General features: G+C 42.4%; 1 pseudogene; it reads right to left on the reverse strand.

The window, feature by feature from the left end:
• Window positions 1-14754: 14754 nt before the first annotated feature.
• Window positions 14755-97729, reverse strand: LOC126471075 (rab GDP dissociation inhibitor alpha-like; annotated as a pseudogene).
• Between the last annotated feature and the right edge of the window lie 46450 nt (window positions 97730-144179).

Consider the following 144179-nt stretch of genomic DNA (forward strand, 5'->3'; position numbering starts at 1 on the left):
AATAACGATCGTAATGTTCTACCGTACCATCGCCAGTCAGTTACAGTAAAATCTCATTCCTCCTTAAGATACCATTCTGTCCAAATATCACTTTCTATATTAGAATCAAACTCACTGTATTCTCCCTTAAAATTATAGACATTAGTGCCGACATCATTGTCATGAAATAAAGCATTAATTTTTACTTTCACGTCATTACAAACATCTTCACAAACAGCACTTTCAATAGCCGCTGATACATCATACAACTCGCTACATAAAACCTCATTTACATCCGTCGACAAATCACCAATATAAGAACCGTTCATTGCTTCACCATCCACTGCCGTTACATCAAATAAATTATAGCTGCAGCGTCGTGGAATTTCAGAATCAACAGTAACATTAAATTTCGCTGTGTTTTGATTTAAACCTGAGCATAATACCTTTTCCTCTCCTACACGCTCCTGCGCCACATTAATAGCAGATCGCACGTCAAATTCAGATCCACATTCATTCTCAAACAAACATTCAAGATCCACTGGTCAATCCTTACTTTTAAGTTCACCTCCATTAGTAGAAAGATACACACACATTCCTTCTGCTGAAGTATCACTACCAGCAGCTTCAACTTTCGTAACTCCTGCACATAAAACTTCATGACTACCTTCCTTCGAAAATAATTCACCAAAATCCACGATACGCACTGAAATTCCCTGCTAAGCCCACAGGATAGGACAGGTAGTTTAACTTGTGGAAAGGGGCAAAATAAGCGGCGGTCAGTTACACTCGAACATACGACCTTTTATTTGATCATACATTACAAGACCCAAGAAAAAAAAACAGAGCTTAAGTTTTGAAACTTATTTAGCGGCTGAATGCGCTGTACAATCTCATTTCTTAAGAGCAAGACCACTTTAAATTAAAAACGGCTGAAAGGCAATAACTTAAAGCTCAACCAAAATCAGAAATTTAAAAGGCAAAGCCTCATCTTAAAACAGTTCCTTAATTAGGCTGAAGGACCAAAAAACCTGACACTATGAGAGCAAAACAACTTAAATTCAAAATCCACTGAAGGCCCAACACTTAAGAAACAATAACATTAATTTTAAAAATGTCGAAGGCTTTACGTAAAACAGTTCTTAAATTAGACTGAAGGCCCAAACCATCTGACGCCTTAAGGGCATAACAACCTTAATCTAAAAATCGGCTAGAAGACATGCAAGTACAAACAACAAGAACAAACAAGAAAAGGCGTTACACCCAAGGGCGCTCAGAAGTTCCGAGGGTCGGCCTGGAATTCAAACACTAACGCTCGCTTAGGTGAGACAGGCAGTCGGCCCAACCATTGTCGATCCGACGACAACCCAACCGACAGACAGTCAACGGACCCACCGACAAGATAACCTCTGATTCACCCGACGAGCGCACAACAGGGAGTTCAATTGAACAACGTTGAAGGTATTGGCGTCCACAACTAATTACGCATTAAGCTGTCAAACTACACACCGTGCTGGACAGCGACAACACGATGAGGAAAATACGTCAACGTCCAGGCAGGTAACCGGAACGTTAACGGCCACAAGGCACAAGAATCCGCTGGTGCACTTCAATTCAAATAACTAATTACAGTTAAACTCCACTGGAGGGTGGCTAAAATTTGCCAACTTGAGAACAAACGTTGTTGCTCGCAGGAATATCCCAACAGCAGACAATGAACTCCTAACGACACAATGTGAACGGTCGTCACTTGCTGGTAGATTACGTCAAAATTCAATTTTCATGTCCAGGATCGGTGAACCAAGAACATCGTATCAAAAGGAACACCACCACACACTCCAACACCGCGTAGAAGCCGCCACTGGGCCCGACCAACAACGCGCCTCGGAGATTTTCTCGCTGTTCCACGCCAACCGACCAACTGCCCAGGCCCGGAAACTGTGAAAGGATCAAGTATACGTCGGCCGATGAGACGACGAACCGAACGACCAACCAACGGTCGTCCCACTCCAATCTCCCTCCGTCGGACAGTTTATGCGTGTCGCCAGCGGTCGGCGAGCACTGGCTGTCGGCCCCTCGACGGCGCTCCGTCCCCCGACTTCACTGCTGCTGCGTCTCGACTGCACTGCTTGTCCGTCCCGAACTGACTGCCGGACACACGACGACCCGGAAATACTGTCGGTCGCTCCGCAGATTGTAGGACATTGCACTTATCGATACACGCTGCTGCTGCCGCTCACCGGTAAGTAAGGTAGGACGTTAGTGACGCCAGTAAGTGAAAGAAGAAAACGAGGCGGCAGTACAGTAATAAAAGATGACAAACAATAAACTGCATGAACACGAGCCGTGCACGGCTCACACAAACAAATTCAACAGCTTACGAGACTAACGCTACGCCGCCCTTATTAACCTCTTTAACAGCTTTCGCAGTGGCAATATTACCTGAAATATCATTACCTAACCGCCGATTAGTACCTCTTTAGAATTTTCTATACCATTCAACTCCACCAAAATCAGCTCCACCTCAGCCTCCTCTTGGCACGTACAATATATCATTGTATTAACATTCACACACTCTTTCGTCTCACATTCATAAAACAAATCATTTATTCCTAAACCGTCATCATAGCCTTTGTCGTTACCTTTCATTATCTTAGGATTACGACTTTTCGTACGATATGATTTGAAAATTTACCTATTTCATTCTCACCTCTTAATAATTTCATTTCAATATTCTCACACTTTTCTGTCGATTTATCAACACATATCACATTTCCGTTTACTCGCGTTCTATTCATCGCCGGTCTATTTTGTCATCTCCAAACCTGAGATGCTGCGAAACTTAGTTTCCCGATCCCCCATTAGGCTGATTCATTTCGCCAGCTGTCGGTCCCTCAAATCTACGTTCTTGGTGTTGGTCCCTGTCACGAAAATATCCGTTCCCATTACCCCTTTGAAATTTATCATTGGATGTGTTCCTGTTACCGTTTCCTTTATCAAAACTGGTGTTTTCGTTGCGTTGCCAGTTCTAATTTTTCTACTAAGTCCAAAAATTCATATGTTGAGTTGCTAGTGCACTAGAACCCACTGCAAATTTTCCTGTAACCGCCTTTTCAACGTCGTAATTTCAGTGGACGTTTCACATGCATTAATCTAAAAATGGTTCAAATGGCTCTGACAAGGGAACCTCCCCATCGCACCCCCCTTAGATTTAGTTATAAGTTGGCACAGTGGATAGGCCTTGAAAAACTGAACACAGATCAATTGAGAAAACAGGAAGAAGTTGTGTGGGACTGTGAAAAAATAAGCAAAATATACAAACTGAGTAGTTCATGGGAACATAGGCAACATCTAGGACACTGGGAACGATGGAGCGCCGTGATCTGGTGGTAAAGTGAGCAGCTGCGGAACGAAAGGTCCTTGGTTCAAATCTTCCGTCGAGTGAGAAGTTTAATTTTTTATTTTCAGTTTATGTGATAAACTCTTATGTTTTCATCACTTTTTTGGGGGTGATTATCACATCCACAAGAAAACCTAAATCGGGCAAGGTAGAAGAATCTTTTTACCCATTCACCAAGTGTACAAGTTAGGTGGGTCGACAACGTATTCCTGTCATGTGACGCACATGCCGTCACCATTGTCGTATAGAATATATCAGAGGTGTTTTCCTGTGGAGGAATTGGTTGACCTATGACCTTGCGATCAAATGTTTTCGGTTCCGATTGGAGAGGCACGTCCTTTCGTCTACTAATCGCACGGTTTTGCGATGCGGTCGCAAAACACAGACATTAAACTTATTACAGTGAACAGAGACGTCAATGAACGAACGGACAGATAATAACTATGCAAAAATAAAGAAAGTAAAATTTTCACTCGAGGGAAGACTTTAACCAAGGACCTCTTCTTCTGCAGCTGCTCACGCTACCACGGGACCACAGCACTCCTGAGTTCACATTTTCCTTGATTTTGCCTATGTGGCCCATGGATTACTCAGTTTGTATATTTTGATTATTTTTTCGCAGTTCCACACAACTTCTTCCTGTTTTCTCAATTGATCTGTGTTCAGTTTATCAAGGCCTATCCACTGTGCCAACTTATAACTAAATCTGAGGGGGGGTGCGATGGGGAGGTTCCCTTGTGAGCACTATGGGACTTAACATCTATGGTCATCAGTCCCCGAGAACTTAGAACTACGTAAACGTAACTAACCTAAGGACATCACACAACACCCAGTCATCACGAGGCAGAGAAAATCCCTGACCCCGCCGGGAATCGAACCCGGGAAACCTGGCGGTGGAAGCGAGAACGCTACCGCACGACCACGAGCTACGGACTGCATTAATCTCGCAAGTTCCCTTTTACAAAGTTCTCGCATCGATCCGTTCACGTATTTAAATGTTGGCCCGTTCAGAAACTCATTCTGGAGTCGAGTTTGCTTCGCTTCACTCCAGACCTTGTTCAGGAAACTGCTTTACAATATTTCGTAGGTAGTGAACTTATCACCGTGTATATATGCCCACGATTGCGTCTCACCATCCAAATGTACCCTGCATGCTGCTAGAAAATTTACTGGGTGATATTTCTCGTCATCTCCAAAACATTTTCCTGATCCTGAGTTAATCCACGGAACGCTGATCAACGTAGAGGTTTGATATGCAACTAAAGAATTCAATTCGCTTTTTATTTCATTGATTCGCTTTTTAGCTTCACTGTTTTCAATTTTAATGCCGTATTCTACTTATTCCTTTATTGTATCTACTCATTTCTCCCCTTTACCTATCCTAACGGATAGGTTGCTAACAGCCTCTGTCGTCTCAGCCATTAGAGCATCTTGAATACTCATACAATTTCTTACGTTGCCTCCCGGGAAATGATGATATGATGCTTAACTGCAAATACTGGTAATTTACATTTACTATATCTTGTAAACAAATAAAGTGACAGAGTTGATATTTACATTTGTCATTTTAATGATCTGCTTCTATATGAAATGTCGATCGTTAAGATCGATCGAAGCGTTAATATTTTATCACTGAGGTCTTTGTTACAAAACTTGCTAACTTCACTTTAACAGTACATCTTAAACTACTATAGATATGATCAATATTCAAGTTTTATTGGGGCCACCATGAAATTTTCTGTAGGATGGTAGATTAAAATTACTGTGGCTTCATTCCCTGCATTGTTACGAAATTAAATTGTTTTCATAAATGTTTTCCTTTATGGCCGATCTTAGGTCACCCATTTTTAACACTGCTATGTCTGTCTGACCACAAACGGCTTCTACTTGGTATCCCTATGATGTAGGTTCTCCTCTGTCTCACTCGCACACTACATCATTATAGACGCCTATGAAGTTCCCCATCTCGTGGCGAATCTACGTTCTTTGTGGCACACGGTCCTGGATGACAGGGTTCGTTTCACAATTCCTGAAGGGTGACTCATTCGGCGATATGCTTAAATGAGAGCGTAATTCTCGTTAACTCACAAGCTCAGAGAGCAACCGTCTTCGAAGTTTTTCCCCAACGTATGATATGAAAGGTTTGCGACTTGAAACAGATGAGCATGCAACTCGACATTGTATATGCCTCTCTGTGAGTGTTCTATGTGATGCAGTGGCGTCTCCCTCACAGCACGCTGCAGTAGCGGGTAGGCATTTGAAGTCAGTGAATACGATAATGGTATAACGCTCCTGCTGGTAGAGGTTCAAGAATTTCTACCTTGAACTTCAGAAACTCGTTTTATTTAGTGGGCACATCCACACAAACAGTTCTTTGGGTAGAGCATTCAATCAGATGCTTTTCTAGACCTTCACTTGTAGTGGAAGTAATGAGGCATCTAGGGAGATGATATTGTGGAATATTGTGTTTCGTCTGTTGGGCAGAATTAAGTGCGACATGTTCTTGGCACATAAGCAATACTGTTGCTCATTCTAGAAGAATAACAGCAAATCTATAAGCTTCTCTGAGACCAATTTATGTAGGTGTGTGTATATTGGACATTTCCGAGCTCCAACTGTACCAATTTCACGAAAAGTTTGGAAAGCCAGAAATCATTAATCGAATGTTACTTTACATGGATACAGACTGGCTCATCTGCTGCAGTCCACATGAAGTAATTAGGTACAATCCTTAAGAATTCTGCATGTCCGAATAGTGGTCAATAATCCTTGTGCTATTGCACCTCAAACCAAGAAGGTTATTGACATGATAAAAGACAAGGCGAATGGGTCAAAGATTATGGAGTTTGATGTGAGTATTTAATACAAATGTATGCGTACCTTACAGAAGCAGGCGCTACCGAAAGGCGGGCTATGAGTGTGCATCATGTAGCCTCACTGGCTTTCACGATTGATGAAGACCTTGCGTGGCTGCGACCTGGTGTGGATTCTTCATCTCTGCATATATTGTGACAAGTGAGTAATCAATCGCAAGAACTGTTTTGCAACTTAAAATCAGTCTATCGTGCCATGAGAACAAATAGTTCATATGTGCAAATGGGATCGAGACTCATTGTTCTCACGTGTGTTGCTCGTACTTTGTATTTGGATGTAAACTGTGTATGTGAATCTGTGTACTATGAGAATAAATTTGAGAAGGTGTGTGTGTGTGTGTGTGTGTGTGTGTGTGTGTGTGTGTGTGTGTGTGTGTGTGTGACTTGTCTATAAGTTTTTTTTTTCCTTTTAGTAGCCAACCCATTATTATTAGTGCTTACATGTATATATTTTTATTTGTCTTCTATTTTAAAGTAGCACATCTATTGTCAAAGATAAAAACTGATAACTGCATTAAAACAATTACATGAAAAAGAACCTCTAACGTTGTGTCAGCTATATACAGGCTCAAGCATTTCGGACAAACGCAAACAGGTGATAGTGGATCAACAATTAACTATAATGAGGTAGAGAACCAATGGTTGGAAATGTATATTTATTGTGTTATGGCTGGACTCATTGCACACCACATGACAACAAGGTAGCTCATAGTAATTGCTCGAATTGACGACCGTCAGTCTCAATGCATGTATGGCAACGACATATGAATTTCTGCCACACTATCTCAAAGATCGCTGGTGTCCATTGTATAAGGATAAAGTCAGCTTGGATCCTAGGAAACAGTCATTCATCCGTTTCTATGGGGTTTCCATACCCCAACATCTTGATATAACCTCAGAGCAAAATGTCCAAATATATGAGCTCCGGCGATTGTGCTAGCTGTGGGACAGCCAACTACCAGGATATATTGTGTTCAGGTTCTCGCAGACAAGAATATCAAACTGGGCCGCTGCATCATCGTCTTAAAACAACATCCTTTCAGGGAAAACAGGGGGTTCATCCTCTAAGAACTGTGGCAGCAAAATTTGCAGGATCGCCAGTTAACGTAGACTAGTCAAATGTGCAGACAGGAAACAAGGTCGTCCTAGGTGTTCTACGACAATTCCCACCTATACGTTGAGAGAGAGTTGTTATTGGTGATTACTGGTGTGGATTTAGTGTGGCTTGTCCTCACTCCAGATGTGGCTGTTGTAAATGTTGTAAACACAATCACTGGTGAATGAGGCCTCATCCATGAACAATAAAGACTGTTTGAAGTTCAGCAGTAGAGCACTGCAGCGGATAATCCACTGAAAGAAGTGGATACTGATCTCTTAATCTGTTGGTGTTATTGCTGGGTCGTCGGCCACAGCATCCGATAGCATCTCCTCCAAGTGTGGTGTTCGGACATGTCTTCAGCAAGAACCTTGGTCGGCTCTCTGTGGCGTGAACGACACCATCTCTCGTAAGTTGGTATCCATGGACATTATCTTCTCCCAGTTAGGATGACGCCTGTCGTGCAAGTATTCTCAGGACATTCGTGATGCTCTTATGGGCATTGCATACTGCTGCACCATACATTAAACGAATGTCCGCAATCTCCAGTGATGAGTAATGTTCCGTCTTTGACTACGTCTCATGGTCTGTAGAGAGTAACACACCTCGCAATGGACACACCATAAGCTGTCTGATACAATGGACAACGGACTCTAGGGGTAGCGATATACGTGTGGCACAGGTTAATGCGCAATTTTAATGGAAGCAGTCGTCACATGGCACATTTGATATGAGCTAAATTGTGTAGTGTATGTCTGATTGGTGGCCGGGGATGGACGCTGTTTATCACCTGCTTCCTGTTCCAGTGTACAACAGACACACACGGAAGAACTGTGTTCACTGCTACAATATATGCATTGAGACTGGTGGTCATCTGAAGAATTGCTATGAGCTACGTTGCCGTTATGTGGTGTATGCTCTGTACGTCCATATCACAATAGATATGCGTTTCTGACTATTGATTCCTACCTCAATATAATCTGTTGGGGACGCAGTATCACCTGCTTCATGTTTCAGTTTAACGCATAACCCACTTTACACGTCTCATCATCTTCTGATGTCTAGCCAATTTGTGGCATATGTCGATATCTTACTAGTTGAAGCGTCGTCGAGCCCGAACATGATGTCGCAGTGCGCCATGCTTTTATACAATAACAGAAGAAGATTCTAGGTACCTCTGAGACATATTTCAAACTTACGCATAGGAATGGAACACAATTGCGGGGTTCCGAAAAAGTGATACTTTAATTCCCTAGCAACATATATACATAACCCACTTTAATTCCCTTGATATATATATATATATATATATATATATATATACTCCTGGAAATTGAAATAAGAACACCGTGAATTCATTGTCCCAGGAAGGGGAAACTTTATTGACACATTCCTGGGGTCAGATACATCACATGATCACACTGACATAACCATAGGCACATAGACACAGGCAACAGAGCATGCACAATGTCGGCACTAGTACAGTGTATATCCACCTTTCGCAGCAATGCAGGCTGCTATTCTCCCATGGAGACGATCGTAGAGATGCTGGATGTAGTCCTGTGGAACGGCTTGCCATGCCATTTCCACCTGGCGCCTCAGTTGGACCAGCGTTCGTGCTGGACGTGCAGACCGCGTGAGACGACGCTTCATCCAGTCCCTAACATGCTCAATGGGGGACAGATCCGGAGATCTTGCTGGCCAGGGTAGTTGACTTACACCTTCTAGAGCACGTTGGGTGGCACGGGATACATGCGGACGTGCATTGTCCTGTTGGAACAGCAAGTTCCCTTGCCGGTCTAGGAATGGTAGAACGATGGGTTCGATGACGGTTTGGATGTACCGTGCACTATTCAGTGTCCCCTCGACGATCACCAGTTGTGTACGGCCAGTGTAGGAGATCGCTCCCCACACCATGATGCCGGGTGTTGGCCCTGTGTGCCTCGGTCGTATGCAGTCCTGATTGTGGCGCTCACCTGCACGGCGCCAAACACGCATACGACCATCATTGGCACCAAGGCAGAAGCGACTCTCATCGCTGAAGACGACACGTCTCCATTCGTCCCTCCATTCACGCCTGTCGCGACACCACTGGAGGCGGGCTGCACGATGTTGGGGCGTGAGCGGAAGACGGCCTAACGGTGTGCGGGACCGTAGCCCACCTTCATGGAGACGGTTGCGAATGGTCCTCGCCGATAGGAGCAACAGTGTCCCTAATTTGCTGGGAAGTGGCGGTGCGGTCCCCTACGGCACTGCGTAGGATCCTACGGTCATGGCGTGCATCCGTGCGTCGCTGCGGTCCGGTCCCAGGTCGACGGGCACGTGCACCTTCCGCCGACCACTGGCGACAACATCGATGTACTGTGGTGACCTCACGCCCCACGTGTTGAGCAATTCGGCGGTACGTCCACCCGGCCTCCCGCATGCCCACTATACGCCCTCGCTCAAAGTCCGTCAACTGCATATACGGTTCACGTCCACGCTGTCGCGGCATGCTACCAGTGTTAAAGACTGCGATGGAGCTCCGTATGCCACGGCAAACTGGCTGACACTGACGGCGGCGGCGGTGCACAAATGCTGCGCAGCTAGCGCCGTTCGACGGCCAACACCGCGGTTCCTGGTTCCATATATATATATATATATATATATATATATATATATATATATATATATATTCCCATGAATAAGTTTGATATTTTTCTCAAAGGTACCTAAAACCTTTTTCTGTAATGGTACAAAAGCATTGCGCCCTGCGACGTCACGTTCGGGCACGACGACGCTTCAACCAGTAAGATGCCGACACATGCGAAATATAGGTCATAGCTCAGAAGATCATGTGACGTGTAAAGCTGGTTAACGATATTAGATTTGCACCAAATCTCATCACAGTTTTGCCAATTCCACAGTGGACGTGTCACAGAGTTGGAAGTTTGTCGTAGCTAATCTTACTTTAATTTCACCCCTTCTTTTGATACATCTGTAATGGAGGCCAGAACAGCATCGCCCAGCGTCGAAATGACGCAGTTCTCTCACGAGTGGCCGAGGTAAACAATTCAGACACACTACCACCCTGAATCGAAACAAAATGGCCTCAGAGGGTGGCATAAACTGTGCTAATGAACTCACGTCTTTTCTTGGGACGTTTAGTCTTAAACATTCCGCAGTCGAAAACGACAGTTCGAAGTTCAGTAGGCAACAGGAAGACGTCTTGATAACATTTGGTGCCATAGTTTGTCAAGGACATCGTCCTCTGGCTCATCGTACTGCGAAATGTCGTTTTTGTCCTCACAGCGTTTGTGGGAATCAGCGTCCCAAGAAAAGGAATGGTTTCATAGACGCCCTTGATGCCATCCCCTCAGGCCTTTCCGTTTCGATTCAGAGCGGCGGTGTGTCTGAAATGTTTTCCTCGGCCACTCATAACAAAAACGCGTGATTTCAACTCTGTACGTCGTGGTTCTGGCCTCCATCGCAAAGGCGTCAAAAGAAGGGGTAAAACGTGGGAAAGAGGTCCTATGATAATCTTCCTATCGTGTGATACGTTCACAGTGACGTTGGGCAGAGTTGTAGTGAAATTTGGTGCCAACGTGACAATTATTAACTCATTTTACCCGTCACATCAACTTCTGAGATCTGACCTTCTTTGCTGTGTGAAGCGTCGTCAAGTCAAAGGATGAGGTCGCATGGCGCCACGTTTTTGCACCATTACAGATAAAGGTTGTACGCACCTTCGAGCCTAATTTCAGTCTTGTGCACTGGGATGGGCTAAACTTATGTGGTTTCAAGAAAGTGATAATTTAATTCTGTTGCTCAGTGTATGGAAGATACTCACTTGTATCACAAAAAATAACCACATTTATTTTAGGCTGGCATGGGAGATTATGTAGTAGTATTGTGAAAAAAGTTTCTAGTTATCTATTTAGTCATTAATGCATATACCGAAGGAAAACGTATCTCTATAGTTTATAGTCAATTCTACGTATCTCCGTACAAAATAGAGATAAAAATTATGGTATATCTGGTAAATAATTTAGGAATTATCAAAGATATATAACTCTCTCATGATCTTTTTATGTAAAGGAAACTGATCACATATTTGGGTAGTTCCTCTGGATGCACAGATGTTTAGTCGTTTTAGGCTACAGTATGCCCATAATGGAGGCGCACTCGTATTTCTTAGTGGAATTACACTACTGACTGAGATACTTTGTTCGAAACAAGTACAATTTTTTAAAGCTCATTTACATTTTATAATCATTTCGGATAACATTGTGGGGCATATAAACATATGTAACTTTGCATGCATTTTCTTGTCCAACGAGGTAGCTGATGTCCCATACATGGTGTTTACACATACATCAAAAATTTTAGTGGAAACGCACTCAGAATTTTTCTCATTACTCAGCTATGAAATGGTGCAGCACACACTGCCGAAAATACGTACAGGAAATTCCTCCACCCTACAAAGTTATTCACAATGCACTGGATGGCACAACTAATACAAATTAAGTTTCTGAATGCTGAATCCTGGAAATATGTCTACTCTAACCCGCCATCATCATTACAAATTTAGGTTTTCGATAGTCACTAATATACAGTGCGACAGTCCAGTAAAACAAGGTAGGATACCTGATTGTTGAACAGGGATGCTACCTATGAGAAATTCGCACATAACTGCCACCACTCATATGATGAAAGCATAATATAATTGCCGCTAAATAGGGGGTTATCAGACACTATAAGATTGTTGAACACGTGACCAGAGAACATGCGCAAAATCACACACCTACACTCACTCACATTTGAAATGCACTATCATGCTCAAAAGTATCCGAATGACCTGTACTGAAATTCGCAGCATTTTCATGCATCTCACATAGCTTAACTGTCTTGCAGGTCCTCTAATCTGGATCTGGTACAGTCGATTGACCATACAAAATTGTTACCACACGTTACCAGAAGAAAACACTGCTCTGTATGGCAATAAAAGCCAGGTGTAAATAATACTAAAATATTACAAATATGAAGGAATGCCTGAGACAGCCCATTACGTCGGTAAACTCAAATTTACTACAATAAGTGACATTTCTCAGTATTACCAGTCTCGTTAATGTCTGACACAAAATACCCCCAACTCTATCACATGAATTATTCCGTTGACCTTGCTCAAAACCAAACTTTTTTGCGAATAAGAAATGTTCAAGAGTATCTGCACTTCCTTGTTCTATGATTACCTGAAGTATTTTTACTCTCTAGAAAGTTTTCCAACCACCTATTAACCATAGTTCACTATGCGAGAGCTTACGCATAAACCGAATAGTGGACTAATTAACCACAAAATCCATGATTAACAGCTTCAATCGTTCGGTCGAAACTTCACCATGAATACAGCATCGCTAGTAATGCCACGTTGGACTATGATCAGTTCGAAAACTGTGAATCGCACCGATTATCTAACACGAAGTGACATCAAAAATGAAAGTTATTGCTGAGCATGAAGCTGCGCCTCTGTTTGAACTTTAAATGACATGATGAACTCTGCTCTCCTTGATATGGATTGAGACCCAATACTAACTAAGCAAAACACTTGAGCCCCACGGAAATTCAACCACAGCACTGACCGTCATTCCTGACTAACTTTAAAAAATCGTTATATAATACATTTGTAGCCAATATCAGCAAATCTTAACTTGAAACTACGTGACGAAAATTTTTTTACTGCGTCAGGACAAATATTATAAAACTGTTGTCCCGGTTAATTAACCACGAAAGATGTTAAATATGGTTTCATTACGAAATAAAATGACGTAATGTATGTGTTTGATGGCGATTCGAAACCAGCAACTAGTACGATTGTTGTGCAAGTACGGTCAAATTCCAGTTATCGAAGAGTACAGTGATGACTGGGAATCGAACTCCACGCATTTCGTTGTTGACTGTACACGAAGAGACTTTAATTGGGTAGTTTGGGGGAGGAGACCAGACAGCGATGTCATCGGTCTCATCGGATTAGGGAAGGACGGGGAAGGAAGTCGGGCGTGCCCTGTTAAAGGAACCATCCCGGAATTTGCCTGGAGTGAAGTAGGGAAATCACGGAAAACCTAAATTAGGATGGCCGAGACATTAATTATCGAATTATTTTTCACCAGTAGTTAGGAGTGGCATGTGTCATTTTTAAATGATGCGACTAAAAGATCTGTGTATCTCTTTAAGTCGAAACAGTCACATATCGTTATTGGCAAAGAATGAAGAGATATTAAAAGTTAAAATATACTTCCACCAATAGTTACATGTGCTCATGCTAAAACCTGAAATTACATTACGAAAATTTAGAGCCGAACCAGAATTCGAACCCTGACCGTGCCTTACATGGAGAATCTGAGGAGTTCGGAAGCTTGAGCAAACAACGAATTGATGGCACTATATCGCTACGAAGAGATCAAGTCCCGTGAAACCAGAATCAACCTGTAATAAAAGACGGAGTAATGCTCTGTGGCCATACATGAGGTTTATTTTTTTTTAACTAAAATAGAAATCTACAATAATGATGGAAGGTGAAGAAATGAATTAAAATTTTTGTTGGGGAGGACATTCGACTTTGGTACTTCGAGCAGCAATGTTGACCATAGTGCTGCGGTGGAGTAATGGCCAGCATTTCTGTCCAACGGAAAATAAGCTGAAGATATGAACTGAATTTGTGTTGGGGAGGGCATTCGACTGTGGGGGTTCATGCAGTGAAGTTGACTACCGTGCTCCGGTGAAGTAATGGGTGAGCATTTCTGTCTAGTGAACGAGAAGACAAGGAGTCGAGCCCTGGCCGTGACACAAAGTTTAAGTCATTTCTATAGCTTCCATCATAATCGTAAGTTCTTTACTTGGCGTAATCAGTGCTAAATACGATCTCCTATGACCATACGGATACTAAACTAGTATCAAGCTCACAGACCACTGTTTTTACGTTGACAAAATTTTACTTCCACCTTAAGTAGTGTAATAAAACAAAACTATGTCGTGCGTCTTTACAATCTGTGTTGTTTATGCCTTAACTGAAGTAATACGTTTCAAAGACGTCTCTCCACAAATAAATGTTCCTACAGGCAATAACTTAACAACCATTACAGAACAATCTTCCTTTTATTGCCTAGAAATATTTTATCTTATACTGTCAAAATGAACTTTCACAGGCTAGAATGATTTTCAGTACCACATGAACAGAATACAGGACTGCAATCTCGTAGCTGCATAAGACCTACACCTGCCACTGACATTCATACGTTGTAAACTATTACAAACGGTACAACAAGGGCTAAGCAGTTAAAATACGTACAATACGAAAATTTGAATTACTTTTAATCAGGTATGTGCAGTGAGTAACGTTCACAGAAATATGAGCACCAGTTCGAAAGTACTTACTGTTTCTCGTCACCAATATCAAGCTTAACTTCTGAAGAATCTAAATCTACACCTGCAGCTCAGCAGATAATGTCCACCACATCCAGATAAGTTGTTCCAAAATTTGTAGTGGCATCATATGATGTGCAAATAAATATCTGCATTTCACTCTGTTCGGAATGCAGGAGAGCAGTGTGGGTTACCTTCCATCAGAACGATTGCCAACAATTAGTAATAAAATGACATTTCACAAATATGAAGACATACTCAACTTAAATGATGCTCCTTCTTGGGAAACATCCAGCAGAATGAGGTCTTTGAAATTATTGTAAGTCTTCTAAAACATTGAAGTCCTGCCACTGTGCCTCTGATAGATGCCTACGTAGAGTCCAGAGCTAGCCCACGATGCCTACGGCGCCCAAGTCTCGGAGACGACGGACGAACACTGCACCATGTAGACTCGGCGGTAACTAGAGACTGTACACGACTCGGCGCTCTGAAGATAATTGTCCGCCATAGCTCTGTGTCCTCGTACTTATCGAGGCATCGACCAATCGCTATCCACATACGTGATGCCGATGGGTTGACAGCTGTATCCCCCGGCGGACCTCCCTATAGTTCGTACTAACAACCCATGGAGCTAGTGCGCTACGAGTGTTTCGAGCGCGGCTTATCGATTGAGGTGCGGCGCTCTCTGGAGGCGTGAGTACCTTCACCATACACTCCCCACGTCTGTTGACTCGTAGTAACCGCTTACACCGGCAAATTTTTGATATATAAGACCAAGAAAATCCAGAAAAGGTCGGATTTCTGCTTCGGGTTGGCATATTCAACGGTGATTGAAACCGTAGCAGTGAACTAACACTTGGCTGTTTCCTGATGAGTGAAACAAGAGACACATATATGTATGTGTGTTGACAGATCATCCCTTGTATTTGGTACTGATGATCCTTGAGACAGATACAGCGAGTGTCTTGGCCCGTCTGTTTTCACCTTGTCAGGGACATACGATGATCCGCAATACACTTTTTTACAATGTGCGACTTCTTCCCCTGATCGTACGCTAAAAACGTGGCCGTCTTCCAAAACAATTTTATTGAGTTTCTTGTCAAGCATATACGTACCGCCGTATATTGCACTAAATCGAGTGAACCCACGAGGTACCTCTCCAAGACTGTACATAGGGTGCAGATACCGAGATCTTCCATACCGGGACAAGGAATCACTATACAATTTAATCCTGCGAATTGTTTCGATTGCGCTACAATGCAAATAATCATCATCTCTGTACAATGCTAATGCGTGTCCCGTAAAATCTTGGGTGTTCTCGTCAAGACCTAATTTGTCATACAACTGTTGCATTGTACATGTATTCTGATCTGTTTCTTTATAAGTTTCCGGATCATCTTTTTTAAGATTAACGTCATATACAGGACACTTGCGAAAACACGTTGTCTCAAACATTTCTATCAAATCAGAAGCTAATGATTCTTTATGGTGACACGAACCTTCAAAATTTTGCCGACTCTCTAACCACAGGTACTCTCTACAGATTTGAATCCAAGATATGGTGTAACTCCAGTATAGATCAACAACTTTACTAGGGAGTCATTTGCCCTCAAAGATTTCGGGATGAGATCCACATTCCAGTCTCTAATTCTTTCGTAGAGTTCAGCTGTCCACTTAACTCCACATATGGCTGCGATACGATTTTCTCGTAGCACTGGTGCCCCACACAGGACGAAAATTTTGGCTTCCTGACTACCTGGATTGAATTACAGTCTGTTCAATGCAGTCGTTTCTTACTCGGACGAATCACCATTAACCAGCTAACTCAGATAGCCAGTGCGTATATTCAACGTGATTTTGAACTAACTGAAATACACTGGTTTTCAAAATTAAAGCAACAAATCACTGTTTCCCCGTCCTGTGTCTAATTCACTACATAATCAAACAAACTGTCAACAAATGTCCGTACGTTCGTATTCTGCACGGAAGATAGCATTCCACCCAAGGAACAACCATGCCAACGATGAGGTCAGGGCACCAATCCAACGGAATGGTGTTTGCAGAGTGTTCACAATGTACAATCTCTGTTTACACAGTCACAGACGGAGCTCTGTGGCACAGAGAAGACGCCATCAAGACTCCCTGCGCTAGAGGGACATAGAAAAAATGGTTCAAATGGTGCTAAGCACTATGGGACTTGACAACTGAGGTCATCAGTCCCCTAGACTTAGAACTACTTAAACCTAACTGACTTAAGGACATCACACACATCCATGCCCGTGGCAGGATTCGAACCTGCGACCGTTGCAGTCCACGGTTGTGGACTGAAGCACCTAGAACCGCTCGGCCACAGCGGCAGGCGGACATAGAAAGAATGGAAGCAGGACAGTCGAAGGCTCATGTGTCCCGATAGCTTATCGCGAGTCGTTCCATGTCTATAATAACATTTATCAGTTTAGGCTAAAAGCATTTGACCATTAAGCAACACCTGGGTAAACATAAGAACAAGTGCGCTACTCGGTGACCATCTTGGCCATGAATTATGTTAATTTTAATGTCAGTTACAGTCTATTAACTTATATTATAATGACAGTTATCGGTCACAAATTTTTTGTAAATCAACAAAACAAGGGCCCAAGTGAGTGGTTTGTTTACATAAGGGTCATTAAATGAGGCTGAGGAAAGTGGCCAGTTTGTTTACATAAGAGAACAGTGGGCCCTTTTGTCATGAAACTCTCAAAGGTTCACTACCTGTGTTTTGCGTTTTTGCACTCACAATCGTTGAGCAGAGAATCTGCTGTGCATTATTCAACCAAGACTGGAAATAACTGTATCTGAGGAACCTCTTTGGGCTATAACGAGACAGGTGGTGAGGGGTGACCAAAGAGTGGTCAAGGTGGCCTGTCATTTACTGAGAGACAAAGGAAGCGAATCCGCAACCATGCTGCTCTTGTAGGTATATATCGTCTGAGGAACAATGTTTCCCGATTATTTTGATATGAATGCTGCTGTAATAGTTCAGTTTGGCGGGTCCTTGTGCCATGAATCATGTGGGCTCTGGGTCACTTACAGGTGCTTCAGGAGGAATAGATTTACTTATGGTATCTCCTTTTCCCTCTTTAAAATGTTGTAGAAGTGTTTTTCTTTTTATTGCTGTGTAGACTGCTGATTGAAATTCTCAGTTTTGTGATACTTTGTTTTTGTGGCTAATCACGTGTGTCGTGAGTAAGCAAGATACGGTATGAAACAGGTCGAATAAATGTTTCCAGTGTGCCCTTCGTAATCCTCAACGCACTAAAGAACCGGTTTTGACATTTATACCGATGTAGCCTGCTGAATTAATTATGCAGTTTTGTGTTGCTTTCTTTGTGTGACGAACTACGTAGATTTCGAGTGATTCCATTGTGTCTCTTTCCCCTCTCTGAACACTACAAAAGGGGTTTCGTTTCCCACCCATCTAATAATTATGGCGTTCATTGCTAAATTTCAGAGAGATTTTTTTTTCTGAAGAAACACGTGTAACGCGCCATGTGCGAGTCCATAGATGAAGCAGTGATATGAAATAATTTTAATTCAAATCCAAGGATGAGATATGTTGGCTCATTTTGAACCAGCTATCCTGTGTGTGTTGTGTGTGTTGCGTGTTCGTGTGTGTGTGTGTGTGTGTGTGTGTGTGTGTGTGTGTGTGTGTGTGCGTGTGTGTGTGTGTATAGTACCATTGTTTTGATATTCTTTCCTTCCCCTGTATTACTATTACCAACCGTTCCTCCTATTACTGTCACTTAATTGAGAACCTTCTAAGATTCTTGTACCTCAACTCTCCTTTGCCCATCTGGAGCGGGAGTTTGTCCTTACTATTGGTGTAATCTGTCACATAATTGATAAAGGATTCTAATAAATGACTTTTTAAAAGTGTGCCTTGTTGGCTTAATTTTTGTTTCCTGCTTCGAGCAACCGTTATAGACGTGTGGCATGTTGGATTCCTGTATAATGAAAGCATGATAATTTTCAAGGCTTTATTTGTTACTCAATTCCTACCGCACTATCACAAAAAGAAATGCGTGTTAGTGTTTCCGTTAGGCTGAAGTTCGCAAACGTCCCAGTACTTCAAGTGTGTTTTATCTCTCCTGTTATGAACGAGACAGTATCAGAATGCTGAAATGTGTATAAGTGCTGATAGCTCCATATGTTCTTTAGCCTAGCCAACAGAGACCATAAAGGGTCGACTGTGGGGAAAAAATTTTTGTAGCTGCAAATTGGTAGGAGGAAGTGTTAGGAAGAACATACTAATATTCCTGATCAGAGGGGTGGGAGCGTGGGAGTAGGTGAGCGAATAAAGGCCACTTTTTTTAATATCTCCAAAACTGCAACTTCTAGCGAGAATGAAGCGGTAAAAAACTCGAACGATATTAAATTTGCTACAAAAAATGTCCGACCTATTCCTTCTCTAGCACTAATAATTTCCGCGTTGCAGGGGATGGAAACACCGCAGATGTGTTTTAATGGTTCAAGATGCAAATATATTCTGAAATGAAGTTGATTAACAACAAATATTAATCATATCTAACTGCAGTATAACCGCAATCATAGATAAATTGTGTTCTGGCGGTGCGACTAAGTGGCAAGAGGGGGGGGGGGGTTACTGGGTTGGGGTGGGTGTGTTGCAGTAATTATTTAAGGGAAGGCAGGTCGTCAGATTGTGGTCATGCAGTTCCATTCTTTGTAGATCTGCCAACTGTTAAACTTCTGGAACAGTTTATCCCTTAATACGTTTCTCCTGCACTTTAATGTGGTACACATGTTAAATAGTTCTTAACCTCCTTCATTGAACAATAAACCTTAACTGTATACAATTCAAATACTATTTCTAATAACTAACGATATTTCCATCCCTTGAAATGCGGAAACCCCTAGTCCAAGAAGAAAAATTTATTAATATCTTTTTCGGAGGAAATTTAATATCGTTTAATTTTCACCTGGGAAATATCTTCAATAGAAGCCGCGCTTTTCGAGATGTTAAAAGAACGTAAAGTAAAGTCTTTAAACACCCCCTCTCCCTCCAACCCCACCCTCACGCCCACGCATCACCGCTCAGGATTTTTAGTATGTTTTTCGTTACTCTTCCTCCACCACTGTACAACAATTGGCGACTACACAAATTCTTTCCTCTATTTTCCTTGGTTGGCTGGATTAATTGATTTAAATCGCAATTTGCATACTAATTTTCTTTGTGAAGTTTTTGTTTCATTGAATAATTAAGTAGATTGCATATCGTTTCCGCGTGTCATAATTTCTTCCATCTTTTTGATTTATAGAATACTACGGGCTACTTGCAAAATTAAGTGTAAAAACTGCGCTCTTAGATATCACGTAAATATGATTTATATGTCTGAAAGGAAATTGTGGTGTCGTTTGCCACAGACATCACAGTGGTATGGTAGTACATAGTTTATAGGTTGCCACCAAATATTACTAGTACCGCCACGAGAGGCAGCCACACAGCAAATGTGGCATCCAATGGGCGGCCGCTACATATCCTTGGCGCAGGCAGCGACTATATCGACGTGCGTAAGAGGCCACCGGAGGCTGACAACTTTCTTCTCTATGGAGAACGACACCCCTGAGTGTACAGCCTCTCTCTATCAGTGACTCCAGTATTATGAAGTGGCTAAGAACTGGAACATCCTGGACCTACTATGAATCTGACTGCTCGTGAATTCAGCAACTCACAGAGTTGAGTAAATACTTTTCACATAACTGTTGTTGTCTCTCTCATTACCTGCTTCTTGCCACATAACACACGTATCGCTGCAGGATATAAAGCAAATCATGCTTGGAGAATGTCGACTGTTCATCACTAAATTTATTTCGCAACTACAAATACAAGAAGATCTCTAGGGATAACTTACAAAAAGAGCAAAAAAAGAAGCAACAAACTTCTGCTGACGTACATGCCGATTTTTATGAAGGAGGCATTATGGACTGTACATTACGAGGCATTATCTCAATGGGTCGTACGATGATTTTTCTTTAGTTTTTTGAAAAGGAGTGCTCAGACGAACTTACTTTCACATATCTGAACTATATTCATCGATATGGTGACCAAATCTTATTGTTATGGTTTTTGCAATGTTTCTGTTGTGATCAGTAGTGTATTGTGCATTCTTTCACCTGATATTCCTGCTCTATTCTTTATAATTAACAGGACTTACCCAATGAGAAAAAGTATCCTGAAAAATAGCAGTACCTCGAGCGTACGTAAAGTCATTTCGTCGCCAGATCTCATCACGGGAACGTTGCTGTCAAAGCAGCCTTTGTGTCACAGGCTGTGGACGAAGCAAGAAACGAAATTCCCTCTCTCGCGTGTATGCTACAAGGGACATTGGCGGCAGTGGACCTAATAACCACCCTTCATGGTTGCGGTGGCTGGCTTTGTGATATTGTCAAAGGCATAATCCTGTTATGGATCGCAACAACAGGTCGATATACGGTGATTGCGTGTAGCAAGTGGACAAATGCTATGTCTCTGATGGTGACGTTAATACTATATTTCAGTGTTTATCGTAGCGAATCCTCTGTAGTATTGACAAGCGGGAAGAGACACGTAATGGTCCAGACGTGAACCACTTTCTGCTGTAACGTAGCAGACTATTCCAGGCCTTCATTCCTTATAGTGAGGTAGGTGATCTTAAAAACTTGTATTATTCTGTAGCCGGAAAGGAGAGAAGTTTTTTGCTCGCTCGATTTCGTAGCTGCCGTTGTACACTTGAATAGCGAACCTGCCTCGCATACGATCGACACGTATTTTCACACTCCCTATTAATCTAAAGAAACATTATTAAAATTTATTCACTCTTCTTCATACTCCATACACAGATTTTTACTGATATTACAAGTATAGTGTAAAAATCTCAGTTCATTATCTGAATCACTTTCGGAGACATAATATTTTACTTAAAACCCATAATAATTTTTGTGGTTCTACCAAACTGAGCTTGGATTTGTGAGTGTATTCATGTAAAATCTCATCCGAAACTATAAGTAAAAAGATTCATTTCATAAAAATTGTTTTTCTAGAATTTTCTTTGCTTTTGATACAACAATTGGTGACGTAAAAGTAGTCTCTGTGAAATTATTATTTAATTATGCATTTTTTGTGAGTGATGTAGAAAGAGTGACAGAGTTTATGGAGGAAATACGAAAAGTACGGATGCCTTATCTTGTTGAAGACTTTGTAATCCCCTTGACTGGGTCTCAGTACCACTAAAAGTATATTTTTCAGAATAAATAAAGTCACCTAGGATGTTTTAAACATACTATAAAACAAAAATCACAACAGTGAATGGTAACAGATGGAATACATAAGGTATTTACGCAACTTACGTTACAAGCATACATGAAGAGCTGAAACGCTCAAGTCATACAGCAGAGATCGTAGATTACGTCCTTTAGTAAAACCAGCAAGAATTACTCCACAGGTACAATTTATTTTTTTATGTAAAAACAAACATTAAACTAAACGTGTGGCAACTAGTTACGATTCCAAGTAAAAGTCAACCAATTACATACGTAACAGAAGCAGTAATACTCAGTATAGCATACATTCAAGTTATTTAAATGGAACAAATTTTACATACTCTGAAAGCCTGGAAATTATAAAAGAAAATATACAGCGAATAAAAGAAGTAAAAGAATGACTCTGACAATACATAAGACAAAATCAACAAACAGTTAATTATAGAAATATGTACTGATGGAAAATAATAAAGAACGTACTGTAGCAGGATTATGACAGGATATCAAGACACAAAAAAGCAGATTATTGTTTGTGTAAAACCTGATAAATCAGACTACAGTGCCGGTCTGGCGTACAATCGGTAAGGAAATACGGTGTACGCTAGGTAAGGGAAAAACAACGTCTCAGAAAAAGAAGTGAAATGAAACATGAGTCGAAACATCATACTGCTGCGAGAAACAAATTAAAAGCGTAGTTTCTGAACTGAAGTAGTTCTTTTAACATGAGACCATCTTGGCAAATAATGTGTCCCAAGTTTTCGAGTTCTTCCAGCACTTGAACATTTAACCCTTTTTTCTTTCTATGTAGAGTCAACATTCCGTCTACGCATTTCGCATTGTCCCGATTGCGGAAATGGAGTTATGAACACTGTCATCCCCCTTTCCTAACAAGTGTTCCATGCACTTCACGTTAAAGATCCTACCTGTATGTCCAATACAGAACGCTGGGCACATACAACATGTAACAGTGGATCCTATACGATACATCACCTAAATAAGGTACAAAAATCAGTTTCTCTTTATTATTATCCCCATTTTGACAGTTACCTAGAGTGGTGAGTTTTTATTAATTCTGAATTCAAAACTTTTTCCACTATTGAGGGTTCATAAACGGTATTACATGCCAGTGATTTAATTACATTAATTTCTTTCTTTAAGTGGTAATAAAGTTATGACTACAGAGCAATGAATAACTGAGTGAAAGAAATCTGTCTTCAGAGACTTCACATGTGTTGAATCAAGGTACGATTTGAATAGCGCTTGCTTCTTTCAGAAAATATTAAAACATATGTTATCATTTATTACGATCAACTTGAGATCCAAAAATGTAGCTCACGATTTCATTGTGCAATTCGAAAATGAAACTAATTTTCTCATGACGATTATTAAATATTTCAAAGAGATGGTCCACTCCATCTTTAATACCATTGTATAAAATGAACATATAATCCACACATCTCGAGTAGTACTGAATGCCTAATTCTGTAGAAGCATAAATCTTAAATAGTTTCCTTCTTCTGAATTTATAAAAATTTCTACTAGAATGCCTGCTAACAGATCACCCATTGCAAGGCCTTCTGTCGCTGGAGCAATTTTTCATCACAGTCGATGTAAACCACTTTTACTAACCACAGAACATCTTTAATTTGTTGATCTATTATGTCTCTTTTATAAACACACAGGTTTTTCTCCATGATTTTTACAGTTGTTGAACTGGTGCATTAGTGTACAAATTATTAATATCGAAAGATATTAGTCTTGTCTCTTTCCTACAATGCAAATTTTTAATTTTGATTAGCTTAATTTGTTTATTATCTACTGAACAATTATTTTGGGAAAGTTTGATTTCTTAATCTTTCCATGAAGAAATATAATTCACGGTACCCATTGTAATAATGTTTACTGTTGGATGAATTAGATGATTTATTTTAATGACCGTGAAGTGAGAACTTAACTTAGGATACTGTGAATTCGTGTTATTTAATTGTACCCCGTGCTAAGGCTGTAACAGAAGTTTGGCACTACCTGCGGGACACCTGATTTCTTTTTGTAAAGTGGGCATCATCCACTCCTACAACTAAAAGAAAACATTATTTTTCCAAAGAAATTTAAAATTTTGCAGACATGTTCATTTTTACTGGCAAATACTACACTACTGTACATAGAGTGAAGAAAGGGAGAAAGCTTCATGTCTTGGAAGAACTGGGAAATGATATTTAAATCGACACCCTACCTGCAAACAGGCGTTGATATACACCCTTTAGGCGTTCTAAAAATGTTGTGTTGTGGACATGTTGGGAATGTGGGTCTCACGGAGAGCGTGCACTGGATAAGTCCCTGCAGGCGCACTATCCTCTGTGCCCTCGGTGGCTCAGATGGATAGAGCATGTGCCATGTAAGCTGGAGATCTCGGGTTCGAGTCCCAGTCGGGGCACACATTTTCCACATGTTCCCAATGATGTATATGAATGCCTGTTTGCAGCTAGGGTGTCGATTTAATTATCATTTCATTCTAGAGAAGCTGCACGGTCATCAACGGTATCTGTTCTTTCGAGAACAGATACTACCTTCATATATAGAACTAGAAAACTTTAGACTTATGATTAGTGAAAACGGTTTCATTTCAGATGAAGACATACAAAGTATCCTCTACCCTTTTTGTTCCACTGCTCGCAGTGGCTTGATGTTTTGGCCTGTGTTCCTTTTCACTTCCATTTCGAAAATGTTGTTTTTCCCTTTACTTGGTGGACACTCAATTACCTCATTGGTAGTATGCCAGACTGTCACTGTATTCTTTTTATGCAGGTGTTACATAAATAATGTTTTTCTTTTTTGAATGCTGCAATATCTTGTCAAAATGCTGCTATAGTGCATTCTTTATTATATTTCATCAGTACACATTTCAGTATCTAACCATTTAGTGATTTTGTGCTGCATATTGTCGGAGTCATTTATTAAAATTATTTTACTCCTGTCATATTCTCTTTTATAATGTCATTCGTCTTAGCGTATGAACAATTTGTTCTACAGTAACTACTTTAATACATATTTTACTAATGTATTACTGCTTCATTTGAATATTTCATACTGCTCAGCATTTATCGCATTACTAACGCCATCCAGTTGATGCGCTCTACACTGCTTTTACTTAACATCGTAACTAGTTGCCACACACTTAGTTCAAAGTTTGTTCTTACGATAAACAGTACCTGTCTAGTAGTTCTTGCTGTTTTTCACGAAGGACTTAATCTATGATTTCTGCTTTTTGACCAGAAAATTTCAGCTCATCATGTTTATTTATAATTTTAACATAAGTTATGTAAATACCTTTTTCATTCCATGTAATATATTTCACTGCTATAATATATTGGTTACATCAGATGTTCATTTTCTAATATGTTTAAGAAATTATAGGTGACTATTCATTGTGCAGGAGTCCCTTTAGGTGGTACTGAAACCCAGTCAAGGCTAACTACAACAAACGTTTAGCAACCAACTGGCTGTATACATCGTTTACTGAAAGTTTATTTGCATTTACAGCTGTAGGTCATGTTTAAAATTGTGAAATTTCTGCCTGTCTAAGTATTTAAGTCTGTTGGAAAATACAAAGATGCCAGAAGAAAAATGTGTAACACAGGTATGGCTACCCCTTCAAACGATGTTGCCAAGAAAGGGGACTACTACCAAACTATGTATAATGCTTCCCTATGTCAAACAGTAGATGAAACAGCCCAAGAAATATGAAAGCTTGATTCAAAAAATCATTTTCGATAGAGTTAGTGCATTAAATAAAAAAAGACAGTATGAATAAAGGGGCACATTAATTGTGTTTAGAACTAACAAAAGTCTTTCTTTGCATTTTAATTTTCAAATAGGCATTATATGGCACTTTATCATAGAAAAGTTAAATTATTGTAAAGATGTAATTTTTGGTAGGCAAGAAAAGAAAGTAGCTAAACACAGAAGCATTATACCTAGAACAAAATATTCCACAGCTGTTGGCTTCCAAAAATCTCATCACCAATTTGACATTCAAATAACAAAGAAATAAATGTTATTGAAGAGGAGAATACCATCTTGAAGAACGCCTCAAATACATTATAACGTAATGCAAAAAGTTACATATCAGAATCTAATAGGAAATCATTTTGTAGATCTTAAGATTCTCGTCGATAGTATAAAAGTTGAAAATTCCCAGAAGTTTACAAAAGATGACAACGATAGTAACATCCTTAGTAAAAATGAATTTAACAGTGAGTTTTCAAAAAATAAAGATTTAAAAGTAATCAAGTATATTATTGCGAAATTTAAGCAAAATGAAACCCTTATAACAAAATTCGATACAGGTAAAGCTGTACTTATGGCCAGTAAAGATGAATGTGTCTGCAATACTTCGAAGTTCTTTGAGGAAAGTGATGTTTCCCATTTGGAAACAGGTACATCTTGTACCTTACAAAAAGAAAATAGGTGTGCTGCAGCTAACGCCAAAAATCTGTTACAGGTTTTTAAAGGAAATAATTGATTAACATGAATATACAGTATCCTAAGTTATATTCTTGCTGTACAGATAAAAATTATACATTTCTTAGAATAATTATTCGGTAGCTAATCTCAATCCATGATAAAAAAAATTGAAAGTTTGAGATGTAGCCATGGGAAAAAATTAATATCTTCTTACATTATTTAACTGTACACAAATCTATCAGTACATACAAAATTTTTGAAGAAAGACCTGTGTACTTACAAGAAAGATATAGTGGACGAGCAAATACAGTTACTTCGAATTTGATGAAAATTGTTACAACAGCCAGATGACCTTTCTATCTGTTAGTGGACCCTCTAGCTGATATTTTTATAATTTGACTAGAATTAATTTTTTTTTATTTATGCTTCTGTAGAATTATGTATTCATTCCTGCTTGAGGTATATGGATGATATTTTGACTATATACAGTGCAACTAATGACGCAGCAGACTAACTCTTTGAAATGTCTAATAATCTTCTTCATGAAATCAGTTTCACTTGCCAGCTGCAAAATTAAAATTTTGAGCTAACCTTCTGGAGTTCAAGTTTACCAAAATAGATGAAAGACTATCTTTTGATATTTTCCGCAAAGGAACAAGTACTGGTCACAGTGCACCTTCTGATTCAAACAGTCCTCAGTCCCATAAGAAACTATCTTTCATTCAGCTGTTCACTGCACTGCACGAAGGAAATTAATGCAAAAAACGGTAGAGTTTAATAACGTTTATGAAACCTCATTAGTGGAAAGAATTTTCGAAGTGAAAACTAATACATGATTCACTGCTCTAGTTAATTGTCAAAATAGGGATAATGGTAAAGGAAAATTTGTTTCAGTGCCTTATTTAGGTTTCTCCGCAAATAACACTATACAAAAAAATTAACCCAAGTTTTAAAAACTTGAAATTAACCTTTACGTAGCTCAAGAGTTTACTGAATTGAATGTAGTTATGTGTCAAGTGTTTTATGTTACACCAGCTGGTAGGGCCTTTAACATAAGATGCGAAGAACACCAATTAGTAAACAAGGGTACCAGTGTTCGTAATTACTCTTCCTGTATTCTGTATTGTCGTTTATCAGGGTTTACACACATAATAATCTTCATTTTTGCATATTGTAATAATTTGTGAAAATCCTGCTACAGTATAGTCTTTGTTATTTTTCATCAGTACATATTTTTATAAACGAGCATTTACTGATGTTGTGCTACATATTAACAGAGTCATTTTTAATTATTTTATGCTTCGTTCATTCTCTTTTCTAATGTCCTTGCTTTTAGAGTATGTTCAATTTGTTCAGTTTAAAACGCTTAAATGTATACCATACTGACGTATTGGTGCGTAAATTACTTATTTAGTTCAATGACTTCCCTTTAAAAAACTGTGCCTTTCTATTAATTCATGCTGTTTCTGACGGAGAACTTAATCTATGATATCTGTTATTTGATTTCAGCGTTTCAGCTCATAATATATACCTACAGATTTCACGTATTGCAAGTTATGTAAGTAACTTTTCCATTCCATGTACTAAAATACATGGTTTTAATGTATTGGTTATTTTAAATTTAGCTTTTTGGTATGTTTAAAACGTTATATTAGACTTTATTCGTTCTAAAGGAGATACCCTTAATGGTACTGATATCTGTGAAGGCTTGTTACAACAAACTACGATTGGCTGCATACATCATTTATTGAAAGTTTATTTACGATTGCTGCTTTCAGCCATCTTTAAACTATGTAATTTCTTGGCATTTATTCATAGTTTGGTTGATTTTATATAAAAAACTAGTTCTGTAAATTCAGAAACTCTTACCAAAATTGGTTTCCGTAACCCTGTTGGATGAGTTAAGAATTAGTGCAACTGTTGGAGGCCAGGAGGTTTTCCGATTAGCTGACTAAATAATCAGCTAATAGGAATCAGACGGCTCCTTCATGTAGTGTAGCGCTTTGTTATGCCGTTCTGCGATTCCTGAAATCGCTAGGAAACTGTTTTACCGTGCAGATCGTGTGGAACCGGGACGCAGAAATATCTACAGAAATGAAGAAAATCATTGGTTTTGCCGTTCTTTTACCGGAAATACGAAGCAAATACAGTTTTAAACATTTCTTTCGGAAGTGATTTGGATGTGAACTTTCTTGTCATACAACAGCTCTGCATGTCGTGTTTTGCGAACGTTCTCGCAACATTATGACAAGGTCTTCTTTTTAAGACACTGAAAGACTGAATGCAGTAACTCGCGAATAGATGTGGGTCAGTGACTGTGTATAATTAGAAATTAATGAGATCGAACTTCAAAATTCTGGTTGCTTTTTGTGTGATGATTTACATACAAATAGTAGCCAACTTACGGTGATAATAGTTTCCGGCAATAAATGCGGACTTGATGGCCATTTAAAAACTTGTCTCACAGCCAGTAAAGCCTTATTCATTGAACTTTTAACCTCGTTACTTAAGTTATTAGGACCCTGAACGCCTGATATTTTCGTACTAAGAGATACTGCCTTCACTCAATCCTGTACATCTTCAGTGAACGAATGAAACAAGAGGAATATGACGCCAAGCCCGGCTTTTGCTTTAGACGGACAATTCGCCAACCAAAGTACCCATCCGAAGGTACCCCAAAGCCCGACTCACAACTAAAATACGTGATTATCTCTTTCTATCATCTCCATGTCAATAGAAACAATCTTTGATTCCTCGCTAGTCTAACACTCATCGGAAGAACCACTCCGACGGAAGTAGATAAATACGGTCCCAGGCTGTTACACAGTCTAACCCGTTAATAAACGTAAATAAGGCCTCCTTTCGGCTGTTGTAATGATCTGGAACTGGCACAATATTTCAGAAATTCATAGAGTTTCATATAAGTGATACCGTTATTAATTGTTAAAACTCCATGTATTAATAGCTTAGCTTCGAATACGCTATCACGCTTTGCTATTATTCAATTACATTCCCTAATTTTTCTTTCTTGTTCCCCATTCTTCCATCTTGCTGACAGGAAACAGGTATCTACCAGCACTCCAACTATACATATTCTTGCTCAGGTTGTATGAAATAATAACGCCATCATCCAATTCTTTTCTGTTTTGATGAACTGTGCGTCCATCATCAGGCGCTAATGGCTTTAATACATTAATTACTTCTCCTTTTGAGTGAAGTGATGCAAAATGTTCTAAAAAGCTTAGACGCTATGTTTCCAAATTAGAGGATAAAATAACGTAACATATATTGAGAAACAGTGAAACATACTGACAGTTCAGACTTGTATATATCAAAACCCTTCACATATATGGCTTAATATTAGATTACCAAGGATATAATTTGTTATGTAGTGGCAGATATCTCAGCTTAAATAAATTCAGATATATCAGGCACCAAATTTAAAATGAGTCTCCATAATTACTAATATAACCATGGCTAGGGAAATAAATCACTTTCTTCCTTTAACATGAATTCAAGCTTTATCATTTTATTGAAGTATATTTACAGTTGTTCCTACAGATTTAGGGTCACACCATTAGGTTAATTCTTTAGCACTACCAAACTGTTCTGTACCCTGTTAAATAAGTTTTTGGTTTTCCGAGTATGCTGTGCAATGATTTTTCAGTGTTGCTCAGTATGAAGTCTTTCCTGTGTTCTTGTAAACGGATTTTGAATCTTCTGTTTCTTTTCCCTACACAACAGGCCTGACAACTGAGACATGATATCAGGTACTAGTTGTACTGCTTACCATGTAGGGAAGGAGGCAGAAGTTTAAAAAGGCCTTTCCAAGGACACACGGATACCTTCACACTTAACCACTTTGAAAAATGTCTTTCTCCAGTATATTCTGAAAACCAATCACATCATTAACAGGACAGAAAACAAATTGTATCGCCGCACAATCAAACCAATGGCCAGACTGTAAATCGGTTACAATAAGTGGAAATATACTCCGTAAAATCACAATGCCCGAATCCGTGTTAAACGGATATGTAGATTTCGCTAGCCATAGTTATTTTAGTAATTATAAAATAATTAGATCTGTGCAGACTGATTTGAGGTGCAATTAAAGAATAAAGAAAGCAACATGTGCTAACATTAAAATTAAAAAATTTCTAAATTGATTTTTCGGTAAGTTTTCCACAGTTTCTCATCATATTTTCCGCTATTTTATTCGAAAATTTCGAAACTTAACCGCTAACCTCCTCAGAACAGGAACGTACGGTTCGTATTGCCTCAATCAAGGGTATTAAAGCACATTGCATCTGATAATGTACCCACAGTGTCAGAAATGCATCGTGTGATACAATAAAACATAAAAAATAAATAATGATAAAGCATACTTCAAGTAGCAACTGAAGACAAACAACTGAAAAAATTTTTAAAAAATATTTACTTTTCTAAATGACAATAGCATATTTTGGAAAGATGTGTAATGTAACGTCGTGTAGAAAAAATTATGTTGGGAACATTGTTGTAGGTAACATCATTTATTGGTGTAAAGAGATAAGATTGTCGGTTAAGTATAACCAAACATATTACTTATATTTTGTGTGGGCTGGTTCTGGTAAATTATGTTGTGTCATTTTGTGCTGAGGAGTGTGATTTCTGGTGTGGATGTAAACTGCGTGTTATTTTTACGTGTTGGTAGATGTGGGCTGTTGTCAATTTTTCTGTCTCCTGTTTGTACTTTGCTTTTAATTGAGTCACGTAATTTGTGTCCTATATCGCTATTGTAACCATTGATTTGTGCCATGTTGCTGATCATGCTTAGCTCCGCTAATTGTGACTGAAGGCGTAAATATTTCATACATCCGGTGTATTATTTACAGTGACGTTCAATGCTGCAAAATTTTTAAGACTAAATAAATATTTTTTATTTAGAATTTAAAAGTATAAACATGAAATGGTGAGAAAGGCAGATTTTATGAATTAAAAGTGGTATCCTTATTTTGACGTCTACGATACCGAAGCAGTTGGTAATGTCATGCTATGGTGGATATTAGAGTCCTCTCATTCTTCTCGAGTTGGTCTGTCTGAAAACTGATGACTACTCTTGGGTAAACAACAGGGTTAACTGTGACTATGGAAAGGAAAGTGGGGATAGGGTGTATGTGATGTGATGATGATGGGAACGGAGTTTGCGAAGAGAATTGTGAAAGCATGGAAGCGTTTCAAGGGTCGAGGTAATGAAAAATGAATTTTCTGTGCTGTTAGTGTGATTTCAACAGGAGAGGAATTACTTAGCTAGGGAGAGTGGAAATAAGACTGAACATTGGTATCTAGGAGGGAGAGGACGACATGGGTATGTTGCTATGTTTGTGTGTTGGTGATGTCATTCATATGAAATACAGAGCAAGTGTTTAATTGGAGAATGAGATGTCACTGAAAACGAAAGATATTTTGCTGAACCGTGTTCACAAAACGAAACACATCGTCTGTGGCTGTGTTGGTAGGGGCGAGGGGAATGGTGCTGGATGTAGAGATGAGGTTCATCGTCCCGTTAAATTTATCTCCTTGAAAAGTATTGCAGTGTTCCAGACTTCATTGACAATGAAGCACTGTGGAGAGCAAAATATTCTTTTCTGGTTGTGACATTCACTTGACAGGAAGTTAACAATATGTATCAATAATCTGTCATTAGGTGGGACATATGACTTACTTTTTAAATTATACCTTATCATACACGCATAAAAGGTATTCTCTTTTATAGCTGAATACATTTGTATGTAACACACATGTTTCGCCTATTCGTGATATGAATCTTTACTGGCCTATAGTCCAAAGTAAATTATGTAATTACAGATACTTTGACATGAGATCTAAAATAGTTTCTGGCAGCTCATTTAAATCCACTTATAGTTAGAAATAAACAATCTTTTATTGCACCACTCACATTCATCTTATGTCCATTTGTTGTTCTTCTAAATACATATACTAGAGGTTTCTTCCAGTTGACACGTCACAATTAAATATTTTCTGTAGATATCCTATACCGCAACACAATGCATGTTCTTGCACACATGTGGTGCAGGTGTGGTTAAAAGAACCAGATTGAGGTTGCCGGTCTCTCCTGGCCACCACACTCCTCAGATTTAAACCCAATCTGATCCGTGGGATGACCTCGATAGGGCTTTCTGCGCAATGGATTCTCAACAGAGAAACATAGTGCAGTGGGCCACGGCACTGAAGTTAGCATGGCTCCGCATCCCTGTCGGTACGTTCCAGAACACCATTAATTCTCTTCCTGCGCATCTCACAGTGATCCATTTCGCAAAATGTTTCAGGCTTTTGTCAGATGGCCAGGTTAATGTGACTGAACAGTAAATGTTTCGTTTTTTCTTTTGTAGTGTTCTACATTTTTATCACCAGTCTGTAAATTATGTAGACTAGCTCTTGATGCAACATCTATGGCTCACATGGTCTCAAGAAACATTGAGTATAAATACGTAACATATAATAAAATTATCGTATGACGTTACAAGTGTGATTTTATCTAAATTAAGTTATCAATACTCCAACAAATCACATTAGGCAGAATTTCATACGCTGTCTTGAGAAAATATTTCATCGCGTAGAGCAAAAGATGTTTATCATCTGCAAAGACCTTGCTCTGGATTCATGAGGTAAATATTTGTTACCGATTCCTATACTGAACACGTATTGGCACCATGAACACTTAGACAACAATTATGGAAATTTTGAATTATAGTTTAGTATTATTACTGATAGTAAAACATTAGTACATTACGTCATTATTGGGATAGATCTCCACGAACGCATGAACAATAGGTGAGTTTTGTTGTTTTTCTGCCAAGACACTTTTGCACAAATAGCCTTGCAATCCGATAAAGGAGTTCCCAGAGAACATCGGATGAACGCCACACTGAAGCATATATCCCAGAAAACATATTAAGTAATTTTTTTCTTTTTTTTTTTGCAAACAGGGCCACCACCTTTACTGCCTTAGTATGATAGAAGATAGATTCCTCGGTCAAAAACTGAGAGGTGTATAGGCGGATAGTATGCTGTCAGGGGTGAAGAAACACCAGGAAGAGCTGAGGGCTTCCGTGGGGGTCACGCCCTTGGGAAGTAGGTGGCAGTGTCCATTACAAGCTGGAGAGTTTACCCATGACTGGCTGAAAACAGAATAATGGGGTGTCGTGATGGCGACTGCCAGGCCCCAGACCGACACGACCATGGGCACTTGGGATGAACAGAGTCACGGTGATAAAAACACAACTCCCACTGTTAGCCCAGTATGACGAGTGGGCCATACAACGTGTCCTCAGGTTCACAGCAAGAAGCTGCCCTTTGATGTGAGATTTTGAGTGAAACGATACTCTGGGTGTGCGAAAGCATAGGCTCCAGAACCGGTAACATATTTAGACAACATACCAAAAACACCACTGAATGTCACTTTATGGCATGAGTGGTAGCCCACCAAGCCGACGCTGAGAGAGTAGGATTTTCCTCCATTCTTATTTTCCACCGACAGCAAATCGCACTTGTGGAAAGAGAACGGTTTGTTATTACTAAATAGCCTATGATATAGGTCATGACTTTCGCTATTTAGACTGAAAGGGACAATAGAGCAGTAGCCTGGGAGCAGAGTTCTCATGGATCTGCTGGAGGGAACATGACAGACCATTTGCCAGTGTTGGTGGCAAATCAGTTAATAAGCCAGACGTTGATGAGTTTGTTTCTCGACATTCACTATCATTCGGGCTTACAGTGGAGAACACTGCAGTCGCTGACTTTCGGGTTTTAGCGGACGGGTGTGGTCTGAGAGTCTGGAAAACGGTAGATTCACGCCTCTGGACACAGAGTTTCAGAGACAGATGGGCTCAGAGGATCACACACCCAGTCAGTGGGGAAGGACAGCCCGCTTTAGTTATGCCACTATGGTTCATTGTCGGCCACCACTGCTTACGTTAAGAACACACTGCTTCATCAGCATGACAGGGATGGACAGGCTTGATAACTTTTTAATTTGTACGAAAGCGGCGAACCCTCTACCTGTCGCTCTGTCCCAGTGAGATGCTTGTCCTCACTTCCTGTCATCTTTTCACCTTGGGATCACCACGTACCCGTCATTAACCTTTTGATTTAGTAATAATGATAGTGAATCATCGTAACCAAACTGACACCCCAGTCCATTTCAGAACCTTGTCAACATCTGGTTACTCTCATTAATGTGAACATCTAAGTACTACATGAATTCATATTGTTAGCAATTAATTTTTGATTCCTTCAAGATATTCCAGTTGTGGAACAGATTATAAATACACTTTACGCAACGTTTTTTATTGTATAGTACATGAATTACGTGCCCATAGGCAGGATTAATAGAAATTTCAGTGAGACCTACTCAGAATACAGTGCTCATGGCCCCGTAACAGATCGCGGTTTATTAAATTCCATTGTATACTTTAATTAATCAGCGCTAGCTGTTGAGGAGAAGTGTGTTGCTGTTACTGTATCAGTCAGATCAGTCAGGTGTAAAACTGAATGCCTTCCAGGATTTTTGGAGATCCTTCCACGACACGATAACACGAGGACTTTTTGATTGTAGTCAGATATTTACAAAGTAGTAGGGAGAGACAAGCAAAGTCTAGCTTCACTAGAAGATCAGGCAGTAAAGAATAAATGATATTTCTTTAACTTTAAATATAAGATAGCCTGTATGAAATAAATAATACATGTACACTTTCTTTCCAGCTAGCATTCCATTGTTTATATACAGAGTGGAGAAATATTGGCGCACTTGCACTTCGCAGCGCGATTCCTCACATACCAGCTATACAAAAATGTCTCTCACAAAATTTCGTCCTGTGGGTATTTCCAGCAGTAAATGGATGTTAAAATTGATTTTGAAGTCAGTCTCGACAGTGGTGCCAAATTTAGGTGGTATCTGATGGTGTATTTCTACGATGTATGAAAGCGAACTGCGTTCTAAGTTTACACAGGACGAAAGTAAAAGGAGCGTTAACAGGAACGACCACAGATTGGTGCCACCAAATGTGGTTCGAGTATATGTGACGAGGCAATACCCGTGATTGGAATTTCATCATTTTACGAAACCTCTCTATATGAACGACTTTAAGAACGGACTTTATGCAAACATATGAAGCGATAACAGACCTAATAGGGATGAGATTACTTTACAGAAGGAAAATGAAAGACACGTATATTTTGAAGACCATGCAGTACGGTATGGGATATGAAGAATGAGAAAGCATTCCGGGCACAAAAGAAGACAACTGTAGCCGATATTACCCCACCCAGATAAATCCACTGTCTTTTACAGCGAAAAGACAGTTTGGGTGTGGCTATCTGTGAAGAAATTGAAGAAGCGAAGGAGAGAAGACGAAAAATATTAGTGTTTACCAGTCAAGTGTTTACGAAGTAAGAAAATAATTATTCACTGATAGAAATAGAGGCCCTCACCATTTTCTGGGGATTCTAGAACTATATAAATTTTATGTATGGAAGGAAAACACGAATGTTCTCAGACAACAAGAAATTTCTGTAGGGGAGCAATGTTCAAAATATTGTACTGATTTTCTTCTAATTCCTCCTCCTTAGTTTATGTCAAATCTATTGGGGCACAAGGTAGTGCAGAGGACACAATATTCATTAACTTAGGGACGTATACAACGGTGAAATGTCATCCCTGTAGGTACTCGTATAATACTCATGGTGCTAATCTTTCATACGCTGTCCGTGTTATCAAAATTTGTAATTCCTTGTAGTCTGAGAAGGAGGTGACACGAAGAGGAAAGACACGGAGCAGACATCTATACGACATTTTTACCTATTGGAGAAAGGGGTACTATTTCTGTGCCAGGACTTGTGTGGGATAGGATGGTTATTGGGAATATGAGAAAAAGTAATAATTAAACTCATATCGTATACCTAAGTGAGACATGCGTATGTTTGGCTGGTAAAATGATACTTGAAATTATGGGCGACATATTAAGTCTGGAGTATGGAAAGAAGAATCGGAAAGGTGTTAGCCATTTGCAAACCAAGTCAAAAATCAAAACCATTAATGATGCTGAAACAAAAAAAAATGTTCAAATGTGTGTGAAATCTTATGGGACCTAACTGATAAGGTTATCAGTCCCAAAGCTTACACACTACTTAACCTAAATCATTCTAAGGACAAACACAAACACCCATGCCCGAGGGAGGACTCGAACCTCCACCGGGACCAGCCGCACGGTCCATGACTGCAGCTCCTAAGACCGCTCGGCTAATCCCGCGCGGCAGATGACGAACCATGTGCATCTGTTTTCCATCATTTCAAAGAGATAACACAACTATTGGTGACAGATTTAATGCGACTGCTATCTCACATGACAGGACGGTATAAGTATATTTTTGTGGTAATAGAACTGGCCTAAAATACGAGAGCTTGGTGCCCTTGCGAAAAGCGAAAGCCAGGACGGTTTTGGACGCATTCCATAAAGTGAATCTGAAGTAGTTTGGGTGAGTGGACGAGATTACAGAGATGGCAGTGGAAAAGATTACAGAGAAGGCAGATTACCCAGACAACACCAGTGGCACAAGTAAGTGACAGACTTGGCCTTAAAGAAGATCAGAAAAATGGGACAAAGTGGAAGGGCAGAACGAATAGAAATGCAAAGACATAGAACTATGAAGTAGGGCAAAATGTTTTGATATGATCACATAGACTATCAAGCAGATAGAAGGCAGTGTGACAAATGTTTTTCACTGTATTGTAAACCAGTGAAGGTTCAGAGCCTTATCCATACCAACGTGTACGTAGAGACGGTCACAAAAGGCAAATATGGTGGAGAACAGCATATCAGTGGCATTGAATCTTTTAAAGAATGATGCAAGAATTGGAGAAATGTCTCTGGGGTGATGAGAAGTATAGGAATCAGAAAGGTTAAAATGGGAGTAATTAATTAGTTAGTCAAATGTGTGGCTCTTCATGTCGTATTCCGTGAGTGGAAGTAAATGTTGACATATAGAAAGGTAAGTACAGGGTATGGCTTCCGATATCTGATAAAAGTAGTAATAATATACACTCCTGGAAATGGAAAAAAGAACACATTGACACCGGTGTGTCAGACCCACCATACTTGCTCCGGACACTGCGAGAGGGCTGTACAAGCAATGATCACACGCACGGCACAGCGGACACACCAGGAACTGCGGTGTTGGCCGTCGAATGGCGCTAGCTGCGCAGCATTTGTGCACCGCCGCCGTCAGTGTCAGCCAGTTTGCCGTGGCATACGGAGCTCCATCGCAGTCTTTAACACTGGTAGCATGCCGCGACAGCGTGGACGTGAACCGTATGTGCAGTTGACGGACTTTGAGCGAGGGCGTATAGTGGGCATGTGGGAGGCCGGGTGGACGTACCGCCGAATTGCTCAACACGTGGGGCGTGAGGTCTCCACAGTACATCGATGTTGTCGCCAGTGGTCGGCGGAAGGTGCACGTGCCTGTCGACCTGGGACCGGACCGCAGCGACGCACGGATGCACGCCAATACCGTAGGATCCTACGCAGTGCCGTAGGGGACCGCACCGCCACTTCCCAGCAAATTAGGGACACTGTTGCTCCTGGGGTATCGGCGAGGACCATTCGCAACCGTCTCCATGAAGCTGGGCTACGGTCCCGCACACCGTTAGGCCGTCTTCCGCTCACGCCCCAACATCGTGCAGCCCGCCTCCAGTGGTGTCGCGACAGGCGTGAATGGAGGGACGAATGGAGACGTGTCGTCTTCAGCGATGAGAGTCGCTTCTGCCTTGGTGCCAATGATGGTCGTATGCGTGTTTGGCGCCGTGCAGGTGAGCGCCACAATCAGGACTGCATACGACCGAGGCACACAGGGCCAACACCCGGCATCATGGTGTGGGGAGCGATCTCCTACACTGGCCGTACACCACTGGTGATCGTCGAGGGGACACTGAATAGTGCACAGTACATCCAAACCGTCATCGAACCCATCGTTCTACCATTCCTAGACCGGCAAGGGAACTTGCTGTTCCAACAGGACAATGCACGTCCGCATGTATCCCGTGCCACCCAAAGTGCTCTAGAAGGTATAAGTCAACTACCCTGGCCAGCAAGAACTCCGGATCTGTCCCCCATTGAGCATGTTTGGGACTGGATGAAGCGTCGTCTCACGCGGTCTGCACGTCCAGCACGAACGCTGGTCCAACTGAGGCGCCAGGTGGAAATGGCATGGCAAGCCGTTCCACAGGACTACATCCAGCATCTCTACGATCGTCTCCATGGGAGAATAGCAGCCTGCATTGCTGCGAAAGGTGGATGTACACTGTACTAGTGCCGACATTGTGCATGCTCTGTTGCCTGTGTCTATGTGCCTGTGGTTCTGTCAGTGTGATCATGTGATGTATCTGACCCCAGGAATGTGTCACTAAAGTTTCCCCTTCCTGGGACAATGAATTCACGGTGTTCTTATTTCAATTTCCAGGAGTGTATAATAGTGATGAATATTAAGTAAGCGAGTATATGCTGTAAGCAGGATTATAATACCCTATAGTGGGGCAGATGGTATATCAAGAGAGGCGATAGAGATCTTTGATCTAAAGGAATGCACCTTACTTCAGGAACACTGGGAATCGGTCTGAGAGGGGAAGAATATTGGAGTGGGGAGTAGGAAGTTAGGAAGTAATATATGATGATATATGTGTTTCAGCCAAGTGGGCATAAGGAAGTGATATATGAAGTTAAATGGAATGGCAGCATTGAGAGTTCTTCCTGTAAATTGTTGACATATGGTAGAAAACAGAGTGATGTTGCTTATAGTGTACACACAGCACCAAAGTTATAGCCAAAAACAGCGAGCAAGTGTTTTACCTTAAAATTAGTCGAAGGATATTGAGGGACTAAATTATAAGTCGATTTATAGGTAATTTGCATGAAAGAAAATCCAATCAAAGAAGTGAAATGTGAATATTACGATAGTTACTTGCAAAGTAAATACATACATTTGTCATTTTTTGTCACATATAAGTAGAAGCGGTAATACTGATGATGAAGGGAACAGGATGAACTTATGAACGTGAAAGAAGTGCATAAACTGTCCGTGACACTACTAAAAGCTGTAGCAAAATGTAAGGAGAACAGCAGTAATCGACCCCACAGGCAACGTGGATCATTGATTATGATAATGAAAAAATATTAAAATGGGGTATCCCGCTAGTATATGCAGCTAGAAGGAAAAGGAAGGTAATACGGACACAGTGAGTTGGCGTTTCATATCGAAAATGTTCACATCAACGAGGTAGTTGGACTGGAACGACGACGCCAAGAATGGGACAGTCCCATGTATGGTACCGAGGATAATGTGGGAGTGACAGAAGGTTTAATGGAATTAATAGAGAAAAGGTGGAAGTGTGGAGACACACATGTGGAGGGAAGACCAAGGTTGGCAGCAAAGAGTGACTGGTGTCAGGTAATAGTATCCTCTTCTTTTATATGACTGTAAAGGATGATAATTAACACAGTCATAGAGACCTGGAGGAATTAACCTACAATGCATAAGACAAAATTACATACATGTAAAAGATTGCTTGAACAAAGCATGATTAATTAATCATTAAAAATTCTACTAATTAGTACTCTACTAACCCATAAAAGACATGTGACAAAGCAGAGATACCATTACGTTACAAAAAAATTTCAGTAACTCTCACTAGAATATAATAAGTATCCAATTCAAATACTGAAACTGTATAACAATCATTTGTATATTAATAAGTGTAACAAAATGCATATTTGTAATCAGGAAACTTGTCTAGTAATAATGAGTAACAGATTAGCCACATGGGAATTACTAAGATAAAGTTGTGTTATGAATATACTGTGCAGATAAGAGCTGATGAGAATGTCCTATGAACTGCACATTATGGTACTGCAGAGGGAGTCATAAGCAGAATGTGCTGAACCGAACTTGAGGCTAGCTAACAGCCTATCAGCAGAGCAGCCTCATCGTGAAGGGATCATCTGTGGGCGCACTTAGACATGGAGAGAGTCGCACATTTCGCACCCTTGGGACCTGAGCACATCACAACAGTGTTGGCAGTCCAGCTGGGTGGGTAAACGATTACATCATAACACAAGCGTGGGCACATGCCATGAGCTACTGCACCCCACCATGGAGATGTGGCATAAGGCTACGTCTTTATAGAGACTCATTGAGGAACCAAACAAGGGAACAACAAACGCCCTTCCCTTTTCGGAAAACGTGAAGACAGCCAGGATGCAACACTGGTATCGTAGTGTATTATATATTTTCTGGTAGTGAGAACTAATTCCCTACTTTTGATCATTCAATGCAGCTTCAAACCGCTTCCTATATTCCATCCTGAAAATTCACAGATAGCAATACCATGTGAAACTCTGACTTTATTGGATGACGTTTGCTCTCCTGTGAGCCCTCCGGAATCTTACTGCATTTAAATAGCAGAGATGTAACACTATCAGGTCAAAGAGTGCAGATGAACGCTTCACATGGCCGCCCTACGCAAGAAACAATATGATGAATGTTTCCTTGAGTGACACTCAGGCGCTAACGAAGCCAGAATTGCTGTCATCATCTATGGGGCAAATCTGTCACTCCAAATAGACATACGAGATGAAGGAAGCTTAACTTCTAGGCAGGCTACTGTCTTGAAAGGTGGATGAGTCCCTGCCTGTCTGGGGTGCCAAGATAACTAAATTCGAAGAGCACAGCTGCTGTGACAAGCAACGAGAATCTCCATGTGTCCCCACCCCTCCTCGGTCAAACTGAACCCCATGCTTTCACATACATTCAGGTGCCAGTGCAACACAATTGCTCTTGCGAGTGAAAATGAACAAGACAACTATCGTGTGATGGATGCCACTCATGCTAGGTGGAGACAAAATGTTCTTCTCTCTGGTAAATCGTGTGTTTCTATACTTCAAACAAACTAATACTTTCGGTCATATTGTATGTTTCATATTTGGTCATATGCTTCATATGCTATGCTTAAATATAGCAACAATGCACTCAGCCATTCATTTGACCCGTTTTGTCTGTAAAGGATAGTTGTATCTGAGACACAGATGCAAGTTACTATAGCTATAAGCAGCATTTATAAATGTGGTAAGGATTTATGAATGAAATAATATTTGGGTGTTAATTCACCAGAATTTAAAGATTTATTTGCGGTAGATTTGCAATCCACTTGGCCTCAAACAGAATGATCTTACATCATCTGGTGAACAAATATTTTTTTCTGGGACCTTGAATTTAACAGTAAAAGGAGATTATTATAGTATTTAATATACATTTATGTCTTGTTTGTGTATAAATTCAGTGAGTTTGTTATTGCACGTAATTATACATTGCTGATATACGGTTTGTGTTAATGCCGCATTTTTGTACAGATAGATCTATATATCGTTAGAATAGTGTTGATCCCTAGTACAAACGCAGAAACTTACTCAGTGTCATACAAAATATAATTTGTGTTCTGGTATGAGTACAAAATTTTTATCTAATATTATGATTTTTATAGTTATGTTTACTCATGTAATTTTATATACTGAGGATGTAAATGTAATTGATATGTAAATCTCGCTTTTTTCAAAAAAACAGTTCTATAATGAGATAATGTGTAAGTAAGTGTGGCCAGATATTATTTCAACAACCTTTTTTCTGTTGAACGAGATGGAGGAATTGTGATACTGGGGAATACATACCGATTTGAGGAAGTGGAAGACAGACGTCCTCTAAACGCAAATAACCCATCCAGTTATGTGTGAATGTCTTCAGCGGACTACTGGACAGAGCCTTATTTTACTCTGATCTGTCATTTAGATTACTGTTCAATGGTGATTTTGAGATTGAAATGCCTTCCGCAGCATCACGTTAATTGTCTTCAGGAATGTGACCACTATTAGGTGTAGATGAAAAACGTTGTTCCCCTGAGTGTGAATGATTAATTTCCACACACATATCTGTGTTTTTTCTTGTGCTGGTAGGGATAAAAACAAGTATCCCATTGTCATGTCCTTCACCATTCCAATATAGCGAAGTAATGTCAAACAATTTTCGATGAAGCAGGGACATTCAAAAAGTTTTTCAGTACGTCACCTCCTGTGCTAACTTTCTGGCTAGCCTCATCTCATCGATGTAAGCAGTGATGGAACAGATTAGTTTAACAATGATAATGACAATCAAGCATGATAGTAGCACTTAGACTCTTAAGGCGAGATGTGACAGTGATTACAGGAGCACTAAGAACTCTCAGTGCATTTATATTCTGATTTGATTTCGTGTTTCGCCTTTAAAGCTGAGTATAGCCCAGCACTCTGCCATCAGAAGCGGGCGAGCACAAGGGAGAGCGAAGGGCCACCATGGAGGTTCTTCCCTTCGTACACATGACTAGGCGAGCTCACGGCCAATGGAAAGCAAAAGATTGGGGCTGTGTGCCGGTGGCCCTGCAGGCGCTAGCGACAACCGTCAGGATTGAGGACAATATGGTGGGACACATCTCCAGCGGTAAAAATCCTACCCTCATGGTTCCCCGAGTCCAACCTGCGGGCCATACAAATTGCTGTCTGATTTACAAGAAAAACTTATCTGGTGGTATGAGAGTTTACAGAGAAATACTACTGTGGGCGAACAAAACCATAGGCTCCGTCCACTGGTAACGTCTTTAGAGAGTGTAACAAACACCACTGACTGTGACTTTATTCCGTAGATGCCGTCCCGCGTAGCTTACACTGAGGAATCAGGACTTTTCTCCTTTTCGTTTCCCCACAACGGCGAAATAGCGCCAGTGGAAAAATTACAGTCTCTCATTTTTAGACGTCCTGTGAATAGACTCTGAGTACCTCTTTTAAAATTGAGAAGGGCCGCGTAGAAGATAACTGGTAGAAGACTTTATATGGAGCTGCTGGTGGGAGGATGAAGGACATTACAAAATTAGGCCATTGGGCGGTGTTGGCGGCAAATTGGGTAATATGCCAGAAATTTTTAGGCACGAGGAAAACTGTCGCCAGATGTAGAGAGGTCTTTTCTGGACGTTGATGAAGATTCGGGCATTGAGTGCAAAACAGGACAGTCGCAGAATTTCCGGTTAGAGCAGACCGGTTTGGACATTCGCATACATTCGATCTAAGAGTCTACAACAAACTACATTTAGATTAGGACTTTCCGACCAAGAATTTTGGAAACAGACGGCTCAGGGAAGCGCACGTCCGACGAGCAGAGACGGAGAGACCCCTAGAGTTAACGCCACAACCGTTTGACGGCGACCACCGTTGCTTAGGGTAAGAATGCATTGCAGTACTACCATGATAGTGACAGATAAGCACGATGCCTTGTTAATTTCTATGGAAGCAGCTAACACTATCGATCACGCTGCCTCAGTAACATACATTTATTCATGTTCTGTAATCTTCACACTTTGGGATATCTACGTATCCATAATGTAACTTTGTGATTTAATAACAATAGCAGTGAATCGTCGTAATCAAATTGTCACCCTCTTCCATCTTAGAACCTTGCTAACAACTAGTTACTGTCATTGGTGTGACCATCTACGTACTACGTGAGTTGAAACTGTTAGCAATGAATATTTAATCGCTTCAAAATCTTATATGTCAGTTGTGGAGTAAATTATAAATATACTTTCGTAACTGGCTTCTCTTGTACAGTCCATGAATCACGTGTTCATAGGTGGGATTTATAGAAGGTTCTGTAAGACCCACTCAGGATACAGTGCTCAGGGCCCCATAATATCTCCCATGTTATTAAATTCCGTTGCGAAACATTGTTAACCAGTAAATGGTTTTTGATATTGCTGAGCAATAGTCGTACAATAATTTTTAAATGAACACACCCGCATTTGACTGTACTGTTGTTTATTTAATCACGATCCAGGTTTAGGTCTTTTACGCCATTATCAAATGATTGAATTTATGTCATTAACATGCCCTGCAATACAGGGTGGTCCATTGACCGGGCCAAATATATCACGAAATAAGCGTCAAATGAAAAAGCTACAAAGAAGGATACTTGTCTAGGTTGAAGGGGGAAACCAGATGGCGCTAAGGTTGGCCCGCTAGATGGCGCTGCCATAGGTCAAACGGATATCAACTGCCTTTTTAAAAATAGGAACCCCCATTTTTGTTACATATTCATGTAGTACGTAAAGAAATATGTATGTTTTAGTTGGACCAACTTTTTCGCTTTGTGCTAGATGGCGCTGTAATAGTCACAAACACATGGCTCACAATTTTAGACGAACAGTTGGTAACAGGTAGGTTTTTAAAATTAAAATACAGAACGTAGGTGCGTTTGAACATTTTATTTCGGTTGTTCCAGTGTGATACATGTACCTTTGTGAGCTTATCATTTCTGAGAACGCATGGTGTTACAGCGTGATTATCTGTAAATACCACATTAATGTAATAAATGCTCAAAATGATGTCCGTCTACCTCAATGCATTTGGCAATACGTGTAACGACATTGCTCTCAACAGCGAGTACTTCGCCTTCAGTAATGTTCGCACATGCATTGACAATGCACTGATGCATGTTGCCAGGCGTTGTCGGTGGATCACGATAGCAAATATCCTTCAACTTACCCCACAGAAAGGAATCCAGGGACGTCAGATCCTGTGAAAGTGCGGGCCATGGTATGGTGCTTCGACGACCAATCGACCTGTCATGAAATATGCTATTCAATACCGCTTCAACCTCACGCGAGGTAGGTGCCGGACATCCATCATGTTGGAAGTACATCGCCATTCTGTCATGCAGTGAAACATCTTTTAGTAACATCAGTAGCACATTACATAGGAAATCAGCATACACTGCACCATTTATATTCCCATCGATAAAATGGGGGCCAATTATCCTTTCTCCCATAATGCCGCACCATACATTAACCCGCCAAGGTCGCTGATGCTCCACTTAGCCGGCCGGAGTGGCCGAGCGGTTCTAGGCGCTACAGTCTGGAACGGCGCGACCGCTATGGTTGCAGGTTCGAATCCTGCCTCGGGCATGGATGTGTGTAATGTCTCTAGGTTAGTTAGGTTTAAGTAGTTCTACGTTCTAGGGGACTGAAGACCTCAGAAGTTAAGTTCCATAGTGCTCAGAGCCATTTGAACCATTTTTGATGTTCCACTTGTCGCAGCCATCGTGGATTTTCCGTTGCGCAATAATGCATATTATACCGGTTTACGTTACCGCTGTTGATGAATGACGCTTCGTTGCTAAATAGAAGGCGTGCAAAAAATCTGTCATCGTCCAGTAATTTCTCTTGTGCCCAGTGGCTGAACTGTACACGACGTTCAAAGTCGTCGCCATGCAATTTCTGGTGCATAGGAATACGGTACGGGTGCAATCGACGCATTCTCAATACCGACGTTTATGAGATTTCCGATTTCCGCGTAATTTGTCTGCTACTGATGTGCAGATTAGCAGCGACAGCAGCTAAAACACCTGCTTGGGCATCATCATTTGTTGCAGGTCGTGGCTGACGTTTCACAGTCGCTGAACGCTTTCTGTTTCCTTAAATAACGTAACTATCCGGCGAACGGTTCGGACACTTAGATGATGTCGTCCATGATACCGAGCAGCATACACAGGACACGCCTGTTAGGCATTCTGATCACAATAGCCATACATCAGCACGATATCGACCTTTTCCGCAATTGGTAAACGGTCCATTTTAACACGGGTAATGTATCACGAAGCAAATACCGTCCGCACTCTCTGAATATTACGTGATACCATGCACTTATACGTTTGTGACTATTACAGCACCATCTATCACAAAGCGAAAAGAGTGGTCCAACTAAAACATTCATATTTCTTTACGTCCTACACGAATATGTAATAAAACTGGGGGTTCCTATTTTTAAAAAAACGCAGTTGATATCAGTTTGACCTATGGCAGCGCCATCTAGCGGGCCAACCATAGCGCCATCTGGTTTCCCCCTTCAAGCCAGACCAGTTTCGTTCGTTGTAGTTTTTTCGTTTGACGCTAATTTCGTGAGATATTTGGGCCGGTCACTATTAATGGACCACCCGGTATATGCAAATTGCGTAAAAGGCCGAAACCTGGGTCGTAATTAAATAAACAACGTTACAGTCAAATGGCGGTGTGTTCATTTAAAAATTAGCAATCAGCGCTCTCTCCTGAGGAGAGATCTGTTGGCGTAACAGTATCAGTCAGATCACTCAGGTGTAAAACAATACCACTCGTTGTTTCTTGCAGCATCCCCAACGACCGTTACTACAATTTACTGGTTCAGTTAGACACCGCTGCCTGGTGTATATAAATTAATTTCTTTGACACGTATTCTCGTTCTATAGCGTTTCAAACGCGTCATTCCCGAATAAAACTGTTCTTTAGTATCATGTGGTCTCAGATTGCCGTAACTACTAACATCAGAAGAAGTGCTTTTTAACCTATCTGGACGGCTCCTTCGAAAAGCGATTCCATTCTTATATCTGATTCACTGTGATTTTAGTCTGTCTCCAATGATCTCATCGTCGACGGGACATTAAGGGTCTCTCCTTCCATTCACCAATTACCCGCTTTCATTATAGACTCTCAAATTATCCACTCCATTTATGGTGAGTAAAGAGGCAGTGGCAGTCTAGAAATGATATCCTTGCAACCATGTGAAATAATAACGGTGCCCCGACTGAGTTTACAGCTAGGCAGAAAGAGCAGCTGCCCTAGTCGTTCATTAACGAAATATCAGCTCCTTTGAGTCCAAGACACGTATACTCATCCGGACCCCAAATACGATCAAGACAGAAAGGCTTAAGTAGAAGGCAATGTAACGGTGGGTTACAGTTGTAGTCTGATTGTAATGGTATAGGCTTTTCGTAGTTTCCCTGAACCATTTCAGCTGAACAGTCAGTTGCTCGAGCAAAACTACGGCTAAGCCTATAAAAGCTGAGAGAGGGCAAAGATACAATTAGCATTATGTAAAAGATAATTCTCTTTTGTCTATCTACTACGTCACAGGCATATTCCGCCTACCCATACTTCTGCGTCTGAGAGATTAAGGTACTTAATGAAGAATACGTAGAACACATTTCATGGTAGGAACTGAAACTTTATTTACAATAAGTAGATGAACCAATAAATGAAAACATTAATGACAACTTCTGGTGTTATTTCAGCTTATCGAATTCAGAGTGTTTCTACACAACTTTATATGAACAACATTGTACAAGGTAGGCCGAGAGAAGAAGAAGAAGGTATCTGGATCTTGGGTGGTCTAAATCATGAATAAAGATTGCATAGTAAAAGCTCACACCCGATGAGGTTTGTTGCAAAACGTAGGTGTACATCAGAGCCTGGAGAAGGGGAAAGATGACCAAACTAGCTGGAAGATCAGCTTGCGAAAATCAAAATCACGGCGTAGAAGAGCAAGAGACGAGCGTGTTAACTGGAGGAATGGAGGACGGTAAGAGAGAGCTGCGCTCCACACAGTTCCATGCGTATACTTAACCAAGGCAAAGCGTCATTCGTTTCACGCCACTCTATTGGCCGAAGAAGTTCAAATGGTTCAAATGGCTCTGAGCGCTATGCCCGCCGAAGAAGTTGAACGTAGTCCACTGAGTACGTCCCTTGTACCTTTCACTACGGTAATTCTAGCACGTCAGCATCACACTCTGAAGGCGTGCGATCGTGGCGAGAAGCCAGCGCCCAAGCTGGTTACCACATCCCCATAGAAATGAATGAACAAAATATGTTTTCTTTTCGCATCAATAAATCAAGCCAATCCGCTTCAATGTGAGGATTCACATGAACGGAATATTAAGAAAATGTCAAACTAAAGGCTGATTTTCCTTCTTTGTGTGGGTCCTTCATCAGCTAGTATCAATAAAATGCTCAGCTTGCGTAGCACTAGGGTCGTCTTCCACCCGATATCATCACTACTGAGACACGGCTGGGCGGATACCTAGCACTATACGGGTAAAACCACTACTAGATTAGTCAACATGGCCTGATACATCAGGTATCATGAGTCCTGTACATCACTACTACTACGGGAAGAAGAAGTTTGAATTACGAGTTTCAACAAGAAACACAGAAATGTAAGTTCCTCAAACGTACATCTACGTGTACATCTGCATCAGTGCTCCGCAAGTTAGAAGACGGTGTATGGTGGAGTGCACTTACGGTACAAGTAACTGACTACCTCTTCCAGTACCATTCGCGAATGGCATATGGGCAGAATAACTGTCGGCAAGCACCTGTATTAGCTCCAATTTCTCGATTATTCTCGCTTTGGTGATTTCTTGAATCGTCTATGGGAGGAAGTAGCATGTTGCCCGACTCTTCCAGGAAAGTACAATCACGAAATTTCATTAGCACGCTGGACTTCGCATCCATGATGACAACGGTTCGAGCCCGCGTCGGCCATCATGCTATAGGTTTTCCGTGATTTCCCTAAACCGATTAAGACAAATTCCAGGATGGTTCCTTCGAAAGGGGACTGCCGCCTTCCTTCTCCATCCTTCTTTAATCCGAGCTTGTGCTCCGTCCCTTATAACCTCGTTTTCTATGGGACGTTACACATTAATCTCTTCCTCCTCGTCCTCCTCCTCGAAATTCCAACAGAAAACCTCTAGTTGATGCATAACGCCTCTGTTGTAGCGTCTGCCACCGGAATTTGTTGTTGAGCATCTCAGCAACACCATCGCATTGACTAAACGATGCCGTAACGAAGCGCGTCGATCTTCGTTGGACTTTCACTATCTCTTCTATTAGTCCTACCGGATAAGGGACCCAGATTAATGGACAATACTCAAGAATGGTTCGAATAAGCGTCTTGTAATCCGCTTATTTAGTGGATGAATTACTTGTCCTTCGCTGGCCGGTGTAGCCGAGCGGTTCTAGGCGCTTCAGTCTGGAACCGCGCGACCGCCACGGTCGCAGGTTCGAATCATGCCTCGGGCATGGATGTGTGTGATGTCTTTAGGTTAGTTAAGTTTAAGTAGTTCTAAGTTCAGGGGACTGATGACCACAGAAGTTAAGTCCCATAGTGCTCAGAGCCATTTGAACCATTAGAACGTGTCCTTAAAATCCTGCCTCTGAATCCCAGTCTGTCATTTGCTTTTTCTACTGTTTGTTTCATATAGTCATACCACTTAAGGTCACTCAGCAGTGATACTCCTAGATAAATTGAGTGGTTACTGTTCCCAGAAATTTGTCATCAACTGTTATTTACGTTTAAGGTCGACTATCAGGCCCTGCGCCAATCATCAAACCTCTGTAGGTTCTTCTGTAAATCGGTACTTTCTTTTCTCATTGTTCTCAGCTTACTGACATACGCATGATCTGTGAAAAGCATTAAACAGCTTGAACAGTATTCTACTAGATCTTTTATACACAATGTAAGCCGTAACGCTTGTATCTCACTTCTTTGCGGTACCCCCGAAATTAGCTTCACATCTGTCAGTTTTGTTCCCTTAAGAGCGACGTCTTTAGTTCTTTAACAAGGCAGTTTTGAATCGAGCTGCAAATCTGGTCCGATACTGGACAAGTTCTCATTTCTTTCACGAAACAGAGCTTTGGGACTGTGTCAATTGTCCTGAAATGCAGGAACACGGCTATGCCTACAGTGCTGTGGATCTAATGGAGTAACAGAGCCAGCTGAGTGCCTCAAAATCTCCGTTTGTGGAATCCATGTTGATTTTCAGACAGGATATTTTCGTTCCCCAAAACCGTCATAACAAATAAGTGCAAAACATTGTAAGGTGCCAGGACATGGGCACTTACATGTTAGCATACCAACATTAGTATTAATAATGAAGGGACTGGCACGGGCATCAGATCATGACTCTATTGAATTATGATAAATATGAGGCACTCTCGATCAGTATTCTCTGCATGTCTGCATGATTGGATCACTAACTTAAAGTTTTGGTGAAAAGTGTCGGAAGCTGGGAATTGTGGAATATAGAGTCTGCAGCTGGCCGTAGCTCGCCGGGCCGCTGTGGGCGGCATGTATTGGTCACCGGAAACGATGGGGCAATACGGCGCTTTTGGGGATAGCCCGGCATCCGGAGCCACTTGTGCTGGGCAACGCGTGGCGAAGACGGGAATTTAGTTTTCCTATGGGCGATATGACCTACTCGATCATTGGGCAGATCTCAGAAATGCCGTTGGAGGGATTTCGGCGATGATAGAGCTTTCGACATTGGCCGAAACGGGGTTTTCTTCCGCCGCGTTTTCGTACGCGTGTGAGAAGGCAGAATTGTGGAGAGGAGAACTCCGCCTACAGCCATCGCGCGGTACGGACTTGCAGACGTCATCTTGGCCATCGCCTTCGAAGGGAGATAAACGGTCTGTATCGCAGCACTGCACCAACGCGTGTTCCGTGCAGAGTTCTGCGGTTAGAGCTCTTTGTGTGCTCAGAAGTGAGATTTTCACCAACGCTTAACCACTTCCAACAGCTTACCTAATATTCTTGATCTGGTAGTTATCCTTGCAAGATGCCGAGTATTTATCAACATAGCTGCCGATAATACGGGCGTGTAATTGCAAATTGTTAATATGCCATTCTCAGAAGTGTGTGGGTGGACAAAGAGATTCACGGCTAGCATTTACCCTGTCCTAGTAAGCTTTATATGTACTCTAGTCACGGCACAGCCTGCCCAGACGCGAAGGAAAGAAGGTTTGCGGTCTTCTATGTCAGCGACGGACAAATAAGCTTACAACACGTTCCATAATTCTACAACAGATTTCCGTCAACGATATAGGCCTATAATTATGTGCATCTGTCCTACGGACCTCCTTAAAACCGGAAAGACGTGAGCTGTTTGCCAGTCGCTAGGTAGTCTTCTTTGCTAAAGTGACCTGCGATAAACCGCTGCTAGAAGCGGAGGAAGCTCTTTCGCACGGTCTCCGTATAATGTAAAAGGAATTTCTCTTGTTCCTGATGCCTTTCCACTACAAAGCGTTTGCAGTGGTTTCTCTATTCCGCGATGGGTTATCTCATCTGCCATTTCGAAGTGCGTATGATGATTAAAGGGATCGTGTTGCAATCTTACGTGGTAAAACAGTTTCGAAAGATCCACTTACGTATTTCGGTTTTCTCTCTCTTATCTTCCGTTTCGGTGCCAGTATTATCATTAAGTGTATACACTTATGAACCAAAATATTATGACTACCTGCTTCGTAGCCTGTCTGTCAGCCATCGGATCACTGATTCTGCGTATCAGAGACCCGACAGTTTTTCAGTAGCTTTGTGGAGGTATGTCGCACTAGATGTTTACAACAGGTCGTGTAATTCACGTAAATAACGAGCAGCTGATTGGCGTACGCGGTGATGGTGCCCGATAGCGATCGAGAGGGGTTCCATAGAATTTACATCAGGCAAATTTGTTCGCCGAGACGTGTACGTGAGGTCATTATAATGCTCCTCAAACCACTGTAGCACGGTTCTGGCTCCGAGACACGGACAGTTATGCTGTTGAAAGATGACATCGCCGTCGGAGGACACGTCAAGCACGAAGGGATGCTGGTGGTTCGCATCTGTCACTATGTCTTCTATAACTGTCACTGTCCTATGCAACAGCAGGAGAATGTCTGCCAGAGCATAATACTGCTCCCACAAGCGTGTGTCCGTGGTGCGCTGCACGTTTCGAGCCGCCGTTCAACTTGATGACGGCGTTTGTGGGTACGACCATCGACCTAGTGTAGCAAAAATGTGATTCACCTGTAGAGCCGACACGTTTCCATTGGTTGACGATCGAATCGCGATTGCCTACTGCAATCATAATTGACGATGTTGTTGGGTCAACACGTGAACAAGTAGGAGTGGTCTACGGTGAAGTCCCATGTTCAACAATGTACGATGAATGGTGTGCTCCGAAACATTTGTGCGTGCACCAGCACTGTGCTTCTTCGGCAGAGCTGCCACAGATCACCTTCTCCACTGCTTTACAGAGCGAACAAGCCTCGGAACCCCATGTTCAGTGGAGAGTCGTGAATGTCCAACGATTTAGCACCTAGTCGTAGTTCCACTGTCCTTTCCCTTTTTACATGTATGCTCACGACAGTAGCAAGTGATAATTCGACCAGCTTCGCCGTTTTCGAGGCGATTGTTCGGAGGCTCTGCGTAAAAATAATTTACCCTTTGTCAAAAACGCTATCTCAATGGATATCCCCATTTGAAGCCCATATCTTCGCTAGGGTGATCCCTTGCCCGTGTCTGCACCACTTACATACTTTTGTTACCTCATCACGAGCCCGCAAAGCCAGAAGGTGGCAGTCACCGTCGCAGTGGGCAGTAATCATAATATTTAGGCTTCTCAGTATAAATAGAGGATTTCGAACCACTTACAACTCTTACGCATGATGTAAACCACTTTGGATATTTACTCATATCTGTTTACAAAACTTTACTTTCCAAGTCATTTAACGTTTCTCTCAGTCCTCTCCTTACTCCCGTTGTGCCGGAAGGTGGCAGTCACCGTCGCAGTGGGCAGTAGTCATAATAGTTAGGCTTCTCAGTATAAATAGAGGATTTCGAACCACTTACAACCTTTACGCATGATGTAAACCACTTTGGATATTTACTCATATCTGTTTACAAAACTTTACTTTCCAAGTCATTTAACGTTTCTCTCAGTCCTCTCTTTACTCCCGTTGTCGCTTCGTTCTCCATATGTTAGTCAGCTAGATTTTGATTTCTCTCAAATACGTGATGAAGAATTCTTTGTTTCCGAAGTAGTTTTGTAACGCGTATAGTAAACCAGTTTCGATATTTCCAAACCCTTAAGACCTTATTCAGAACATATGAGCACATTTCTAAGACATATTTCACAATGATTTCTAATTTTTTCTATTTTTATTTCACATATTCGTCCTCATCACTAAATATTTGATGTTGAATACTCAGATACTCTGTTATTTGTGGCGTTTCACTCTTGCTAAGCTACAATATTTTCCTACCTTTCCTAACAATCCTTGTAATACCCGTAGTACTGAGCCTGCTGACATGAGCCAGGATTTGCCGACGGTTGCACACACTGCGCCCGATGACCACCGTCAGTGCCACCTCTACGTGTTGGACGAGATTCTCGCCCGACAAACATACCAAGTGCACAGTGGCATTCTTTCATGACTCTCATGCTATTTCCCTGAGGGGCTCCACACCCCCCCCCCCCCCGCCCCCTCAACCCAACGTGGAGCTCCGAATTACTAGCATATCCACCTTATTCACTTGTCTCAACTGGGTAAGGAAAAGGGTGACATGTCCAACAGGGGAGGCGTTTACTGCGAGCAACACCGCGTACCTGATGCTAAGGTGTACGAAGTTAGAAGTGTGGTTAATTCCCATTAACACATTCCGCCCAGAGACGCGCAAACCCACCACTAACCGCCACTTACTGTCGAGTGAACACAAACTGGTCAGATGTTACATATCGGAAGTTGCTGCAGAAACAACCAGGTCACCAGGCAATTCAAAGAGCAATAAAAGTTTTGCAGGAGTCGTCTCCGTGGTCCCAATGTCGCCGCAGCTCTGAGCAGTTGCCAGAAACCTGTTGGCTGAGGCCAACGCAGCTTCCAGCTATCTACGGACAGCAGCCAATTCCCTTTGTGTGCGCACACAACAAGCACAGTCTCTTTCCATTTCGTGCTGTGTAAAATACTTAGGTGAAGTCTCGAAAAATACAACAAAGCAGTCAGTACGTCCTGGGAAATGACAAGAAAACTACCGCAAAAGACAAAATTACCTGTCTGTGGCGCCCCTGAAGTTGGGATGTGTACCAGATACCACTGCGGAGAATAAATAACCACTAAAATATGCTCTACAGAGTTCCCACTATAACTTAAAATAGCAAGAAATTTACTGAAAAAACTTAGGGTGAGTTACTAAACACTGGTCAGCACACTGAAATACATAGGCATCATTTACTTCTGTGCATAGGTACATAAACAACATTATGATAAAGATAGACGCAATAATACACTCTAAGGCAAAAAAAGCAAACGACGCAGCACGAAGGAATTATCCGAATGGGGCAGAAATCAGTAAATGTGATGCACATGTAAAGACAAACAAATTATTACAATTTCAGGTAAATTGGATGATTCATTCAAGAGGAAGAGCTATACACGTTGAGCAAGTCAATAACGCGCTTATCCACTTCTGGGCCCTATGCAAGTGATTGGTTGTTTCCGCACTGATTACTAGAGCTGGTGGATGACCTCCTGAAGGATATCGTGCTAAATTCTGCCCAACTGGTGCGTTATACCGTCAAAATCCCGTGCTTGTTAGGGGCGCTACAAGTAATGCTCCAAACTTTCTCAGTTGTGAGGAGTTCTGGAAATCTTACTAGCCGAGACAGGATTTGGCAAGAACGAAGACAGGCAGTAGAAAATCTCGTTGCGTGTGGGCTGGAATTATCTTGACCCAATGTAAGTTCAGGATGGTTTGCTATGAAGATCAGCGAAACATATTGCAGAACATCGTCGGCGTACCGCTGTGCAGTAAGAGTGCCGCAGATGACAACGAAATGTGTCTGCTATGAAATAAAATGACGCCCCAGGCCATCAATTCTGGTTGTCGAACCGTATGGACGACAGACTGATTAGTATCCCACCACAGTCTGGGGGATCTCCAAACACGGTTTTGGCCTGTAATATCACTCACTGGAGTAAAATTGTGTTCAGTGATTACTCCCACTTCAAACTGAGCCCCCACAACTAGCGAAGACGTGTCTTGTAACGCCACGGACTGCGGTGGGACACCAGCCACACTGTCGTCCGCCGTAAGGCCTGAGAACCGGAATGATGGTCTGGGTTGCCACTTCATTTGATAACAGGACCCCTTTTGTTGTCATCCGTGGTACCCTTCTAGCATAGTAGTACAACGACAATATTATACGGCCTGTTCTGTTGCCCTTCGTGGCAAGCCGTACTGAGTTCACAGATCAGCAAGATAATGCTCGCCTGCACACGGCGAAAGTTTCTACTACTTGTCTTCGTGCTTTCCAAACTGTACATTGGCCACCAAGGTCTCTGGATCTATCCCGAATGTTTGGGAGGACATCTAACAACTCTATCAGTCTATATCAAATAAAGTAACTGCTTGCGTAAAGGTCAGGGATGGACTAGCACGTTATTGACTTGCTCAGTTTGTGAAGCTCTTTTGCCTGAATAAATCATCCACTTCTTCTGAAATTGTAATCATCTGTTTGTCTCTACCTGTACTTCACATCTACCGATTTCCCTCACATTCCGATAATTAGTTTCTGATGTGTAGTTTCTTGTTTGCTTTTTTTGTCTCAGAGTGTTTTTCTTTTATTAATACAAAGTGTTTGAGATGGCAACGGAAAATGGATTCAGTTTTCATATAACTGAACTTGGATCTCGCATAACGGTTACCCGCAGCAAGGAATGTCGTTGTTCCCATTTTCGAATATGCGTCAGGATCACAAATGCAGTGCTTTAATTTAAGTGTGGCTCTTGTATGTCTGTAAATGTGTGTGAATTCGAAAGGGACCAAACTGATGATGTCATCGGTCCCTAGACTTACACAATACTTAAACTAACTTACACTAAGAACAAAACACACCCACCCAAGCCCGAGCGAGGAATCGAACCTCCGGCGGGACGGGCAGCGCAATCCATGACGTGGCGCCTCAAACTACGCTGCCACTCCACGCGGCTGTATGTCTGCATCAGTATCATAAACTCAGTGCGTTAATTTAAGTGTAACTCTTGTATACTGGGTACCGTTGATGAATAGCACAATTTATCGAAAATAGACGTTTGTGCTGTTGACTAATTCACATGCGTTTTCCATCTTCGCCACCAACTATTGTTTAAGTATAATTTCATATAAGATAAAGTGCGATGCTGGTAGCGGCAATGAATTTTGAATGAGAGACATGTATATGGACTATGTGCTTCATAGTCTCTTCCTGTTTTTCGAATGCTACGACATCACACCTATTAATAGAGTTAAAGCCAACAAACTGTGGTTCTGGAAATGCTGGCAATAACCAATGATTACTATTCAAATTTTTTGAAATATAAAGGATAACTGTGTTCTATAAATGATTGCGGTAACGTCTAAGGTTCAGTACAGGGGATAAATTCTATTTGGTTAGTACAGTGTGAAACAAAGGAAGCTACCTCTAGAATCGAGAAATACCCCATTTTTCTTCGGAATCACCAAGGCCACCGCATCACATTATGCCGCCAAGCAACAGAAGATCTCAAATATATCTGATTCTAACACTTCTTAAGGTATTTGCTGGAAACATTACAATTAACTTGGATAATTTACAGACCATGAACAGTGTATCTCTGCTTCACCTCAACTTATTAATCTAATAACAGCAATCAAATTATCTTCCTCCAGCAGACCCTGATGTCTACCTCTTCTCATCTACATCTACATCTACATGGATACTCTGCAAATCGCATTTAAGTACCTGGAAGAGGGTTCATCGAACCACCTTCACAGTTCTCTATTATTCCAATCTCGTATAGCGCGTGGGAAGAATGAACACCTATATCTTTCCGTACGAGATCTGATTTCCATTATTTTATCTTTGTGATCGTTCCTCCCTATGTAAGTTGGTGTCAACAAAATATTTTCGCATTCGGAGGAGAAAGTTGTTGATTGGAATTTCGTGAGAAGATTCCGTCGCAATGAAAAACGCCTTTCTTTTAATGACGTCCATCCCAATTCCTGTATCATTTCTGTGACACTCTCTCCATATTTCGCGATAATTCAAAACGTGCTGTCTTTCTTTGAACTTTTCCGATGTACTCCGTCAGTCCTATCTGGTAAGGATCTCACAGCGCGCAACAGTATTCTAAAAGAGGACGGACAAGCGTAGTGTAGGCAGTCTCCTTAGCAGGTCTGTTACATTTTCTAAGTGTCCTGCCAATGAAACGCAGCCTTTGGTTAACCGTCCCCACAACATTTTCTATGTGTTCCTTCCAATTTAAACTGTTCGTAATTGTAATTCCTAGGTATTTAGTTGAATTTACGGCTTTTAGATTAGACTTATTTATCGTGTAACCGAAGTTTAACGCGTTCTTTTTAGCACTCATGTGGATGACTTCGCACTTTTCGTTATTTAAGATTAACTGCCACTTTTCACACCATTTCGATATTTCTTCTAAATCGTTTTGCAGTTAGTTTCGATCTTCTGATGACTTTATTAGTCGATAAACGACTGCGTCATCTGCAAACAACCGAAGACGGCTGCTCAGATTGTCTCCCAAATCGTTTATATAGATAAGGAACAGCAAAGAGCCTATAATACTACCTTGGGGAACGCTTGAAATCACTTCTGTTTTACTCGATGACTTTCCGACAATTACAACGAACTGTGAACCCTCTGGCATGAAATCACAGATCCAGTCACATAACTGAGACGATATTCTATAAGCACGCAATTTCACTACGAGCCGCTTGTGTGCTACAGTGTCAAAAGCCTTCCGGAAATCCAGAAATACGGAATCGATCTGAAATCCCTTGTCAAAAGCACTCAGCACTTCATGTGAATAAAGAGCTAGTTGTGTTTCACAAGAATGATATTTTCTAAACCCATGTTGACCGTTTTCTTCGAGGTAATTCATTACGTTCGAACACAACGTATGTTCTAAAATCCTGCTGCATATCGACGTTAACGTATGGGCCTGTAATTTAGTAGATGACTCCTACTACCTTTCTTGAATATTCGTGTGACCTGTGCAACTTTCAAGTCTATGGACACAGATCTTTCGTCGAGCGAACGGTTGTATATGGTTGTTAAGTATGGAGCTAATGCATCAGCATACTCCGAAAGGAACCTAATTGGTATACAGTCTGGACCAGAAGACTTGCATTTATTAAGTGATTTAAGTTGCTTCACTACTCCGAGGACATTTACTTTTACATTACTCATGTTGACAGCTGTTCTCGATTCGAATTCTGGAATATTTACTTCGTCTTCTTTTGTGAAGGCATTTCGAAAGGCTGTGTTTAGTAACTCTGCTTTGACAGCAACGTCTTCTATAGTATATCCATTGCTATCGCGTAGAGAAGGTATTGATTGTTTCTTGCCGCTAACATACTTCACATACGACCAGAATCGCTTTGGATTTTCTTCCAGGTTTCGAGACAAAGTTTCGTTGTGGAAACTGTTATAGGCATCTCGCATTGAAGTTCGCGCTAAATTTCGAGCTTCTGTAAAGGATCGCCAGTCTTGGGGATTTTGCGTCTGTTTAAATTTGGTAGGTTTGTTTCGTTGTTTCTGCAACAGCGTTCTAATGCGTTTTGTGTACCAAGGAGGATCAGCTCCGTAGTTCGTTAATTTATTTGGTATAAATCTCGAAATTGCTGCCGATACTGTTTCTTTGAATTTAAGCCACATCTGGTCTACACCTATATTATTAATTTGGAATGAGTGGGGATCGTCTCTGAGGAAGACGTCAAGTGAATGTTTATCTGCTTTTCTGAAGAGGTATACTCTTAGCTTATTTTTCGAGGATTTTGGGATTACAATATACCATCTTGCTACGACATCCCTGTGTTCACTAATCTCTGAATCGGTTTTGATGCTCGTTATTAACTCAGGATTATTTATTGCTAAGATGTCAGGTGTGTTTTCGCAACCGTTTACTATTCGCGTGGGCTCATAAACTAATTGCTCGAGATAATTTTCAGAGAATGCGTTTAGCACAATTTCGGATGATATTTTATGCGTACCTTGGGAATTAAACATTTATTTTCGCCAACATATCGAGGGTAAATTAGAGTCACCACCAACTATTCTCGTATGATTCCGGTACGTGTTTGAAATCAAACTCAAGTTTTCTTTGACCGATTTGAGCATCAGTGGTACTTTCCCAACACAGCTACGACAATTTACAAATTCAATACCAATGGTTCCTGTATCTACGTTCTTCCTGCGATCATCCTGCATCCTTTGTGACTGAAGTCCTTCTTGCGTTTTCCCGAGACCCTCTAACCTAAAAAATCGCCCAGTCCATGCCACACAGCCCCTGCTACCCGTGTAGAAGCCTCCTGAGTATAGTGGACACCTGACCTATTCATCGGAACCCGAAACCCAACCACCCTTTGGCGCAAGTCGAGGAATCTGTTGCCTACACGGTCGCAGAACCGTCTGAGCCTCTGATTCAGACCCTCCACTCGGCTTTGTACCAGAGGTCCGCAATCGGTCCTGTCGACTATGCTGCAAATGGTCAGCTCTGCTTTCATCTTGCAAGCAAGACTGGCAGCCTTCACCACTTCTGTTAGCCGCTCGAAACCAGAGAGAATCTCTTCTGATGCAAAGTGACACACATCATTGGCAGCAACGCGAACCACCACCTGCAGTTGGCTGGACCCTGTGCTCTTTATGGCATCTGGGAGGACCCTTTCCACATCTGGAATGACTCCACCCGGTATGCACACGGAGTGCACATTGGGTTTCTCACCCTTGTTGCCTGCCAAGTCCCTAAGTGGCCCCACAACGCGCCTAACGTTGGAGGTCACAACTACCAATAATCCCACCCTCTGCGATTGCCCGGATCTTTCAGTCTGAGTGGTTTCCTCTGAAACAGGACAGGCGACAGCATCCGGCTTAGCGACAGTGTCAGCCACAGAGAGCACCTAGAGCGTGTCTGTCAGACAAACCGGGGAAGCCTTATGTGCGGCTGCCTGGGAAGTCTTTCGCCACCTGCTTCGCTCCGGGGAGACTTCCCACGACCACATGTGAGGGGTTAGCCTCAGTGCGAGCAGTAACTGGGTTGGCCACCGGTGAGGACCGATCGTACGACTCTGACGCGCTTGACGTCCGTTGGATCCCCACGGCCGGCCCACAACAGTGGTGCCCATCCACTGCAGCGTCAAGCTGTGTAACCGAAGCCATCACAGCTTGAAGCTGAGAGTGAAGTGTCACCAACTCGGCTCGCATCCAGACACAGCAATTGCAGGCCCTGTCCATACTAAAGACCGAGGAAAACTAACCTTTGCAGATAAACGGACTATCAGCACGTGCTGCGCAACTCTACTGTAGAACCTGACGAAATCGCACGAATTGTGTCTAGTAATACGCAGATATTCAAAAACCTAACTACGGAAGTACTCAAAAACAGAACTATTAAAGCACACAGATGATATAATAAAATTCGCTCCTGGTTAGGAACTCGTAAATGACAAATGCGGTTACTTATCTGTTGCTGCGTCTGTCGCGGTCGGCTACTGCTGCACTACATGATCACAATTTTGTGTGCTTTATGCTGATCATGAGATTTTGTAACATACTCAGAGTGAGGAAATGGAATTTTTCCTCACTAAGACTGTTACGCTATCAGTTTTGACGCTTGTGTCATGTTGTGGTGTTGTTGTGTTCTTCAGTCCAGAGACTAGTTAGATGCAGCTCTCCATGCTTCTCCATCCTGCGCAGGCCTCATCATCTCCGAATAGCTACTGTAACCTACGTCCTTCTCAATCTGCTTAGTGTATTCATCTCTTGGTCTCCTTCTACGATTTTTACCCTCTGTGCTTCCCTTCAATACTAAATTGGTGATCCCTTGATGCATCATAACGTGTCCTATCAACCGATCCCTTCTACCAGTCAAGTTGTGCCACAAATTCCTCATCTCCCCAATTTTATTCATTACCCTCTAATTAATTATGTGGTCTACCTATTTAATATTCAGCATTCTTCTATATCACCCCATTTCGAAAGCTTCTATTCTCTTCTTTTCTAAAGTAGTTATTGTCCATCCTTCACTTCCATGCATGGCTACACTCTATACAAATACTTTCGGAAAAGGGTTCTTGACACTTCAATCTATACTCGATGTTAACAAATTTCTTTTCTTCAGAAACGCTTTCTTTACCATAGCCAGTCTGCATTTTATATCCTCTCTACTTCGACCATCATCAGTTATTTTGCTGCCCAAATAGCAAAACTCATCTACTACTTCAAGTGTCTCATTTCCTAATCTAATTCCCTCAGCATCACCAGATTTAATTCGACTACATTCCATTATCCCCGTTTTTCTATTGTTCAAATGGTTCAAATGGCTCTGAGCACTATGGGACTTAACTTCTGAGGTCATCAGTCCCCTAGAACTTAGAACTACTTAAACCTAACTAACTTAAGGACATCACACACATCCATGCCCGAGGCAGGATTCGAACCTGCGACCGTAGCGGTTTTTTCTATTGTTGATGTTCATCTTACATCCTCCTTTCAAGACACTGTATATACCGTTCAGCTGCTCTTCCAGGTCCTTTGCTGTCTCTGACAGAATTACAATATCGTCCGCAAACTTCAAAGTTCTTATTTCTTCTCCATGGATTTTAATTGCTACTCGAGATTTTTCTTTTGTTTCATTTACTGCTTGCTCAACATACAGATTGAATAACGTCGGAGATAGGCTACAATCCCGTCTCACTCCCTTGTCAACCACTGATTCTCTTTCGTGCCCCTCGACTCTTGTAACTGCCATATGGTTTCTGTACAAATTGTAATTAGCATTTCGCTGTATTTTACCCCTGCCACCTTTATAATTTGAAAGAGAGTACTCCAGTAACATTGTCAAAAGCTTTCCCCTAAGTCTACAAATACTAGAAACGTAGGTTTGCCTTTCCGTAACCTATCTCCTAAGGAAAGTCGTTGGGTCAGTATTGCCTCGCGTGTTCCATCATTTCTATGGAATCCAAACTGATCTTCCCCGAGGTTGGCTTGTACCAGTATTTCCATTCGTCTGTAAGGAATTCGTGTTAGTATTTCGCAACCACGGCCTAATCGGTAATCTTCACACCTGTCAACATTTGCTTTCATAGGGATTACAATTATTACATTCTACCTGAAGTCTGAAGGTATTTCGCCTATCTCATACATCTTGTTTACCAGATGGAAGAGTCTTATCTAGGTTGGCTGTCCCAAGGATATTAGTAGTTCTAATGGAATGTTGTCTACTCGAGAGGCCTTGTTTCGACCTAGGACTTTCAGTGCTGTAGTACCTTCCGCCGCGGAAGTCGAACACGCGGCAGAACAAATGGACGTGGTCAGCCCATAGAGGGCTCCACCTCCGCGGCGGCTATTCCACGCAACGGCTCTCGCGCAGCGAGGGCGCCACCGCTAAGCCACGTGCAGACAGCGGCCAATAGCCGCTCCCTCCGGTTTCGTATATAGGGACCCGCTCTGCCCTAGTCCAGGATTCGAGGGCTGGGTTCCCTCACTTCCTCATCGAGGACTCGCACTGCCTGGGCTACTCTCAGGGTGTATCTTTGACGTGGGAGAGCCCCGGCCGTGCCTGTCGTGTTGTTGCCCGTCTGCACGCCGTCATTGCTGGCAGCCGCCGCCGCCGCCGTCGTCTGGTCGCCGTCGCCCGGTGCTTGCCGCCGCCGCCGCCGCCGCCGCCGCCTGGTCGCCGTCGCTCGGTGATCGCCGCTTCTTCTGCCGCCGCCGCTGCCGCTGTCTCTCGGTGCTCGCCGCTTCTTCTACCGCCGTCTCTCGGTGCTCGCCGCTTCTGCCGCCGCCTCTTGGTGTCTGCTGCTGCCTGCAGTCATGGACGCCCCAACTACCACCATCATCTAAACCTCCCCTTCACTTGCCCCCACTGTAACGTCATGGAGTGCTTCCTCTGGGATCAACCCGTCTCATCACCCTCCCCTACTCACAGTCTCCTCCCCATCTATCTCCTCTCCATCACTGTATCCCCACCTGTATGTTACTCCTGCTCCTACCCCTGCTACTGCACCTGCTGCTGCTCCTGCTCCTGCCTCTGCCCTTGCTCCCGCCCCCCCTCCCGCTCCTGTCGCCCGCCGAGACGACTTTCCCCCTCTCCCCCCTGCAACTGCCACTGCTTCCCCTGCCCGAGTCACCGCCCGCCGCGCCACAGTCGCCGCCAAAGAGCACCCTACCTTCTCATCCAGTGCTAATGCCTCACAGGAGGGTCCTGCTCCTGCCTCCCACCACCTCCCCATCCATCCAGTCCCTCATCCCTCCTCCCAGGCAACGCCCGCCAAAAATTCTTCCAAACAGCCCAGTGGCGAACTCTCCTCTACTCCCTCATCCAAAAAGCCACTGCCCGCCCCACCTCCTACCGACCCTGCTATGGATACCACCCCACCCCACCCCCTCTCCGGCCCCCTCCCTGTATACCTTTGTCCTAGCCAACCCTTATCCGAAATTCCTGGATGCCCGCACCCTCACCCTTGAAATCCGGAACTACATCCCCAGTGCACCCATCACCCAACTTATCCCTCGCCGAGACTCTGTTCTCATCAAGTCTCCCTCTCCATCCTTCCATACTGATCTCCTGCGGCGCCTTCCCCGCATCAGCTTTGGGCCCCACGCATCCCTCACCCCATTCCTTACATCCTCCTCTCCTCGTCAGCCCCAACCGACTCGTTGTCTGCCGACCCTCACCGTCATCATCACGAAACTCAGCCCTGTGGTTACGGAGGCTGAGGTGTTGGCGGAACTGAATGCCCACCCTGCCCTGGAAGTCTGCTCCACCCGCCGTATTTACAACTCCTCTGGCCCTACTTTCCTCATGCGTATATTTAGAGTCCGCCTCCTCCATCGACCACCTCCTCATGCAAGGAGCCCTGATTTTCAACTGCCACCCCCTGTTGACCCATCCCGTCCCCCTCCTCAATCCTACTGCTGCCAGCGTTGTCTTCTGTACAATGACCACCTCACCCAAAACTGCGAGAACCCACCCACCTGCCCCCATTGTAAAGCCTCCCACTTCCTTAAACAGTGTCCCAACCTCGCCTCCCCCCCGTCCTGCAACACTTGCAATTAACCTCACCCCACTTATTCCTCCAAATGCAAAGCCAAGCCCCCTCCCACCAAACCTGAACTCACTGTCCCCGTTCGCCCCATTGACCCACCCATCCACCCTAACAATTCCCTCCAACCTCCCCCTACAGCAGAAGTTATCATCCCATTCCTCACCATCATCCTGCAGAACATCCACCCCTTCCAGGGCCCCCACACACTCCAGCAGATTTCCCTTGCTGCCCGCTCTGTTTTCCACTTAAACACCTACGCCACATACTCCCACAACCAGGCCCACTTTACCTTCACCCACCAAGACACCCTCATTTAAGCCCTCTCTCCCCTTCCTGCATCGTTCCCATCTCCAACTTACTGGCGTGTCAACAGTATCGTCTCCTCTACCTCAACATTCACTCCCTCCCTGCAAACAAATACCTCTTCATGCATACCCTCTCCCAGCACCAGGTTGAATCCTTCATCCTTAATGAAACCTTCCTCCAACCCCACCATGTTGTCCGCACCTCCCCTTATCTCCTTCACCACACTGACAGTCCCCTTCCCCTAGCCCGAGGTGGGGTAGCTATAGGCCACCTCAGGCATCTCCCTGTCCAGCCAAAACCCCTCCTCAATGACCCGACTGAACACCTTCTCCTCAGCCTATTTTTTTCCCTCCCTCACCGTCACCTGTGCCACTATCTATATCTGCCCTGCAGCTCCTCTCCCCTTTGACTTAATTTCCCATGTTGACGGTACCTTCTCCACCTATGTGATCGCCGCTGACCTCAACATTCACAGCCATGACACTGCCGCCCTTCGGCGGTGGCATCAGTTCCTTGCCACCCTCCATGGTGACCTTGTTCCTCTCCCACAGCACACTTATCCTGAATGTAACTCCACCCCTGATGTTATCCTCGCTTCCCCCAACCTCCTTCATCACATCACCATTGATGTCCTTGATCCTGTCAGTAGTGACAATCTCCCTGTCCTTCTCACCATCTCCTCTACCCGTCCCGCCACTGCAGCCACCTGCCCAGCTGCCCCTCCAAAGTCTGTCCATGACTACCACCATGCCAATTGGGATGCCTACCGGGAATCCATTGCCTTACAGGTCGAAAGCCACTCCCTCACCTTTCACCACCCTGATGACATCACCCATGCCTCTTCCTTCCTTCAGAAGACCATCACTGACGCTGTGGAGGCTCATGTCCCTACCAAACTCATCCACCCTCACCGCCCTACGCTTCCTCCACAGGCTGTCCTTCTTCTGCGTGAATCCCCCAGGCTCCACCACTCCTTCCTCAGCACTCGTGACCGGGATACTCTCACCCGCCACTGGCAATTACAGTGACATATCCAGAACCTCCCTACAACAAAGAAACGCCGGGACTGGCGCCAGACATGCACACACCTCAACTCCACCCTCCCTGTCAACTCCTCCAAGTACTGGTCAGCCATCCACCGCCTTACTGGTAGCCATCCCACCCCGCATTACCCCATCCTCCATGACGATCGACCCTTTCCTGACAACCTCAGTAAGGCTAACCATTTTGCTTCCAACCTATCCGAGGTCTTCTCCATTCCTGACGATCCCCATTTTGATTACTCCCTCTTGCCCACCGTCCTTGACCGCAGTGACACCTCTGTCCCCCACTCGCCCCTAGCTTCCAGTACTTGGATCAGTTACCCCCCTCAGACATCAACACTCCCATCACCACACATGACATCACACTCGTCCTCTGCTCCAAACGCAATACCGCCCCTGGTCATGATGGCGTCACCTACCGTCACCTCAAGGAATCCCCACTACCCTTCCTGTCTGTCCTTGCTACCCTGTACAATGTCCTCCTCCTCCACTGGATTTTACCCCAACCTGTGGAAGACTTCCTGTGTCCTGCTGTTCCCTAAACCTAACAAACCCCCTTCTGATATCTCTTCCTATCGTCCAATCTGCCTCACCTCTGTGTTCAGTAAGGTCTTCGAGGCCATACTCTCTCGCCGTATTCACCGCCACCTTAACCACCATCGCCTCCTTCCTCTTACCCAATGTGGCTTCCGGCCTCTCTTCTCTGCCAATGACCAGCTCCTTAACCTTACCAATCTTCCTTCCCTCCAACTTAACTCCCGTCGCTCTGCTATCTTTGTTTCCCTTGATCTCCAGAACGCCTATGACCGTGTCTGGCAGCCTGGGCTCCTCTTCAAACTCCAGACCTATGCACTCCCCATCAACTTTGTCCTTCTCGTTGCTTCCTTCCTCTCCCATCATCCCTCCTATGTGACTATCCACAATTCCAACTCCTGTACTTTCTACCCCTCTGCCGGCGTGCCCCAAGGTTCTGTCCTTTCCCCTCTCCTCTACCTCCTGTACACTTATGATATGCCCAAACCTCCCCCTCCTGTTCATCTTCTCCAGTTCGCTGATGACACCACCTTCCTAGCCCTTTATCCTACCTTTCAACGGTCCCAACATAACCCTCCAAACCCACCTTGACCAGTTCACTGCTGGGTGCAACCAGTGGTTCCTCTGTGTTAATCCCTCCAAGACCCAGGCGATCATCATAGGCCACACCACCCGCTCCTTCCACCTCCATGATTTCTACCTCAGCATTTACGGCCGTCCTATCCACCTCACTCCTACCCTCAAATACCTTGTCCTCACACTCGACCGCCACCTCACCTGGATCCCCCACCTCCTTACCATCCAAAACAAAGCTCAAAACCGCCTCTGCATCCTGAAACTCCTGTCTAGCCAGACGTGGGGTCTGCATCCTTCCACCACCCTTCACACCTACAAATCCTTGATCTGCCCCATCCTTTGTTATGCCAGCGTCGCCTGGATTTCCGCCCCTCCCCAGTTCTATAAAGCCCTCCAAATCCTCAAACGCCATGTGCTCCGCCTCGCCTTCCGCATCTGCCTTACATCCCCCATGCGCATCCTCTACAGCCTCATCCCCCTCCCCCACCTTCTCCTTTTCCTTGAACACATCCACACACTATATATTGTCCATCGCTTTGACCCCCCCCACCCCCTGGTGTCTCCCTTCCTCTCCACACCTAACCAGTTGCCACACCTTTACCGTTGTGTCCCACCCTCTCTCCATCTCCACACCCTCCATCTCCCTTCCCAACACAACTTCCACCGTCTACCCCTCCCGGATAATGAGCTTCGCCCTGACATCTACCCTTTCTACCAACTGTAACCCCATCTTCCTGCCTCCTCCTCAGGACTCCGTCTCCTCCCCCTCCCTCCTCCTGAGCGGCTTCACCCTCCTAGTCCCCCTCCATCTCTTGTGCCTCATTTCAGCGTCTCTGCACTCCATCCTGCCCCGTCTGCCCTCTTCCTCTCCCGCCCCACGTGTCTCCTGCCTCTTTGTGAACCCACTGCTGCCCCCTCCTCTCTTCATCCCGCCGCTTCCCCAGCTGCTCCATGCCCTCCCCTCCTTTTCCATCCTCTCTGACCTTTCCCTCGGCAGGTCCCACCTGGCAGTTTTATTCTTCGTCGTGTGTGCTCTGAATGGGTTTTAAGTGTGTTGTTCCAAAGTGTTTTTAATACTGTGGCCGACCTTTCACCTGTGCATGCGCATTCAGTGTCTTCTCTGTGTTTTAAGAATCACCAAATGTGTTTTTTAACTTTCTGGTGACTTTTTTAACAGTCCCCCATGAACGTCTCCATGTCCGTGTATTTTTACCTCAATTTTCTCCCCTTTCCCTGTTTTATGTTCCCCTTTTTAATATCCTTATTTATGTATCATTTTATTCTTGTTTTAGTTGTTGTGTCACTCGGCTCAAGAGCCCTCCCCTGCCCATATGGGGCAGCGGAATGAAATTACAATAAAGGAAAGAAAACCTAGTCCAGCCAGTCTGGTACTCGGTCTGGATTTCGTTTCTATCTCGGCGGTTCGGCGTTCTGGTCGTTGGTCGTTGTTGACATTTGCCTGGCTCTGGTTCAGAGTGGATTCACGTTTGGTGTTTGGTGTTGTGGTTTCCACAAGCCTCCGTTGTTTATCTCTTCCTTGTTGTCTCGCTCATAGTCGGTCGTGGTCGGTTGTTGTCAATTGTCGTTGGTTTGTCGTCCGACTCGTCCTGTGTCTACCCGGTGGTGCGTGCTCCACCGCCGGCAGCTTCCCCGCCTGGCGGCTCCGATCGGCGGCCCAAGGCTTTCCCGCTGTTGGTTGTGGTTACTACAAGTGCTCTGTCAAGTTCTTCGCCGGCCGTAGTGACCGAGCGGTTCTAGGCGCTACAGTCTGGAATCGCGCTACCGCTAAGGTCGCAGGTTCGAATCCTGCCTCGGGCATTGCTTTGTGTGATGTCTTTAGGTTAGTTAGGTTTAACTACTTCTAAGTTCTAGGGGACTAATGACCTCAGAAGTTGAGTCCCATAGTGCTCATAGTGCTCAGAGCCATTTGAACCATTTTTGATGGCTACTTATGTCTTAAAAGTAGGTATGATGTGTTGCCCAGTGTTGACAATACAGCTGAACCATCATGGGATGCCTCTCATTTTGGCCCAGCAACCGCGATTTTACTGCCGTGTCCAGACAAGTGCTAGTTATTGAGAGCTGGGTAATGGAGCCCTGCAGGTAAACTACAAGAAGGGCAGGAAAGAATCCTTGTGTGCACTTGATACGTTTGCTAGGGGGTCTCTCCCGCGACGTCAAAGAAGCTCTGCCAGCGGCTATCGAGCATACTTCGTGCAACCAGCTGCAAATAATGGCACATAATCGGCGGATGGATGATTTGTTGCGGGGCAACTAATATCCATGCGGAGTGCAACCTAAGCCGACTACTTCTAGAAAAGCACCCAGAGTCGATAGCGGTCCTCTGGTTTGTAGCAGAGTGGAAGGTCTAACCAGAGGCTCTGATGGCTGTGCGACGGCATAGGATGCGAAGTTCTCGGCCTTCACTATGAGATGGAGAACTGATCAATATCCCTTAACAGTTCAGGAGTGCTACACGCAGGAAGCTGCTACTAGGCTAGCAGGGTACTTGTGGCATGCATGTGGCTTTTTTCTTCTTTAGGTTACGGCAACCTCCATTGGGATAAGAAATGAACTGCCTGCTAGAATTAAAGCTACTTCAGTCACAATGTTCTCAGAGAATACTCGTCCTCGTAGATCGGATATATACAGGCTAATTTATTGGTAAAGTGCACGAGAAGTCAAGGAAAAATATCAAAATTAGTATCGCTCGTTGAAAGCTATAATACCCAGATATTATTAGGAATAGAAAGTTGGTTGAAACTGGAAGTGAACAGCAACGAAATCCTAAATTCAGATTTGAATATTTATCATAACGATAGCATAGACACCAATGGTGGTGGCACATTTATTGCAGTAAAGAATTCGATTGTGTCTAGTGAGGTCATCACGGATTCCGAATGTAAATTAATCTGGGTGAAGCAAAGCACCAAGGGTGGCTCAAACATGGTAGTCGGACGCTTTTATAAACCGCCTGGGTCATGAGCTGAAGCGGTAGAGCGCTTCAGCGTGAACTTGAGGAATATTGTTAGTAATTACCCTGATCAAGCGGTTGTGACAGAGGGTGACTTCAGCATGCCAATTACAGATTTTGAGAGACATGACATCAAAACTGGTGCCAGAGACAGGGATTCGTGTAGCATTACTCTGAATATCTTCGAGTAGATAACTTAAGAACCAACCCTTAGGGTAATGTCCTGGATCTCCTAGCAACAAATAGAGCTGAATTTCTCGAATAAGTTAACGTAGAGGAGGGTATTAGTTATCATAAGGCTGTGAAGATGTGAAGCACAAATTGAGAAAAAGTAGAAAGCATCGTTCAATATGTTTTAGACAAGTGTTTTCCGAGGTATTTGTTAACGCGTTGGAATGACCCACTTTGGCTTAATAACAATGTTATAAAACTACTGTGTAACAAAGAGAGTTTCATAACATATTCAACAGAATTCAAAACCTAGCTGACGAACATAAGCTGAACGAAGTGAAAATGAGAGTAAAGACACTAGTGAGAGAAACGTATAGTGACTTGGAAAATAAAATTTTATCTACGGACATGAGCAAAGGCCGTACAATGTTTCGGTCTCATGTAAAATGAGTAAGCATTTCAAAATCGTTTCCATTCACTCAATTACCATACTGCGACGGAAACGGAAGATAAAAGAGCGACAACCGAAATACCTGAATTCGGTCATTCAAAATTGTTTCACCGCGAAAGATCGTGACACTGTCCGTCCTTTCAACCATCGTACGAACATCGAAATGGTAGATTTAGAGGTAAGCGACCACAGAACACAAAAACAATTACAATCGCTTAGTAGTGAAAAGGCGGAGCTACTTGCTCCTCTCCTCGAAGCAGTTTATCGCAGAACGCTATTGCAATGGAGGGTGACTAGCGACTGGAAAAAAAACCATAGGTCATTCCTGTTCCCAAAAAGGGCCCTAAGACATATGCACATAATTATAGGCCGATATCGGTGAAATCAGTCTGTTGTGTAATTGTGGAACATATTTTACGCTCAAGAATTATGACGTATTTGGAGATAGAAAATCCTCTCTGTAACAATCAATATTTATTCCGCAAAATGATATCTTGCGATCAGCTAGCTCTGTTCCTCCGTTAGCTCGATATAGATATAGGCAACGGTGCTCAGGTTGATGCTGTGTTCTTTGAATTCAGGAAGACATTTAACGCCGTCCTGCACTCCAGTTAAATGAAAAATAAAATTACAGCTTACCGAGTATGAGACCAGATTTGCAACTACACTCCTGGAAATGGAAAAAAGAAAACATTGACACCGGTGTGTCAGACCCACCATACTTGCTCCGGACACTGCGAGAGGGCTGTACAAGCAATGATCACACGCACGGCACAGTGGACACACCAGGAACCGCGGTGTTGGCCGTCGAATGGCGCTAGCTGCGCAGCATTTGTGCACCGCCGCCGTCAGTATCAGCCAGTTTGCCGTGGCATACGGAGCTCCATCGCAGTCTTTAACACTGGTAGCATGCCGCGACAGCGTGGACGTGAACCGTATTTGCAATTGACGGACTTTGAGCGAGGGCGTATAGTGGGCATGCGGGAGGCCGGGTAGACGTACCGCCGAATTGCTCAACACGTGGGGCGTCAGGTCTCCACAGTACATCGATGTTGTCGCCAGTGGTCGGCGGAAGGTGCACGTGCTCGTCGACCTGGGACCGGACCGCAGCGACGCACGGATGCACGCCAAGACCGTAGGATCCTACGCAGTGCCGTAGGGGACCACACCGCCACTTCCCAGCAAATTAGGGACACTGTTGCTCCTGGGGTATCGACGAGGACCATTCGCAACCGTCTCCATGAAGCTGGGCTACGGTCCCGCACACCGTTAGGCCGTCTTCCGCTCACGCCCCAACATCGTGCAGCCCGCCTCCAGTGGTGTCGCGACAGGCGTGAATGGAGGGACGAATGGAGACGTGTCGTCTTCAGCGATGAGAGTCGCTTCTGCCTTGATGCCAATGATGGTCGTATGCGTGTTTGGCGCCGTGCAGGTGAGCGCCACAATCAGGACTGCATACGACCGAGGCACACAGGGCCAACACCCGGCATCATGGTGTGGGGAGCGATCTCCTACACTGGCCGTACACCACTGGTGATCGTCGAGGGGACACTGAATAGTGCACGGTACATCCAAACCGTCATCGAACCCATCGTTCTACCATTCCTAGACCGGCAAGGGAACTTGCTGTTCCAACAGGACAATGCACGTCCGCATGTATCCCGTGCCACCCAACGTGCTCTAGAAGGTGTAAGTCAACTACCCTGGCCAGCAAGATCTCCGGATCTGTCCCCCATTGAGCATGTTTGGGACTGGATGAAGCGTCGTCTCACGCGGTCTGCACGTCCAGCACGAACGCTGGTCCAACTGAGGCGCCAGGTGGAAATGGCATGGCAAGCCGTTCCACAGGACTACATCCAGCATCTCTACGATCGTCTCCATGGGAGAATAGCAGCCTGCATTGCTGCGAAAGGTGGATATACACTGTACTAGTGCCGACATTGTGCATGCTCTGTTGCCTGTGTCTATGTGCCTGTGGTTCTGTCAGTGTGATCATGTGATGTATCTGACCCCAGGAATGTGTCAATAAAGTTTCCCCTTCCTGGGACAATGAATTCACGGTGTTCTTATTTCAATTTCCAGGAGTGTAACTGCTAGACTTTTTTGCAGATAGAACTCAACACCTGGCTTTGAATGGAACAAAATCGACAGATGTAAAGGTAATTTTTGGAGTACGTCCGGGGAAGCGTGATAGGACCGTTACTGTTTACAATGTACGTGAATGATCAACTAGACAGCTTCGGACGCTCTATCAGGGTGTTCGAAGATGATGTGGTTGTCTATAGTAAAATTGCTGCAGAGGGATGATGAATGGGTCAGACTCTGGGGTCAGACTCTGGCAGTTCACTCTGAACATAATAAGTGTTACATATTTGCACTAGTGTGCATCTACTCTGTTCATCACAAACTGATGGAAATAGTATCTACCGTAAAACAAGGCATTTGTTCGATCGAGTCTTGTGTATTGTTCATCAGTCTGGGATTCTTACCAGGTAGGACTGATAGAATAGATAGAGAAGATTCAATGAAGATAAGCGCGTTTCGCGACGTTATCGTTTAGCAGGTGCCAGAGTGTTTCTGAGATGGTCAACAAACTCCTGTGGCAGACGTTACAAGAGAGGCGTTGTGCATCACAGAGAGATTTACTATTGAAATTTCGAGAGAATATTATCCGGGAAGAGTTGGGCAAGTTGTTACTTCCTTCCACATACACTCACGAAACGACCATGACAAGAAAATTAACAGGTTGGATCTAATACACAGGGTTACCACAATCGTTTTTTCACACACTCTGCTGGCGTGTGGTATAGGGAAAGGGGGACGGAAGGATACTTACTGGCACCAGAAGTATCCTGCGCCATACACCGTTAGGTGGCTTGGGAGTATAATGTAGATGCTGATGTAGATGTGTGTAACATATTAGCAGAGAGCAGTCCCACGTTTCAAATTTTTAATTTGAGGGATGCTGTCCATGTGCTTTTGAATGCAGCCAAGACAGAGGAAGAAATGAGTGAGGACATATGTACGACGAAGGCTAAGAGCAGACTGCCATGAAATGACGTTTAACTGTTCTATTGGTGCCAGCGTAAGGGGAGAAAGAATGTAACGAGGAAGGATTACAGAGTAACAGTGAATACAGCCTGTGGGGTATTATGTTTGCAGAAGTTCAGTGTAGAAAAGCCGTACATATCGGGAGTATTCGGATGTGTTAACAAATGCAGAAACTATTGTTGTGCTATATAGAATAGCTCTGCTGCAGTTAAGTTTTCCGTGAAACATTGTAAACGTAATGAAATTTCGTACGTGAATAAAATGTGAATTTCAGAAAACCAGACGGGGTTAATACGGAAAGTTTAATTCGCCATGGACATAAAGTCTTCTTGAAATCAAGGAGAAAATCTAACGAAAGTAAAAATTTATGCAGTAACTTCTTTTGTACGATATATTTTTTAATCATACCATGTATGAAGCATCTTAGGTGATAATATTGTAGAACTGGAGACATTGCAAAACCGCATGTCGAAAGAGGTGAACTACATATTTCTCACATTAGTACGTTTAAGGAGTAAGAAAATTAATACGAAGACGAAGAGATAGTACAGCCAGTGTCGTATACACTATAAGGAAGTGTAGATTTTTGAACGAGAGGTAGTCTGACCCAAGTAAAGAAGACACACACATATTTAGTATTTCTTTGTATGGGATACAGTAAATCGATATCATATGAAACCATGGAGACAGTGTGGGAGATTCCAAATTAAGAAGCAATGGACAAACACTCAATGAAATTGAAGCAAAGATATTGTGTGACGCTGAGTGATTATGATATTTAGTAAGCCAGTCAAAAGGCAGCACTGTACAAGGAGTATTGGGAATTAAGTGAACCAGTCACGAAGGAGCACTGTACAGGAAGTATTCAAAGTGAGTTCAGCCACTGCTATGTAGTGAAGTGCTGTTCATTTATACTGAGTGAGCCAATTGCGAGGTAGCACTGTACCAAGGATGGTAGCTGATAAGTAAGAAGACACGAGATTTCACGTGATATTACGTAAATCTGGTAAGAGTAGCAGGTCAATTTTTGTGTCCTCTACTATATTGTTGATGTCTGAAGCTGTTGGTGAAAATCGATAACAAAGTAAAAGAAAGGAGGTGTATTATGAGAGATAAGTTTTAGGTACAAATAGGAGGACTACAACAATGATGAGGGAAAGGTAATTAATATGCAGGCAAGTAAGAAATCAAACTCCAAATGTTGAAATAATAGTAAGGTCAATAGCAAGGTAAGGATGATACGATGTGATAAAATAATCTAGACTATGTGTGTATGGGGTAATTTTAATGTCAAAAATAAACTGTACAACTTATATGTTTGGTGTGTTGTAGGACAAATTATTTGGTACAATCGGTGATAGGAATTAACAGCGAAGATGAATTATATGAAATGGGAGCGATCAGGAAAACGGGTAGTTTTAGTAATGGCAGTGGTGTTGTAGGACAAGTTATTTGGTGCAATCGGTGAAGGAGATTAATTGCAAAAAATGAATTTTCAGAGGTGAAATGAGAGTGATCAGGAAGATGAATTATTTTAGTAATAACGGTGTGAGTAGAGTGCTCACACTAGGTGGACTGGTGAAGCAGGCAGTAATAATGTGTTGGCCTCTTTACCGTCAGACATACACTCCTGGAAATTGAAATAAGAACACCGTGAATTCATTGTCCCAGGAACGGGAAACTTTATTGACACATTCCTGGGGTCAGATACATCACATGATCACACTGACAGAACCACAGGCACATAGACACAGGCAACAGAGCATGCACAATGTCGGCACTAGTACAGTGTATATCCACCTTTCGCAGCAATGCAGGCTGCTATTCTCCCATGGAGACGATCGTAGAGATGCTGGATGTAGTCCTGTGGAACGGCTTGCCATGTCATTTCCACCTGGCGCCTCAGTTGGACCAGCGTTCACGCTGGACGTGCAGACCGCGTGAGACGACGCTTCATTCAGTCACAAACATGCTCAATGGGGGACAGATCCGGAGATCCTGCTGGCCAGGGTAGTTGACTTACACCTTCTAGAGCACGTTGGGTGGCACTGGATACATGCGGATGTGCATTGTCCTGTTGGAACAGCAAGTTCCCTTGCCGGTCTAGGAGTGGTAGAACGATGGGTTCGATGACGGTTTGGATGTACCGTGCACTATTCAGTGTCCCCTCGACGATCACCAGTGGTGTACGGCCAGTGTAGGAGATCGCTCCCCACACCATGATGCCGGGTGTTGGCCCTGTGTGCCTCGGTCGTATGCAGTCCTGATTGTGGCGCTCACCTGCACGGCGCCAAACACGCATACTACCATCATTGGCACCAAGGCAGAAGCGACTCTCATCGCTGAAGACGACACGTCTCCATTCGTCCCTCCATTCACGCCTGTCGCGACACCACTGGAGGCGGGCTGCACGATGTTGGGGCGTGAGCGGAAGACGGCCTAACGGTGTGCGGGACCGTAGCCCAGCTTCATGGAGACGGTTGCGAATGGTCCTCACCGATACCCCAGGAGCAACAGTGTCCCTAATTTGCTGGGAAGTGGCGGTGTGGTCCCCTACGGCACTGCGTAGGATCCTACGGTCTTGGCGTGCATCCGTGCGTCGCTGCGGTCCGGTCCCAGGTCGACGAGCACGTGCACCTTTCGCCGACCACTGGCGACAACATCGATGTACTGTGGAGACCTCACGCCCCACGTGTTGAGCAATTCGGCGGTACGTCCACCCGGCCTCCCGCATGCCCACTATACGCCCTCGCTCAAAGTCCGTCAAATGCACATACGGTTCACGTCCATGCTCTCGCGGCATGCTACCAGTGTTAAAGACTGCAATGGAGCTCCGTATGCCACGGCAAACTGGCTGACACCGACGGCGGCGGTGCACAAATGCTGCACAGCTAGCGCCATTCGACGGCCAACACCGCGGTTCCTGGTGTGTCCGCTGTGCCGTGCGTGTGATCATTGCTTGTACAGCCCTCTCGCAGTGTCCGGAGCAAGTATGGTGGGTCTGACACACCGGTGTCAATGTGTTCTTTTTTCCATTTCCAGGAGTGTATGTGGTGCAATAACATAGTGTATGAATGTATGAATGGCAACAAAACACGTGCCAAATCAACCTTTAATTCGAAGGTATGGATAGGAATTATTACACGTCCATTTAAGCAACAAAACTGCTCCATATAAACCATGGCTGTTTTATCTGTAAATGAAGTCAATGTAAATAATGCAGTGGCCGAGCGGTTCTAGGCGCTACAGTCTGGAACCACGCGACCGCTACGGTCGGAGGTTCGAATCCTGCCTCGGGCATGGATGTGTGTGATGTTCTTATGTTAGTTAGGTTTAATTAGTTCTAAGTTCTAGGGGACTGATGACCTTAGAAGTTAAGTCCCATAGTGCTCAGAGCCATTTGAACCATTTTTTTAAGTAATTCATTTAAGGCAAAGATTGTATAAAACGTTTAAAAGCACAGAAACTTAGAACATATTTTGTAAGTTAAAGATAAATTATAATTTTCATGAATTAAGTGTTGGGAAGGTGAATAATCAATGATGGAATTATGTAATACATTTTTATTTTTAATTACTGAATTGTAATGCATTATGTAACACTGTTTGAAGTTGAACGAGTTACGCACCATGAAGGGACACTTAAGAGACAAAGGGATAAACGTCATGAAGCACTCGACAGACTTCAGCTGAGCGAAGATGGTGACCATGACTAAACTTGGGATCCAGAAAGCGAGCTGGTGGGACAAAGCCGTTGCGTGGCATTCAACACCAAACCATGCGGCACCTCTCTCAGATGGCACAAATCTGACATGCCTAGGAGCAGAACTGCAAAAAGGTCGCTTACCTGACGTTACAAGCCATCAGACCACTAGCTTGTCACCGTGGGAAGAATCGGCTGTGGGCCACCCCGGAGTGCTGCTGCCGCTACATCATGAGCGCCCATTCAGCTAACTGCGTCACACTTAGAGGTGTCCATGCCAAACATGTTTCGGAGGATCTGGTGGATAATCATGTTTACATGTTGTCTGCACATGGTCACTATGGAAATATTCACTACATCTTTCCCATGTAACTGAATAAACTCTTCACGTGTATCATGCATTAGCTTATGACCACTATGATCACTGAACACAAGGTACTGTGCATGGTAGACAGGGATAAACACTAATTTTCTCTCGAAACCATGTTAACTAAGTATATATATATATATATATATATATATATATATATATATGTATGTATATATATATATATATACAATAATGTACGATGAACGGTGTGCTCCGAAACGCTTGTGGTGTAGCAGCATTGTGTTCTTTTGGCAGAGATGCCACAGATCACCATCTATCCTACTTTACAGAGCAGCCAAGCCTCCGATTCCCACGTTCTGTGAATAGTCGTGGGCATCCAACCATTTAGCGCCTAGTGGTACTTTCACTGTCCTCCTACCTCTTTCCATAGAGGCTCACGATGGTAGCAAGTGAATATTCGACCGGCTTCTCCGTTTTCCAGATAATAATTCACAGGCTCTGCGTAATAATAATCTGCCCCTCGCGAAAGTCGCTTATCTCAATGGATTTCCCCATCTGCAGGCCCTGTCCGTGACTGCTCTGCTTACATGCTTTGTTACGGCGTCACTTGTCCGCAATGCCGCCAGTCGGCATCCAGTGTCGCAGTGGTCAGTGTTCATAATGTTTCGGCTTATCAGTGTGTGATCTGATGTGTATAATATTTGTGTTATGCTCTACATACACAATGTCGAAAACTGTGAATGTTAGTAAATATTCAGTTGTACAAAAGGAAAAGTGAACGCAACTTAACAATTCTGTATTTGATGTAGAGTACATCTTGACTAGTTCATAAGCCACCCATGAGTGAGCGATAGTATTGAGGAAATGCCGTTTTATAAAGTAAATTTGGGAGTGAGAAAGTTAAACAATGAATAATTGTAAAGTTGAGATAAGAGAATGGTTGAAATTCTGTGAGATGGTTCTACCTTCGTATACTTTTGTGATATTTCACAAAATAAAACTAACCCTTACAATAGCCATTAATGTGGATTATGAGACATACAGTAAGAAAAAGTCCCTTAAATGGTAAGACGTATCGTTGGTAACTCTTTATTTACCGGAAGCTTTATGCCATAACTAGCGAACCAACCCATCGGAAGGTAAATGAAAAATTCATTGATGTACTTATCAGAAGAACAAGCATAATTTCATAGACAAATTTTGACAACTAGGGAGGTGTTTTTGGCAAAATTCTCCTGTACCATAACTAAATTCCAGTACACTGACAAGTCCAGCCTATCTAGATTAACCCCAAGCTAGAAATGAGGGTACAGGTATGATGGCAGCCAAAAACAGTTGCAGGTAGAATTTTTTTATTAAAATTCTTGACCAAGGTTTCGGTACATATAAATATACCTTCATCAGAAGTACATTTCCTGAATAGAAAGACACATTCATTAGAAAAGCCATATCAACGAAAGTGAGAAACAGAAGCTTAAATAACGGTGAAATTGCTAAAGTAATACAGGCACACAATCTTTAGTACTTACTAAAATTACATCATGCACTGGAGAATAATGAAACAATTATGCCAAAAGGCGTCGTCAGTAATTAAAATATCATCTCCATTTGTACAACATGTGTAATGGGTACAGGATCAAAGCGAACAGTTTAACAATGTTACTTCGCCTATGAACTGTTGAGACACGAGTGTGAAGGTACTAAGGTAGATTGTTTCGCCGAGAGAGGGCACTTGCATGTGCCAGACTCGCGCATATTACAATCCATAAATACATGCATAAGCGCATCAAAATTATTAAAGGTTGTGTTAATTCAAACTTTGTCTTAATAAATAAAGTGTATCACGCCAATTAAAGACATTTATGTAAACTAGAAATATAGAACCAAATTTACCTGTGTCCTAGTGTCAAACGGATAAAGCTTGCGCTTGGAACATGTAACGAGAGAGGGCACTACTGTAATGCGCGAGAGTCTCGCGTGAAATACATACTAGCGAAACAACCAAAATGTTATAATAAAACGAAACCATCTGTCTGTCTGAATAAAACATAGTAGTCATTTAACCACACATACACATTGAAATTCATAATTAAAAAACATCACAATATGTAGATCCCAACAAGATAGGAAAAGCGCATTTCAACCGGCATCAACAAGCAAGAAAATAACTCCTAGTCAGCCAGACTATATTACATTAAGGCAATGAGGGGTTTGAAACTGTCTAAAAAATTTTTTTTTGTTTCGAAGCTGCACCTGTTCATTAAGAACAAAACCATCTTTTAGAGACAGATGCTTGAAAATCTCTAATTCTTCGAGCAAGTCTAGTTTGTCACCTTTATCAGCTTCATGAAGCAGCTCTACGTCGTCCAGTTCTCTTGGCGTGTGCTGCAAGAGCCATAGATGTTCAGCAAAGGTGGAATTATATACGTTTTCCCCATTTTTACCTAACTTGTGTTCTTTATACCTAACTTTAATGGGTCTACCTGTCTGCCCTATGTAATAGTTTGGGCAGTCGTTACAAGTAATTTTGTATACACCGGACTTAGTGCTGAGTTCTTCTCGTGCTCCAATATTATGAATTACTCTACGTTTCAGGCTATTATTTACGGAAAAAGCAACTCTATAACCGTATTGTTTCTGTAAAAGTCTTTTAATCTTATATGAAACGTTCCCTAAAAATGGAACAGAAATAAAGTTATTACTCTCATAGTTTTTTGCCCTGTTATCTCCTAAAGTAGAAAATTTTACAGCTGTTTTTTTCTTAGCAATTTGGTCAATTAATTTAGGGTCGTATCCATTGTTAGTGGCTATTGATTTTAATAAAAATATTTCATTTTCAAAACAATTCTGTGCTAAAGGTGTGCTCACAGCGCGATGAACTGCAGAATGAAAAAAGGCGATCTTGTGAGTTTGAGGATGACAGGAATCTGCTGGAATAATATTATCAGAAAAAGTTTCTTTACGGAAAATGTCGAAGCTAATGGTGTTACCCGATAATTTAAGTTTCAAATCGAGAAAATTGAGTTCTCTCTCGTTATTTTGTATCTCTTTTGTAAATTTCATTTTCTCGTGGAAACTGTTGTAAACATGAAACAGTTGTTGTAGATCTTGGTCACAACCTTGAAATAGTATGAGTATATCATCAACATAACGAGCATAAAAAGAAATCTTATTGTCTAACGTAGGGTTGTTTTTGAAGAAATTTTCTTCTAGTGCATTCATGAAGATGTCAGCAATGATGCCAGCTAACGGGCAACCCATGGCTAAGCCGAATGGTTGCTCATACATTTTACCATTAAACTGAAAGTAATTGTAATCTAGTACAACCTGCAGTAGTGACATAAGTTCCGACAACTGTAGCTCACTTAAAGTTTTGTGTTGTCGAATGTTACCTTCAATAATCTTAAGATTATTGAAGGTAACATTCGACAACACAAAACTTTAAGTTGTCGAATGTTACCTTCAATAATCTTAAGATTATTGAAGGTAACATTCGGCAACACAAAACTTTAAGTGAGCTACAGTTGTCGGAACTTATGTCACTACTGCAGGTTGTACTAGATTACAATTACTTTCAGTTTAATGGTAAAATGTATGAGCAACCATTCGGCTTAGCCATGGGTTGCCCGTTAGCTGGCATCATTGCTGACATCTTTATGAATGCACTAGAAGAAAATTTCTTCAAAAACAACCCTACGTTAGACAATAAGATTTCTTTTTATGCTCGTTATGTTGATGATATACTCATACTACTTCAAGGTTGTGACCAAGATCTACAACAACTGTTTCATGTTTTCAACAGTTTCCACGAGAAAATGAAATTTACAAAAGAGATACAAAATAACGAGAGAGAACTCAATTTTCTCGATTTGAAACTTAAATTATCGGGTAACACCATTAGCTTCGACATTTTCCGTAAAGAAACTTTTTCTGATAATATTATTCCAGCAGATTCCTGTCATCCTCAAACTCACAAGATCGCCTTTTTTCATTCTGCAGTTCATCGCGCTGTGAGCACACCTTTAGCACAGAATTGTTTTGAAAATGAAATATTTTTATTAAAATCAATAGCCACTAACAATGGATACGACCCTAAATTAATTGACCAAATTGCTAAGAAAAAAACAGCTGTAAAATTTTCTACTTTAGGAGATAACAGGGCAAAAAACTATGAGAGTAATAACTTTATTTCTATTCCATTTTTAGGGAACGTTTCATATAAGATTAAAAGACTTTTACAGAAACAATACGGTTATAGAGTTGCTTTTTCCGTAAATAATAGCCTGAAACGTAGAGTAATTCATAATATTGGAGCACGAGAAGAACTCAGCACTAAGTCCGGTGTATACAAAATTACTTGTAACGACTGCCCAAACTATTACATAGGGCAGACAGGTAGACCCATTAAAGTTAGGTATAAAGAACACAAGTTAGGTAAAAATGGGGAAAACGTATATAATTCCACCTTTGCTGAACATCTATGGCTCTTGCAGCACACGCCAAGAGAACTGGACGACGTAGAGCTGCTTCATGAAGCTGATAAAGGTGACAAACTAGACTTGCTCGAAGAATTAGAGATTTTCAAGCATCTGTCTCTAAAAGATGGTTTTGTTCTTAATGAACAGGTGCAGCTTCGAAACAAAAAAAAAATTTTTTAGACAGTTTCAAACCCCTCATTGCCTTAATGTAATATAGTCTGGCTGACTAGGAGTTATTTTCTTGCTTGTTGATGCCGGTTGAAATGCGCTTTTCCTATCTTGTTGGGATCTACATATTGTGATGTTTTTTAATTATGAATTTCAATGTGTATGTGTGGTTAAATGACTACTATGTTTTATTCAGACAGACAGATGGTTTCGTTTTATTATAACATTTTGGTTGTTTCGCTAGTATGTATTTCACGCGAGACTCTCGCGCATTACAGTAGTGCCCTCTCTCGTTACATGTTCCAAGCGCAAGCTTTATCCGTTTGACACTAGGACACAGGTAAATTTGGTTCTATATTTCTAGTTTACATAAATGTCTTTAATTGGCGTGATACGCTTTATTTATTAAGACAAAGTTTGAATTAACACAACCTTTAATAATTTTGATGCGCTTATGCATGTATTTATGGATTGTAATATGCGCGAGTCTGGCACATGCAAGTGCCCTCTCTCGGCGAAACAATCTACCTTAGTACCTTCACACTCGTGTCTCAACAGTTCATAGGCGAAGTAACATTGTTAAACTGTTCGCTTTGATCCTGTACCCATTACACATGTTGTACAAATGGAGATGATATTTTAATTACTGACGACGCCTTTTGGCATAATTGTTTCATTATTCTCCAGTGCATGATGTAATTTTAGTAAGTACTAAAGATTGTGTGCCTGTATTACTTTAGCAATTTCACCGTTATTTAAGCTTCTGTTTCTCACTTTCGTTGATATGGCTTTTCTAATGAATGTGTCTTTCTATTCAGGAAATGTACTTCTGATGAAGGTATATTTATATGTACCGAAACCTTGGTCAAGAATTTTAATAAAAAAATTCTACCTGCAACTGTTTTTGGCTGCCATCCTTTATTGTGAAGAATTTTAACAGTTGCTGCTGCAGCCATGTTTACAATCTTGGTACAGGTATGAATAAAGCTAATGTCAGTGATTGCTACACTCATCTGCAAAATTTGCATATTGAAATCTTCTTCTAGAGGTCATTTTAAATGTAGCTGTGTGCCTTATTGAGTACAGGCTGAGCAGAGGTCACCCGTACAGGACAAATAATCAGCATTCGACTATTAGGTGTTCTGCAGAGGGATGAGAAGCGCAGGTAGAAGGTGGGGACAGTATACTAAGTGTGTGATAAACTTCGCCAAAAGAGTGCCATCTATGTTTCGGCCAAATCGACAGAAACAAATTGTATTTTATGTTTTTGAGGATAACAGCCCGTGGCACCAGAGAGACATACCACAAACAGACGATAAAAGAATGCTGTTTAGCAGCAACTCTGCCTTCAACAGCAAGCCATCATAATGGCAAACCCTCTACCCGAAGGAATACAGAGATATAAATCTCAGAAGTGGAATGGGACAGGATGCAGTCCATCGCATTTGTAATTAAGAACAAGGACATACAGCCGTCAAATTGGAGCCAAGTTAATTGCCTTTTCGTTGACTCCGTTAAAAAATATCAAGAGCTGGTGCCACTGGATAACAGGGATGAAACCTTGAGCGGGAGGAGAGGAACAGTAGAGTGAATGTGCTGAAGAGAAGATTGGCTAAAAACACAAAATAGGACAGAAAGTGAGATTCATGAGCTGTTTGATCCCAACGCTATTATTAAAAACTCATACGAATGGTTAATGATATTTAACTTTAGTACGGGAGGGGTATCTTTGCATCAGTGGAATGGACTGGACTGGCTGTCAATAGGAATAATCACTGTCATTCATGTTCAAAGTCATTGACAAGTAAAAATTCTGCTCCTTGCTGGAAGAACTCTTTGAAGCTTATTTCCATCCGAGACTCGCCAAAGGATGCGAATGCTTCAGTCGACAGAGAGACTTCGATTTCGGGCTCTGAGGCAGATGAATGAATTAGATACAGGCTCCCAGGTAGATGCTATTTTTTTTGACTTCCGGAAGGCATTCGATACAGTTCCGCACTGTCGCTTGATAAACAAAGTAAGAGCCTACGGAATATCAGACCAGCTGTGTGGCTGGATTGAAGAGTTTTTAGCAAACAGAACACAGCATGTTGTTATCAATGGAGAGACGTCTACAGACGTTAAAGTAACCTCTGGCGTGCCACAGGGGAGTGTTATGGGACCATTGCTTTTCACGATATATATAAATGACCTAGTAGATAGTGTCGGAAGTCCCATGCGGCTTTTCGCGGATGATGCTGTAGTACACAGAGAAGTTGCAGCATTAGAAAATTGTAGCGAAATGCAGAAAGATCTGCAGCGGATAGGCACTTGGTGCAGGGAGTGGCAACTGACCCTTAACATAGACAAATGTAGTGTATTGCGAATACATAGAAAGAAGGATCCTTTACTGTATGATTATATGATAGCGGAACAAACATTGGTAGCAGTTACTTCTGTAAAATATCTGGGAGTATGCGTGCGGAACGATTTGAAGTGGAATGATCATATAAAATTAATTGTTGGTAAGGCGGGTACCAGGTTGAGATTCATTGGGAGAGTCCTTAGAAAATGTAGTCCATCAACAACGGAGGTGGCTTACAAAACACTCGTTCGACCTATACTTGAGTATTGCTCATCAGTGTGGGATCCGTACCAGATCGGGTTAACGTAGGAGATAGAGAAGATCCAAAGAAGAGCGGCGCGTTTCGTCACAGGGTTATTTGGTAACCATGATAGCGTTACGGAGATGTTTAACGAACTCAAGTGGCAGACTCTGCAAAAGAGGCGCTCTGCATCGCGGTGTAGCTTGCTCGCCAGGTTTCGAGAGGGTGCGTTTCTGGATGAGGTATCGAATATATTTCTTCCCCCTACTTATACCTCCCGAGGAGATCACGAATGTAAAATTAGAGAGATTAGAGCGCTAACGGAGGCTTTCAGACAGTCGTTCTTCCCGCGAACCATACGTGATTGGAACAGGAAAGGGAGGTAATGACAGTGGCACGTAAAATGCCCTCCGCCACACACCGTTGGGTGGCTTGCGGAGTATAAATGTAGATGTAGATGTAGCTAAAAATGGTAAAATGCACTGTAAATGTCGCAAAAAACTACTTATCGTGTTCTAAACTTTAGTTTACAGTGTATCAGTACAGCTAATACGTGTCGTGATAGAAGATGACAGAAGTATGGGACTGTTGTTGAATCCGTGACGCACTGCTGTCTCTGAGAACTGTAGTATCATACGTGCAGTATACTTAAGTCAGAGTATGGAAATTAATAAACAAAATTACACTGCGATAGCCCAGACTTAAGGTGCGCCTACACATGTGCGCAAAGGGGGACGGACAAAATAAGCAAGTTTCTTCAGCACGTACAATTCCAAGTCTGACAAGGGAAAGGCCTCAGACACGGCCAACGGATTCGCTCTAATTTGGCAGGTCGCTTGTGTACAACCTAAAACGAAGGAATATAAGTTATTTTGGGTCAACACCCCGAGTTTTTGAGAAAATCACCCCTAAAGGTTGTGAAGAGCAATCGACTCAAAATTGGAGGGGTCGATAGATAATTGTAAATAGAGAACTTTTCATCATCAGGTATGGGGTCCGCAAATGCAAACTTTTCCAGAAACCGAGGAAAGAAACTTATATAACTGCCGCTTCTGTACCCACATGATAAACGCTATTCGGCGACAGCGCTGACAGCGCACCGGCCAAGGTAACTGGCTGGGACTCGAAGAATCCAGGTTCGAATCTTGAAAGATACGACACAATAAACAATAACTAGTTACTACAGCATAAAAAGACGAGCTAATTACTACAAACTACATACAGTACTCGCCATATGTTACTTACGAAAGGGCACTGTATTCATTCACGAAACGTATTTCATTCGGCTCATTAACGATGGAAAAATCACTTCATGTATCCACGAGGTTCGCGGCAGCCTAATGACAGAAAACAACTCTATCCGATTGACTTCTATAAAGCTCGTGCTGGACACCTCCACTCTTCCAGGTTCACAATTATGATATGACGAAGAGGCAACCGCGACAACTTAACTCTCCGCGCGTGCATTCTGTCCCGTGCCTCGCTATAAACAAGCGTTACGCGGTTGGCTATCTGTGATCCCTTGTGAGGAATTCGCAGCACTCTTACTCGGAGTTGTTTCCATGTGACAAGGCTTAAAAGTTTAATACTTTACTAACTTACGGCGTTTGGGAAATTAGTTTGCCTACCTTATTATTATCATTCCTTATTGATTTACTTACCTTATTAACCCTCCTATCCCTATCAATTGAGATATGGAAAAATACAGACGAAAAGAATAACATCCGCTAGGTTTCTTCGAGATTCGAACCCGGTTTCTCCCACGCCGAGCTAATTACCTTGGCCATTGCGCTATCGGCGCTGCCGGCGAAAAGCTTTTTGCATGTCGGTACAGAAGTGGCAGTTGTAAAAGTTTCTTACCCCAATTTCTGGAAACGTATGAGTTTTCGGACCCCATAAACTCTATCGATCCCGCCAATTTTGAGTTGATTGCTCGTCATAATCTTTAGGGGTCATTTTCTCAAAAACGAGGGGGTGTTGACCCAAAATATCTTAGATTCCTTCGTTTTAGGTTGTACACAAGTGACCTGCCAAATCTGAGCCGAATCGGTTGGCCGTGTCTGAGGCCTTCCCCTTGTGACCTACATAGAATGTACGAGTAGAGTAATGAGCATTAACACTTCTCTTCAGGTTGCTGGTCTTGAAGCTTCTCGTAGAACTGGGCCGCGGCCAGTCTGGCGCGGCGCTTATGTTCTCTTCGCAATGAGGCCGCTGCTGCCGCGTTGACGTCCTGGAGGGTGATCGGTCAGCTTGCAATTGACTGACGTCTGCTTCACAGCCCTCTCTGCCCTCTCGTTCCCGACTGGCGTGCCGGCGCTTCACTTTCCGCCGTAACAGAAACAGAGACGCCCAGTGTGAACACAGGTCCGAATGGAATCAATTCACATGCACACATTGAGGAAATGTCATACACCTCTACGCGCGCCTCTACTTCCGCGTGGGGCAAGCAGAGGCGCCCGGCGACTAGCGTCGAGGCGCACAGGTGTAACTGCACCTTTGACTTTGCAACAAAGCAAGGGTGTATTTAGTATGCCACACATTACTCTGATAGCTCTAATGTGCCACAAGCCATTCAGTATATCGAAACTAGTTGCCAGATGAGTGATGATATTCAAAAGGCCGTAAATTTCGTAACGCCCTGATTTATTGGTAAGAGCGTAGTAATACTGGATTAAAAGCAGACTTTCTATTATCGTAGTTCTAAACTAAAAACTAGATGATAGCTATTTAACTGACCTTCAAAGCGTTGGTAAACATACGGAGGAGTGTGCAAGTGAGGGACGATGTACTTGAAATATGTTACAGAAGAGAGAACATATTTACGGTATGGATTTTGAAGCATTGCGATTGGCTACTTGTGAAGAAAGAAACAACTGTATACATGAAAAATCAAATGTTTTGGGAAGAAGTATAAGGTATTTGTATTCGAGAAGATTATTGTTAGAGCACGTTCTATCATCTGATTGTTGTGGCCTTAAGTCTGAAGACTGGTTTGCTGCAGCTCTCGATGCTAGTCTATCCTGCGCCAAACTCTTCATCTCTACATAACCTTTTCAAGCAACTTACTGTATTTAAGTCTTCACCTCCCTCCACAGTTTGTGGTGAATAAAACTTCAAAGGGTCAGTCTAAGACCCCCAGTTCGGCAACACACTCATTGCAGGTGCACACCTTTGCTGACCACATTAATAACGTAGCTGTACAGACAGTTCAGCACCCATTCAGTTAAGGGGCACTCTGCAGCTGCTCTTGCGACAATGCTAACATTTCGCATATCTGCCCTCAGGTGCTCGAGCAGCAGCGGAGAACAAGTCACGTAAATTGGTGTCGAAGTCGCTGTAGAGGTACATTTTTAATGGTGTCAACAAAGGTGTGAAGATGGCCAAACTGAGGTATTCGAGGGGCCATTTTCGTGTTTCATTCACTCAACTGCCAATGTTGCACCTCCTGGGATCACGCCACAGAAGGGAGCGAAACAAGAAAGCTGAAAAAGAATAAATACCTTTGGTTCTTTGGATTATGTTAGACTTCCGGCGAATGGTTTTGAACGGTCGCTTATGGTTCAACCGTGGATACCAGAACAAAAATTGTGAACGTACTACGCTCCAAAGGGATCATTTCACGTTCGGTAGAATTATAGCACCACGGTGTTCTCAGAGGATGGTTGAAACTCCATGACGTGTCAGCAGTGTCGTACGTCGTCAAGAACGTCATTACGTGTGAGAATCAACGCCCGACGGAAGGGATGGTTTCACTGGCGCCCTTTTTGACACTCCCTGAGCCTTTCCGTGCCGATTCTAAGCGGCAGTTCATCTGAAATGTTGTCCTCGGTCATTCAAAAAACAAGTGCGTGACTGAAATGCTGGGCATCGCTGTTCTGACATTCATTGTGTAGGGGTCAAAAGAAGGGGTGTAATGAGGGTAAAAGCGGGTGTAGCAACATTCCCATCGTGTAACACAATCGCGATGGCATTGGGAAAAGCTTTGGTAAAATTTGGTGCCAATGTGACAGCATTAGCTCACTTGCTGTTTGAAGCGTCGCCGAGGGCGACGTCGCAGGGACATACGCTTTTGCACCTTTACAGAGGAATGTTGGGGGCACCTTAGAACCAAATTTAAAACTTAGGCGTCATAATGGTAGACAATTACTGTCTTTAGAAAAAATTATCTTTTAAGTATGTTGCGTAGTGTAGTTTCCTACACAAAATGTACCGCACAGACACTAATATGAATCACTAGTTTATTATGTCATTTGATGATGTAGTGTTACATTGCGAACAAATCTTTCTTCTTAAAACAAATATCGATTCACACAATGTGGTTTATATCGACCTACCGTTTCATGTGGTTCTTCGGGACATTTGTAAACAGTAATAAGGCTTGCCAAACATCTCGACATTACATAAAAATGGGAGGGAGGGGAGGTGTCCGTATCGTGCACAACCAGTGGTGGACAACAGACTTCCTGAAACACAGAGCCGACCGCTGTGGCCGAGCGGTTCTAGGCGCTTCAGTAGGGAACCACGCGGCTGCTACGGTCGCAGGTTCGAATCCTGCCTCGGGCATGGATGTGTGTGATGTCCTTAGTTTAGTTAGGTTTACGTAGTTCTAAGTCTAGGGGACTGATGACCTCAGATGTTAAGTCCCATAGTGCATAGCATTTACGGAAATCAGTTCAGTGTGATTTCCCTAAATCACTCCAGGCAAATGCCGGGATGGTTCCTCTGCAAGGGCACGGCCGACTTCCTCCCCCATCCTTCCCTAATCCGATGAGACCGATGACCACGCTGTCTGGTCTTCCCCAAACCAACCAACCAACCAAATCAGTTCAGCCGGTGCAGAGACTGTTTCTTCAAGAAGACTACTGCTGATAGTGTCGAGTGTCCTTGGAATAGCACTCTTATATTTTGTTCTAATGTTTCCTCGTATAAGAATATTAGTTTTTAAGCCGTTTATTAAAAATTGTACATACATATTTCAAAACACGTTAGGTAACTTGCCGCTGACCTATAATCATAAATGAATTTTTAACTACGGAAAGTAATTTGATCCTTTATTTATTTTTCCGCATTCGAGTCATTCAGCTCCATGAGAAGCTTTACTTATAGTCAGTTTTCCTTGCAGCTGCTTCAGGTCATGACCTAAAGAATAGGAATCTGGAACACGCTACCAGAATGCATTATCTTTTTTCTTAAAAACCTCCTTGGCAGGCCGTTAGTGCCCAACTTGTGGTGTATGAAGGTTCGTTTCGTAAGATGCCAATCAATTAGATCAAGATAGCGAAAAGGAACTTCTCGTCCATTAACGATGCAACTAATTTCGTCTTTACTCAGATAAGAAGGAACGCCTATATAATACGTCTGCGACTAATTTATGAGTGCATGGAAGTTTGAAAAGCTATTGGAAGTGGAGCCAGACACGAGATGACCATAGGGTACGCGTTGAAGAACAGTGTCCAACAAATAGTTCATCTAGGTGACTGCATAATTCATGTCTCTTTTCGTTCGGAGAAAAGTAAAAGGAAAAGCAGATGCACATTACTTACATTGCGTGCAGAATGATATCAGCCGAGACCTGCCGGGTCTGAATGAGAATTACAGTGGCAAATGTAATTCACTCCCCACCTTATCGCCTTTGCCTATAACTGGTTTCGGATGTGTCTACTTTTAGTCACATAATGCTGAATGCTGAATCGCAAAGCTGCTAAAGCGGTGACGACTTGTTTCCATTTTTAAAGCATTTCTGCTTCTGAAACTTACACAAAAATGTGAAACTGTAGGATCTGTGACAAAACAAGCAATCGTGTGTAATCTGAAAAATGTCGTGGAATAGTATTGTTTGTCAGTTCAGTAGGCGACAAGGAGTGAGAATATCTCTAGTGGATTATCTGCTCTAGAACCAACAATAAAAATTCCGCCATGTTGAATTTGTTTGGCTAGGAGGATTCTACGTTCAACCGAACGCTTGTCGAATCATAAATGCCCACATATAGTAGCACCAGTTATGAATTTACACCATGGAAGTCTGAGCTTGTTACTAGAGGACGTGAGAGAATGCTCTCAATTCCTTAAAACAAGCTCAGAGTTCTGGCCGTAATACAGCTTTTCACTCGTTAATATGCAGTTCTCGGGAGGGAATCCATGAAAAATTGAACTTCAGTTAAATTCTTTTAAGTATATTAACAGTTCCCGTCAGCGAAATGATGGACAACTATGGAAGCGACGGATTCATATTGAAACTGTAGCCAATGCCACCAATGAGCTACCACCTTGTTCAACTACGGGAAGTAGGCAATCTGATAAAGTCATTGAGCTCCCACCATACTTAATCACCATCTGTTGTTGAATACAGGTCGAAAATGATACATGAGACATACTCTGCGAAACACCTATTCTTCTCTTAGCATTCTCTCAGTGGCAACGTAGAAGTATACAAAAACAATAACCAACTTCAGCCTCAAAAAGAAGAAATCTTAACACAATAACGTTTCAAGTATTTTGACTCCAACTGCACTTTTTGGAAATTTTCTGCTATGAATTAAGTTTTAGATAATAATTTGTACAGTTATGGTTCAAATAGCTCTGAGCACTATGGGACTTAACATCCTAGGTCATCAGTCCCCTAGAACTTGAACTACTTAAACCTAACTAACATAAGGACATCACACACATCCAAGCCCGAGGCAGGATTCGAACCTGCGATCGTAGCGGTCGCGCCGTTCCAGACTGAAGCGCCTAGAACCGCTCGGCTACATATACAGTTATGAAATAAATTAAAGTAGAAATAAATAATACTACGAATGATGAAACTGGAATTGGAAAGTCAAACACTTACTACCTCTTCATGCAGTGACACCTTCAGTAAACTGTTGCGCTTCTGAATCAGTGAATACACTATACAGCTTCGTTACGATATGTCCACAGCCACAAATTAGTATAATCATGAATACGTCGCAGATCGATACAGTGCAGCGAGAAGTGTGTTTACAGCGACAATAATGCAGACTGAAATAACTTTATTACCTATTTCCTTGTAATTCTCCTGCAGAAAAGAATAATAGGAAAAATAATTAACTTCAAGTAGTCTTCTAATTTCCATTCTCTCTACGTACATTTATATGTCTCTCCGATAGGGCACGGACGGGAAATGGAATATGCTGTGACCTTTTCAAAAAAAAGCCAACCAGACACTCGCTGTAATCGCTTTAGGGAAAGTAAAGTCTGTGTGGCTAGAGTCCCGGTTCTGTATCCGACCGTCGCGCACGAAGCTCTTCATTCACATTGCAGTCACACGCACTCTAGAAAAGAAAACATTTCCCGAATATTTAGTCTGCCAGTTTCTTTTATCTTAGTTGTTACAAATGTACTCTGAATGTACATTTTTTGATTAAGTATACAAAAATTTTGCACATTACCTATCTCAACAAGAAGCACCCAGCTGCTTCAGCACGTTGCATGCTACAATTTACTGCGCCCTAGAACCTGCACAACGTTTTTTGCGCATAGTCGTCGCATCTGAATGTAACACTGAACTCGTCTCTGCAACAAGTTACGTATTCTTTGAAACAGCCTCGATCATCTCGTACATCTTGACTAGACTCCGGCATTAGCTGTTCCATTTCTTAAGCTGCATAAACGGAAGTGCTTTACACTTCACTTTTGCGATGACTCCAGGAGTAGAAACCCAGATGTTTGAGTTGAGCACATCTTGGAGTGCAAGGTACAGACAGTGATCGACCCATAGTAACGAGTTAGGTGACGGTTTATGTGGGTCGCGAAATGTGCCACTGCCTCATAATTTATTTAGTACGTTCCCTAACCATGGGCCAAGGATGAAATTTGAGCCCAACAACACGAATAATTAATACGAAATTTTAAATCTGAAAGAATGTTGTGATATCTAGGATTATACTTCGTCCTGAAGTGTGTAGCTGCTGGTAGCCACAGACTCACAGTTACCTCGTAAACACCTCGTTTGTAGACCCATTTTTATTAGAACGTTTCTGCTTCTATTATCGTTTACTTTCACCAGTATCACTTACAGCTCTTAACTATGATGCACCCTGTGTATGTACTTTTCGGAAGCTGGACGGTTTTTCAGTGCAACTGTAGCGATCAGTGGACAGGATCTCTCCTTGAACCGACGGGCTTAAGAATTCTGGAACGAATAAGAGCAACCAACAGCTGTTCGCGTTCACTGAATGTGTCAGTAAATATGAAGTAGACGTTGCCAACGAAGAGTGACAACTTGTACGAAGTAAAATAGGTAACATTCAAGAATAGTATTTCTTCTCTGGAAATGAAAACACTACTTCCTTTAAAATTTTCAGTTTGTTGGTATATTTTTGAATTGTTCTATGTACAAGTATTGCTGAATCGCTTCTCCTCCGAAGTTCTGCAGTCATTTCCAGCCACACAGTTTTTCGCAGGACTCTCTCCTCGCCCTGTGGAGTAACTAACAACAATCTCATCGCACGACTGGCAAGCGGTATCTGCTGACCAATACCATGTTTCCCAAAGCTAAGTTTTCCTATCGTTTTACTGCTCGTTTGTAATGGCCAAATCCTTTTGAGGAACCTGGCAGTAACGTTCGTGACGAAATCTTTATAGACGAAATCTTCTGTACGCACTAGCGTTGTATTTCGTTTTCATCTTGTCCTATAACACATGTGGAAGTGATCTGAGCGTCGAACGATTCTTTTATCGCTGCTTGGTAGAACAGATTCACAATTATAAACGAAAAGCTGAAAACTGTAGATGTTTTGTAGTACTAATATATCGTTATTCGGTACTGTACCCTCTTTAAAGGCGATAAGCAGTTATAGAGGAATAATGGCCTTTTAAACAGATAATCGGTTAAACAAAAGAATTAACTGTGTTGAAGGTCTACTTTTTGAGCTTTTCATTTTTTAGTATCAGGGTTATATTTGTTTCCATGTCACAATGATGCTCTTAACTGTGATCTCGTAGGAGAACACAATTATTACTATTTAAAGTTAATAAAAACTACAATTTCCTATCCAAATGATGAAGGTGTATTTAACATCCAACTTACACCACTAGATTTGCATAATGCCATCGTCGGAGTATCAACAGCCAGACAAAACGTTCCTCAAACAACATTCAATGGCCAAACAGTATGGAAAGACACTGTAAGTGATGTTAATAGCGGGTCTGTCCTGTGCAAGCCATCAAAACTAACAAAACGTCGAGGTATGGACTCTACAAGCGCTGGACTTGTTTCGGAGAGATGTTTATCGACACATTTTGTAGCGCTACATAGAATTCTGCTTGTGTAGACACTGTTGTTTTCATCGACTATGTACGTTGCGTGTTGTGACCGTATCTTATAAATGCTCGATTGGGTTATGATCAGATGATTTGGAGGGCCAAGCTATGGTCGTTAATTCACTTAAGTGTTCTCAGTTCATCTGCATCCAAAGATCACTGACACGTTGCATTATCCTGTTGAAATACAGAATCTCCACCGTGATACTGTAATGTCAGAGAGGAATGCAGATGATATGCAAGAATGCCCACATAACGTGCACTTGTCAATGGTACAATTGGGCCTAATTGTGACCAGGTAAACACAACCCATGCCATAGCTCAGCCGCCTCCTGTCTCGACACAACCCTGTTGACACGCAGGTTCCACAGCATCAAAGGACCATACGTGACATTCTCCACGCCATCAGCAGCTTCATAAAAATGACCCACTAACGATGTTCGTAGGCCCATACCAATCATTGGACTGTGTGTCCAGATGTCTGCAAATTGACATTAGTCAGACTATAAGGTACGGTACCTCTTATTTTCAAAATTTTCTAGCCACATTTGATTTCCTTATGTTCTAGGTTTGCATTTTACATTGCGTCTGCAGATATCAGTAGCATTCAATAAGCTCAGGTAGTACCACAGTACGCATAGCAGGGAGTAATATTTCAGTTGCCACTCTGGGTGAAGTAGCCACTTGACCAAATGGAGTTGCCAGTAGACGGTGCTGTGGCTAACTGTGAAAAAGACAGTTAAATCAGAGCATGATACGTAGGGAAACCACAACCATTCTGGTGAGAAGCAAGTGTTTTTTTTAAATCAATATTTACTAAATAAAAGCAGTCAAGAATGTTTTTGCAACCATTTACACTTCGAGTGGCCTGCTGGACTAAATTTTCAATACAATTTTCTGAGGAAGCATTATGTACGGTATCGGACTACTTTTTCTGCCAACCACCGTCTTTAAACGTGTATTTTCACCTACATATCGAGGGTGGATTGCAGTCACCACCAACTATAATTGTATGAGTGGGATACCTATTTGAAATGCGACTCCAGTTTTCTTTGAACTGTTGAGCAACTGTATCATTTGAGTCGGGGTCCAGTAAAGGCAATCTGTTTATACTGTATTGCGGTTTTAAAGTATTGCCTCTACCCACACTAACCTACAGGAGCTACCTATTTCAATTTGGGATAGCAATACACAGAGCACTACTATCTGTATTTAGTCTATCCTGGGTCTTTTGCAAAAATTTCGGCTGAGCGTATCTTCGGCTTTAGCCAGCATTCCGTACCTATAACGATTTGAGCTTCAGTGCTTTCTATTAGCTGATGGAGCTCTGGTTCTTTCCCAGTTTAGATCCAACATTTTATAACTACAGTACCGACTGTTACCAGGTCCACCCTCGTTCTTTGTTTGCCCTGCACCCTTTGAGACTGGTGCCCTTCCTGTAGTTTCCCGAGACCCTATAACATGAAAAGAACGCCCAGCCCCTTCCAAACATCCTCCATTATCAGTGTTGCCCCTTTTTGTGTGTAGTGAACCCCTGACATATTAAGCGGAACCCGGAAACCTACCACCCTATGGCGCAAGTCGAGGAATCTGCAGCCTACTAGGTCGCGGAAACGTCTGAGCCTCTTATTTAGACGCTCCACTCAGCTCTGCACCAAAGGTCCGCAATCCTGCCAGTGTTTCCTATCTTTACTATTCTGAGTACAGCAACCAAATGACAACTCACATGGTAAAAAAGTAGTCCTCTCTTGGCTACCGAAAGCTTCTTAAAATTAACTACTCAGTGCACTGTCATGCCCCACCGGGTCTTGACTTACATTTACTTACTAATTAAGCGATAGTTTTAGGCAACGGACGCTACCAGACTAACCTAGTTTCTTAGAGATGTGATAAATATATTCCCATCCATCGCTGTCTAATTACACATATGTTTAGTTAACGTCATTACATTGTCTGTTATCTCAGTCTCAGATTCAGATTATCCATGACTGTTGCGTTTAGAGAAGCCATCTTCCGACACGGAAGTAGAGGCCCGTGTCTCTCCGTTTGCCCTGGGTAGACTCCTGAGCCGCGTTCTGCACAATTCAGGGTCATGCACGACTTACCACCAGGGCATGGTCCTCCTTGCCTCTTCCTGCACCTTTTGCTTGCGCCTAGTGCTATCGGAATATGGCACAGGTGTAAAATTTAACCTAGTACTACGACTGCAAACACAGGCGCCGCCCAGGGTGGCCGAGCGGTTCTAGGCGCTACAGTCTGGAACCGCGCGGCCGCTACGGTCGCAGGTTCGAATCCTGCCTCGTCCATGGATGTGTGTGATGTCCTTAGGTTAGTTAGGTTTAGGTAGTTCTAAGTTCTAGGGGACTGATGATCACAACAGTTAAGTCCCATAGTGCTCAGAGCCAGCGAAACACAGTCAGTGGCAAAACATCGCGACTTAGAAACGATAACTATACTTAACTTTAGAAACAGCACAGCATGATGAAATATTCTTACCTTCGATAAAATAATAGTGTAACAAAAGTAGATATTATTTTTGGTATCTTTGCTGAGAATATAGTGGTAACGAAAACAGTGTGGCATTAACTGCAAGAAACAAAATTTCGTGGCAGAGCTGATACTGCCAATCTTCTATGAAACCAGATGTTGGCAAAGAAAAAGCTGTAATGAAGCAAGGAGAACGAAATACGCTCTTTCCACGGGTGAAAACCTCTTATGAGCTTAATTTTACACCGTTCTATACCAAAAGAGTTGTTTGTATTTGTAGGATACCATTGGAAGCGTCCAACCCTTATTGTCTTCTTTGGACACTTTATAATGCTGAGAATTTTATTTTATAAGTGTTATGAAAACTTTATCACGATTTAGAATTCGCCGTTCATCTGTACTTAAAGAAAAGGCACCATTTGAATATACATGTCACTATTTTAAGAAGCGATCTTTATTTATCAGAACCTGCACTATCACTCCTGGAGAATACTGTAACGCCGTTGCTTAATTTCCAGCGTTACTAAGTTAAAGCAGCACGCGGCAAGGCACGGAGGCGCTAGTATGGAATTCCACAAACGACCCTGTTTTTACACCTAAGACGGTTGGGTTAGTAGAATTGCCATGCAACTAAGGGCCGGCCTACGGTAAATCTCCGTACCGCTGGATGAGCCGGCCTGAGTGGTCGAGCGGTTCTAGGCGCTACAGTCTGGAATCGCGCGACCGCTACGGTCGCAGGTTCGAATCCTGCCTCTGGCATGGATGTTTGTGATGTCCTTAGGTTAGTTAGGTTTAAATAGTTCTAAGTTCTAGGGGACTGGTGACCTCCGAAGTTAAGTCCCATAGTGCTCAGAGCCATTTGAACCATTCGAACCGCTGCATGACAGAGGTGTTGTACACGCCTGGGAGCAGTGTAGTGGCAAAACAAGGGTGCTAATAGTCTCTATAAATACCATCTGTTTCTAGTACAGTGGAGCACAGTGTGACATCACCCTGCAAGACATCGGATCCACGTCAGTCTTCAGCATGCTATGGATCAGAGTGCAGCCGCCATCAGTCTGGACAGTCATCCCCATCAGACCAACTCACGATCCGAAGTCCGTCCTACGAACATAGGTGACTCAAAGAGAGCCATCACCTAGGCGTCAGAGCAGCACCCAACATCAGCCTTGGACGGCAGCAGTTCGCAGCCAGGGCGGTACTGCTGCCATACCTCCGCACCAGCCGGACCTTTTAACCCAGTAGCCATGGCTGCTTATGGGAATTAAGTGGTAGTACGCGTCGCTGACAATGCTCAGTCATTACTGCATAGTGAAAGCTCAGGCATTCGCTGCTAAATGAGGTAAAGCAGGACGCGGCCATCTCACCGCTGCGGCTTCCCAACGTCATCGGCATTACCGACGAACCACGCACCAGCAGATGATGAATCCAGGACTGTCGCAGCACTCTGGCACCGGAATTCAAGACGAATAAAATACGTTGTATGTTGCAGTGAAGTTTTCCCAACCACCGCTAGCCACCACCACTGCCTCCACAACCCGTCATTCACTACCTCTAGACCATAGTGGTCTCATTGATCCAGGGTCGCTATACAATGGGTTCAGACGTACTTATGGACCTCGTCTATCAACTGAAGCCATGAACGTTGATCGTTACGGAGCCCAACTGCACAGGCGAAGCACGTGCTTTCGTTAGACTGTGTAGAGAGTGAGAAGAAGGTTGGTTTTTGTATTTTTCCCTGTTTTCTTTGTAGAGGGCGTGGAATCTAAGCGAGTGATGCATAGGGATTTGAGGGTTACGTTTGTACAGCCGGTTCTGCGGAAATACGGAGGAGCATTATTTACGACCTGTGAGATGTGGTATGTGTAGCTTGCCAGAGCATTCTGCGTTGTATATTGGATCAGTACCAGTAATATCTGTTAAATGTCGTTGCTTCGAGCACATGGTTAGTAGTGCACAGAGTCGAGATGGGTGATGATAGGGCGTAAGAAAGAAGTGTGCATGGTGTCATACAACCAGTTGTGAGAGAAATTTGTATCCGTTAGTGTATACTGGATATGAATGTTTCTTAAGTACCGTATCTAAAGCGCAAGGTATCACTAGGTAGAAGGCAGTTTAAGCATTGTTCAATGTAATGGCCCATTTGAATGCAGATAATAAAGACTTGCGTAGAAGGCATCCATCTAGGGAGGAAGAATAGGAATTTGTCGAGCAGCCTACTCCTTTATTAGATCCAGGCACATCCAGTTTCATCACACCCTTCTCTGCAAAGTTGACTCACACGTAAGACCTGTTTTGGATGACCTGCGGTTAGCAGCTAATATTGCGGATGGTTACAGGATCAGTTATTATAGCTGACAAAGTTACGGCTGGCAGGGGAAGACAGACGCATATCAGAGTTAGAGGGGGACTAAGAGGCGCATAACACTTGATGAATTGAAACAAGGTGTGCTACGAAGATACATAAAGCGATGGAGTGCGAGATATTTTCGTGTGCAATTGGGTGGTATGTCGACGAAACGTAATGAGTCGGTAGAGAATTTTGGCGGCCGAATACGAAAAGTGAATGTGCAGATATATGAATTAGGGGAAGTGACGAGGTAAATAGGGTCATACTCCACGAAGCGGAACAGAGACCACTGAGCACACTTTTTATGGTCTTGCCGCCTCATATGTCCAGAAGGGTGAGAATGGGAACCAGAGTAATTTATCCTCTGCGGTCAGCATAGTTACGGAATTTGAAGAAACTGATATAGTAATGGGAAAACATTATAAGGGAGGAGTTTCTTCCATTGACGTGAGTTGTTACAGATGTTGGTGGACGGTACACGTATAGAGGCAGTGTCGTCAACCTCAGTGTATTCGATGTGTTGTGGTTCGACGTTACCAACGTGACCGTAGGAATGTAAAAGGGAAGAGGGGTCGAATAAGCAGGTGTTAAGAACTAAAGGGTATCCCAGGACCGCTGCGCGGATTTCCCGATAAATTTCATGCAACGAGTACGAATGTAAAGACAGTCTCACTTACCACGGGTCGTTATAACATGTATTAAATCTCTTTAACTTTGTGATTGCGAATGTTAAGCATTGGCCGGCTGAACACTGTAATCAAAGCATACGTCTTCTCTGGCTTCCACCGTAGAAGGATTTGATTATTATAGAGCCATTATGGTTTCTATAGCAAGGATTCTGTATACTTTAATTTCAAGGAGTGGTTTAAAATCCTGAATCTGAAGTTTTCTCGATGAATTTCATTGCTGAAATCTCACTGTGTATTAGCCGAGTGCCCATGAAATCTTAAAGCAACGTTTAAACGAAGCTCCTCTTATCACTTCACCTCACTATGACGTTTATGTGAAGTTTTGAAACCTGGCTTCTACAAGTCATTCTCCCTAGGTCGGTAACCAGAGAAAATTTCATTGGGCTAAAATACAGTAAATGACATTTAAGGATTCATACCCATTGATCCCATTTGTTTCGGCTCCATCATATTAGATTTTCATTTATTTTATTTTTCCTATCGCCTGTAGTAATGTATTGATGTTTGATCAGACGGAAAAATATTGTTCATTCACGCAATTAAATGCACAAAAATGTGCTCCGTTACTCGTGGGAACAGTTATGTTGTCTGCTAACGGTATCGCAAATCAGATTTATTTAATTTTTGGACGGGCTTAAAGCTTTAAAGAAAAAATATAATTCCAACTGCAACACCATTTGTACATTTACACGTTGGGTACCTAGCACGATACTGTGCTTCTGTAGGGATTGCTCTCTCCTACGAACTAAATAACGTTCATGTTCTCGGCGAATTCGCACACATTCTGCTTGTTTACTCGGACCGCGATATTTCCACTGTGAAATTAACTTTTCCCGAAAATGCACTACTCAGTTTTGATTACAATGCAATAGAAACTGAGCTTCATCCTATTAGGGAACTTGAGATGCATACGTATTCCCTGCTGCTTGAAAAGCCTGTAACAAACCACCATAGATGGGCCAACTATTCCTGTTTTAAGAACATTTAATCTTCTCATATAGTATACACCAAAAATTTAAATTTCGTGTGATTCCATCTTAGAACAAGCTTTTCTATTTTACACCACTTCTATTGGTTAGATGTTGTAACACGTCACTTTGAATAAAATGTGAAACCACCAGTTTGCGCAAGCGGACACGTTCTCATTAGTTTTTGTTCTTGGTACTTAGCTGGTTATATACATAAATTTCGTTGTCTTCAAGTATGATTGTCGTCTCAGGACTTTCCTGTACGAATGAAAATAAAACTTTTTCGTAGTTGTAAAAGTTCTATGGATCAACAGGTGCGAAATAATAATTGTTCACAGTCTTAACTTCTCTAGTGTTAAACAAATGAAACAACAGATTCACAAACGTAACGTTGATCTGCTTAGTAGACGTCCATTAATAACGTAAGCTCAAAATGGTGTCGGTGGGGGGAAGGGGTCCAACAAACTCTCACCAAATCCAATTTGGAGTGGATGGCAACTGAAATCTCACATCAACTCCTTAATTCAGCGAATATACACCATTATAAGAGACAAAATCTTGTTTTATATAATTAGTCCCGAGCACAGATGATATTAAAGTTCTCGCTAATTCTTATGGCTCCTCTGAACTGAACTGAATGCTTTACACGTGTGCATTCCCAAGATATCCTAATTTTAAACAACTGTTGCATAAGTGTTACTTTTCATTTACGGAATTCTTTGCGGTGAAGGTCGAAAGAATTTCGTGTGAGTGAGTCAGTCATGGTATTCCGCAACGCATATGAACCTGATGCTGTTGTGTTCGACATGAATTTGTCTCAAAACTTTAGCAAAGCTTGTGTGAAGCGGAATGTGAACAATTCGAAACACGCATGTGGCCAAGAAGCCAAAAGTTCGTGGAAGGCTGAAGTTTACCAACAAAACTTCTCTTAGTGATCATGTTAGTCAAGAGATGTAAAAGCTATGTAATCATATCGTTCAAAGAAAGGTGCTATTAATGTTGTCTTTCTTCTACAAAGTAAGTAAAGGTTCACTGACGTTTAATATATGTAATGTGCAAGAAAGGATCGGGTTTAGGAATTCGTTAGAACAGTTGGGAGGGTCTACTGTTACTGTAGATCGTTTTCTTCCTTTTTGTCCGTCTGTCCCTGTTCTGTCCGTCCAAATACTACTCAAGTTTGGCGTGTATAAAATAAATTATTTTTGATCATGGAGGCACTGTTTAATACACTCTATAAATAAAACATGGTTTTATTTAAGTGTTTTAATCGATATTTAAAACAAATTTTAAAAAAGTCATATTTGCGTCATTTTTACCGACAACAGTATCAACCTCATGTGGGGGAGGGGATGGATTCGTACCACATCTCACCAAATCTCACCCTTTTATAACTCATCTTTCCGACAAGTGAGAGAGATCAGCGATTGCAAATTGTATGCAAAAAATCTAATTATCTACATCGTTGACATAGTCATTACATAAACATTCACAATATTTCTTGAAATCTTGTGAGCAGTTCATAAAATTTACAGCTAACTTCCTGATTACACGAATTGCAAGCAGTACTGTAAAATATGTGAAATTTCTGTACACATAGTTACAGTGTTCCAAATAATTTTAGATAACCACGAGATTCAGAATGTTCAAAATTTTTCTTTTTTTTTTTTTTGGTTTGATTGTATCACAGTGCCGATGTAGCTGCTTACTCATGGACCTTTTATTTTAACTTCATGAGTTTCCGTAGCATAGTTCGAAATTATTCCTATAACACTAGCCTACCGTGACATAAGCTAATGTTAGTCCCTGAGAGGATTTTGGAATTTTAACGGCATGTTTGTCTAACGGATAAGGGCATTGGACCGTAATGTTGAATGTATTGCCATTAATAGAAAAAACTAAACAGGCTTTAACTTTGGGGGAGTTAATGACAGTAGTAAAATTCATATACGAATGAAAAAATGAACGGTCGCTAGCCGAATTATGCAGATAGATTTGGAAACATAAGTTTAAGAAAACTGAATATTACTTGTTGAAGTGACTTTCATTAAGATTTCCCTTTGAATGACAAATAGGATACAAACTGACACATGGCACTCAGCACTATGTAGCAGCCTTCACCAGTCATGCACATACTAGTAATCATAGAAAGCAAAATTGTACTAAACTCACACTAATAAGAGCTACACTTAAGAATGTTGCTTGGATCAGTATTGAAATGTTCCTGCAAAATGTGCAGAACTAAAACTGGCCAGAAGGGCTTCTGACTTAACTGACATATAAATGTCACAAATAAAGATAAATAATATCATAAATACACTGTTTATACTCCCCCTTATAAAAATATATCAGATTTACTTAGTAGTAATAACAGTCCACTTATATTTTTAATATGTGAAGAATACGATGGAGGTCCATAAACTAGTATGGTGTCACTAGTCAAGCTCTAAGATTACTTTAGTAGCAAAGACTAATTCAAACAAAATTAACTCTTAACTACACTTTGAATAGCTTATATTTTTACATTTCAAGTCAGATTATTCAACACTGAGCTCAATTAACTTTAAAAAAATCGTTCATGATAGTAATTAAGGCTAAATTATGTTTCGAATAAGTTTAACCTATGTGCCTTTTTCCTCATCTCTGAAGCAGGTATTTTAGACAGTAACACTTACTCAGTCTTGCACTGAATTTTTTGCAATAAGTTGAGAGTATTAGTAAAATTCTAACCAGATTCTCTTTTAATAATTATTGTACATGCGAGAAACGTAAATAAACAATAATACTGCGTTTGAAACAGAATACTCGGTTTTATAAACACATAGGAGCCGATCCTGCATAGGTTAATGATCAGAATAAATGTTATCGTTCTAAACACAGGTTTATAGCACTTGGATTATTATTAAAATCGCTCACACAAATTAACTGGTCCATGCTCTGATACATATCTGTATGCATGAAGTTGGCGGAGCAGTGGTGGCAAGCGACGCGGCGGCTAACTGTACTCACGGCTCTTGATGTTTGAATGCTCTATACAATTTCTTCTTGGCGGCGGATTTTTAGTACCTTAGAGCTTTTTCTTTTTGCCGAGAGTACCATGCAATAGCCAAATCCACATCCGAGACAAAATTCCTTGCAAAGCGCCTTCCAATTGCCTCCCATCGACCGTCGATACAAGTGTTACATTCCGTCAAGGAAACATCAGAGGTAGCTATCAAGAATCGAAACTAGCACCTCAGAGTAGATACTACATGTGACCATTGAAATAAGAATACACAATGAAAGAATTATCTTCTCACACGGTTTTGCCACCTTCTGAGACATTACACTTCGGTAACTATGTCATCATCATAGGTGCGACTTAATATTTTTGCGATATTCGCTTTACCTAATGCATAAACAAGAAATACGTTGTTTACATTTTTATTTTTTTATTTTATTTATTTATTTAACCTGATCAGATTAGGGCCATCAGGCCCTCTCTTCCTGATCAGATTAGGGCCAGTGTTCCACACATGCAGCCTTTCACACATCAGAGTTACATCATGACAATAGCTTAAGTAAGAAAATTAGATTACTCTAGTGACAATATGAATAAAGAGTAGTGACTAAGATCGAATAAAGTAAATGCGGCAGTATTTTTACAACAGGTGCTATACATACAGATTATAATAAAAGCAATAATAATAACAGTAAAAAAATCAAATAATAATGATAAACATGACTAAGACCTAATAAAGTAAATGCTGGCAGTATTTTACAACAGGTGCTATACATACAGATTATGATAAAAGCAATAATAACAACAGGAAAAAATCAAATAATAATGAGAAAAATTGGCAATAGTAATGAAGATTTGTGCAATTGTAAATTAATATCTTGGTGTGTAAAGTAGATGTTTACTAGTATAGCGAGTTTTGGGGAAGGGAGATTTGACGAGGGGGAAAGAGGAAGTAATGAGGTGAAGTGCATTCATGTACAGAGGATGGCATTACTGTTGCTTAAGTAGATACGCCATTAACTGTTTTTTGAAGCCCGGACATGTTTTTAAGTTCCCTAACATAACGAGGGAGGTTATTCCATAGTCGGGTTCCTGCTACTGTAAATCACTAGGAGAAGGTGACTGAGCGATGCAGTGGAACAGAGAGGATTTTATTATAATGGGAACGTGTGTTTCTATCATGTTGTTCCGACATGAGCGTTAGGGACAAGGAGAGATATGAGGGACAGTGTACATTTATAAGGCAGTAGATGACACAGAGTGTATGGAAATCTCTGCGTTTGTCTGCACGCAGCCTGGACAATTTTGAATATGCTGGTGAAATGTGATCAAAAAGTCGAACGTCACAGATACATCTGACGCAGGCATTCATGACCATTTCCAGACGTCGCGAATTTTCCTGAGAGACGCCTTGTAGGATAATATCACTGTAGTCAATGATTGGGAGTAGAAGCGTTTGTACTAATTTCTTTTTCAGATCGAAAGGGAAGAGTTTTTTATATTTTTGTAGGACATGAAGGGATGCTGATGCTTTTTTGCACACTGCAGTTACGTGCTCTGTCCAATTCAGATTTTCATCTATTATTACTCCCAAACTCTTTGCTGAGGGAGAGAACTTATTATTTGTTCCATTTAGGATAAGAGATGGTACCGATTCCCGATGTTTTGGGCTAATGAGCTTAGAGTGACCAACAAGTACCGCTTGGGTTTTAGATGGGTTTAGTTTTAGACCTATGTCCTGTGCCCATTTTGACAGTGCATCGAGGTCAGTATTGAAATTTTCAATAGCTTTCTTGACATTGCTTGGTTTCGCACTTAGATACAACTGAAAGTCATCAGCATACATATGATATTTGCAATAGGTCAGAACCGATGACACATCATTGATATATAGAGAGAAGAGTATAGGACCTAATACTGAGCCTTGGGGATCGCCTGACACTACCTGCTGCCATTGTGATTTTATATTCCCAGACAGGACGCGTTGCTGACGAGACGTCATGTATGAGCGAAACCATTGCACTGCACTTGGTGAGAAATTTAGACCGCTAAGTTTGGCTAGTAAGATGTCGACGTCGACAGCATCAAATGCTTTGCTGAAATCTAAGAAGCAAATGATAGTCGCTTCTTGTCTGTCCATGGAAAGTTTCAGGTCATCTGTCACCTATATCAGTGCGGATGTTGTGCTTCGATGTTAACGGAAACCAGATTAGTATTCGTCTAGTAGGTTGTTAGTAGTTAGGTAGTTGGTGAGCTGATCATGAACTATATATTCTAAGGCCTTTGATAGAGCTGGAAGAAGGCAGATGGGGCGGTAGTCAGAGGGTGCTGTGGCGATGTCCTTTTTAGGCAGTGGCTTAGTTTGTCACAGTTTCCAGGCCTCAGGGAAAACACTTGTGATTAATGAATCGTTGAAAATGTCTGCTACAGAGGGCAGTAGTTGGTACATAATAAGTTTTACCATCTGGATAGTGATGCCATCATGTCCAGTAGATGATGATCTAATCCGCATTATGGCTTTCTTGACAGTACTGCAAGTGACGTGCTGTAGATAGAATTTTTCTTTGCTATAGTCATTCATTCCCATGAAGTAATCAATGATTCTCTGTTTTTTTTTTGCGGTTCAATTGTAGTTGTAGGTAATGTGAAGAAACTGTTTAGTTCTTCAGCAGGGACCATGGGATTTTTTGCAACTTTTATTTTGCCTAAACCGAGGCTACGGAGATTTTTCCACAGGATAGCTGGTCTACATCTATTGTCAGCTAATGTACGGGTATGCCTGAGCTTAGCGTTTCTCACCGCTTGACTGACTTTGTTTCGTTTCTGCTTGTAAACAGTATGATTTTCAGGTGTAGGGTGTATCTTGTATGCTAGATGTGCAGCGCCTCTGAGATTCATGAGCTCTTTTAGTTCATCAGTCAGCCAAGGTGCAGGTTGCCTTTTTACTTTTCTGGTCTTTATTGGATTTCTACTATCTTTTTTTTTTTTAATTGATGCCTTAATGTGTCATAGATCTTTCACTCCCCCTGTACTCCATGCATCACTGTTTTCAAATTACAAACATGGAACAGGACTGACCGTAATTTTATCAGTAGAAATTTCGTAATTTTAGTACGATTTCCGGATGGCAATCGAAGATAAATCGCATAATTTATCGCGACATTTATAGTACGCTGTAGCACATTACCATATGGTCACTGGACGCCTCTGGCAATAATAGGTATGAAAAGGGATTTTATTTATGTGTAAGCAATCATTTCGATTTGTGGGGTTGTTTATGCGTTGCGGTACGATTAGTAACGTGTGCAGTTTTGTTTAATTTGTTTATAATTCGTGGCGTAAATCTTGTGATGAAGTAATGAGATAAAGCAGTCATCTTTTTTGGGTTTACTTGAAAGGAGATTTAGTATGTTCGCTTCTGCCTGTTCATATCCTCAGTCTATTGTATAACATTCAGAATATTGTTTACGCCAAATCTTGATTTAATTTTGGTTGCAGAAACTATCTCAGTGTAGTACAGTTGCAATGGCTTGGCACGTTCTGACCTTGAATGGAAAGAATTGTTGCTAACGGTACGAAAAGTCTGTACTTAGGATGCATTCCTTGTGAACACTACTGTCTGTTTGCTTACGTCAGGTTTCGCTCTAAAATTTATTCTTTGGTTGTGACGATAAACTTCTAAGCACAGACATAGCAGTGCGTGTGCATCTTGTTGTGACATGAAGAGCAAGCGCGGCCGTCCTTCCACGGATGCTTGACAGCCAGAAAGCCGTGCAGGTAGAGTTGGGTCGCAGGAGACGCATGCTGCCATCATTAGATGGCGACACCATTTGAGCCGGAGTAACTGGCAGACGATATGAGTATGAGAATTTTAGATCTCTGATCAGGTAATAGCATGCTCTAGCCGCGTAGTCAGGAAAAACTAGGTTTCCAGTGGTTGGAGTGAAACATGGAGAGGTAACCGCCAAGGCTGGATTGAGGGTCCAGAGTAATACACCTAATAATACTAAATGTAATAAAACCTGAACCCAACTTAAGGCATAGAAGCCAGTAACATAGTTACGAAGGTTAAATTAAGAGGAGTGCATGGGTGACAACGCGCCTACAATACCAGGTGTAATTCTTAAGTTATTTTATGTTAAATGTTTTATATATCAAATTAAATTTAAAAATTAGTATCTGAACAACGCCTTAAGTGAATTTTACAAACGAACTGTCTATGGATAGGTCTCATTTAGCACCGTCAAGCAATTATTACATGATTTTTATAAACATAGTCTGTTACATATTATTGTATATTTTGTATTAATTAAGAACAAAGATGAATACATCACTAAAACACTAAACTTCTTATCCGAAAACAACATAACAGAGCTCAAGCAAGATCCAACTATAAAATTACAAAACAAAATCAGAAAAATTTTAATAAATGCAATTTCCTCTTCACAGAAAAACAAGCAAAAACATGCATTTTAATGAATCCCACAGCCAAAGACTGAGAGCTCCCTAAGACCCACAAACCCCAAGTTCCACTGAGGCCTATTGTTAATTCTAGGATTGCACTTGCTTCCAATATGTCCCAATTAGTGAACAAAACTCTGAAACAGTACTATACATTTGATAAATCACACTCAGTTAAGAACACAAACGATTCAACAACTAAAATTAAAGACATAAATATTCCTGCAGGTGCCAGGTTTGCATCTTTTGATATAACTAACCTATTTACAAATGTACCAACTGAAGAAACACAGTGGCGTAGCGTGAGGGGAGACTTTGAGACTTAGTCTCGGGCTTAAAAAAGACACAACAGTAATTCATAACAAAAATATAAACATCTTTCTACTAAGAGCTCTAAATGTGCGCAGACACCCTGAGTATTGGTGTATTTGCTTGCTTGATACTCGACTGCTCTCAGTTTCTTCCTCTCTACCCTTACCTGGCGCTGTGCGCCTCCGCGCTATTGGCATTCTCGGCTCCCCTCCACTTCCCCTCTTCCACGAAGGCCGCTGCGCTGCACTTGCTAGCAGATATCGAGACTAGTCTCTGCCACTTCTATGCTGGCTAAAACACGGAAGTGAACAGTCGCGCGGTTTGTGTTCATAGTCAGTCTTGTGTGAATTTAGAGCATATTTTCGTTGTGTCGCCAACCATAGTGAGCCAGCAACTGAAGACCTTATAGAATTTTTATTAAAAACGCCTTTTTCTACATTAACGTACGAAAAAAAGTGCGAATTGAAGGACAAACGACCTACTCCTATACTCAGTGTAGTTTTAAGTGAAGCCATACAAAAACGCACTTTTCAGACAGCCTGGTACGAAAAGTATACTTGGCTGAGTGCGAATGCAGTTAATAACTGATTATATTGTTATGTACGTCTTCTGTTTGGTGGTGAAAAGGAATGGTGCAATGAGGGCAGTTGTACAATAAAGAACTTCGACAGGAAAGCACAAAAGCATCAGATATCAAAACGTCACCTGAAGAACAAAAAATCATTTCTGTTATTGGGCAAAAGTAGAATTGAGCAAGCCCTTTCTGAAGCTGCTCGTCTGACAGCAATGAAATACAATGAACAAATTGCATCCAACAGGAGAGTATCGGCTCGTCTTATTCAGGCAATTGTATTACTTTGTAAACAAGAACTAGCCTTTCGCGGCCATCGAGAAGACGAATCCTCCAGAAACAAAGGTAACTATCTGGAATTGTTGGATTTACTAGCTCAAGGAGAGCAGTTAATCTGAGACAGTCTGTTATCATCTTCAACCTTTAAAGGAACTTCTCCAGATATACAGAATGATGTAATAGAAATGATAACCCTGCCAGTTAATGAGAAAATAAAATCTGAAATTCAGAACTGCAATTTCATTTCGATTTAGGCTGATGAAACATTAGACGTGTCATGCAAGAGTCGAATGAGTATAATATTCAGGAACTGTTTTGCAGACAAAATTGAGGAAAGATTCGTTGGATTTTACGATGTTTCTGGACATAAAACTGCTGAAGGTTTGTCAAAATTATTCATGCAGTATTGAGAGAATGGAATGTGGAAGGAAAAGTGATTAGTCAAACGTATGATGGCGCTTCAGTAATGGCGAGCAGAGAAAGACGACAACAACATTTAGTGAAGCAGTTCTGTCCCTATGCGCTGTTTATTCATTGTTACGCACACCAACTGAATTTGGTATTCTTACATGCCTCCAAAATCATATGACAGGTACGCATGTTTGTAAGTCATCTTACTGCATTCCATTCGTTTTTCAGCAAATCATCAAAACAAACTGTGTTGCTAACTGAGAAAGGATTTAAACTGCCACATGCAAGTAAACACTCGCTAGAACTTTCGTTCCAGGGCAGTTGCAACAATATCTAGTCATTTCTCAGATCTAAATAGTGTTTTAAATTGTATAATTGATGATACAGACTCTCAGTGGGACCCAGAATCTTTGAACTGTGCTGTGGGAATGAAACGACGGATGGATGATCCTACGTTGTCTACTTGCTTTGCTTCTACCGAGGGTGCTTTGTTTATGATGATTATCTCTGTAATGTTCTTCAGTCAAAATGTCAGTATAACTGCTTGCCACAACCAAATAAGAACCGTTTTGATAAACTCAAGACAGTTAAGAACAGAAACATTCGTTAGTGAATGCATTAAATGCAGCTTGTGTTTGAATGGCAACTTATCATTCTGTGACAGTCAAAAGACATCTCTCAGGGCACTGACTTACGAGATACTGGATCTGCAAGTTGTTCAGATGGAAAGAAGATTTCAAGACTTTCCCGAAATTCAGTTTGTTGAACTTTTGAACGAAAAGTGTTTCCCGAACTATCAAAAAGAATTCACAAAGTTGAAAGTGCTTCAGGTATTAGAACAGGACCCCTTGTTACAAACAAGAACAACTTGACAGTGAACTGTGTAATATATACGCTGATGAGAAAAAACATCTCCAAGAATACTCATAAAGTACATTGTCAACAATGATTTAGACTCTATTTATGAAGAAACAACGAAGTTTCTGCGTTTGGTTTTGACCCTACTCGCAACTACAGCAAGCAGTGAACGAAGCATGAGTACTCTTACACGAGTGAAGAATTAATTAAGGAATTCAATGTCCAACATCCAGATGTCGTGTTTGAGCACATTAACAATAGAAAAGACAGTACGTGGAGAGCTATCCAGTGATCAGATCTTTATAGACAGTCACAGAATTATTCATGGAAAGAAAAGACAGGCGCATTGTACTTGTGTACAAGAAAATATAAGTGATTCTTCTCTTGCTGCTGGAGTTCTACAAATTTGTCATAGTTTCTTGAACAAGTTAATTATTATTACTATTATTATTATTATTATTATTAGTGACGGTGATGGTGGTAGTGGTACTAGTAGTAGCAGTAGTAGTAGTTGTTGTTGTTTTATTTGATGCATTTTGTTTCATTTGTTAAATTATTGTTTATTGAACTATTTTGTCTCCCTATAATAACTGTAGAGTCTCCCCAACCTTTACAACCACGCTACGCCACTGAAGAAACAATAGACATAATTTTCGAAAACTTAATAAAACATAAAAAATTGTCAACTGCAGAAATATCAGAAGTCAAGGACATGTTGTAGCTAATATTGCCTCACAATTACTTTACGTTCGATGGGAAAGTTTACCAACAGAATGAGGGTCTCGCCATGGGCAGTAGCATATCAAGTTTTCTGGCAGACATATTTCTCAATCATCTATAAAGTAAGTTCTTTGATGAAAACAATAGATTCAAGAGTAAAATAATATAATACTGGAGATATTTTGATGATACCTTGCTTCTATTTAATGGAACAAAATAAGAGATCGAAGAACTACTAGCAGTATTTAATTCGTTCCACAAAAACATAAAATTCTCAATAGAACATTAGGACACCAAAGGCATAAATTTCCTGGATCTTAAAATCACCAACCATCAACAAAAATATAGGTTCAGCATACACAGAAAACACACATACACAGACGTAACACTGGACAACTCATCATGCCATCCCACCACACAGAAAATGCTGCATTTAGGCCCATGCTACACAGAGTACATTCTCTTGATCTCGAAGGAAACGCCCTCAGAATGAGATCGATAAAATAAAGAGCATTACCATAAGCAATGGCTACACAGCCAAAACAATTGACAATTTAGACAGACAAATACACACAAGTAAGACAACGAATGGCAACACTACGAAAGAAGAGAAAATATTCAACAGTATCCCATGCCTGGGCCCCATAACAAAAAATAGCTAACCTCTAAAAACATGTAAAGTCTTATTCTCAACTAATAATAAATTAGGTAACCTAATCATCAATAACATAAAATGAAAGATGCAAACGTACAACAACAGTGGAGTGTACAAAGTATCATGCCCCAGTTGTCCTGCCTACTATGTAGGGAAAACAGGCAGAAACTTCAAAACCCGATTCCAAGAACATGTAAATGCTTTCAAGCTCAACCACTTTGGAAAATCAGTAATTGTTCAACATATGTTGGAAACGAGACATGTCACCAACAATTTAGAAAACAATTTGGTAGTATTACATAATGAAGCCAATGGTAAGACCCTAAATCTGTTACAAGAACTGGAGATATACCTCCACAAAATCAAAAAACAAGAATCGATGTTAAATGAACAAACAGATTTCGCAAGCCATAGCTATATCAGTAATTTTAAAGATCTGTTCTGATGGTATTTCCCGTATATGTCAATTGTTTGCTGCCTATGTCAATTGTTTACTAATTATAACTTTAGCACAATGAAAAATTCATCTTTGACCACACCATGTACAAAACCATCTATGAAGTGCTTACAAACATGTCTTTGCGAATGTGACTCTTGAATGAAGTGATATGTCTGAAAACGTTGGAGGAAAAAACTTATGCTGTTGCTAAAACGTTAAAAACGCTTTTCTTGGATTATTTGATAAGTTTACACTATTCATCTTTTCCACTATTTCGCACTTATTTTCCACGTCTGACTTACGAAATTCGTAACCTATCATCAAACCTTTTCGCGACAGAAATATGCATTTCATCTCATTCAAGAGAACAAATAAAGCATGTATTAAGACGAGTTACACCTGAAGATGGACCCAGAGGGTCCGAAATGCATCGATGCCTCGTGTACCGAACAAAAAACGAAAAATTGTGACTGAAGACGTTTTTTAATTTATGACTTGAGTGTATTGAGTACAGTCACGTTTTAAGCTGCAAAGTATGGATAAAACTAAATTCCAATTATCGTTTACCTGGACGAAATCATTAATTATGAAGAACAAACTATTTTAAGTTAGAGAAAACTAAGATCAACACTAGACAACTGAGGAAATTTACGTGGAAATCCATATATGACGAATGCATATAACATTAAATATATAGTTTTTAATATTTTGAGAAAGTCTGAAGTGACTTCACTTTACTTAAATAGGCGTGGCAAACTTTGCATAGGGCTTTTTGCTCACTGGTTTACATTCGTTTGGCAGTCAAGCTTGACAACTTGGATTGTGAGTATATATGTGCGACAGTAAGTCACCTTTTGATGGCGTTGAAATCATTTTAAGTATTGAGTGATGCCGGTTTCAGACCATCAGCAAAGTATGTTTGCTGGAGTGTCTAGTAGCAGAAATTCTTGAACAGCACAATTCCAACTATAGTTGTAGTACAGATGAGTGCAAATCGAATGATGTGGTGTCGTGGTATCAGCAGTAGTGAAGTCCAAAACGAGACTGCTGGAGTAAGGCGTTGCATACAGCTACAAAGCGCTGGCAGCGTAGGAATATGCCCACTGTTATTGAGTGAATGATTGTGTGGCACAGTGTGTTTGGTGTGCTACCACTTTGCACCTGTTTGACGTGGGTACGTCGACCAGTCGTTGTTATGTTGTCTTGGAGGCAGCTATGTCCGTGTGCTATGCCTGCACTGTCAAGCTGTGTGGCGCTGTACATGAGGCATAAATGGCTTGCTTTGGGCAGTGCGACATGTGACTGTGGCTGCATGGCAGCAAGCACCATGGTGTAGACATTATTGATACTACACTGTTCTGTCCCCCAGAATAGCTCACTATGGTGATGTACTGTGAGGGGCCACAGAAACTATGGGGAGTTCTAAGCTGTAGGAGTGGTGATGATGTCAGACCAGGAGCTTGGTCCACATATGGCTGAGATGCATTCCAGAATTTGCTGTATGGGCCCCTGAGAAACCAAAAAAATGTTCCTCCTGCCCATCTTCATGTGAACAATCCTATGATGCCATAGGCGAGTTCATGCCATGACAGTCTCTACAGATGGCGACGAGGAGGACGGCAGATGCAACTGGGACACCAGGAAGCGTAGCATCTGTGGCAGGGCCTATAGCCACGACGGCACTGTGGGCTGCAATGATGGAAGCTGCGACGTTAGTGGCTGTGATTGGTGGGGCTGCAACTGTGGAGGGAGCAGTGCCCATGGCAAAGGTTACACAGATTTCAAAGAATACGGTGAAGCAGTCAAACGAATCATACTGGTAGTGCCGGGCACCTATAATAAAGACTGCTGTGGATAACTACTTGAGGAGACACCGCCAGCCTGACACACTCCGGAAGCGAAAGGTCCACAGCAGGATCACCAATAGCACAAGAGCGCAGATGATCCTAGTGTTGTCTGTGATGATGGCATTCCGACCTGTCCCAAGTAATATACTTTGCTCTATCACAGATTCCCACAAAAGGCCAGTGTTAAAATCCTTAAAACACACCATGGTATTTGCTTGGAATTTCGAGGGGGCTAGAGGGGCGTCCGGGGAATATTGAGGATGGAAGAGTTGCAGGGTCCAGTCAGACCTCCCATGTAGAAGTTCAGCTGGTGACTTAATTCCGTGATGCGTCGTATAGTATATCGAACGGGAACATAAGATTTTGCTTCGAGTGGTACTGCCTTATTTTTTACGTTTGGGCTTTGAAGACATGCATGTGTCATTCTGCTTTACTGTTAGATTGTGGTGAAAAATGTTTTGATCTGACGTGGGTGATGTCATTTACAGAAACATGTAAACTCTGTTGAAGCCATTACCCCAATAAAATGATGGTTGGTAACGTTTCTTGATAGAACATAGTTGCTAAAGCACGAATTGTGCTGGTCAGCATTGTGAAATTCTGAGGAATCACAAAAGGAAATTAGGAAAGGGTCTATTACTATAAGTCATCGTGAAACCCAAAATGGCTCTGCCAAATCGATGTGATCTGGCCGCCGGGAGTATCCAGCTAGGATGAGTCGAAACTTCTGATAAGGAGCAACCAGGTTCTCACCACATTCCTCACATTCCTTGCAATGCATGAACATGTGTTCTATGTATTTGTCCATACCCATGCACGAGTAGTGCTGGCTGGCCTCTTGTTTCACACAGATGATGCCTTGATATCCTTTATGAAGTAATTACAAAAGCTGGTGCTGCCGAGATGCCAGTATCACCAGCCAGGTCTATATATTTGGTGTGTGATCCTTTTTGGACTGAAAATGTGTCCAGGAAAATAAAATGCTGAAGAGACTTACTGGAAAGCTACTTCCAATCCGAAGGCCAGCATGACTGAATAAACTGACGAAGAAGCCAAAGGGAACCATCATTCCCCATAGCAATGGCTATTTGATGGTAATCAGTCGGGAAGTAACCGCTTTGGCCCCATCGATTTGGTCAATGTTGATGCAAGAGTCATCAGAGGAATCTAATTCCACGTCTGATCCAACAGGGAGACGAGATAAAGTATCCATGTTGCTGTGGCGTGACATAGGTACAATTTGCCATGTCAATCGCAATTGCAAGAGTTGGATGGAATGAAAGGTGAGAGGATTGTTGTCTGTCAGCAGGATAAATTTTCGTCCCTAAAGTTACTGATCAAACAGGGAACTGCTGTAGACGATTGCGAAGGCATCCTTCTCGAACTGACTGTAATTTACGAGAGCTTCCTTGAGCAGTTCCGGCAGTCCATGTCACCCATCTTTTTGGACAGATGCTGTAGGAGAAGGCATTCACCATAAAAACGACGGATTTCGCAGGGTAAAAGTGAACTAGATATCTGTCACGAAGCAAGGACCCTTTTTCAAATCTGTATCGCTGTTTCTTCTATTTCTTTCTTAGGCGACCAGACTAGGGGAACATTTTTCAACTTGAGAGCATGTGAGGGTGGCGCAATATGAGCAGCGTTCGTCGTTTCGTATGAAGCAAAGATAATACCAGATCTAGCCAAGAACGGCCATGAATTCAGCGATGCGAGATCTAGCCAAGAACGGCCATGAATTCAGCGAGGTTCTTCAGGAAAGGTATCTTCCAAATAGCCTCCTAGTGTTTGACGGAAGTGTCAACCCCATGAGAGTAGACGTCGTGTTGGAGATTTCGAGCTATGCACATAAAAATCGCATTTCTCCCAGTTTCAGTCATGCGTCAGTGAGGTTTGGATGAGACATTCCTGGTTCAGTAGGTGCTCCTCTGGAGTACTGCGCAAAGTGACGATTTTGTCCAGTTAATCGGAGCAGGAAGGCATCTTCGACCTCCTGCTCTAAAAAGAGTTGGAAAATGGTCAGTGTTGAAGCAATGCCTAAGGGTAAAGACTGATATTGGAAAACTGAAAAAAAACTCCCAATGTGAGTGTTGATGACAAGGAACGATTTCATCAAGTTATCCAAATGGAGTTAAAAATAAGCGTCCTTGAGAGCTATCTTCGAGAAGATCATACCAAGTTGTAATTTCACTCTTTGGGGTGAAGAAAAGGTAAGTGTCCACCACAGACTGTGTACTGACAGTGGACTTAAAACGGCAGAAGGGCAGAGTAGTCCACTGGGTTTTCTGACAATGACGAGCTTTCATTAGCTTGTTGAGATGGGAATGATAACTCCCAGGTCCGGTATACGTCTCAACTCTACCAGAACGTCCTTCTGAATGGCACGCAGGACTCCTGTGCTTTGACAAATTGCGGCTGGGCGGAATCTTTCAAGGTAGTGTGGAAGGAAATATATTTCGCCATACTCAGAGAGTCCCTCAATAGCTGACATGTGTTTCTCACAGAGCTTTTTGAGACTGTCGTGTGGGACATGCGAGTTAATCATTGCCACATTATCCGATATTTGGAGCGCGAAGATGTCAAAGGCATTGAGGCAAAGGACTATCGTAAGAGTGAGGCATGATCACTGAACTCTTACATGTAGATCTGTACAGCATCTGCACAAGACAAGTGCGGAGGATAGCAATAAAATCCCTGTATTATGTGGTTAGTGCCTGTGTCAGAGCTTCCAGCGGTGGAAGCCGAGATTTTCGAATGTTCATCTGTTGATCAACACACTTGAGGATCAAGTATCTAGCTGGAACTGGACATCCTGGTTCTGGATACACAACTGAATGAAAAGTTCTTTTGGCTCATCTACAAGCAGAAAGGGACGCAGCAGGCGACTGACAACCCTGGAAGATTATTGCATGGTAAAAATGCTGAAGTAGGTTTGAACTGGGAACGACTTGTCAGGAACTGAAGGGCTCAGGAGCGCAGTGTCGTCGTCATTGACCTGATGGGCATTCATTGCTACAGAACTGTGGATGGTCATGTTAACTGATGGGCCCCTAATTTCTTTGAGCAAATGTCTTGGATGTGCCTAAATGCTTATTTTGATGTATTCAGGAACCTACTGGTTTGAGCAGCGTCGAGCGCCTCAGCGGATTGGCGTGCGGTCGTCTGCGCCGGCCGCCGGTAACGTGGAGACTGGGCCTTCCTCCCCGAGTTCAAATGGCTCTGAGCACTATGGGATTTAACATCTTAGGTCATCAGTCCCCTAGAACTTAGAACTACTTAAACCTAACCAACCCAAAGACATCACACACATACATGCCCGAGGCGGGATTCGAACGTGCGATCGCGGCAGTCCCGCGGTTCCGAACTGCAGCGCCTAGAACCGCACGGCTACCGCGGCCGGCTCCCCGGGTTCCGCCACAGAAAAACTATAACGTCATACAGAGAAGCCACGACGTGCTGCCATTGAGACCACACTCCGGATGTATTATCGACTATTGATTTTTTTAATTTTTTAATTTTTAATTAGTAGTCACTGCTTTGTTATTTACAGTTATGTTTACGGTAATTGATCTGTCAGGCTGGAAGATCTTATTTTATAGGTGTTTTTAATGTTATACTTTTTGTACTGACTTTCATACTACTGTATGTTTTACCTTGCCAGGCTAGAAGCTTCACAGTATTAATATATTCAGTTTTTATGTGAATTTTAACTATGGATCCAATTCCACGTGGAGTATGTCAGTACATGTTTGATCAGACGCTCGTTTTGCCATGTGAAGTAATTTTAATTAATGACTACGCATACCACATTCTAACTACTAAAATTGCCATACTGGTTAACCATGTAGCCTAGCTATAGTGCCCTCTGCTGGCCTCAATTCCCTTGCGTAAATACAAGATGCATTCTGATCATCACCAGCACTTAGTATGCACCTACATGTTTTTTGACGTTGATACTTCATCAGAATATTTTATGGTATGTATGGCTGGTATACATGGCAGTTAATCATGTAAACATTTCATCTTTATTATGTAGCACCATGACTCTTATAGATTTAGCGTCAGAAAATTAGCTTAGTTGGTTACACACTGTTTTTGTTTTTCTAACAGATCTGAAGATGACAGTAGCCGAAACCGGTCATAGTGAAATGTAAAATTTATGTGATGAAGACGGACCCGTAAAATAAAGTGAGAAATGATTAAAATGTCTGTCCGCAGCTCGTGGTCGTGTGGTAGCGTTCTCGCTTCCCGCGCCCGGGTTCCCGGGTTCGATTCCCGGCGGGGTCAGGGATTTTCTCTGCCTCGTGATGGCTGGGTGTTGTGTGATGTCCTTAGGTTGGTTAGGTTTAAGTAGTTCGAAGTTCTAGGGGACTGATGACCGTAGATGTTAAGTCCCATAGTGCTCAGAGCCAATTTTTGATTAAAAGGTCTGCAACATGCCACGATAAGAGGGACCAGTAGAACTGCAGAACCATAATAAGGGATTCAAATGGCAGAGATGTGGTGTGTACGTAGGCCCAACACCGTCCTCTTTTGTTTGACAGGACAGATCAGTTTTACGCAACTCTCAGTAGGTGCAGAGACGTCATACGAAGTGGAAACGGTTACCAGGTTCTACTATGCGTCGCCAACATCATAGGCGGAGTGTTAGCACGTGAGTGTGTTCCAACGGGACAGAATGATTGGTCTCGTAGAGATCTGTCTGCGATGTTCCGTGACACGGTGGCTCGTACAGGGCACACTGCTTCAACGGTGGGGCGTATGTGAAACCAGTGGAGAGAACATGGTCATACTTAGCGCCGATAGGGTACTGGACGACACAATGAGACTACAGCGAGAGATGACCCCCATTTGTCTGCCTGGCCATAATGGACAGAACAGATTCGTCCACAATGTTGGTGCGGTGTTGAAACACTGTAACGAGTGTCCACATGTCTGCGTCAACGGTTCAATGCCGTCTTCTGAGGGCTGGACTGGTGACACGCATGCCATTGAATTGGCTTCCACTGACCGGCCACATACGCGTTCGATGCCGCCATGGTGAACACAATCGGGCAGACTGTATTGTTGAGTGGCATACTGGACAAACGCCAAGAGCGATGGTTTTGCGGCGCCACTGCGTATAACAAGCGATCTCGCCTTCTATATCTTGAGGGAAATTCTACTGCTATATCTTGGAGGTCTTACAGCCCGAGGCACTGTCCCTCCTGCAAACCGTTCTGTATGCCGTATTTTAGTAGGACAGTGCCCCGTCGTAAGTGGAGAAGAACGACGGGTAACAATGCTCCCTGGCCTGCCAATGAGTTTGTTCCCCATGATTAAACACCATATGTTGACTGACCAAGAATGTTGATGGTCAACTTGGCACAACCAAGTTTCCACAAAATAATAGGAACGATCGTGTTGTTCGAAAAAAAGCCGTGAAGTGGAGGACGAAAGAACCCAGGTGGGGAGAGGTGGGGAGACAGTTTGGCTATGAGAAAGGCGAGAGCGAAATTTTCATGGGCTCTTCTCTGAACTGGTGTCAAGTGCAGAACGGGGCGCAAACCGCTCTGTACGATGGAGGGGATAAATTTGAGTGAAGACTGCATTCACTGCAGCTGACATTCAGCTAGATATTAGCTGTAGCGTCTTTGAGCTCCAACTGGGGAGAAACGAACCAGCCAGTTAGTCAATTGTTCTTGCGAGGACTGAAACAGCATTATATGCACACTGCTCCAGATATGCCCGTGCATATCGTCATATTCCAGGATTAGGGATGAGTACATGTTTTCTAGCATAACAAGAAACATAGGGAGAGTTTCAGCTGAAAAAGTCAGCAAAGGTTTTGATTAGTTTTTATAGGAATTTCAGAGGACGAGAGCAGCCATGCAGACGACAGCTCACCGCAGCTAAGGTAAATACCACAAGCAGGGGCCTAAATTTGTTGGTTCACCAGCTTGCGTCCACTGCAAACCCGAGTGACCTTAGGTAACCTTTTGCTCAACTTGTCCCAAGACTAACCATCCTCCGTAGACTTGATTCTCATCCTAAATAGTACCGAACATTGAACCGGAATCAGGTAGTGTATTGTAGTACTGGCCAACATGATGACGTGCTCATAAGAATAATTTTGTAAAGAAACTTCTAGTTATAATTTACCATTGTTGTGTTTAGGATTATTTCCCTTTCTGAGGACGAGGTGCGTTCGTTTGACACCTGTCGTAACATTGTCACATTGTAAACTGTCTAAATGCGTGTATTTTGGCGATAAGATTGCAACATAAATCCAAAAATATTTACAGCTTACACAGTTGTTGTTCTGACCTCAAAACCTTACAACAGTAAAGCATGTTATGCCCGTTCACGCTACTATAGTTTGTGAATTTAGACTCATCGGAAAACAGTACCTTGACAAAGAACGTGGGAGTTGTTTTCATATGTTGACGTGCCCATTCACAGACCCCTACCCGTTTATGGAAATTGGCGCCATGAAATTCTTGATGGAGTGACATGTGGCATGGATGATACCTATGACGATGCAGCATTGTGACAATAATACCTACGGACATACCGAAATCGTGATGTAATTGCCTGGCACTTATCCGTGGTTTGTGGTGCACTGTTGCTAGTACAGCTATTTCATTAGCTTCTCCTGTATAAGGTTCGCTTCGTTTCCGTTTGCGGGCCGGCACGCTTTCATCAGGCATAAAGACGTCCACAACCTTGCGAAACAACCAAGTAGAGCGAGCTTTCTCTGGAATACACTCAGCATACAAGGCAACAGCAGCCTCAACATTTCTGCTAAATTCTCCGTAAATCAGTATCATTTCATTATTTTCTTCTGTGGTTACTACATTCATTGCCCACTTGCTCGTCTTTTCTCCAAATGACAACTATGTGTGCAGGCAATACTTACTGCGAAAGTACTGTAATGCTTAGAGCCGCTATCTGTTCTACGTAGCCAGCGGCCTTGCTGCAGTGGTAACAGAGGTTCCCCTCAGATCACCAAGCGCTGTCGGGCTGAGCTAGCACTTGGATGGGTGACCAACAGGACTGCCAAGCGCTGTTGGCAAGTGGGGTGCACTCAACCCCTGTGAGGCAAACTGAAGAGCTACTTGTCTGAGAGGTAGCGGCTCTGGTCTTGTAAACTGACATACGACTGTGAGAACGGTGAGCTGACCATATGCGCCCCCCCCCCCCCCCCCCACACACACACATATCCGTATCCAGTGACGTTTGTGGGCTGAGGATGACACGGTAGCCGGTCGGTACCGTTGGGCCTTCAAGGCCTGTTCGGGCGGAGTTTAGTTTAGTTTAGTTTTTTTATCTGTTCTACATCTGCACGATACGTGAGCTCCGGCCGCAGTGTACTGCTTGTTATGATAAGTTATACCAGGCTATGCGGCCAAGGTGGGATGTGAAGTAGTCCCTTTTCGACTTGTCGGAAGAATACAGCACTGTCAATGGGGTTTCCAATTAGAAGTCATGAAATCTTGCCATCGTACCTTGGCAACAAGGAAGCATGGTCCCACCTGCCATTTGATATTCAGGAGCCACTGAGTAGCATGTCGTAAATTTCGATTGTCTACCCACTTCTATTTCTCCTATTACAGCGACATCTGTTCGTAAATTACGATTGTCTACCCGCTCCTATTTCTCTTATTACAGCACCATCTGTGACGAAACGAAGTAAATGCTTCAGACGAAACTTTGTAGATTTTGTCATACAATCGTCACTTCAAAAAGAAAAAAGGTAGGGGGGAGATCAAATTCAAGATTACAAAGCTGTCCAGCTGTCCCCCGACACTGAAACACGGGGCTGGTTAACAGGGCGAGTGTGGTTTCGTTTTATGTCCGCCTCCGAGAAAATGAATTGGAATCATAACTGTTTCTGATACGATGTGTAAATTTTGAGATACTTCCATGTCATCAGTTAAAAGGAACACCTTGTATACACTGATCAGTCAGAGCATTATGAGCACATACCTAATAGCCTGTATGACCACCTGTGGCACGGATAACAGCGGCGACGCGTCGTTGCATGTTCTGCAGCCAGTGTACGATACTCGTTGATCGTCACGGTGACTTCCACGAGTTCCATTGGACCCATGGATACCCATGTGAATGTTCCCTTCCCCAGAGTATAATGGAACCGCTGCCAGCTTATCTCTGTCACACAGTGTAGGTGTCAACGAGCTGTTCCCCTAGAAGGCGACGGATTTGCATTCTCCCATCGGAATTTTGTAGAAAGTATCGAGATTCGTCAGACCATGCAACGCTCTACCACTGCACAACGTGCAGTGCCGATGATGACGTGCCCATTTCAGTAGTTGTTGCCGATGTCGTGATGTTAACATCGTGGTCTGGGGTGCAATTTTGTATGACAGCAGGAGCACTCTCGTGGTTATCCAACGCAACCTGACTGTAAATTTGTACGTTAGTCTGGTGCTCCGACCTGTTGTGCTTCCATTCACGAACAGTATTCCAGGGGATGTTTTCCAACATCATATCGCTCGCCCACATAACGTTGTTGTAACTGAACAAGCTCTATCTGTCTCAAATCGAAGACATATGGGACATCATCGGGTAACAACTCCAGTGTCATCAACAAACAGTGTCAATCGTCCCTGTATTGACCGACCAAGTGCTACAGACATGGAATTCCATCTCACAAACTGACATCCGGCACCTGAACAACATAAAGCATCACGTTTGCATTCAACATTCTGGTGGTTACACTGTTTATTATTGAACCAGAATTTCACATTTGCAATGGCTTCTCTCTTGCTTACATTAACGTGTGGTCTTGCAATGATAGTCACTGAAATATGATGCCTAGACAAATGCATTCCCGGAATTGCATTACTGTACATTAATTTTTGGTGGTACCCTTAAATAACTCCATGCACAGTCTCTGTCTCTCTCCATCACCCTGCCCCCACCCCGTGGCTCTCTGTCTCTCTCTCTCTCTCTCTCTCTCTCTCTCTCACACACACACACACACACACACACACACACACACACACACACACACACACACACACAGAGAGAGAGAGAGAGAGAGAGAGAGAGAGAGAGAGACATAGACAGAGCCACATTATCACGCATTTTACTATCATACGAGTATATTCATAAATTATTCAATGGAATATACGAGAGACCCCTAGTGATCCTGTGTCAACATCTCCACACGAGAATACGTCCTCCATCAGCATGAACGTGCCCTGCTGTCATGGAGCAAGCACTGTATCATGTAATTTTCGATGTACTCCTACCATGCCATCAGGTTGCACTGAGTACGAAAAATCATCATTCTAACAGCCATCTCCCACGTATCGAGTGTGGAACACCTGTGCTCCTACTTCTGTCTTTATAATTGTGCCCTCTCACATGTGGTAAGCGGAGGTACGTGTTTGTGGTAGTGGATTCTGTAGACCACAGGCTGGAGGTAGTTACTTATAGCTTGGTTGCTCACCTGCTGTGGTTGTAAGCTAGCACTTGATAGGCGACGGATTTAATGCAGCCATCTCCTACATCTCGACAATCGCAGATGACGAATTTCCCCCCTCAGTCGTAATCGTTTCGCAGTTGGGTTGATAAAAAGTGAAGAAAAGTTAACATGGTGGTTTTAATGCTTCCGGTGCTCTGCGAGGCCGTGCTGAAAAGTAACACTTCCGAATTTCTTATGTGAATATCCTTAAACATTTTTAAGTAAACCAAACATTATTAAGACTCAGCACCTTTTTTTATGTATACATATTTATTTCTCATCATAATCACCCTGGTGACGAACACATTTCTTCCGTCGAGAGGCCAGTTTGTTGGAACGATCACTGATTTTGTTGGAGCCGTAACTTCACCTCTCTTTCCACTATTTCAATACAATCAAAGTTAAGTCCTGAAAGGTGTTCTTCAACTTCTGGAAAGAAATGAAAATCGGATTGAGGCCATGTCTGGTCGCTATGGAGGATAATCGATGATAGTGAAGTCAGAGCGTTGGACTGTTGCAGCTGTCACAGCGCTTGTGTGTCGTCTAGCATTTTAATGCTGAAGGAGAGCGTGCTACATTTGTGGGCGAACTCTTCGAATTCGAAACTCGATTACAGCACGCTGTTCTCCGCTCACCGAATATTTACTTTATACACCGCCATATTATACGCTACAATTCTAGTGGCAAAGGGCTGCAAATAGTGGACACGAAAAATAAAGATGTCGAAGGTTAATAACATGTGAAAATTCTATAATAGTCCTTGTTTGGGATGTTGTTCGACCTGCGTGTCATATTGGCTTGCATGTCGGTTATGTCATGAAAGCGTTGGCCCTTCACGTGAAATTGTGCACTTGTTCGTTTTGTGATAGTTTCATATAGATAAAACCGGCTCTCTTCATCTGCGATGATTTTTTACAGAGAAGAATCGTCCGCGTTTTGCATTTCAGTCAACTAGTAGAAGGTCTCCATGAGTAGTTGTTTCTTTTTTCGGGAGTCTCGATGGGCGGGGCAAACTTTGCACACACTTTTTCATCTTCAATACGTTCTGGAGAATTTCTTGGACATTTTTTTCTTCTTCAAAACATTCTGGAAAATTTCTTGAACACTTTGCTCTATTACGAGTTTTAACACAATAATTATGACACACAACAGCCCTACGTGCACCACTCTTCACATCTGACTGGTGGAATTCACATCTATTCCTTGCAGTCGTTAGTTCAAGATGCCTCCATAGTTACTGCTCTGGCGTCGCTTACACGCAAGGAATAAAATCAATTTCGGAACTTTTTAAACGGATGGTGTGTGCCTGCATGGCTTTCGAAATGGAATGTTCCATGTATCATCTACCATATTTGGACGCATTGATCTGACACCAAGAAGCCTTGCCATCTTACACTCTACTGTAACATCGATGGTCTGCACAAGGTACGACAAAGTACCATGACATGTCAGTCGTATGACTGACTGGATGCATGCAGTATGGTCCAAGTAGTAGCCGTACACAAGGTGTCGAGTGCCCACACAGTTATCCCTCACCGAGCAATGTGAAGCCTGTAAATGAACAAGGATCTTTATTCCATATTCTTGGTGACTAATTGCTGGACTTTATTCTTCATCTTCATGATGAGTATACTGTGAACACACACTACTTCCAAGATAACAGCATTGTTCATGGGTCTGCGCGCTTACGTTCCTGATTTTACGAAGATCCGGCCTCTCTTTCCAACCTATAATTATCCACTACATCACCAGATCTCACACTCAAAGAAATTGTGTGGTACTGTTTGGAACAGTTGGAAAGTATCAGCCTTTATCCCACAACTTCATAGTTCTCGGGATCTAACAATGAATGTGTGGCTACAATTGGGTATGGTACACCTGAACAAACATTTCGACTCTCGTCCTCACCGAATTAACCCCATTATCAACAAAGGAGACGGTACTACGCGGTATTAGCGTGATTTCTATTGGGGACAACTGATTTTTTGTCCGGTTTGCTTACTTACCGATTCCTTTCCTTCGCGGCAGTGTTCTCTCCAGCTATTATTAGCAGACATCAGGAACAATCAGAGATGAGAGGAATCATCCTTGAAAAGGGAATCTTGTCTAGTCTATCACCTAATTCCACTTCTGACTTCAGAGCCATGTTTAGTATTACGCAAAATTGAATGTTTCCTTAGCACCGACACCTTCTGCATTCCCATCTGGATACACTTTTTTGTGGGGTCGATTTCATGAGACAGATTGACAGAAAGAAAAGAGCTGAAAATATTCAGGATTCATAAATGACGAAGCACTATGAGCAAGCGTGAATAACTGTTGTCGGAAAGACGACGGGAACTTGATAAGATCACCCTTTAAATCACGATAATCTAAACTTTGGATGCGATGGAGTGTGGACTGTCGTAATTTTCTTGTTTGTCGCTAGATTCAGAGTCTTTGCTGTCTGCAAACTACACTGAAACAGAAACCGTGTGAAAAGAACCTGATTCCGTGCAAGCGTATAAGCTCGTATACTACTGTTGTACTGTGTAGGGCAAACAGCTTGCTTTCTACGATGGTACAATTCGGTGCTACTTCAGGTTTCCCATTATCCAGGTTAATGCGGACCCGAAACTGCATGGATACGCTGAAACCAAAGATAATCCAAACTACATGTGTTTATATGAAACTTTGTAGTAGTCACAAAGCAAGCTACATGTCTTATTTGAAAGCACACTGCATTACTTACGTTTAATGTCCATGTTTGATTTAATAACAAATTTTCATTTGTTTACGGTCGTTACAAAAATACGTTTTCAATTATGTGTCCTCTTGCTTGCACATGTTAATCGTGCGTAGCGTCAAAATAAAAACATAGTGGTATATCTAAACACTCATTGACAATGATCCGTTTCAGAAGCTGATACTGAGATCTGCTAGCGGCTATAAATGATTGAGCAACAACGAATCCCATTTAGCGAAGTCGGATTTCATTTCGTGTGGACACTGAGCAAGATTTCTTAATGCAACAGTCCTAGAATAAAACCGAAATCATATTCCTTTACTACCAGCTTTAAGAAAGTTAAAAATTAGCAACTTTTGGCTCGTAGGAAGAGTGGTGGGCAACCTTATACTCAGGAAATAGTCTGTGGACATACTACAAGGATAGAATTCATGCATTTACCTGAAGATGAAATGGGAAACAGCGGAAAATATCTCAGCGATGCCCAACAGAGAGATTGGGCCCGCATCGTCTTTGGGCGGTAAAACATAATTCTCATGAATAAAAGTGTATTCTGAACCAAAATATTCGCTGTGATTAGAACAGATAAATTTAGATTATTTACTTTAAAAAATGCCGAACTATGGAAGGACTATCCACAAACCGGGTAACGCACACCCGGATAGTCGTAATCTTGGAACAGTAGGTTATACAAAAAGGAAACAAAAACACTGTCATTCGACATCGGAGACAAAGCCTAAAATCAGTATGTTGGCCAGTGTCCGACTTTGGAGCAGAAAGGTATTACAGTATTATTTAGACAGTGCTCTTCTCCGTCGTGTCTGGGACAGAACTCGAACTTATTGCAGGTCTTACGAGGGTAGCCGAAGGAAAAACTGTAAATCCCATAGAACACAATATACTCACAAGTCACAACAGAGAACAAGATTTGCCTCAACTGATTCATCTACAGGGGATACCGGGCATATTGTTATTAGGGGCCACGAACGTACTGATCAACTGGTGAAAAAGGTGCAGCATCCACTTCGTACCGACTTGTCCCTACCATGCAGTGAGTTTCGTAGTACACTTGCCAACCATGCAAAAAATGAATTTAGAAGGTTAGTGCGCATGGATCTGAAAGTCAAAGATATATAATATTGGGAGATTAAGCAGCAAAATTGACGCCTTCCTTGATTCGTTAATTCGGCGTTGACGAGAAAGGAAATTATTGCTGTCAACCGACTAAGAGAATGACATATGAATACTAATAAAACGAGACATTTGTTCATTTCTAAAAATTAATGCTCTCTCCAAGATGTGAATCCCGTCTCATTGAAGAAGATAATGTGCATATTACACTGAAGCGCCAGAGAAACTGGTGTAAGCATGCGTATTCAAATACAGAGATATGTAAACAGGCAGAATACAGCATTGCAGTCGACAACACCTGTACAAGACAACACGTGTCTGGTGCAGTTGTCAGAATGGTTACTGCTGCTACAATGGCAGGTTACCATGATTTAAGTGAGTCTGAATGTGATGTTATAGTCGGCGCACGAGCGCTCGGACACAGCGTTTCCGAGGTAGCGATGAAGTGGGGATTTTCTCTTGCGATTTGTTCACGAGTGTACGGTGAATATCAGCAATCCGGCAAAACATCAGATCTCAGACATCGCTGAGGTCGAAAAAAAAATCCTGCAAGAACGGGACCAACGACAAATGAAGAGAGTCGTTCAGCAGAGGTGAAGCTCTTCCACAAATTGCTGCAGATATCAATGCTGGGCCATCATCAAGTGTCAGCGTGCGAATCATTCTACGATACATCATGTATGTGGGCTTTCGGAGACGAAGGCCCACTCGTGTACCTTTGATTACTGCATGACACAAAGCTTTACGCCTCGCCGCATCCCGTCAACACCGACATTGGTCTGTTGATACCAGGAAACATATTTCCTGGTCGGTCGGACGAGTCTCGTTTCAAATTGTGCCGAACGGATGGACGTGTACGACTATGGAAACAACACCATGAATCCAAGGACCTTACACGTCAGAGGTGTGGGGCGTGTATATCTGGAGTGGTATGGGGCCCCTGATATCTCTAGATACGACTCTGTCATGTGAAACATAAGCATCCTGTCTGATCACCTGCTTCCATTCATGTCCATTGTGCGTTCCGACGGGCTTGGCCAATTCCAGCAGGACAATGCGACACCCCACACGTCCAGAATTGCTACATAGTGGCTTCATGAACACTATTCTGAGATAAAATACTTCCACTGGCCACCAAATTCCCCAGACATGAACGTTATTGAGTATATCTTGGATATGTTGCAACGTGTTGTTCAGAAGAGATCTCAGCCACTCCTATCCTTACGGATTTATGGACAGCTCTGCAGGATTCATGGTGTCAATTCCCTCCAGCACTACTTCAGACATTAGTCGAATCCATGCCACGTCGTGTTGCAGCACTTCTACGTGCTCGCGGGTGCCCTACACGATATTAGGCAGGTGTACCCGTTTCTTTGGCTCTTCAGTGTATAACAGAATGTGATGAATACCATCATTCAATAACAGTTACACTGTATAGTATTTAAAAATTAAGGATTATTTTTCCCTTGTAGTAGCTCTCAGGTCTACGTATAGGTTCACTACCCAAGGTATGTGTTAGTACGTCCTTCTTTGCAAAAAGGGAAACTCTAAAATTTCTGAAGCTTTTCTTGTGTTTGGTGCAGTCAAATTAATTTACTATGTAGACTTATTATCTCGCACAATTGTTCACTTGTCTTCATAAGATTGTTACTGGTTATGTAATACATTTCATTTTGTATTTTGTAGCGAAGTCAGATAAATACCTTGTTTCTTGCATTTTCTGACAAATTGTGTCTTGTGAAATGGGCTTTGCCTGAAATATTATATGTATATACTCATTCGAAGCAGCAGAGTTACCACGAGAACACATTACCAAACCTGTTGACATTTTTGCGGTATGTCCCTAACTGAAGGAAATAAACGCATGTATGTGTGGTGGGCACAAAGGTTGTGAGCGTTTGTGTCACCTGTCGCGTAGGCTGCGTGGAGCCGGTCTGGAGTGTGCGGCGACTGTGAATCAATGTGGGACAGGCGGCCGCAGCAGCTGGCATTCCCGGCACGTCGCCGCTTGCATCATCAACAACTTGCCGCCCCCTCAAAGGCCCGGCCCACGGCCGTCCTAATTCCGCGCAAAGCCCAGCGCTCGGCTCAGTGCGCAGTCCACCCTCGTGTCGCCTTAATTTGCCGCCACCGTCCTTAACTTTTTCCGCTTTAAACTGCAAAGGAAAGCAAAGAAAAATTGTGCGGTCCGCGCACGTGCGTGCGCCTACCTGTGTGGCCTCGGCTGACACGTACACGGACGCGTCTGTTTTACCCTGCGCGCAAGACTTTACACGCCCGTGACGCTTTATTTATTTGGGCCATCTCAAAGCGGACTCTGTCGCTAATTGCAGAATGCTTGTAACGCGCCTCTCACATTAAGGCAATGGATATTACGTTTCCAGAAAGTACTCGAAGTCTCAAATTCCCTGTTTCATTCTGCTCTTACCTTCCGTTCGTTTCTTCTGTTTCAGATAATTGTGGGCTATTCGTTTCTACCATTAGTCAAATTCTGAGCCGCGAATTTCTAAGGAGGTTGGCCGAAACGATTCACAAACTGTTACTCGAAGCCATAAACAATATAAAGCATTGGAAAAATGGTTCAAATGGCTCTGAGCACTATGGGACTTAACAGCTATGGTCATCAGTCCACTAGAACTTAGAACGACTTAAACCTAACTAACCTAAGGACATCACACAACACCCAGTCATCACGTGGCTGAGAAAATCCCTGACCCCGCCGGGAATCGAACCCGGGAACCCGGGCGTCTGAAGCGAGAACGCTGCCGCACTACCATGAGCTGCGGACATAAAGCATTGGAGATTATATCGTCTCTAATTATTTTACAAGGGGTATATTTGCCCTGAAGTCTTATGGAATTTATTCATGCAGCACGATAGCGGTTCCACCGTACTGACAGCTCACAACGAAGCGCGTCAATGCAAATAATATAAAACAATCGGATCAGTGCCAAGCCAGGCATTCAGTAAAATTCTGTTGTACATCAAATTGCTAGAGACCTCGAATGTAGGTTTAATAATCGATATCTGCAGGCGAGTGTGTTGCACCTCTTCAGAATTTCTCGGCTAGCCAGCCTTGTAACTGATTGTTAATAAACTTTCTTATTCCATTTTTCAATTCTAGCATTCACATTTTTATTTTCTACTGCCTTTTATGAAATCACATAAATTAACGTTCTTTCCAAATGTGAAACTGTGTTCCAAGATAGAAATGGAAATATGCTTAGGAAAAAAAGTCAATTACAATTTAAAATTGGTAGAATAGAAAAATCTTGTCAGTACTGAATTTAATAGCCAATCAATTACAATATTACTCTAGAACACACCTATAGTAAACACGTGAAACCAAATTAAGCAGAAGTATAATCAAAAACGAGATACAAGTTAAAAATACTTCGAAATAGAAGCTATCGGAAACCGACACAAAGCTCTATATTCAAAACAGAAAAAATTGTCCCTACGTCAAAGAAATTCAGTTAATTTGCAAGTATCGCATATTCCATCGTAGAAAACTTTATTCTGGTTCATGGTACAAGGTGGTGCACGAGTAACGAAGTATGGCTTAACTGTCCACATACATTGGTGTTTCTAAAAATATATAGCATTTCACACATCGTAAAATTATGTGCATGAAGAATAATCAATATATTATAAATAGCTTCAATATATTATACTGCACTTAGACGTGTAGAATGTAAAAATTTACAAATGCGGTGCAAAACGCAGCCTCATGTCTCACAACCACAAAAACTGCTGTAAATGGCAAAAACAGTTTATGGTTGCCTGTAGTGCACATTCCTTCACGTGATTCTAAAATCAGTTATTAGACTGATATACTGACAAATAATATAGTGTGTTCCTAGGTATACTACCCTCTACACACAACTTTTTCTCCTACAATAAGTGAACAGATACGCTATTTTATATACAACTTTAGAATTATTTAACTGGATAATTAAGTGGAGATAGCAAGAGAGTTTAACTGCCATTGTCGTGGCATAAAGGTTTTTTTTTTTTTAACATCTCTGTGTCAGATGCTACTGGTGAAAGACGATTTTCTGAATTAAAGCTAACAGAAACCTATCAGAGGTTGACTATCAGCTATAAAAGTGTAAGTAACCTGCAATTTCATCAACTGGAAGAAAAATAAATGTAAATTTTAACCACTTAATTGAATAATTTGCAAGCATATAATCAACAGTCTTTTAAAAAAGCGCAAATTATATACTGGATCTCTAATACGAGGGTTGGAACTTTAATAGTGGCAATTGTTTATTTACAACTTATATAAAATAGATAAATGTTTCAAAGTTTTACTGTACTTCAGAGTAGTCACCAGAAATGTGTATAACCATTTGTCAGTGATGTGGACCTCGTAGGATAGCTTTATCAGCGCCAGTTGTGTTGATAGTTTGCGAGGAGTTGTCTGTTTCCCGAATCTCTTTAACGGCTCTGAAACGAATGCCAAGAAATGCTTTCTTCATCTTAGGAATAAAGTTGAAATCACAAGGGCTTAAGTCCTGGGACTGTGGTGGATTGCAGGCTGTGTTCCAAATCTGAACAGCTAGAGAAAGAAGCAGTGACACTTTCTGCAGGATCTGACCATCATTTTGTAGGACAATGCCCGGTCTCGTGTGGCAACATCGTGCGACTGATTTGCTCTATCGATGGGGCTTCATTCCTGAGATGAAGGAATCACTTTATGGCATTCGTTTCGGAACTGTTACAGAGATTCGTCAGAGAGTAGACCGCTCCACTCGATGTATCAACACATCTGGCGCTTCTAAATGTGTCCTACGACTTCCACATTGCTGGCAAGGGGTTATACACAATGATGGTGACTACTCTCAAGGACAGGATAACTTTGAAACTTGTGTCTGCTTTGTGTAAGTTGTAAATAAATATTCGTCACTATTAAAGTTCCAACCCTCGTATTTAATGTTTTACGTTTCATTTTTTTTTTTTTTTTTTTTTTTTTTTTGTTGTACGAAGTGCATTCAAGTTCTAAGGCCTCCGATTTTTTTTCTCCGGACTGGAAAGAGATAGACACATGCGCATTGCTTTAAAATGAGGCCACGTTCATTGTCAATACGTTCCAGAGATGGCAGCACCGTACGTCAGATGGAATTTTGCCGCCAGCGGCGAGAATGAGAACTGTTTAAATACTTAAAATGGCGACGTTTTCCTTACTTGAACAGCGTGCAATCATTCGTTTTCTGAATTTGCGTGGTGTGAAACCAATTGAAATTCATCGACAGTTGAAGGAGACATGTGGTGATGGAGTTATGGATGTGTCAAAAGTGCGTTCGTGGGTGCGTCAGTTTAATGAAGGCAGAACATCGTGTGACAACAAGCCGAAACAACCTTGGGCTCGCACAAGCCGGTCTGACGACATGATCGAGAAAGTGGAGAGAATTGTTTTGGGGGATCGTCGAATGACTGTTGAACAGATCGACTCCAGAGTTGGCATTTCTGTGGGTTCTGTGCACACAATCCTGCATGACGACCTGAAAATGCGAAAAGTGTCATCCAGGTGGGTGCCACGAATGCTGACGGACGACCACATGGCTGCCCGTGTGGCATGTTGCCGAGCAATGTTGACGTGCAACGACAGCATGAATGGGACTTTCTTTTCGTCGGTTGTGACAATGGATGAGACGTGGATGCCATTTTTCAATCCAGAAACAAAGCGCCAGTCAGCTCAATGGAAGCACACAGATTCACCGCCACCAAAAAAATTTCGGGTAACCGCCAGTGCTGAAAAAATGATGGTGTCCATGTTCTGGGACAGCGAGGGCGTAATCCTTACCCACTGCGTTCCAAAGGGCACTACAGTAACAGGTGCATCCTATGAAAATGTTTGCAAGAAGAAATTCCTTCCTGCACTGCAACAAAAACATCCGGGAAGGGCTGTGCGTGTGCTGTTTCACCAAGACAACGCACCCGCACATCGAGCTAACGCTACGCAACAGTTTCTTCGTGATAACAACTTTTAAGTGATTCCTAACGCTCCCTACTCACCTGACCTGGCTCCTAGTGACTTTTGGCTTTTTCCAACAATGAAAGACACTCTCCGTGGCCGCACATTCACCAGCCGTGCTGCTATTTCGTCAGCGATTTTCCAGTGGTCAAAATAGACTCCTAAAGAAGCCTTCGCCGCTGCCATGGAATCATGGCGTCAGCGTTGTGAAAAATGTGTACGTCTGCAGGGCGATTACGTCGAGAAGTAACGCCAGTTTCATCGATTTTGGGTGAGTAGTTAATTAGAAAAAAAGTCGGAGGCCTTAGAACTTGAATGCACCTCGTACTCCTACTGGTATCCAAAAACTGCCACTATTTCGAAGTAAACATTTACGAATTTAGCGAAGGAATTTCATTTTATCATTATAATTGTAGGTTTAGAAAATAATTGGTTTTAAAACTTGGATTTCTAACAGCTTATGAGAGGCCCACTATTTTAAACTGCCTTGGAGGCTCAAACCCCACGGTACGCCACTGGTCAATCTCTCCCTAATGACGGGCTTTGTGTACGGTTCAACAGGCGGAAGTCTTGGGGAGTTGTTTATATGTCAAGTGTCAGCAGTGTGACACCCGGAGCCATTTCTAGACCCCGACGAGATGATCCAGTGAATCTATCACCTGAAACAAGAAAAAGTATCGAGACAACTGTTGATCGTGTCTATCGTAAGCACAGATTCGTCTACGGAGATTTTGTCCACCCTGGACGGTTTCCAATAGGAGAAGAATCGTCGCCGTGCACATAATGAGGGTATAAGTCGTGGAAATGACTGACTACTAAATAGACTTTGGAGAGCGCAAATGAAAAATCCACATGGATTCCGTAAACAGAGATCTTACGAAATTCAGCTCTCTTTGTTACTCCATGAGATTCATAGCACTGTAGACAATAGCGCTCAGTTTCATGCTGTGTTCCTCCATTTCAGGAATGCATTTGACACCACCTCGCGCTGCCTTTTAGTGACAAAATACGAGCTTACGGAGTTTCGGACGAGACTTGCTACTGGATTCATGACTTCCTTATACATGGAACTCAACACGTCCGGAGTACCCTAAGGATTTATGGACCTTTATTGTTTAAAATGTTTACAAATGGCCTCGCAGATAGCGTCGGAAGCTCTTTAAGAAACTTCACAGATGATGAGGTTGTCTGTAAGAAAGCAGCAACGCCGGAAGACAGTTTCGATTTGCAGAATGAATGATACAGATTTTGGCAGCTGACTTGAACTTCAATAAATGTAACATACTGCAAATACATAGGAAAAGATATCCACTACTGTAAAACTGCGCTATTGATGACAATTACCGCAAACAGTAATGACCATAAAATACCTAGGAGTATATGAATTTTAAAATTTTCACCGCAAATTTTATGTTCAGACAAATGTCGGGCAGGCAGCCGGTTGTCATTTGATTTGTTCCACGATATTTTAACTGGGCACCTGCCAGTCATCTTCTGATGAGCCGTCTACGACTGATAAAGACTTAGATTCGTTTCGCAATATAAACCGCGCTGCGAGTGTTCCGTGCACGCTTCAAAATCAGGTTACGCGCAGTGCGCTTTGCTTAGCACCAGACTTGGGTGAAATTTATGCGAGTGGTGAGTAACGAATACACATATAAATTGCCATTCGTTATCCGAGAATAACAGATATTATTCGAAACATTATTCACTTCCATTAATAAAAATACACATTAGTCAACTGATAATGAAATGTATTAAGAAAATAGGTACATTTGAAATCCAAATGCATTTACAGCTCCAATTCTTCGTCATTTATTAAAGGAATGCTGTAGAAATAACACCACTGGTCAGAATGACGTGAAATTGCAACGGAATATTATCGGAGAAAGGAGAAAAAGTGTTACATAAGAAAAGAAATAGTGTGGAAATTGATCAATAGATGGCGCTGTAAGTGTCAGAATACGTAAATGAAAACACCTGTCATGCACACGACCGACTGAATTTGGTATAAACACGCCGGTACACGGCTTTTCCTCCTCTCGCGTCTGCGACTTTCACCATGACTGTATCAATGCGCTCTCCTTGTAAAGCTGTATTACAAGAATGATGACAGTGCACATGTCGCTCTGCAGAAGTTCCGTACACTGAAGGGTTTGAAAAAAGGAATTGGTCAAATGGCTGCCGTGGGTTTGGAGAAAATGATTCGGGAATTCGAAAAGACGGGTCCTTTTATTGCGCAACATGGTAGAGGGAGGAAAAGAATTGATTCGACGTCAGTGAGAGCAGTGACCATAGCAATGCAGGAGAAGAGGAGTTCTGGTCTGCAAACGTGTAGTGCACGGAGTATTACCCGAACGTTGGACATATCCGTGAGCACGGTGCGTAAAATCCTACGAAACATCCTTCTTTGCTATCCATTCGAAATTACCCTTGTGCACGAGTTGCTTCCTGTTGAGCTGCCAGCCTTTGCTTTAGAATTTCTTGCTCGCATGGAAGTGGACAATGATTGGCCATGGAAGATTTTGTGGACAGACAAAGCCCACTTCAAAAAATGGTTCAAATGGCTCTGAGCTCTATGGGAATTAACATCTGTGGTCATCAGTCCCCTAGAACTTAGAACTATTGAAACCTAACTAACCTAAGGACATCACACACATCCATGACCGAGGCAGGATTCGAAACTGCGACCGTAGCAGTCGCGCGGTTCCCGACTGAAGCGCCTAGAACCGATTGGCCACTGTGGTCGGCAAGCCCACTTCCATCTGACGGGATATGTCAATACACAGAATAGTCGAATATGGACAACGGAAAATCCACACACAAATCAACCAGTACCACTTCATCCTGAAAATGTCACTGTATGGTACGTGTTTACGACAACATTTATCATAGGGCCATATGTTTTCGAAGAGACAGGTGCTTCCGGTCCTGTTAACTGTACCGTCACTGGTATGCGCTATGGGTGTCTTTTGTGCAACCACGTCATTCCAGCTCTCCAACAGCGTGGATGTATGGATTGGATCATTTTTATGCAAGATGGCGCACCTCCGCACATTGCAAATCCAGTTAAGCAGCTGCTGAAGCGCCATTTCGGAAATGCTAGAATTATCAGGCGTCGGCCTTGGTGGCTGAGCGGTTTTAAGCGCTACAGTCTGGAACCGCGCGACCGCTACCGTCGCAGGTTCGAATCCTGCCTCGGGTATGGATGTGTGTGATCTCTTTAGGTTACTTAGGTTTAAGTAGTTATAAGTTCTAGGGGACTGATGACCTCAGAAGTTAAGTCCCATAGTGCTCAGAGCCATTTGAACCAATTGTCAGTCGCCGTTTTCCTACAGCCTGGTCGTCCTGATCACCTGATCTTAATCCATTTGACTTCTGGATGTGGAGCTATCTGAAAGATGTTGTGTTCAGTGTTCCGACTGCAAACTGAACTGCATTGAAGGCACGCATTGCGCAACATATTGTGAACGTGATCCCGGAAACACTTCGATCACTTGTGGAACATGCTGTTTCTCGATTTCAACTTGTTGCAAAAAACCGTGGACAGCATATTGAACATGTTTAGCGCCAATCACATGGAAATTAATAATGCGATTTGATTTTGATTTATGCTTTTAATGCGGATTTTGGCCTCAGGACAATTAAGAACCGATGTGTTTTACGAGACTTTAGATTAAAAATATGTTGATGTTAATCAGTAGGAATCACTGAGCTTTTGCTTGGTCCACTAATTTTGCAGCACAACATGAACGAATTGTGTAATTATGCTAAGGGGATACGCATTTGCGATAGTGTTAGCAATATGACAAAGGTTTTGAAGAAAGAGAGTTTTTGTCGGCTGCATTCTCATCGTTGGCTGCTTAGGTAAAGTTCTTGTGCCGTGTTAGCGGTGGGAGTGGGAGACGTAATGGCATAGTGGCTGGTGCAGAAACAAATGAAAGTGGCCCATTCGCTAGTGAAGTAAGGCTGTAGCATACTAGGCAGTGCGACAAGCCGACAAAAATTTATCGTGCGTTGTTGCTCGTGTAATGGGCCGCCGCGACAACCAGATGGCTCCACGCTCCAGTGGAGATCTTATGTGGCTGTCTTCAATGTCCGTGCACTTGTTAAAGCACTCAGATCTTCCTTGCATCCTGAAACAAATTTTATGATGACTTTTGACAGCTAGTAGTACTTACGAGAATTTACAGCACGGGGGGGATATAGTCACGTCTTACTGGTACATTATTGTTTAAAACACAGCATTTATTGCAGCAATTGCAAATTTATCTCCACCATCCGTTGACCTTTCTCCATTTATTTTCCAGGGTATACTCTAAAAACCGCCTAGTCTGAGACAGCCGATTTTTAAAGGTTCTTTTATTGTTTGTTAAACTCCTTCCAATATAAGGACGCATTAAATTTGCAGATGTAGATGCTTAGTCTCCGACGATGACGCACGGCTTCGGTACTCCCTTGTTTGCTATGAGGCTTTTCTCCGGTACTTTTGAATTGGTACTAACGAGATTTTCGTGCAAAATTTATTCCATAAAAATAGATGCGTCACTACATTTTCGATATGTTCCAAGACCTATGTAAATGAAGTTATAACCTGCAGCGCGTAAAGCAAGTAAAACGGAGGAAATATTATTTTTGTAACTATAATAAAGTAAGATTGTTATGAGGAAAAATGGTATAACACATTCCACGTTCGTCCGATAGGTGACGACTGACCGTCAGTTGGCTGACGAATTTGGACTCTTATATATAGCGACTGCCTAATGCGTTATAGCCCAAACTGCTGAGGCCGTCCGCATATAATAAGCACTTTTACGTTTCATTTGTTACGCTGTAAATCAGATTAAGCTGTGCTCATCTTGTAGAATGGTTTCAGCTCTGCAGTGCTTTGTAAGGCGTGATGGTGTGCCCTTGACCTCCCACACCTCAGAGCAGATACAGGCAGTTAGAGGGGGATCTACATCAAAATATGTCTAAACGTCATTGCGATTTTAGCAGCTGACTGAAAGTGAGCGTTAATTCATCAGCTATTATATCACGAAAATATACAATTCGACAGCTGAAGCAATGACCTTCAATGACATTCAATATACGATTATCACTTTATTCTTTTTTATTTTTTATTTTTTTACACTGTCGTAACACTTGGTGAATCTTGGGTACATAGCAATTATCTTCTGAATAGAAAACATGGAAAATCGACAGCCAATAAAAAATTCTAATGCTCAATACATTTGAACGCTTGCCAGGGCATATAGTGACGTTACATTGTTAGGAAGCTGCACAGGTATAGTCTGTTTCCTTACCCACATGACAAGGCCGTGGGGCTGTTGTCGGTCAATCAGTGGGTGATCGCCGCGTGATAGCGAGTGAACTGCCTGCCTCGTGTTTCCGCTTGCTCGTGCATAGCGAGTGATGCAGTTGAGCACTTTTCGTGCCATTTGCCACGCAGCTGCAGTGCTCTAGACCACACTCCAAGGCGGCAGCGCCGTCCCTGGTGGAACCACGACAGAGTGCGCCAGCGGCCGCGGCGAGCAGTAATGCAGAGGACAGCTGAATTCCGCGATTCCACCAGCGAGGTTGCTGCCGCCGGTACGTTTGGTCCGTCTTTCGACTTGATTCTGACGCACGTGCTAAACACTGGCAGCCTGCTATATATTGCGGAACGGAACAAGTCTTCGTCAGTCTACGATGGCTCACCTGAAGAGGGCTGGCATGTGCCCAGTCGAAATTTGGTGGGATGAATTAAACGACGACCGGCTGCAAGTCTGAAATTTGTTTCAATATCTAGGAGTTCCTATCCAGAATGATGTTAAATGGAATGACCACATGAAACAAATAGTAGGAAACGCTGACACCAGACAGAGAATCATAGGAAGAATCTGAAGGCAATGTTACTCATCCACGAAAGGAGTGACTTACAAGAGGCTTGTCCTTCCGATTCATGAGTATTGTTTGTCAATCTGGGACCCATACTAGGTAGGACTGATAGAGAAGATAGAGATGATCCAACGGAGGACAGCACAGTATGATTTAGTCAGCGGGAGAGCTATAGAAAAATGTTCAACAAACTCAAGTGGCAGACGCTACAACAGAGGCGTTGCGCATATAGAGGTTCACTGTTGAAATTTCGATATAGTACTTACGGGAAAGAGTCGGGCAGCGTATTACTTCTCGCAAAATGACGACGACACAACGAGGCAATTTCAGAAATCTGACCTAATACAGAGGGTTACAGACAATCATTCTTCACACATGCCATTCCGGAGTGGAACAGGGAATTGCGCTTAAGTTAGCGGTAGTAAAAGTACCCCCCGACACACACCATCATATGGCTTCCGAAATACTGATATACATGCAGATCTATAATACTAGCAAACAGAATACGAATAGACCAGAGAGACGACCCATCAGTCACGATCAAACCAACAATGCCCTGACAGAATAATAAATAAAGTAGGAATGTGATGTCTATGCACTCTACCAATGCTATGAGCAGCAAGAGAAAAGCAGAACATGAGTGGCTGGCAGCATCTCAGAACGATAGAGAAAATGTGCCACTGGTGGCGACAGCTTCCATTATGGAGGTTACTCAGGAAAACTGACAACGCCCTACAGTTCACCTCCCTCCCACACTTAGAATACTGAGATACAGCAGCGAAGAGTCACTATCCAAAGGACGAGTATTTATCATGCTGTGAGAAAAATGGTTCAGATGGCTCTGAGCTGTATGGGACTTAACATCTGAGGTCATCAGTCCCCTAGAACTTAGAATTATTTAAACCTAACTAACCTAAGGACATCACACACATCCATGCCCGAGGCAGGATTCGAACCTGTGACCGTAACGATCGCGCGGTTCCAGACTGAAGCGCCTAGAACCGCACGGCCTGCAGTGGGAAAGCCAATCGATTGTTGTTCTGGGAGGTAGGGGAGCTGGCGTGAATTTACTGCTCAAGGAAGCATATAAAGTGGGTGGAGCGTATTCTGCAGCTCGAGAATACAATCAACAGTTTAATAAACGTATCCACAAGTTATTTCGCAGCCAGATTCGTGCTGCATAGGCCAGAAATCACGCCTGTAACGGCAGTGACGTGTTTACCCCCTTTCCTGTGCAGAAAAGAAAGGTTCAAATGGCTCTAAGCACTATGGGACTTAACATCGTAAGTCATCAGTCCACTGGAACTTAGAACTACTTAAACCTAACTAACCTAAGGACATCACGCACATCCATGCCCGAGGCAGGATTCGAACCTGCGACCGTAGCAGTCCCGCGGTTCCGGACTAGCACCTAGAACCGCACGGCCACCGCGGCCGTCCCCTGTGCAGAATTTGAAATCAAAATTATCAGTTGCCTAACAAGGATTAGACGAAACTAAGCACAGAGAAAATCATGGCAACAATCGTACAATCAAGAGTCCAGTCATGAAGGAAAGAGGTCTGGTCCTGGACAGGAACCCTCACCGGTCTGACCTAATCAAGGAGAAAATAGCTAAGTTGTACTTGTTCTACGATAGCCCTTACTGCGTTGTAAAGCTTCTCATACGTTGTTATCGACGCAGACGCTTGTGCAGAATATTGCCAACATTAAGCTGTTCGTCCGCTAAAACACAGAAACCTTTAGATTGGGAGCTGGATATTTTACTGTTGTTTACCAGTGTCATTATGCTACTAGTTCAGTGGTATGTTATAGAGATAACAATGTGTTTGTTTGAGTATGCAAGGGGGATTTTGTTTCCTTTATTAAGATTGTTAATGCGATTTCAATCTGTCCGGTTGCTGGTAGTTTCAAAATAAGAACCGAGAGGAAGAGATAGTGAGGTATCTGAAAGCGCAAACTTTCGAAACCGAGGAAAAGAAACATGGTTCAGAAGTGGGTGAAGAAAATTAGAAGTATTGGGCGCATGTCCCGATGTGAGTTGGTTGAGACACGAGGGTGGCAACAGCAGGATGGCTGTTCCCCTTGAAGGAGAAGGCGCCTGGCCGGTGACTGCCGTGCTTTACGTGCCATAATCGGCTCACAACAGAGTGCTCCTCCCCACCCCTTCCCTTTGCCTCTTCCACCGCACACACATACTCACACACACACACACACACACACACACACACACACACACACACAGAAATCCTTACCAAACGCAGATCGGCTTTGAGAATCAGTCTACAACACTGCAGTCCTCCCAGCAGAGTAGGTTACTTACATTTCATAGCCGGTCGCGGTGGTCTAGCGGTTCTAGGCGCTCAGTCCGGAACCGCGCGACTGCTACGGTCGCAGGTTCGAATCCTGCCTCGGGCATGGATGTGTGTGATGTCCTTAGGTTAGTTAGGTTTAAATAGTTCTAAGTTCTAGGGGACTGATGACCACAGATGCTAAGTCCCATAGTGCTCAGAGCCATTTGAACCATTTTTTTACATTTCATAACACAACCAACGGACACACACACACACACACACACACACACACACACACACACACACACACACACACACGATTACACATACACAACTTCTAGCCCTCAGTGGCACCAATTATTTACAGCCAAATAAGATTCATTGTGGAATAACACTGCCATACTAATGAGAAGAGATGGAGAAAAGCGAGGCGACTCCAAGAATTTAAAATCTTATGTTTTTAATCATGTATACAGGCCGTCACACAAGAAGGATGATGAATCGTCCCGTCAAGAATGATGATGTTTCGAATATCCAGGATTTATGGAAGAAAGCACACTGAAAAGGCGTAAGATAAAATGGGAAGAGATAAAAGTTTTGAATAAGTTATAACCAAAGGGCACCACGGAGGATCATACTATCCAAATGGATTTCGAATGTAATGTCAATAAAGAGAAAAGGTAACCATCTAGACTTAAGACATAAACACTGGGGGCAACACAACTGTAATGTCAGTTTCGACATCTGGTTTATCTAGCATCTCTCAGAAATTGCAGGAAAGGAGAGAATTATAGGAAGAGGAAAAGGCACTGATTAAAAAATATTTCCCACGCAACACTAGCTCAACGACAGCAGTATAATCTGAAGGGAAACGGATCATATTAAGTGAAATTCAAAGGAGGTTGAGAAACACAAAAGAAAAGCATATACACATGTATAATACTTTATTTGAACATTAGCATCAAGGTACAATCGAAAGACAGACTTATTATTTACGTTAATGAAATATAAATCATGATGTAACTCCAAGAGGGCTTGGCAAGTTGGAACTGAGGTGGCTCCACTGTGGTACGTGAGGTGACCTTAAGGAAACATAATGTCTTAGTGAAAAAATCTTTTTACCGTGTGCATTATCTTTTCTAAACTATTTTATTTAGATATATGTAAAAGAAGCAGCAATAGGGAGGTCACCTCGCAACTTAACCATCACAGTTTGTTTGTTGCCAATATCTCAAAATGGCTCTGAGCACTATGCGACTTAACTTCTGAGGTCATCAGTCGCCTAGAACTTAGAACTAATTAAACCTAACTAACCTAAGGACATCACACACATCCATGCCCGAGGCCGGATTCGAACCTGCGACCGAGCGGTCGCTCGGCTCCAGACTGTAGCGCCTAGAACCGCATGGCCACTCCGGCCGGCTCCAATATCTCCTTCAGAGAGTGCTAACTAGGGAATCATCTGTGGTGACTTGGGCTGCTGACTGGGACTGAACAGTTCGAAGTGACAACAGTTGGGTGTGAGCGGATGCTTGTCAGTATCACAAGAAAGGAATGATCGATCCGCTGAGGTACCAAAGCGCTTGTTACAATAAACCCCAGCCACAAGGTCGCGGGCCTACCAGACTACAGAGGTTACTTCAAGTGTCCAGCTTCAGTCAAGCCAGCTTCACCTGCTTCCCAAACGCAAACCCATCCTCATCTACCCCCCTCCACCCCCCCCCCCCCCCGCCCTCGTCACTCTTTCGGGACTACATAGCTGGTCACCCACCATGGCCAAGCTGTTACAATACCTCGGCGTATGCCGTGACTTACAGTCTCTGATAGAGAAAGTAAAAATGAAACCCTACTGTGAAGTAACTACGCAAGTATGGCCAGCGTGGCATAGACAGGGATTTTGAAGCACAAAAAATCTCCAGGAGAATTACTTTCTCAGTGCATTATGCAAGTACGGTGGAACATGTGTAGCTTTCTACATCTACATCGTCATGGATACTCTGCAAATCACACTTAAGTGTCTACACACGGTTTATCGAACCACCTTCACAATACTTCTCTATTATTCCGATCTCTAAAAGCCCGCGGAAAAAACGAACACCTAGATCTTTCCTTGAGAGCTCTGATTTCATTTATTTTATGATGGTAATCATTCTTCCCTATGTAGGTTCGGATCAACAAAATATTTTCGTATTCGGAGGAGAAAGCTGGTGACTGAAATCTCGTGAGAACATTCCGCCGCAACGGAAAACGGCTTCGTTTTAATTATGTCCACTCCAAATCCTGTATCCCGTCAGTGACACTCTCTCCCGTATTTCACGATAATACAGAACGTGCTGCTCTTCTTTGAACTATCTCAATGTACTCCGTTAATCTTACCAGGTAAGGATCCCAGACCACGCAGCATACTCCAAAAGACAATGGACAAGCGTAGTGTAGGCAGTCTCTTTAGTAGATCTATTACACTCTATAAGTGTTCCGCAAATAAAACGCAGTCTTTGGATTGGTTTCCTCACAACGTTTTCTGTATTTTCTTTCCAATGTTCGTAATTGTAATTCTAAGGTATTCAGTTGAATTTACTGTCTTTGGATTTGACTGATTTATCGTGTAACCGAAGTTTAACGGATTCATTTTAACACTCATATGGATGACCTCACACTTTT

This window comes from Schistocerca serialis, chromosome 3 (assembly GCF_023864345.2).
Source record: "Schistocerca serialis cubense isolate TAMUIC-IGC-003099 chromosome 3, iqSchSeri2.2, whole genome shotgun sequence".
Classification (NCBI taxonomy): domain Eukaryota; kingdom Metazoa; phylum Arthropoda; class Insecta; order Orthoptera; family Acrididae; genus Schistocerca; species Schistocerca serialis.